This window comes from Stegodyphus dumicola, chromosome 1 (assembly GCF_044657685.1).
Source record: "Stegodyphus dumicola isolate Sdum_Otavi_A_Nest chromosome 1, ASM4465768v1".
Classification (NCBI taxonomy): Eukaryota; Metazoa; Arthropoda; class Arachnida; order Araneae; family Eresidae; genus Stegodyphus; species Stegodyphus dumicola.
In genome coordinates, this window is record NC_140768.1 from 155,783,348 (window position 1) to 155,927,526 (window position 144,179).

At 35.7% G+C, this 144,179-nt stretch overlaps 3 protein-coding genes across 6 annotated transcripts; 1 reads left to right on the plus strand and 2 right to left on the minus strand.

Annotated features, from left to right (window-relative positions):
- Positions 1–35,617: 35,617 nt before the first annotated feature.
- Positions 35,618–42,051, plus strand: LOC118186813 (uncharacterized). Of its 3 annotated transcripts, none has more exons than XM_085822390.1 (9): positions 36,511–37,029; positions 38,143–38,469; positions 38,565–39,367; positions 39,447–39,527; positions 39,615–39,873; positions 39,981–40,307; positions 40,403–40,699; positions 40,793–41,148; positions 41,255–42,051. In XM_085822390.1, exons 5-8 carry the CDS (start codon positions 39,640–39,642, stop codon positions 41,045–41,047), a joined length of 1,113 nt encoding a protein of 370 aa, XP_085678516.1. In that variant the 5' UTR covers positions 36,511–37,029; positions 38,143–38,469; positions 38,565–39,367; positions 39,447–39,527; positions 39,615–39,639; the 3' UTR covers positions 41,048–41,148; positions 41,255–42,051. The 3 variants fall into 3 exon arrangements, with proteins under 3 accessions (XP_085678521.1, XP_085678516.1, XP_085678514.1); XM_085822388.1 differs by having other exon boundaries at positions 38,565–39,363; XM_085822395.1 differs by lacking the exons at positions 39,615–39,873; positions 39,981–40,307; positions 40,403–40,699; positions 40,793–41,148; positions 41,255–42,051 and adding exons at positions 35,618–35,747; positions 35,848–35,895; positions 35,991–36,071; positions 36,164–36,220 and having other exon boundaries at positions 36,309–37,029; positions 38,565–39,363; positions 39,447–39,530.
- A 3,768-nt stretch (positions 42,052–45,819) lies between these two features.
- On the minus strand, positions 45,820–46,563 carry LOC146999350 (uncharacterized protein F54H12.2-like). The gene has a single exon (XM_085821253.1). It carries the CDS (start codon positions 46,561–46,563, stop codon positions 45,820–45,822), a length of 744 nt encoding a protein of 247 aa, XP_085677379.1.
- Positions 46,564–56,027: 9,464 nt separating this feature from the next.
- On the minus strand, positions 56,028–97,947 carry LOC118203127 (uncharacterized). Of its 2 annotated transcripts, XM_085822400.1 has the most exons (6): positions 97,357–97,947; positions 87,432–87,674; positions 80,157–80,353; positions 67,112–67,222; positions 56,978–57,121; positions 56,028–56,883 (listed from the first exon to the last, which is right to left on the minus strand). In XM_085822400.1, exons 1-6 carry the CDS (start codon positions 97,481–97,483, stop codon positions 56,152–56,154), a joined length of 1,554 nt encoding a protein of 517 aa, XP_085678526.1. In that variant the 5' UTR covers positions 97,484–97,947; the 3' UTR covers positions 56,028–56,151. The 2 variants fall into 2 exon arrangements, with proteins under 2 accessions (XP_085678526.1, XP_085678531.1); XM_085822405.1 differs by lacking the exon at positions 87,432–87,674.
- Positions 97,948–144,179: the final 46,232 nt, after the last annotated feature.

Genomic DNA, 144,179 nt, shown 5'->3' on the forward strand with positions numbered 1-144,179 from the left:
TATAGATTGCAGATTATACATAAAATACAGATTGCAAGTACATAATACTGGTACATAATGCATACGAGTACATATAACATAATATAGATAGCAGATTATACATAAAATATAGTACATAAAATACAGATTGCAAGTATATAATACTGGTACATAATGCATACAGGTACATAGTACAGATTATACATAAAACATAATACAAATTGCAGTTTATACACAATACATTACGGGCATTTAAATTACACACACTACAGTACATATTACATAATATAGATTGCAGATTATACATAAAATATAGTATATAAAATACAGATTGCAAGTACATAATACAGGTACTTACTGGTACATGGTACAGATACATAATACATAATGCAGGTTTCAGATTATACGCTGTACATAATGCAGATTGTTGTACATATTACAGTTTAGACATAATACTTAATATAGTTTGCAGATTATACACAATACATTATAGGCAATTGAATTACATATAGTACAGGTACATAATACAAATTGGAGATTATACATAATACATAATACAGATTGTGATGGAATTAATTTGCTTAATTTGAAATGTAGATAGTAGTTGACACATATGATATGTGTATTTCATCTAATGCATGTACTTCAGATTGTACATTTGAGTCACATATGTTGCAGTTGCAAAGAGATTTGCAATATGAGACGCGATTGGTACAAATACATAATACGGATTTCAAGTACATAATACATGTATATAAGGCGTACTGGTACATAATACATGTACGTAATACGTAGTGCAGGTTGCTGATTATACACGACACGTAATGCAGATTGTTGTACATAATACAGATTATACATAATACAGTTTGCAGATTATACATAATACATTGCAGGCACTTGAATTACGCATAGTTTTGGTACGTAATACATATTACTGATTGGAGATTATATATATAATACTTAATACAGATTATTATAGAAGTAATACGCTCACTTTGTAGTGCAGATAGTGATTGGCATATAGGATATGCATATTTGTACTATTGCATTTATTACAAATTCGATATACATTTGAGTCACATATGTTGCAGATGCATAGAGATTTGCAATTTGGTACACAGCTGATCCATAGATTGCTAATGTGAAGAAATACTTTTAGTTGAGTACGTAAGATTTGGTACGGAAGGAGATAAGTAAGTACTTATCTATTAAGTGGCCTGACATACAGGGGCTGGACAAAAATATGGAAACACCTTTAAAAAAACATGTTTCTTTGCTTAATATGGCTTAGGAAACCCGTTGGCATCCAAAACATCTTGCAGTCTTCTCGGAATGGATAAATACAGTTCCTGTATGTTTGCCAAGGGAATATTATACCATTCTTCCTGCAAAACGGTGGCAAGTTCAGGTAACGATGTTGGCGGTGGATAACGAGAACGCACTTTCCGTTCCAATGTAGACCACAAAGGTTCGATAATATTCAGGTCTGGTGACTGTGGTGGCCAGGGGAGATGGGACAACTCATCCACATGCTCAGAAAACCAGTCCTGGACAATGTGAGCTGTGTGAACAGGGGCTTTGTCGTCTTGGAAGACACCATCACCATCGGGGAACAAAGTTTGTACCATGGGATGAAATTGATCGGCCAAAATGTTCACATAAGTCTTGGCAGTCATGTGCCCTGACACAGTTATCATGGGGCTAGCAGATAACCACGATATGGCTGCCCAAACCATAACAGAACCACCTCCATGTTTCACTCTTGGCAACAAGCAGTCTGTATTATAGGCTTGAGATGGCGTTCTCCAGACGTAAACTCGGCCAGAAGTGGGAAACAATGTGAAAGAAGACTCGTCAGACCATATTACTCGCTTCCACTGCTCTATAGTACAGGCTTAAACACACCTTTTCCTGTTACGGGCATTAGCATCACTGATGAGTGGTATTAGCATCACCGGTGTAAGTAAGAAATAAGAGTATTTGGAAAATATTTCGGACATACACCAAGCGACTATGTGAATGTTGACATTCACCAGTGAAAGACAACATTCTCCAGATTTCGGTGTTTCTCCATAACATATACATATAAATACCAACTCAGATACAGATATATACACACTTACATACATATTCCGAAACAGATAAAAGTATACTCTCACTCATATTCATATACACATTTGTGCATATACGTTATCATGGTAGTTAAAGTTTACATGTAGCATGCCATTGAGGTACGCGTGATCCTTAGTATAAATTAGGTAGCATTAATAAAAGATATATAAACATGTAAAGATATAGTACAGCATTCAGATACAGTACAAACTTTGTGTTTGAAAATCTGGCATATATAAATACAAAATTATATATTGAACATACCTTTCACATACTCTGTTGCTGACATATTGAACTAGCTTATATAGTTCTAACGTGCATACTGCTATGCTTTGCAGAGCAAGTAATCTGTTTTCAGGTTAATAAATGAGCCAGTTCAAGAAGAGTTAATGCCATACTGAAGGTGCGATGTTTATTTCTAGGAGAACTGTGCTTAGAAATGGCATTGTTAGAACCTAATGTGTGTTAGACACGACTCAAGTTTGTACTTTATGGCTAATATCTTCCAGCTCAGAAGAGTAATTGCTAGCACAGTAGTTAATTATTGTTTTCAGTTTCCGTTGGGCAACTTTGTTACCTTGTAGATTCTGGAACCAGTTTGGTCAGAATCTGGCTGCTGGTTACTTGAGGCTGTTAAGTGCTGTGTGTGGGTAGGAAAACACAAAATGGTCAAGTGGTTAGAGAAGCCTACTACGGTACCAAAGGGTCCGGGTTCGAATCCCGAGTAAAAAATGGATATTTGTAAATGTATAGTGTCGGTGCGGCATGGCGGCACTTTAAATATGCGGCGAACCGAAAGTCCTCTCGTGTGGGTTGGTAGGTGAGGTGAGGGGTGGGAGATCCCAGGTGCTCTTCCTCAAAACTTTCAGTTTGGGGACGGAAAATAGAAGTCCAACCTCTCTTCGGAGTAGGCTCTGGCAACCATTGTTCCATGTAATATGCACAAGACAACAACAGCAACAACAATGACTAATTATAAGTAAGAAACAGTTGCCACGTTTGTTTAAGCAACACTATAAGATTATATATGGCCTCAGATTATTAGTAACCTCAGTCGATTTCCACTAATCTACTGAACTAACAAGTCGCAATTTAGCGATTTATGGACCAACAGCAATTTACTAAAATTTAATTGAACAAAAATGACTCGAAGTAAGACCATATCAAAATTGCATTTAGATCTGTGGCTACAGAAAAGGTAGGGTAACTTCACTCCCAAGTTTTCAGAGACAAATTGTGTAGTCATTAATTTGAACTCAGTATTTAGTTCTAATACCTCGCAAACGCAGTCAAAGGAAAGACGGCACAGTTTAAAGGAGCGTTCTTAAGCATAATTGCAGCCTAGCAATCAAACACGAACTTGCGGCTACGACTCTGACATTAATTGCAATCTTCGGCTATTGTTCAATCAATCTACTCCGGGCACAAATACTGAAAGTTGTGAAAACACATACCGCTTGTCCGTCCTGCTACTAACTACTATGTGTCATGTCTCAACGCTCATTGGTTCCTCTTAATGATAACTGGAAAACGTGTGGGAGAAAGAAAGTTACGGATACAGGTACAAGTGAGAGGGACATCAGAGTTTCACCATTGGTTAGTATGGATATAGTATAGTCCTACCACATTATATCTGCAGCTGCGCGCCGATTTGGATGATCAGCACTCCGGAAGATCCGAGGGGTCTCTCACCCTCTTCCTTAAAATTAAAGCATTCGAGAGAACTTTCAGATAGCCAGTATTTTGAATACCTCCATACCGCATAGGGACTATACACTTACAAACATATGTCTTTCCTGAGATTTGAACCAAGGCCCTTCGTTACGTCAGTCAGGGAAAAAATTACAGAGGACAAGTGAAAGCGGATCCGGAGACACGAGTGACTTACAGTGACTTACATAAACTATTCGGTTATTGTCCGGAGCCCACACTTGACTGAAACAAGCAGTTGCTGGTGCTCCAAGACCACCGCATCCACAGTTCCTTTAGGGATGTTCAAAAGCATGTAATGCCAAACAAGGGCTAGTTGCATAATATTGCTAAGAAATACAAAGAAATGTTATTTGCTGATTGTAGACAGATAGCACACTTCGAATAAATAAAAGGGACAGTTCTACTTCTTCCGTACCAAATTATCTTGGCGCACCTTTTTTAGTTAGCGCCAGGAATAAATTCCCTTGGCGGAATTCCTAATTTATGGTAACCTATTTCCGTTTCCCTTTTTTTCATTGTGCACGGGCGAAAAAGAAAGATGCATCGTTCATTCTTTCGAATAATTTTAACAAAGTGTGCAAAGTACATTTGGGAATATTATCTCTTATAACAAATATGCTAAATTTCGAAACGCATCAATATTCACGTTAATCTTTGGAAATGCTGAATAAAAAACTGTTGCTTTTTACTGATCTGCGTATAAATACATCTACTTTAATTTGATGGTAAATATTTTATAATTTATAATTCAAAACTGTTTTCGAAAAACTAAAAAAATTAACAAAATGTACAAATTAAAAAAATAAATCAGAAAATATCTGCCAGCTTTATTTGGATCGAACATAAATTTCGAGCTGTGAAAGAAGAAATCAAGTAAGTTTAATAAAAAAAAAAGAGATATTAATAAAACATATACCTAATTCATCGAGACATGAAAAATGCAAGTTAAATTTCATCAATCGGTTCAGTAGAACGGGAGATATAGAACTGGCCCCCTTTTTGGATATTGAGGGAGAAACATATAATACAGAACAGTAAAAATATTAATACAAACAAACGCTATTACGGAAGGGACAAGAACTAATTATACAAATGCTGTGTGCTTGTGATATACTGTGGACAATGTGTTGTGTATAAAACACACAACACATGTTATGCTAAAGATATTAATTCCAGGGACATTAGTTATGATACATACTGTTTCGTGGGAAATATTGTGTACAAGACATTGGTTCACTTTGTTGTTCTAATACTTCAGTTAAAAGAATATTTCCGGATTAGAGACTAACTAAGATTTGTACCACTCACGGCAACTTATTGCAAGTACGGGGATCTCACTCGCTAGCTCGTAGCCTCCTTATTGGGCAAGAAACACGGTTTGACCAAAAGAGACACTCTCTGAGACTTTCAATACACTGGCCCAAAAGGGTTTGCCAACATACCACCCTTATGGGAAGACAGTCTTGTCGACAAACCCCGCAGGATTTGGAGCAGTAAAAGCGTGACCAGTCATCATTGAACCGTCGTCAGTGATGACTGGTCACGCTATCCACCTGAATGGGTGTTAAGTAGGAACCAGGCTCGTGTTTTTATACCCGCGGTGCCGAGACTGTCAAAGTACAGATACTAGAGAGCACGATAAAAAACTCCCGGCGAGGTCCAGATTGTAAACAGATTACCTACGCATAAGACATTTCAGGCATAAGTACTGTGAGATGAATGTACAGTACAACACGAAAGGTGTTCTTGTTGTTGCTTATACGCCTGTCGTTGGCAACAGCCTAGAGCACCTAGCAGGTGACAGTGCGATTTGGCTCAGTTCCTCCCCCAGTTTTGATGGAGAGCAATCCGTTCCGAGGGTCTCCCACCCCTCTTCCCTTCCACCAAACCATACTAGAGGATTTTAGGCTCGCCGCATATTTAGAGTGCCGTCATGCCGCACCGACACTAAAATTTACAAACCTCCATGCCTTCTACGGGATTCGAACTTGGGCCCTTCGGTAACCTAAAAGACGCTAAAACATCTAAACAGTCACATGTGCATAACACTACTATAAGCACTGAGACAGACAGAAAGTTGCATAAAAACCTTTATGAAACATGACGTTTGCCTTTTTAAACACTTGCAGATGAAAATTGATTTTAAAAAAGAGAGAGAGAGAGATGGCTCAACGTAAAATTAAAATGTTACGTTTTCACACACACACACACACAAAAAAAAAAAAAAAAAAAGATTCAAATGAGATTTTAAGGTGAAATTAATTTTCGACTATGTATTTATAAAAAGAAAGAAGAATTTTATCTTCTTTATCTTCAGATTTAGTTTTGCAAGAATTGTGAAATAGACGCAAATGACATTCATGAAGTTTATCGAAATATTTTTCACAAAGCCGACACCTTCAGTTATGATACTTATAAATAGGAAACCTAACCGATCGAAAAAAGAGGTTTTTAATTTTATTTCGGAAAGGAATTTAATAACGTTAAGCGAGCTAAAAGTACGCAAAAGGCGAATCGATCTTCTTCATTTCCAGTTTATTACGCTAAAATCCAGTTATTGATTTTTGATCAATCATTTGCTGGTCTGCTTTGAATCACTTTGGAGGTACAATTATTTTTTAAAAGCGGATAAAGTGTCAGTCATAGCAAAGTCGGCTTTCCTTTTATTAATACCATTTTCACTTTCTGCTCATGAAAATCTGATTACCGTACACCTGTATGAACTTCTGATGATATTATTTGTTGGCATATTTAACTAGGATTGCAATATGCATAAGGAACATTGTTGTATATCTCTGTACTCTTTAACAAAGTTTCTGTCAGTGGATTTTGTGCAGGTATCATTTAAAATCTACCAACTTCATTAGCTAGGCACAGAGTTTTCTGCTTTCTGCTTTTCTGCTTTGGGTTCTTAGTATATGAAGCTTCTTCGGAGGTAGCTACTGCTGTTCAGTTTCTACCAGGTACTCCAATGTGTATCAGAAACGATTTCGGACAAACTCCGAAAAAGAAATATGGCTGACTGTTTGGAATATCGTACCTGTTAAAAGAAGTTTCATCGTGGGGGTTATTAGAACTAAGAAAAGATTGAAAAGAACAGAAAGATGTATGCCACCCCTTAACGCGGCATCGAAAATTCTAAGAGCATACTGCTACGCTGCTTTTAAAATTTTTGTAATTTTGCTATTGCTGCTACATGGGGTAAATGCGAAGAAAATGATGCTTAATAATAAATCTAAAAAGACAAAAAAAAAATTGGGTTAGTAGGAGTGAGTGTAACAGCAGACTGGTAGACAGCAAGCTCAACGACAGCGTGAAAAACCTTAACTAACCCTTTAAAAATGCAAAATATTTCAGACTCGTGAAACAATGAAACAATTGCTTCTTATGCGTTTCTCGGTCTTTACTAAACACAGGAAAAACAGGACAGAGGAAAATAAAAAATTACGTTAAATAGGTAAAAGTATATAAATGTTGAGATATCACAGGGAAATGTTTTCAATACAAAGTGAAACGCCTGGATTTTGAAAACATGTTTTAAAGCAAGTACTTAAAGAAGTACCAAATACTTACTTAAAACAAGTACTTAAGATGAAGTCCGATTGTCAATATATCTTTACTCTTTTCAAATTGAGTGCAGTTACGAATATACATATAGGATCTTATGATTGTTTAGGAAATAAATTATTAAATTGTCTTTGCTGGACATTTGGTCATCTGATAGCATTGTTCCATTTATTCAATGTTATCAAAAGTTATATACATTCTCTGGAACATGTGAGAGCAACAGCAAATTTAATGATGATAACTTTTTCCGTTGGAATTAGATTCCTGTTATGTTTCAAACTAAACACTTTGAAAAATATAGATGGACATATTTCCCAGTTACAGACGTGTAATGAGGAGAAAGGGAAAATGTGGCTGCGTATTTTCGCTGTCGTTTCGACTTTAGGCCACGTACCAGTTCTTATCCTCTCTCTAATGTACAAAGTAAATTCTTCAAGCAAAAGCTTTGTAGAAATTGAATTTTACGATGGCTTTCATGTAATCACGTTGTTTTGTTGCATGTGCTTGCCAATAAACACTTTTGCCATTTTCTACACCACGCAGTGCCACCGACTGAAAACTGCAATTTTGAAAATCGCCGGTTTGGTGGAATTACCGAATATTAACTATAAAATGTGTCTGCATTTGTATAACTTCATAAAAAAGAGTACTAAGCATATGGACGATGAAATGTCGGTCTTCGTCTTTCTAAGCACTCTATATAATGCCTCTTTAATGTATTTTGGTGTATCTACATTGATTCATCCTCGAGATTATGAGCATATATATTCTTCGATCTCGGTAATAATACTTTTCACGATCAGTTTCCTCTCTTTTTTAGTTATGGCCGTCTCTGGGTCGTTAGTATATGAAGCTTCTTCGGAGGTAGCTACTATTGTTCAGTTTCTACCAGTGGATGAAAGGTGCTCGAGTGTGTATCAGGAACGATTTCGGACAAACGCCGAAAAAGAAATATGGCTGACTGTTTGGAACATCGTACCTGTTAAAAGAAGTTTCATCGTGGGGGTTATTGGAACTATCTTAACTTACATCATTCTCTTAGATAATCTGCGAATGTTATCCATGCAGGAAAATTAATACATGAAGATTATGCTATATTATGCATTATAAATGAACATTGTGAAATTAGCTTTGTGTTACACATCTCAAATAAAAATAAAGATTAAATTAATTTTCATTGCTTATAAACATATATGCATATACACTGACTACCAATAAGTATTTGGACACCTGTGATAGAAAAGAAAAACTAACTTTATTCAAAATCAATAGTTGGTAGAGCCTCCACGAGAGGTAATCACAGCGTGGACCCTCCGGGCATACTTTCCACAAGTCTTTGTATGACAGCTAGTGGTATTTTCTTCCACTCGGCTTGGAGAACACATAGAAGTTCCTTCACCGATTTTGCACAGGTAGTGCATCCCTGAATTCGGCGATGCAACTCGTCCAAGAGGTTCTCGATAGGGTTCAGGTCTGGACTCTTGGCAGGCCAGTCCATTCGATGAACTCCATTGGCACCATACCAAGCCTTGGTTAACGTCGAAACATGACAACTGGCATTGTCGTCCTGAAAGTAACAGGGGTCCAACCCGTAAAACTGCCACAACGTAGGAAGCACATTATCATCCAAAATAGTGCAGTAGGCATCAGAGTTGAGCTTACCATGAATGGGGACCAAGGGTCCCAGCCCATACCAGGAGAAACACCGCCAGACCATAATTCCACCTCCGCCGAACTTGACTGTTGGCACAATGCATTCTGGCAGGACACGTTCTCCAGGTAGACGCCAGACCCAGACCCTGCCATCCGAACGGTAAAGGGTGAACCTTGATTCGTCACTCCAAAGAACCAGTTTCCACTGACCTACGGTCCAATTTCGATGAGCTTTGCTCCACATTAACGGAGCAGCGCGGTTGGACTTTGTGATCAAAGGTTTATGGGCAGCAGCACGACCATGAAAACCAAGCAGATGTGCTTCCTTACGGATGGTATTCATTGAAACAATACTCCCGGATGCCTGTTGAAACTCCTCGCGGATGAGGGCCATCGGTTGGGTGTGGTTCTTCCGAATTTCTCTGGACAGCACTCGTCGGTTTCTATCTCCCAGTTTCGTTGGTCTGCCGACTCGGGGCACATTCCGACAATCACCGCTCACCTTCCACTTCTTAATCACATAGGCCACTTTCGATTTTGGGAACTTCAGACCGCTAGATATGTCCCTTAAGCATCGGCCACATTTGTGAAACCCGATAATTATACCTTTCTCGAAATCAGAGAGCTCCGAACTGCGAGGCATCTTGCATGCGACTAAAGCCGATGCTGTTTCCTACACGATATATACCGGCGGAGTCCGTGACGTACCTTAGGAACGCAGATATCGTCATTCGCATAGGTGTCCAAATACTTATTGGTAGTCAGTGTATAAGGGGTGTGGTAATATTTTTGATCCAAAAATTCGATAGTGAATTTTTCAGTGAATAAGCATGAATTTTTGTCCTCATAACACGTTTTCATTATTTTATCAATGATGTTCTGTCTGCGTGTATCTGTGCGACGATTTTTTTCGTCCAATATAACTCTTATATTAAAACCTCCAAAAATTTCTGTTTTGTAGTTACGTTTTCCACATTCATATGTTGTTGCTGTCTTGTCTATGAATTTCGTGGAAGTATGGTTGCGAGAGCCTCAAGAAGCTTCTACTTCGACCTCAGTTTTGAGGGAGAGCCCCCCGGGAGTGTTGTTCGAGGGTGTCCCATCCCTCTCCACTTCCACCAACCACCTGACAGAATTTTTGGCTAGCCATATATTTAAGGGGTTATTACATCTAGCGACGGTCCCTGGTAGACCGGACTTTTCTGAGAAATGAGATTCTAGTAGCACTGGTTTAAACGGGAAGATTCCTAGAAAAAACAGCTCCCCTGGAAGCAAAGTCCCGCCTAGCTACGGAAACGATGTACCGGCTACGCGGGACTTTTTTGAAACCTCGACGAAAATGATTCGGTTGCAGCTCTGTCCCTTGTAGAGATCAACCAACCAATAAGTTCTGCTTCTAAAGGATAACATAATCCCAATTTGAGTGATAACCTGAGTGATAATCTGAGTGATAATCAACACTCTTAGTAGTAAGCGAAAATGGTAACCTAGCTACATAGGTTTCGTGCAAATGTGAGGGTTCTGAGAATTATCCCTTTCGACGTCCAGTCCCTCGTAGCGGAAACATATGTCATTGGGACTTAAGAGTGCCTCATGCCGCAAAGACACTGTACATTTACAGGCATGCATGCCTCCTCCCGTACTCGAACCTGGACCCTTCTGTACCGCAGTAGGCTCCTCTAACCACTTTCCCTTCATACCTCTGCCGCTTTGGCTTGAGAGAGAATGGTAACTGTGAATGGGGGGAGGAGGGTCATCCAGACCATTTTGTGTTCTGCTGCCCACACACAGCACTTAACAGCCTCAAGCAACCAGGAGCCAGATTCTGGCCAAATTGGTTCCAGAATCTACAAAGTAACAGAGTTGCCCAGCGGAAACTGAAAAAAATAATTGACTACTGTACTAGCAATTACTCTTCTGACGCTGGAAGATAGTAGTCATAAAAGTCTATATAAGCTAGTTCAATATGTCACCAACAGAGTATGTCATATGTATGTTCAATATATAATTTTGCATTTATACTATGCCAGGTTCTCATACATAAAATTCGTACTGTATCTGAATGCTGTAATGTATCTGTACATGTTTATATCTTTTATTTATGGTACCGAATTTATACTAAGGATCACGCGTACCACAATGGCATGCTTCTTGTAAACTTTAACTATCATGATAACGTATTTGTATGGATGTATATATCAATATGAGTGAGAGTATGTATACTTTTATTTGTTTCGGAATATTTATGTATGTAAATGTGTGTGTATATATCTATATATGAGTTGGTATTTATATGTATATACATATATTTTGATTGCACTCTTCTTCAAGTGCCTTGTATGCACATGTATATCTATTTTTTTTTCATTTTATAAATGTCGTCTGCTCAGCCGGGGCTGCCCAGGGCTGCGGCTTGGTAGCTAGTGGTTGACTCCCGCCGAGTTGGTAACCAATTCTGCATGGATATATCTATACCTGGGTCGGAAGCCAACTCAGCGGTTTACCTCCCCTAACCACTATATTGTCTGGTTGGCTCCGTATTCATAAAAAGAGTTGATTAGATATGGGGTTAAAACGGACAACCGGAAGCGGTACTCAAAGCCGTGGTAGGTTCGCAGCAATGAAAATAATATAGTTTCGAATTTTGTACATATGTAAATAATTTTAGTGAAATTGTAAGGTTTTACCCTCCCCTTAATGTATCATGAAAATTTGAAGAAGCGAATGTTTTCCGGAAAAATAAGAATGCTGGGGCAAATCAATTTAACGTTAAGTAAATGGGTATCTTTCTAAACTGACGAGATTTCGCCAAGCTAAATTTGGCGACCTTTTCGGAACATTTTTATCTGATCCCTGTATAACTTTAACTGGTATTGTGAATAAATGAATGCAATTGATTCCTATACGTAACTGTACCATATCTGGCCCTTATGGGCTTCCGGAGAGAGCACCAGTTATTATTTGCTTAGTTTAACTCTGAGTTCGGAGTATTGAGAGATCTACGTGAGAGCTTTGCATTGCTCTTTAACGTTCCTAATAGTTTGAAGTGCTGGCTATTATTCTTCCATGAAATACATGGAGAAGGCGACAACAATAAAACTGAATGATATTTACACAGAAAAAAATAAACCTCAAATTATCTTCATTTATTTATTAACTGATCTCTCAATGCAAATTCAGAATGACGTCAAATATAGCAAATTTTGAAGTTAAATATGTCGACCAACTTTTGTCTTACGGGAGTATGACATTCTGTGTTTTATTTCATTTTATATAGAGTTTAAAATTTTCTTCAATTTAAGTATAGGTACCACAGAAAATTTAAAAACTTAGATTTCTATTCTATGCACATTTTTTTTCCCTCAAATTTATGGATCTGAAAACATGAACTTGTGTGATGTAAAATATTCATGAAACTGGGAATGTGTGTCTACAACAAAGGGTTGCGCAAATCTCAAGGCAAATCAAAATTGAACCGTTACGAAAAATTAAAGGCAGGTGACGGGGTTTGTGGAATAGGTATATATATATATATTTTCTGAGTAATGTTTAGTCAGATTTCATACACCGGTGACCTTGAGATACTATAGAGAACGAGATGAGTGATTTTACATTTTAAACCTAATATCAAAGTCTAGAAAAGAAACGTCGTTTTCACGAAGGAAGAAAGGAAACTGCATTGGTAAAGATTTTTCTAATTGTTGCCACCAAATATTATCGCCCTGTATTATATATATTTAAAGAATTCTTTATATTTAAAAAATATTCCCTGTATTCGCTCTGTATATGAATTGTGTATCTAAATATGTGTGTATGTATATGTAGTCTGTATATGAATATAAATGAATGTATATGTAGTCTGTATATGAATATAAATGAATGTATATGTAGTCTGTATATGAATATAAATGAATGTATATGCATTCTGAATATGAATATGCATGCATGTATATTATTCCGTATATGAATTCGCCCTGTATTCTTTATATTTAAAGAAATCAGATAGTGAAGAAGCTGCATAAATATATGCATGTTTCTCGTACTGTGGAAAAACAACGATACCTAGAGCCATCTAATTCTGAATAACGTATTCCTCCACCCAAATATGGCACCTAAAAGCCCAAATCTTGAATTTCGAATTGGTTTCATTATCTATTTCATATTTTTAAACTTTAAGGAATTTTTAATTAAGGAACTCAACGATTTGAAAGCGAGCAGTGGCAACACATTGTACAAAATGAAATACTTTTATTTCCAGGGGGCGAAACTGTCTATCGGAAATTCTAAAGATATGCTGTTTTTAAATATTTTTAGCCCAAATGCTCTCGAAACGTATATGCATGTGTAAATGAAAAAAAAACCGCCTCTTTGGGCTGGGAGTAATATAAAATCTGAAAGCCTTCAGATTTATTTATTTATTTATTTTTGTTGTTGTTTTAAGATCATGGTGGAGCACACCAGATGTATCTACTTAAAACTTGAAAGTATTCGTGGGGGATTCTTTAGGGAAACTGTCTTGCATTCACGCTACATATGACTGGAAAGAAAAATACCGAACTTGTGTTACATATAGATAGAGTGAGAATTTTAAAGAATAAATTAAAAGAAGGTTTTTCTAAGATTTAAAATTTTAATAATAAAAAGCATTCGACTGATATGACATTTTTCTAAAACAGGGTTTATTAAACTTCGTTTTAGTCGCGCCCCCTTTTTATCACTGAGATTTTTTGGTGACCCCCCGGACCCCAAAATATTTACAAAAATTTTGCGGGACCCCATAGCATTGCGCAAATCCGACACACGCGTCTGTGAAAGTGTCAATTTTTTCACTTGTAATGTAATATACTACTGCAGTTTTACGTCATTTACTTTCATTTCTAATTTTATGACATGGAACAATGTGAAAATTTTAAGTAACAGACGAACTCACAGCGTCACGTACAAAGCTAGTAAAAATGAACGTTTCTATTATAAAAAGAATGCGTTGAAACGTTTTCCTTTTATCTTTTGTCTGTATTGTCTTATCTTGATCTATTTTCAGATACATTGTGTTAAAATATTCAGTAATTGTAAAATTATTGTAATAAGTTAAAGAAATACCAAAACTGGTAATTTTTTTTCGACCCCCTGCTGTATGTCCCGCGACCCTCCCCCCTGGAGGTCGCGACCCACTGTTTACGAAACGCTGTTCTAATTCTTCCTTCAAATATGCACTAACTTTATTTTACAGCAGCATATAGTATCAACATATAAACGTATTACTTTAAAATAAAATTAAGGATTTTGGTTGGCGGTTATAAAGATTTCCATAGTTTTTTTGGGGGGGGCGGGGGTATACGGTTAGAACACACAAATAAGAATCTTATTCTGAATGATTACTAGTAGATCAAGCCATGGACAAGAACTTGCAGGCAAGGACGTCCACACTTATTGGCAGAAGTTGCTGGAATGTTGTAAAATCACTGCCAATGCGTTTTCATGGATTTTAATTGAAATCAATGTGCGCCATTTTCATAATTAAAGTATGAGCTCATTACAGATTGCACAGTCAGCAAAAGTCTATGCTTCAAGAGTTGGAAACATTGATATGGGTGAAGAGAAGTATTTTATTATATCGTATTGCCAGATGAGAAACTTCGAAAGTGAGCAAGAATTTGGTTTGTCTGTTAGAAGGACGAAAAGTTCAATCAACGAAACCCGAAATCAAATTCGATTCCGGAACAAGGTTTGATGCTTCCGAAGTAGGAAGCTTTACAGTCGCCCGATTTCGAAGTGCCTCACCTTGACCTTTCGTTAGAGGTAAAATCGAAGGTGTAAACTCTCATCTTTGGCGGGAAAAGGATTTAGTGATTCTAATTGACCTATTCACAATTTTTCAGCTCTGAAGTCGATGAAACGAGTTTATTAGTTAAGAGAGGTCGACAAGCGTTTATCGATATCATTGCTTTAGAAACTAACCACAATACGAAAAAACATTTTACTATTTTTTACTGCTGCTTTTCGGATAGTCTGTTAAAAATTCGTAAAGTATGAGCAGGATATTTTTATATGCACATGAAAAATCATTTCTTTCTTTGTAGCTGCTTCTTCAAACTTGAAGCGCGTGTGAAATTCTGATGTGCCCAGCACTAAACTTTCTGGCAATTCTAAGTTTCGAATAGCAAGAAGTTTTAAGAAAACCATCCCTTCCCTTTGAACGTTGCAAGCAAATTCTCATCTGTAGTTCTAATCCGTAGAAATATCTGACATATAAAATTTTGGATTACATTTTATTAGCTGCAGTTAGCCATGAGTAAAACCTGAATTTGCTATGTTTATATCAACAGAATCAAATGCTTGCCACTTTAGGTTTTTTTGATTAGAAATTATGTTTTACAGTACTGAGCACTTGAATAACATTTAATTTAATTGCTTTTAAATTAAAGAAAAGTATTTAGTTTTAATACTTTATTATCTGCAATTAGCCATGTGTAAAAACTGACTTTGCTATGTTTATACCAACAGAATGAGATGCTTGCCGCTTTCTGTTCCTTTATTAGAAATTATGTTTTATTGGTCAGTCGAATAACGTTCAATTTAATTGCTTGTCAATTAAAAGAAAGTAAGTATTTATAATATACTAAAAATAAGTACTTTGAAACGAATACCATAGTTCCATTTTCTTCTAAGCTACTTCTGCAGTAGCAACAAATCTAACACTCGTTAATTGTTGGAATTTCAGTTGACTAGGGACTACCGTGAGTTCCGGGATCAGCAAGAAGCAAAGCCATAAGTGTTTTCTAAGTTGCTATTTGCTGTTGTACCTCGTGATCATAAACAGCGCAAAAGGATAACAAATGAAGTTTTGGGCAGCATGCCTACATTGTTAGACGCGAACTTTTTGCCATCACTCAAAGATACTAAGCCAGGCAACTACTCACACAAGCGTGAAGAAATAGCACACAGGGGAAGGATTTGCCTTTTATTTAATGAAATTTTATTTTATGAAATTTTGATATGATTTGATATGCTGTCATCAGTATTGTTATCCAAGTTAATCTGCATGGCGATTAGGACTGCTGTAAGACTTCTTTAACAAAAATGCACGTACTTCGTGCTCACAGACTACTTGCGGTGGGAACCTATAAGAATGAATTAACATTAAATTTAAAGGGCAAAGACTAGTGCTAGACTACTTAAAACTAACAGGGTGACACAGCAGCCTGCACCGGCGAAAGACTTAAACTAAACGGCCAAAAAACTCGGAGTAACAGCAGGAAGGACTGAATAGCAACGTGCGCTATGCTAGCGAAATCACGCTCTGATTAACTTTCAAGGCTCCAGACTCCGCTAGTCGCCATGATTAACATGCTAAATGCCTGTTCCGGCTGCATGTCCGGCATGTCCGTCTTTTCTGGCTGTCTTGATTGGTATGTTTGCCTCAGTGGGCGTTTGAAGTAGAGCGATTACTTGGTCAATGAGTCCAGGAGGACAGTTAGGATGGATGCAGGGTGAGTAAGTCATACATACATAAAGAGTCTTACAGCAGTCCTAATCGCCATGCAGATTAACTTGGATAACAATACTGATGACAGCATATCAAATCATATCAAAATTTCATGATCGCATGTATCACGCGATTTGGATTGCATTCATCCAAAAGTGTAGTAAACAAAATACATTCCGTAATAAATGAAGATATAAGATTATATATAATAAGTTGCAGATGGCGGTCCATGGATCTATATAAAATCATAGGTGCTAAAGTTCAGTAACAGGAGCTACATAGCCCAACGAGGTCCCATGGGTGGTCACCCACCCCAGTGCTGTGACTAAAGAATGCTGCTGAAATCTGCAGGAATTAAACTATTAAATTAAACAACATCTGTATAAAGTAATATCATAATTATACAAGAACTTTTCATAAGTGGGAAAGTCTTGGTTTTTACTGAGAATGAAATCTGCATGGGGGCGAAGATGTCTATCTTCGTTGAGCACTTCGTAATGAATTCGGAAACAGTTCATTCGGTCACAATATTGACCACTTCTGAAGAAATTTTTGTTAGCTTTCCTGAAAACGTTACACAGTCTATCTAGTTTGAAATCAGCATGTAGAAGTTTATTTCGAACAAAATAGTATGTATTAGTAGTGCTGATCCTTAACAATCTGTTTTGCACAACTTGAAGCTTGTGTATATCCCAAGGAGTAGCAATAGCCCAAGCTGGCGAAGAATAAGTCGTCAAAGGTCTAATAATTAAAGTCTAGATGAGATTTTTTTTTTTTTTGAAAGATCAAGCTTTAAGTATTTCCCTATGATGGGAAGTAGGCACTTCATGACTTTGATTGCTTTGTCTCTCACGTGATCAGTGTGTTGTCCCGTGAGTTTGTCATTAACGATGATTCCTAGGTAATTAGCCTTTGGAGCAAAGGGTACCGGCTCGTTGAAAATGAAGAGATTTTACTTTGGCTTTAAATTCCGCTTTTTTCTTCTAACAAGCAGGAGCTGTGAATTTTGGGCGTTAGCTACAGCAATGTTCGATACTCGAAATGATGGTTTGCAACATTTTAATGACGTGGTTGACATTGGCTGATTTTACCACCCAGCCGGTATCCGTATAATAGGCTAGGATTGTATTATTGTTAACCTGATTCACTTTCTTTTTTCCGCCCGTTAAAGTACTCTTCTTCACTTTAACTTAATCTGCATCCTGGCATGAAATGCGAGGGGAAATTGAGGAGTTCAGAAAAAATTACAAAAATTAGAATAATTGGTTATTCTGTAAGGATCTTAAGTTTTACTAACGTTTATTTTATTTTAAATCTTTACTATCACTTCTTATTTTCTACTTCCGGCCAGAATTAAAAGCTTTAACTTATTTATGCAAATTTGTCTGGCGAACGCCAAGTACTTAAGTTGTGGCTTTTTGCCAAGCGAGAAAGAGGAAGGAGTTAGTAGAAGCAGGCCGCTTGCCTTAGCAGTTTTACTCGGTTGCTGGTTGCCTTCCAGGCCAGAGGTTTAATCCTCTTAATAATTTTAAACGTATTGTAGTGTTAACAGTTCTCTGTACTACATACGGCTTCCTGTTAATATACGGCCAATCTTCCACGTAGGCCCTTGTTTATTATTCCAAAGTTAAGTTAGAGTTTAGTTAATATTTTTATATTCTTACGTTCAGACCACAAGTGGTTGGTCTCTGTATTCCAAAGTCCGGAAATCATTGTAAAGAGTGAAAAATAAAGGGTTTCGTATACCCTTCCTGTGTATCTTGTCTACTTCCCACATTTATTGAACATAGCTTTAGTAAGCTCCCTGTTCCGAGTCAGGTTCTTGAATGTTCCCAAAGCAAGTAAGGAGAAACACAGAACCTGATAGTGGCGCACGACGAAGAAGAATAAACATGGCCGAGTTTCAAGAAGAACCTGTGCTGCCTGCAGAAGCGGCTCAGAATCCAGAAATGCCAGCTGCCGCCCTGGAAGGATTTGGTTACAGAGCCCAGACCATGCGCGCTGCGATGAAACCAGAAGCAACATTTAATGGAAACTCACCGGTAACCAGTTTTTTGGAAAACCTAGATGACCACTTCATGATGTATCTCGTGCATGAGTTCCAAAAAGTCACCTTAGCAACCAGCGCTTTGAAGGGCCAAGCGCTTAATTGGTTCAAATGCATAGGCAGAAGTCTCTTGGGTCAAGCGGGAAGTCCCACCTATACTTACGAAAATTTCAAGACTGCCTTAGTAAAAGCCTTCCCTGTAGTAAGGGATCGTGCGAAATTAGAAGCGAAACTTTTCAGCATAAACCAGAAACCAATTGAAAATCTCTCAAGCTTTATTTTAAGAAAAATTCACGTCTTCAAATTCTTGTATGGAAACCGTCCGGATCCTGAGATAATTCAAGTGATTTTGCCGAGGTTACTTCCCCAAGTACAAGACTTTAGTGAATTAAGGAATCCGACTACACTGGAAAAGTTATTTGAGCTAGCAATCCAGTTTGAAAGTAGAAGAACGGCGGACATTGAAAGAAGACGCCAATATCAACAACGAAACCAATTTGGTGAGCCAAGACCACAGCAAAGTCAAGCACACGGCTACGGAAGCAAAGCGAATCAGTGGGCAAGGAAACCCGAGCATCCAAAAACAGTCGGCGAACGTCGACAGTTCAATAGCAATCCAGGAAAAAAGTCTCAAGGCCAGTGGAAAAAGAAGGAAAGCATGGAAATGAAAAATGATTTAAACTAAAACGGATTTCTGCTGACGGGAGGGTGCGGAAATCCGAAGGCCAAGAAAACCCCTCTTCCTTCAAGTTAAATACAGCGATGGTGAAAAATTTGACTCTTCCAAAGATTGAAGTGTTGGTGAATAACATCCCAGCCACCGCACTCCTGGATACAGGCGCGCAGTGTTCCTGTGCGGCAGAAGATTTTTTTAGGAAGTATTTTCGGAAATACCGCATATATAATTCGGATAATACGACAGTGTTAGCTGCGCAAGGGGAAAGATGCAAGTGCATAGGTAAATTACCGCTATACGTGCGTATCAAGGACGAACAAGTAAAGGTTATGTTTTTTATAGTAAAGAATCTGCAAGCACATATTATCTTAGGGATAGATTTTCTTTCAGAGGCAGAAGCAACGCTGGATTTTAATGAAGCGTCCTTTAAGCTGACGATGAAACCAGTTCGAGAAGAAAAAACGGAACTGCCAATGTTAAACCTTGACCACCTGCCTAAGGAAGAGCAACAAAGAATCCGACAAGTGGTAAGTGAATTTGCTTCGTTATTTAGTGATATTCCAGGATTTACTCAAGTTACTAACCAAAGTATCGACACCGGAGATTCATTGCCAGTTCGTCACAAAGCATACCGGTATGATAAGAATAAGGAAAAAATTATAGAATGGCATATCACCGACATGCTACGTAAAAAGATCATAACGCCCATCTCAAGTAGTTATGATAGCCCGGTGGTTTTATGTAAGAAAAATAATGACTATCCATTAACACATCCAAAAAGGTAGCGTTTCGCGATTGACTATCGTAAATTAAACTCTATAACTAAATATCCGGTATATCCGTTACCTATTATTGAAGACATTCTAAGGAACATAACGTCTACCAAATATATGACGATTTTAGACTGACTTAACGACTGGTTATTTTCAAATAGGGGTTAGACCGGAGGACGTGCCTAAGACTGCTTTTATTACCAAGTCTGGCACTTATGCATTCCTGCGTATGCCGTTTGGCCTTTCAGGGGCACCGGCAACATTTCAGCGATGTATGGACATTGTGCTAAGGCCTCTTCTTGGAAAGTCCACATTTATCTATTTAGACGATATCATTATTACTAGTGATAATCTTGACCAACATGTACAGGATTTAAGACATGTGTTTTCATTATTAAATGAGGACGGTCTAAAAGTTAATGTCAAAAAGTGCAAATTTGCAGCCCCTGAATTAAAATACTTAGGTTACAAAATATCTCAGACAGGAATCGAGACAGACGAATCAAAAATAATCGCTGTACAAAAGTATCCGCCGCCAAATACGGAGAAGAAGCTCTCTTCCTTTCTAGGACTTTGTTCATATTATAGGTCCTTTATAAAAGATTTTGCAGCTATTGCTGAACCATTGTTAAAATTAAAAAGGAAAAAGGCAAGATTCTCGTGGACGGCCGAAGCCAATAGTGCTTTCGAAAAATTAAAGCAAGCATTAACGCAAGCCCCTGTGTTGAAATTTCCTGAAAAGGATGAGAATTTAGAAATTTCAGCGGATGCTTCGGATTATGCGGTAGGAGCGGTACTTTCGCAAAATCAGCAGCCCGTGGCATTTTCGACTACCACGCCCGTGGCCCGTGGCGTGGTAGTCGAACTTTAAATCAAACACAAAGAAATTATTCCGCGACTGAGAGAGAGGCACTTGCAGTTCTGTTAGCAGTGCAAAAGTTCCGAGTCTATTTTGGAAGAGCGCCAATAACAGTGTATTCTGATCATGTGGCGGTAACTAGATTGTACTCAGGGAAAAACTTATCCGCAAGGTTAATAAGATGGGCACTCAAGCTACAAGAATATAATCTGGTAATCAAGCATACCCCCAAAAAGGAAAATATCGTAGCAGATGCCCTATCCAGAATTAAAATAGATGAAGAAGGTAATACTGTAAAGGTGGCAATGCTCACAGCATGTACAATAAATTCCCGAGAAACTGTAATAACCGAACTTGGTAAGGATCCTGAGTTTGGAAGCATTTATGAGTATTTAAAGGATCCTGAAAATTTTAGCCACCAAGTTATTGTGGCGATAAGAAATAGGGCGTCCCATTACGAACTAATAGATGGTCTATTATTTTATACAAAAACTACAAATTCCAACAACGAATTTCGACCTGTTATCCCAGCTAGCCTTAGATTAAATATCCTGCAGGAGTTGCATGACAGCCCTTTAGCTTCTCATGCTGGTATTCGAAAAACTATACAACGCGTACGCGAGGCAGTCTATTTTCCTGAACTGCAAAAGTTAACAAGGGCGTATGTCCAGTCCTGCCCAACATGTCAAGCAGTTATTTATATTAATTTCCGCCCGGCCGGGTTTCTAAATAGTATTAAATCCGAATTTCCAAATGAAATAATTGGCATCGATTTATTGGGCCCTTTCCCAAAAAGTCAGTTAAATAAAAGTCGCTATCTCCTTGTTATGGTTGATCATTTTAGTAAGTGGACCGAAATTGTTCCCTTAAAACGAGCCTCCGCGAAATTAGTTACTGATTCTATTTTAAATAAATATATTTTAAAATACGGGCGCCCCTAAAAGTTATATCGGATAATGGTCCTCAATTTGTAAGTAATGTATTTGAAGACATGTGCGAAAAACTGGGCATACGTCATTTAAAAATGGTCCCGTATCGGCCGCAATCAAATATAGCGGAACGGGTCAATAGAAATATAGTGAAAATTATCCGTAGTTATGTTGAAAATTTTCATAAAAGCTGGGATAACTATGTCAATGAATTTGCTTTCGCTCTTAGGACCGCAAAACATGATACAACGGGCAAAACTCCTGCTGAGTTATTTTTAGGCAGAAAGATTATAACGCCGTTAGATAAATTATTTTATGTGCAACAAAGAGCCCCAGAATTTAAAATGGGTGATATAGAAAAATTAATTAAAGAAGCAAAAAAGAATACTGAAGTAGCACAGAGAAAACAGAAGCTTTATTACGATATGAAACGATGGGGAGTAACTTATAAAGTAGGGGATGAAGTGTTAAAAATTAAGCATTCACTTTCTTCAGCACCAGAAGATAAAACTACCAAATTTTTTCCACGATTTGAAGGACCATATGTCATAGAAAAAATAACTGACGCTGTAGTGGTGTTAAAAGCCAGAAATGGTGAAACGTGCTCCGCAAACATTGATCAAATAAAACCCTACTATGATCGTAATAAAATGCAAATTTTCAAAGATCTTTTGCAGGATCCGGCACCGCAGACACGGCAGGCACAAGCTAAAGAGGTGGAACAACGTCAAGCACAAGGCAAGAAAGAAGTTTTAGTCTGAAAGACTTTTGGAAATGTAGTATTTCAATGTAGAAGAATTGGCACTTGCTTGGAAAAGAATAGAAGTTAACAATGTACTACTAATGTATGTTTTAAATTCTGTAAAATTAACGGCATGTTAATATGTTCTTATATACAATGTGAACTGTTATTTTAAATGTTAAGAAATACTGTGATATGGTAAAAGTGAAAGTAATGCCAAAAATTTTAAACTTATTCGTGTGACTGAAAAAAAAAAAAAAAAAAGAAAAAAGAAAAAAAAGAGAAAAGTATTGTGAATATGTGTTAAAGGTTGAATGAATGTAGTTAGGCTCTCTGACGCTACACTTCAGAGTTAGCCACTTTCAGAATAGTACCTCAGGGTTTAGAGATGAAGATAGGGTGTGTTACGTGGTCTTGTTATGTTGAATTTTAACACGTTAGTGTTTTGATTGTAGGCGGCAGTGTTGAACACTGGTACATAAACACATTCGTGTTCGGTGTTTTCTTTTACAACACATGTCAGAGAGCACGGGAAGAGAGAATTAAATAAAGTCATGAATGAAACAAGAATGTTAAGTGAAATATAAATATTCATGTTACTTGCCATTGAATTGTGTAACATTTCATTAAACTAGATATGGAAGGAACCAGATTTCAACTAAAAGCTCCTGTTTAGATGCAGTACAGATGAAAAGTAATTGTCCATGGAACTGATAATGTAAAAACAATTTTTTTTTGTTAATTTCTAGTTTCTAGTGAGAAATGTTTGTAAAAGATTGGCCTCGCGTTAGATTCTAGAGCTAAAAGTTTTCAACAAGGTCGTTTTAGACCTCAGTTTCAAACTAATTAACTCTGGCGGGAAGTATGTAAGGATCTTAAGTTTTACTAACGTTTATTTTATTTTAAATCTTTACTGTCACTTCTTATTTTCTACTTCCGGACAGAATTAAAAGCGTTAACTTATTTATGCAAAATTTGTCTGGCGAACGCCAAGTATTTAAGTTGTGGCTTTTTGCCAAGCGAGAGAGAGGAAGGAGTTAGTCGAAGCAGGCCGCTTGCCTTAGAAGTTTTACTCGGTTGCTGGTTGCCTTCCAGGCCAGAGGTTTAATCCTCTTAATAATTTTAAACGTATTGTAGTGTTAACAGTTCTCTGTACTACATACGGCTTCCTGTTAATATACGGCCAATCTTCCACGTAGGCCCTTGTTTATTATTCCAAAGTTAAGTTAGAGTTTAGTTAATATTTTTATATTCTTACGTTCAGACCACAAGTGGTTGGTCTCTGTATTCCAAAGTCCGGAAATCATTGTAAAGAGTGAAAAATAAAGGGTTTCGTATACCCTTCCTGTGTATCCTGTCTACTTCCCACATTTATTGAACATAGCTTTAGTAAGCTCTCTGTTCCGAGTCAGGTTCTTGAATGTTCCCAAAGCAAGTAAGGAGAAACACAGAACCTGATAATTCAAACTAAGGGAAATCCTACTTCTAAACATATGCAGCTATGCTGCTGCTAAAATGTTTCTGGTTTTGCTGTTGAATTGTAAGTGACATAAGTGCTAAAAAATGACGCTTAATAACAAAGCTAAAAAGACAAAAGGAAACGAGTTAGTAGGAATGAGAGCAACAGCACACAGATAAGACTGCGAGCGCAGCGACAGCGTCCTTTTGGATGATCGTTAAAATCTGAAACCTTTTAGATTTTTAGTCCAAAGGGGCTTTGTCCCTGAAGGACTATTGCTTTCGTTTTGCGATTTTGCGTTGAATCTCTTTTCAAACTGTCCGTTTCACTTTTCAAACTGTTGCCACCAAATAATAGAGTCTTGCATTATATTTGAAGAAATTAAATAATAAAAAATCTGCATAAATATATGTCTATTTCTCGCATTGTGATAAAACAACGGTACATAGAGCCATCGAATTTTGAATGACGTAATTCTGCTACGAATATGGGCATGGGGAATACCAAATTTGAAATTTGGAATTTGTTTTATTATCTATTTCATATTTTGTAAAACTTCAACGAATTTTTGAGTAACAAACACAACGATTTGAAAGCAAACAATGGCAACAATCTACGGGGGGGGGGAACCTCTTTATCTCCAGGGCGCGGAACTGTGTGTCGGAAATTCTAAAGATAGGCTCATTTTAAAATTATTTTGCGACATTGTTATTGAACTGAATTTAATGATTTAAGTGCGAAGAACATGATATTTACTAAATAAAGGTGTTAACACACAAAACGTTAAAAAAACGCCCCTTTGGACGTAATTTAAAATCTGAAACCTTTCAGATTGTTTTTTTATTATATTGCTCTTTTACAATTTTGAAATAAAACCCAGCATTACTGGGAACCCCACGATTTTATTTATTGCCACATATGATCATAGAATATTGTGACAATTATTTTTTTAACCTTTTAATGCATTAAATAAAAATCGCGTAGCTTCAAAGTTTTTGTATTCTTAATTTAATTTTTTTATTTCAAAATGGTTTTAATATTTTAAAGCTTCTTTGAGATCGTCCATTGATACTTAGAGCGAGGAAACTTGTTCGGGAATCAATATTTTACAAGTCGGATTTGATGTTTTCAAAAGAATTGTGTTATTCAAAGAGAATGATCAGATTTAAAATATTTATTTATAATAACCGACAAGATATATATACATAGGTTGGGGCAAAAGTCATGGCAACTACTTTTATTCTTGAAGATACAAGTCCGGTTGAAAAATGTGACATATACAGACGAAAGGACAAGGTCTTAACTACATGTGTGGACAATGAATAACACTGAAATATCGTAACACTCGAATTTATTACGGTAGTATACAGGGCAATATAGCCTTCACGATGCACAAGAATGATAACACAATACACATAAACATAAAGTTGACATGACAAACCTGGGCCTAAAGACCCTCAATGTAGTCCCCTGCTATTGTCACCACACGCCGCCAACGATGTGGAAAGCGCTGAATACCATCAGCCTCAGCATTTGCCGCACCATGTGTGAATCGAGTCATCTGTTGGCGCACAGCATTAGCAATGACCTCTCGTGTTGCAAACCGCCTACCACGTATTGGTTCCTTAATCTTGGGAATGAGATCAAAGTCACAGGGCAAAAGGTCAGGACAGTACAGTTGGGTGCTCCAATTCTTCCCATCCCTAACGTCGGAGTAGCTGTCGTACACACTCTGCTTTATGTGGTCTTGCATTGTCGTGCAGAATTATTGCACTGTCTACAAGATCCGGACGTTTATCCCGAACACCACGTCGTACCTGTCGCACCAGGAAGTTCTTGTAGTACTGTGTGGTCACTGTTCTGCCATGAGGAACAAAGTAGCAAACAATGACACCCCTGACGTCATACGCGACGATCACCATCAATTTGACTGGGGAACGATTCTGACTCTAGCTCATTACGCAATATCCTGTGGACGGTGCGTTTCTCGATGCTACTTGCCCTCTCTAACTCCAGTGATGTCCATCGTCTGTCTTCATCCATGAGGTGCTCGATGACGGCACGTGCCAAATCGGTCCGCACACTCACCGGTCGTCCCGAACGTTGCTTATCACTGGTTGAAACACGTCCTTGCTGAAACTTTCCTACCCACTGTGCTACTGTACGATATAGTACGGCATTATTCCCAAGGGCTTCTACTAATTCACTGTGACATACCATCGCATTTCTCCCTCGGAGGACGGCTATTTTGATGTAAGCACGCTGCTCAACACAGGTTACTTCCATCTTGCACGGTACTCACCAACTGACTGATTTCAGAGCCCTCGCTACCACAGAGCCAACTATCACAGAGCCATCTGTTGTCCTGCATACATACTACGCCTGCAGAACTTCCACACGACACATATAAGTTTTGTGATCCGTTCACATATCTACAAGAAAAGAATAGTTGCCATGACTTTTGCCCCAACCCTCGTATATATATATATACGATACATCACTGGATAGAGAAAGGTTCACAGCTTTAAACCCCCGTTCCATTCAATGCTTACAGCGGCACTGTGGTTTGTCACTTCGTTTCAGTGCCTACATCATTTCTGTGGCATATTTCTGAAAAAATAGCGACACTCTAACATTATGTTGGGAATTCTAAAAGTATGCTGCTTTTAAATATTTTGTAATTTTGCTGTTGAACTGGATTTAATGTGTGAAGAACTTGGTTTTTAATAAATAAAATTAATGGTAAAAAGAAAAAAAATTATTAGCCATCATACTAAGAAAACTGAACATTGATATGATGAGATGAGGAAAGACTGAAATAAATATAGAGAAATGTGCACCGCATCGAAAATTCTAAGCGTATGCTCCTATGCAGCTTTTAAAAAAATTGTGATATTGCAGTTTAACTGTATGTGGAGCAAGTGCGAACAAAAGGATGGTTAATGATAAAGCTAGAAAAACAAAACAAAAACACAAAATGAGTTAGTAGGAAAGAGTGTAACAGTAGACTATTACACTGCGAGCTCCACGAGAGCATAAGGAACCTTGACAAAACCTAGTAACCATTAAAATCTGAAAGTTTATTTTTTCTTTCAGTTTTTATTTTCGTTAAAAAATATAACTAAGAAATTGCTGAAGTTACGTTTCTGAACATGTATCTGAGAAGATGTTGAAGATATTGTGAAATAAATACAATGCCATTTCTTTATCATTGTACTTGAAAAGTTATTAAAGATACATTTAAATAAGATTTAGATGCGTAAAAGTAATATTTCTTTATTACCGTACTTGAGAAGATATAGAATATATTATTAAATAACGTTTATTTACATAACAATCACATTTCCATATCACTATGTTAGAGATGACGGTGAAGATGTTGTTATAAAAAGTTTACGTACATAACAAAGACACTTCTTCATTGTCGTACTCGAGAAGAATTGAAAACATTGTTAAATAAAAGTTTAAGTGCATAACAAATTAATTTCTTCATGATTCAGAATTTTCTATGTCTGTTTTCTTAAACCCACAGTTTCTCATTTCTTCGAAAGCGGACTCTTGTGTGAGGGCAAAGTTAAATAATTCTCTGTTATCTATGGGACCTAAAGTTCCTCCCAATTCCTCTGAAAGAAATTCTGGAGAAACGTACTCATGAAGTTCTTCCAAGTTGCTCCCATGTAGAAAGACCTATGAAAAGGATTATAGCATCAAATTATAACATTTCAATACTTTTAAGCATTAAAGATAATATTTTTGTAGAGCAAAATAAAGGAAATATTTATGCATCGAAGCAGAAAAATAATATGTCACTGCACTTTGGCGCTTTTACATTTATTCAATGAGGATAACATCACTGTAGAAATAAAGCAATTATTTAGCAAAATAATTTACTTGATGAAATACCTTAGTTCAGGCTTGTCCAACTCAGTTACTCCAGTGGCCACAGAAATCATCAGTGCACAATACTACTGGCCACAAAGGAAAAGAAAAGTACGTTCCATATTTGATGATATTAATATCTTATTAGCCCTAAAGGGACGTTAGCCCCGAATGGGATATTAGTCTCGAAACGGCAGTTTGCTTTGAATTTCTATAAACCGCGTATCACGTTTCAAATTGCTGCCATCAAATATTATAGCCCAATGTATTATATTGAAAGAAATTAAATAATGAAGTATCTGAAATGTATGCATGTTTCTCGTATTGTGAAAATCCAACAATACCTAGAGCCATGTAGTGTTGCATAATGTAGTCCTCCACCCGCACATAGGCACCTCAAAGCCCAAATTTTAAACTTCGAATTGATTTTATTACCTATGTCATATTTTGTAAAATCTTTACGAATTTTCGATAAACAAACTTAACAATTTCAAAGCGAGCAGTGGCAACGCCGTACACTTTTATTTTTATTTCAGACTCGGGACTGTCTTTCAGAAATTCTAAAGATATGCTGTTTTTAAATATTCTGCGACTTTGCCGTTGAATCGAATTTTATGTGGCGTAAGCGCTAAGAATGTGATATTTAATAAATAAAGTAAACATACAAAACGTTAATAATAAAGAGCCAAAAAGTTTTGTAAAGTTAATCTTAGTAAGAAAACTGAACATTGATATGATAAACTGTAAAAAAGGCTGCAAGAGAGAAAACCAGAAAATTGTATGCCAATACTTAACGCTGCATCGGGAATTCTAAACACATACTGCTTTGCTGCCTTTGATACTTTTGTAATTTTCATTTTGAATTGTATATGGCAGGGGTGGCCAAAGTGCAGCTCGCGAGCCTGATACGGCTCTCGCAGTCAATTTGTGTGGCTAGTGTATATAAAATATATGTATGAAATATGGTAAACTAAAACTATTCAATGTCCAAAAAGAAGTAATTAATTAGTTCAGAATCTTTTTACAAAGTTATCAGGGATTTCTTTCTCCTCCTCCACTACTTCTATAATGATGTAAATATGAACTTGTGGCTTTTAGAAAGTCTAGATGCGGCTCTCGAACATTCCTGAATTCAAACGTGCGGCTCTTACTGCCATCAAGTTTGGCCAACCCTGGTATATGGCGTAAGTGTGAAGAAACTTATGCTTAACGGTAAAGCTTAAAAGACAAAAAAGGGGGGTTAGTAGGAGTGAGTGTAACAGCAGACAGGCAGACTGGGAGCTCGGCGAAAGTGCATAAAAACTTAAAAAACCCTTACGGGCAATCATTATAATATGAAACCTTTCAGCTTATTTTTCTTTATTGTAGCTCCTTAACATATGGAAGGAACGTAGGGAAACCTTGGTAGTAAATCGATACCTATTGGTTGTTTCCCGACACCTGGCATCTTTTCCCTGCCACCAGCTTTCGGTTCTTTGGAGACACACTGCTCGCACTAGTAATTTTTTCAGAACAGAGATCAGCTATATGCCCCGTAACTTGGATCACGTTTATAAAGTGTTCCCTTTTTATAAAGTGAGAAAGGCTGATCAGGCTGATACGTACTACTGAACATGAAATTCGCGAGCGATTTAAATTTGCGGCCTTCTGGAAATCTCACAGAGCAGTATTTGTAAAATTCGAGAATGGCAACTTCGCTGGATTTCTCTTAAATCCATCTGTAAGTGGGATAGCACATTCACAACGTCGGTTGAGAAAACAATTTTCTAAAGAGACCATCTCAAGAGTACTTTTCATAATCCTAGGTTTTATATATGTCTCGATATTGGGATTCCTAATTTTATTAATATATTAGCGGAAGTACCCGATGCCAGTTAAGTTAGATTGAGAATAATGCATCTAGCAACAGACAGAACGATACCGCTGTAATCCTTCTCTAATAATGACGCAAAAAATACGATTCATAGTCATACATTTTTCAGCCTGATGCAATTTGAAATCCACATAAAAAATTTCCATAGAAAAAAAGTCAATTCTCTCTCATTATACCAGCAACAATAGCACGCAGTTTTGAATCATTTTCGTTTTTCTAATCAAATGGTCGTAAAAGACATCCAATATTTCCAAGTTGCAACCAATATTTCGTCTATATTCAATTTTAATTGATTAAATGTGGCAAAACATTTATCATAATGGATCAGAAATTAATAAAATTAATAACGCAAACAAACAAGCAAACACAAAAACAGATATTATTCTTTATATGTATAAATTTTGTAAAACTTACAAATGTTTGACTAACAAACTCTACGGTTTTCAAGCGAGCAGAAGCAACACGTTTCGAAATAAAGCTTTTTTATCTCCAACGACTGTTGCACTCGGAAAAAAATGAGTGTGAAAATTAGCGCTTTCAGAGTTTTTAATATTTCGGCTGATGAAAGTCGTACAAAGATGGCAATAGTCCCACGAAATCCCACAAATTTTTGGAATCGGGAATAATGTACTTAATGCTTGGCAATGCTATTTTTATTTCATCGTAAAATTTGGAAACTTTTTATTAACAAACTCTAGGATTTGAAATCGAGCAGTGGAAACAACTTTCGAAATAAAGCATATTTTCATCTCCAGCTTACGAGACTGTTGCCACTCGAAAAAATGAGGGCGAAAATGATCATTTTTCCGAGTTTTTAATTAATATTTCTGATTTTAGCTATGTTTTCTTAGAAAAACGTGGGCGTCGACCTTTTCCAGGACCCAGAAAATAATTGTAGAAAGTTTGATGACGATAGTGACTGAGTTATCAGGGAACAAACACTCAGACTTTTCTTCTTTATATATATATAGATTATAATTACATATTATTTGTATTTTCTCGTGTGAACCAAGGGCCACAGAAAAATAAGTCAAGGGACGCATTTTTGACGAGCTTACCTTAATTTATCAGACATTTTCTTCACAGAACTGAGTTCAAAATTTTTAGCGTTTTTATTATATTGGTTTGAATTTTTTAAGCAACAGCAAACAAATTTGCCATGGTATGCACTCAAAAATGATTTCATACTCCCCGAAATTATCATGTAGATCATCTACATGAAAGCCACTTCGCTACGATGAACAAAGTTTAGTCCATGGCGTATCGTTTAAGGATTTTCATTTTAAGATCAATATAAGGATAAACATCACCTTTATAGGACAAAATTGTGGCAAACTGTTTACTTTCCGATGCCTAAGACAAGATACTATCTGTTAAATATAATCCATCAAAGCCATGAAACCAAATCATGAAAAGCTGTCCATAGAAGTTAGGTACAGATGAAGAATGGCTGAAGTGTACTTCCCAATCTGCAAAGCAATTTGATTTCTTAACAAGGTATATGTCCAACCCAAATTTTGAAACAACACTCTGATAACAACGCCAATGTGTGTGCGTAGAATATAACTCGATTTTACGAGTCATGTGGGAAAATTCTGCATTCCTCATTAGTAACACGGATTACGCCTGTTTCTTTTTTTCTTCAAATAATTACAAGTTGTAGTTGATCTCTCCGTAATATCCACCCGTCCTCAGTGAGGTTGAGATCTGGAAACTACTCAGGGTTTTTGATTCGTCTGATAATCTTATAAGGTATTTTCTCCCTCCTTTCTGTATGCCTTCGTGGTATAACGGTAGCACACTTGGAGCGTATCCGAGAAGTCCAGGTTCGACTCCCGGCGGGGGGATTACTCTTTTTTCACGTCTCCCGCATCAAAAAATAACGACTCTACAGTGGTGTCTGAACTAAAAGGTGGTGGTTGATGATTCTTCGCCGCCAGCATTTGGCGATAGGATCTTCTAATCCCCAGTCGCCCTTTATTCGAGAAGTCCAGGTGTGAGGGCATTGCTCACTTTTCGTGTCACCTGCTTCATAAAAGTCCTAATATCTCTTCAGTCTTACTCTGTAAGAGATTTTTCTTTGGTCTAGTTTTATAATGCCTGGTATTATCATCGAGTAACCTCACGGCTCAATGAGCGCCATCTAGCGGCCGCCGGAAGAAACACCGGCCAAAAAAGGTAATAGCCTTCAGTCGATGTACGGGAGTCATGAACTATGCATGCTGTTTCCCCGAGATGTTGTTCCCCGAGCTTTACTTTGTAACTTAAATGTGTAATAACGCCCTTAATTGCAATGTTTTATCTTAATTGTGTTTTGTTAATTAAAACTATTTAAAAAGGCCAAATGAGTCTTTTGTTTAGGTAGTTTTGGTTATAGTTGAATAATTTATCCAGTTGAGCGGGAAAAAAAAAAAAAAAAAAGAACATGTTTAGTTTACGACTCCAGGACATAGACTCATATTCTTTTTCAGGTTTTAGGTACTACTCCCACCAGCGAAGACTTCACCCTAAGCTTATTTTGGAAATAGCATAAAGTAGCGGTTTATCTTCACCCGAAGCTTTTTTTAGACATTGTATGGTTTCATCTTCACCCGAAGATAAGAGATAAGCATTTAATAAGAAAGAGATTTTCACTTAATAAGCATTTAACTAAAGAGATAACAGTTTCACTTGAAACAATGTAAAATTCTAACTAAACGTCGTCGTCTAACTATAACTATATTCTAACTATAACGTTGTTAATACTTTAATAATATGGTTGTTTCCTTTTAGCTATGTTGCAATTTACGAATTTATATTGTTTTACATTGTTTTAAATAATTGATTTTCATTTGAATTTCCTGTGTTTTAATTCTATGTTCTAACTGAAGATTAATTTTGATTTCACTGGAAGTCAACACAAGTTAAATTTTGTTTTGGTTCTGACCGAAAAGTGTTTACTTGGTAAAATGTTATTTTTATTCTGATTGATAAATGTTCCCGGTGTGCGTAATTCTTTGAGTATTTTTATAACTGTATCGCTATCAATGAATGAGTTGTGTGTTTTGTTTTATTTTATTTTATGAATAATATTAACGGATATTATTTTCTCTTTGAGAATAGAAATGATTAAAAAGTAAAAAGGGTTTTATCCAGTATATTATTTAAACTGTGCCACTAATGTTTTGTTTTCGTGCAATATGAGTACTTCTTTTGAATTAATATTTAGTTATTCTGAAAATTATTATGCCGTTATTCTGAAAAGGCATTCTAATACTTGCTGCATTTTCGAATTGTGAGTTTATAAAAAATTTCAAATTATTCTTTTTTAATATTTGAGAACAACTTATATGTCTTATTGTGTTTTACAAAGAGAACTACAGTCAAAATTAATTTCTTAGAGCATTTAGGATTTTGTAGACATCACAGGCATAACTAATAGACGATTTTTAAGGTATATCTCCCGCTTTCCTAGCGTGCCTTCGTGGTGTAGTGGTAGTAGTAAGCGCAGGTCCTCAGGAGCTCAAAGGATGCCGCCATGACGTAATAGAACAATGGATGACGCAATGGGGCGTGGTCTCCGCCATCTTGGATTCCCCCGGAAGTGACGACACCAGCGCCATATTGGATCACGTGACAACCGGAACTGACGTAGATGGAAGGAATAACGTAGACGGAATGACATCATCCAAGTTTCGTTTTGATTTTGTGGCAACGACCCTATTTTTCAAAGTTTTTATTTTTTGTGGCATCGACACTATTTTTTTAGGTTTTGTGGCAACGAACTCTTGAACCACGCGTTTGGAATGACATCTCTTTTAATTTATTATTTTTAATTATTTGACACGTGATTAATATTAGTTTGATATTTGATTAATATTAATACTATTTTGTATGTCATTAATTTTACTAATTTTCTCTTTTTAATAAGTATCTTAATTATTTAGTTCGTCATTATTTATTTAATTACTTTTAATTGATTCCATTATGTTTTAATCTGTTTTTAATGAATTTTAAAAGCAACTCCACGGCCGAGATTCGAACTCGCTATCTCTGGGGTGTGAGTCTAGCGTTTTACCGCTCGGCTAAGCCCTTCATGTTATCAAACCTGTTATTTTTCCGTTTGGAGCGAAAATCACCATGACGTCAATAGGCTGGGGGGAAACAGGCAAACGTCATCTCTTTCACGTTGCAGCCTGTCAAAACCGCTTCACGCTTTCTGCATCCGCCGTGGCGAACGTATACAATCTTAACAACCAATCAGCATTCCGCTAACAATATCTATCTTATTTCAGCCAATCAGCGTTTCTCTTTCATTGTATACCGCCTATAAATTTGCTCGCTTTCACGATTTCATCATTCCCGAAACCCTGACGGATGAATGGATCTCTCCCATGAAAACTGCGAAGATTCCGAAAGAAACTACGTCTATGGAAATCATCACCGAAAATAGATTTAAAGACTTAGAAGAAAAAGAAGATAATGAAAATAACATGGAGACCACCAGTGAAACGGAAATTCCACCACCAATTGTATTTACACAAAAAGAAGTAAATTGGATGGAGATAAGGGAGCTACTTTTAACGGTATGCTCGGATGAATTCGAAGCAGAAACGAAAGTGCAATCTATTTTTGTGAAAGTCAAAACTCCCAACGAATATAGAGCTGCCACACGCTTACTACATGCCAGGAATATACCCTTTCACACATATAGACTCGAAAGTGAAAAACCATTGAAAGTGATATTAAAAAATCTACCGGCCAGCATGCAAGAAGAACTGATCAAAGACGATCTTGAAAGACGTAAATTCCCAGTCTTGAAGGTGAAACAATTCACACGCAGCCCAAAATTTAATCTCGAAAAATTACCTATTTTCCTAATAGAATTGAAGAAAAGCAAAGCAGGATATGCCATTTATCATCTTGACAATATGTTCAATATGAACATAAAAATTGAAAAATATCAACCAAAGAAAAGAATTATTCAATGCTTTCGCTGCCAGGAATACGAACATTCCCAACATTTATGCACGAAACCGGAACGATGCTGTAAGTGCGGAGCACACCATCGAAGCAAACTATGCCCATTAAAACCGGAAGAAAAGCCAACATGTATTTTCTGCTCGAAGCAACATGTATCCTCATATCGTGGATGTGAGGTTTATCAGAAAAAATTCGAAAAGAAAAAACCTGTACCAAGTGCACCAAAATTTAGACATAACAACGAAGATTTTCCTCCTCTCCCGACAAGAACTGATAATGGAAACACTCAAAACGCCGAATCCAGTCGTAATAGAAGTAGAAACATCCAACCTCCGCCTGAAGATCTTAATGAAGCAATAGAATGGATCAAAGACCCCAAAATCAATAACTTATTAAGTAACATCATCAATCATATAAGTAAAATAAGAACAGCGAAGAACTCCGCTGAAAAATTTATGCTAGGATTTCAAGCAGTCATGTCGATAATTAAGTTCGCCGAGGATTCTGATTAACTTCAAGTTTCACAGTTGAAAATATTATCTGAAAAATTCTATTCCTTAAGGCCATGAACCTCTCTTTTAACTTTAGGCTTCTTTTCAAGCAGCAACCGGAGAGTCAGCACTTGGGTGGGTGACCACCCTCGTGACTGGCCTCGACGAATGACGACCCTGTGGGTGAGCGAAGAAATTCAGGAGTAAACGCAGAAACGTTTCGCCGCTCGGACAGCCACTGCTCATTTTGTTTTCGCTTAAAATCGCAGGATTTTTATCCTTTTGAATTTTTCGCCTCTGTGCGGGTGCGTATTGCACCACTTTTCTCTCTATTCAACTGGCCGTATGGCATGATCAAAACCGATTGGATTAAGGCTCGTTGTAGCCAAGGCCAATTTTGTAAAAGATACCGATTAGATTAGATTAGATTTCATCATTTCTACTCTGATTCTTGCTGAGTGAACGTCATTTTGACTCTGCCATTTTCCTGCGCTATTTCGTTTTCTTGTACACGATGTCTGCTAAACGAACTTATTCTGCATCTAATGTAAGTATTTCTCGCTTGTACCTAATTTCTAGATTACTATTTTAAACACGAATTTTATTTCTTTTTGAATGTTTTATTTATTTAAATTTTTAATTGCCAGGTTCTGTTTGAAGATCCTGACTTTCCTTTTCGGGACTCAGATGACGATGTAAGTTTTTACATGTATTTTTAACGCACTTTTTATTTAACGTATTTTATTACTATTTGAATGTATTTTAAACGTATTTTATTTTATTTTGATAGTTAATCGATGAAGTGGATCAGATTTTTCTGGAAAATCCTATGGATCTACCCTTGTATTATCAAGTGGGTTCCGGATTTGAGGTAAACTTTCGTTTCGTTATGATTCGATTAGAATATTTTTTCTAGTACTAGAAATGAATGTATTTATTTTTTATTTATTTACTTATTTTTAGACTTCTCCTTCATCAGCTCGTGGGCCTGTATACATAGCCGGTTCCGATGAACGTTCGGTATATTTTTCTTTTTTACATGATTTATTGAAATAATGTATTTTTGAAAATGTTTGATTCTTAATGAAAACTTATTTTTATGTTTCAGATCGATGAGGCAATTGTTCTTACGGAAAAGTCTCGTCGACGGAACCATAAATATCAGGCCGAGGAGATTACCTTCCACGCTTGTGTGGACATCGAAAGACTGCCTCAAGGCGTGCAAGGCATCCCGATGGTTCGAATTCCTGAATTGTTTATGCCGTCAGAGAATTGTTCGAACAACTCATTCGCCGTACAGCAGCTGATTTAAATCCATCGGACCTCATCCGATTTTGCATCCAGGCAGGAGGTTTGGACAAACCGATCAGCACTTCTCTGATGGCAGTTTCGACTTTAACGGTCGAAAAGATTCTGGCTGCAGTCATGAAAGTACTGCAGTCCAAAGAGAAAATCGAGCTGGATACAGGGTTCGCAGTGGACGTGATCACCATCAGAAGACCTGTTGGTGCCGGACGAAACAGGAAAGTGATTAATATCTCAGTGGATAGACTCAGTAAAAAGTCTATTTTGTCCATTCCCTATGACGATGAAAGACTGTGCTGTGCCAAAGCGATTGTTTATGCCTTGGCGCATTTGCACAAAGATACAAGTGCCATCAATGCCTTGAAAAATCATCGTCAGCCAACACTGAGGAACCGTGCAAGGAACCTTGATTAAGATACAATGTCCTAGTGTCCCTAGGTCCCTGTACTTTTGCAGAGATAGCTATATTTGAAGTTCACCTGGATACTCAAATTGCCGTCTTTTCTTCGGAGAACTTGAACCGAGTAAGTCATTATTTTTTATCTCAAGATATTTTTTGTTTTTAAATGTTCATAATTAACTAGATGATAGTTCACATTTATTTAAATTGGTTCTTTTATATTTATGATAAAATTTATTTCGTACGTGAATGATTTTTTAAAAAAAGTTTTCAATATTAATGAACTGAAAAATATTCAGACAACTAGCATTATAGTATTCTGATTATGTTGTTTCCATGTTAAAAAAACTGAGTACACAGTGAATGTTTAAATTAACTTTATGCCTATATGCAATTTGTTTCGATGTTAAAATATAATGGATGAAAACTGAACGCATGGTGAATTTTTATTTTTAGAGAACTTTAACTTTTTTAATTAGTTTCTACGTTAAAAATATAATGGGGGAAAACTGAATGTTTTCTTTTTCTAAATTGTTCGACTTTGGAATTTATTTTTAGAGAAAAGATTTTTCGTTTAGAAATTTAAAATATAACGTGGATCTTTACTTTTAGATTACTTTAAATTGTTATATTAACTTTATATTTTATGCATGTTAAGCAATTAGCTTTGATGTTAAAGAAAAGATAACTTGTAAAAACGCATGGTAGAATTTTTAGATTCTTTTATATTTTATGCATGAATGCTATTTCTTTAGACGTTAAAAACATGCCTTATAAAAATGGCTAGTGAAATTTTAGACTACTTTAACTTTTAAGATTATATTTTATGCATATTCACGCATAAAATGCATGCATGTAGGAAATTTGTTTAGATATTCAAAATTTAGGGTGTATAAAATCGAAAGTTTTAGATTATTCGATTTAAGGAAAAGTTTTTTCTGTTTAGATGCTAAAAATAAAACTTGTGAAAGTTTTTACTTTTAGGTTACATTAACTTGTTTAGATTATTTTTATATGCAATTCATTAAGATGTTAAAACTTTAAACTATAAAAAATGAATTCACGATGAAAATGTTTTTTGTTTTACTTTAACATATATGCATGTAATTACTTTCGATGTTAAATGCATTAGGAATTTTTAGATCGCTTTATGTATGCAATTAAATGTTAAAAACTGGTTTTACTTTGATTTTTTGGAATTCAAGAGAATTTTTTTTTTTGTCTTGCTGTATCTTAGGTGGTGTACAAAGGAAGCGAGAGGGCACAACGGATCAATTTGTGGCTTCACGATGGACATAATGACATCATAATGTTGTCCTGAAAGTCCATAAGTCCCTGAAAGGGTTTTTTTGGTAGCAACCATTATTGCACAGCATGTGAAAAGCCGTATGATCATCCGGAAAGCCATAGATGTGCCAATGAGTGCCCTATATGCCTAAGGATGGACTGTGCTCCAGGCCAGACCCAACGATGCCCGGACTGTGACCGTCTCTGCCGATCCGATGCCTGTTGTGCAGCACACAAAGCCCTCACTGGAAACCAAGAGTTTTCACTTTGCGATAAGGTAAGTGTTTTGAAAATATATCTTAATGAACAAAGTTAATTATCATGTACTTTTATTTTGAAATGGTTATGTTAAAAAAATTATTGTCGTTACAGGTATACCAGTGCAGGGACTGCTGCCAAGTGATTGAACGCCGTAAGTGCCCTAAAGATCTGCATAAGTGCGGTACCACCAAATGTCCGTCTTGCGGCCAGTTTGTCGTGGCTGCTGAGCACCGTTGTTATTTGCGACGTGTTGCTCCGAAGAAGTCTGATGATGATTCATCTTTTTTGACTTTAAAACGGACCAGTCTTCGGGGGAGCATCTCGTAAATTTCGCGGTGGCTCAGTATGCCGACGGCACTGAAAAGGTGTTCCCGGGTTACGAAGCATGCCAAGATTTCTGCGCCTGGCTGTTCACCCCACAACACAAGGGCTTCACCGCCGTGGCACACAACATGAAAGGCTAAGTTAAAAATACCATAGTTTGCATGCTTTAATTATGACTATGCTTTCAATAGTATTAATGATATTTTTTTTACTTACAGGTTCGATGGGCAGTTCGTGATGGCCTGGCTCCTGGAGCAAGGCACAGCGCCGGAGGTGATCCTTAACGGGTCTATGATCATGACTGTAAGACACTCCAGTCTCAACATTCGGGTCATAGACTCGTTAAACTTTTTACCGATGGCGTTGGCCAAACTACCGGGGTGCTTCGGTCTCAGCGAGTTAAAGAAAGGATACTTCCCTCATCTCTTTAACTCGAGGGAAAACCAGAGTTATGTCGGACCGCTACCGGACCCCCACTATTACAGCCCGGATACCATGAGCACTTCAGCCCGACAGGCATTTCTGTCCTGACATGAAGCACACAAGGGGGACGTGTTTAACTTTCAAGACGAGATGTTGGCCTATTGCAAGTATATTTTTTTCTTCTTGTTTCATTTTTATTTTATTTTTTTTTATATTTCGTATTTTTAACATTTTTTCTTTTAATAGATCGGACGTGGATATTCTTCGGCGCTGTTGTCTGGAGTTTTGAGCCCAGTTTTTGGATGTGGCGGGTGTGGATCCATTCCAGTAAGTTATTTTCTCATTCTGTTCTAATCATGTTTTACAATTATGTTATGTTTAGTGTCTCATACCATACTTTTAATTTCTTTTCAGATACGGGACCATTGCGTCAGCCTGTATGGCAACGTATCGGAGTGGCCACATTCAGCCCAACACGATTGCCATGGTGCCCACGCACGGCTACGTCAACTCAACGAATTACAGCCCTGATTCGATCCGGTGGTTAGACTTTGTTGCTGCTTCGGAAGGCATTGCCATTCAACATGCGTTGAACGGAGCCGGAGAGCACAGAATCGCCGGTGTCTCGGTAGACGGTTTCTGCCAAGCAACACAAACCGTCTATCAGTTTCAGGTATGTAAAAAGTAAATTATTTTTCTATATGATTCTTTTGAATGATTTTACACTTTTAATGTTTAATTTACATGTGGAACACTATTAATATATTTGTATTATTTTAGGGCTGTTTCTTCCAAGGGTGTAGTTCCTGTTATGACGGTGATGTCATTCATCCACTAAAAGGGGTTTCCATGACAACGTTGCGAGAGAAAACGGAAGAGACCACACGAAAGCTTCGCACCCAGGGTTTCCACGTCATCGAAATGTGGGAGCATAAATTTCAAAGAGAGAAGGAGGAAAATCCAGATCTCCAAGCTTTCCTGGAGCAACACCATCTGAGGGACCGGCTTAATCCTCGAGACTCATTTTTCGGAGGACGGACCAATGCCCTCAAATTGTTCCACGAGGGAGACGCTAAATATGTGGATTTCACATCCCTCTATCCATGGGTTCGTACTTTTTTATTATTTTAAAACCTTTTCATGGATGATGTGTTTTTTCGGATTTTTATGTATGTTTTTTGACTTTTTGTTTTATTTCACAGGTGAACAAATATTGCGTCTACCCTGTAGGACATGCAACAATCATTACGGAAAGCTTTGGGGATATAGAAAATTACTTTGGACTTATCCAGTGCCGTGTGATTCCTCCTCGGAACCTCTATCTCCCGGTACTGCCCTATCGGTGTAGGAAGAAGCTCCTGTCCCCCCTGTGTTGGACTTGTGCCTTTCTACAGTTTCAGTCTTCCTGTACCCATACAGACGATGAAAGAGCTCTTGTCGGAACGTGGGTATCGGAAGAAGTCAAGCTGGCGATAAAGAAAGGTTACCGAGTCACACATGTAAGTATTCAAAAGATTATTTAAATTATTTGTCATAACCCAAATTTATTTAAAATCTTTTGTCATAACTGAAATTTATTCTTTATTTTCTAGATTTACGAAGTCTATCATTTTAAAGAATCGTCTACTTCCCTGTTTCGTTCCTACATTGATCTCTTTCTGAAGATCAAACAGGAAAGTAGCGGTTGGCCTTCGGAGTGTGTGACGCCTGAAGACAAATTAAAGTATATTCGCCAGTATGAAGAAAGAGAGGGCGTCAAGTTGGACGCTGGAAAGATTTCCAAGAACCTTGGGCGTCGACAAGTTGCCAAGTTGGCCCTAAACAGTTTCTGGGGCAGTTTCTGTTGAATTTTTGTTTCAGATGGGGCATGAACGTCAACAAAGCGCAACTGACCTACGTACATACGGTGCCAGACTTTAATAAGATGTTGGCGGATCCTACTAAAAAAGTAAGTTTTCTTATCGTTTTTATCCATCTATAAGCTTAGTGTGTTTCAAACTGTTAACTCATAACTATTTTGAACTGTTAACTTATGATTCTTCTTTTATTTTCAGATCAAGGATGTCTTTCTTCCCACGCCTGAGGTGGCTGCCATTTGCTGGGAATCTTCAAAGGAGTTTGTACCGCAGGATGCCTCGACCAACATTTTTCTAGCAACTTTTACGACAGCTTGGGCTCGTCTCAAGCTGTATAGTGAAATGGAGAAGCTGGGTCGAGATGTCCTGTATCACGACACAGATTCCATCATCTATGCCTCGAATGGTTGCAATGATCCCCCCTTAGGAAACTTCTTAGGAGAATTTACCGACGAACTGGATGGAGATGTTATCAAAACCTTCGTGTTAGTTAAACACCTTTAAAAAGTTCCTTATTTAATATGTACCAAAAAATGTTTAATGTTTTTTCTATTATCTCTTTTTTTCTCATGATGTTTTATTTTTTCTGGAGGACCGAAAAACTACGCATACCAGACGGCCACTGGGAAAACCTGCTGCAAAGTCCGAGGATTTTCATTGAACTTCCGGAATTCCCAGTTGCTGAATTTTGAAGATATTAAAAGTCTGGTCTGCAGCCTCGACCGAAGTGAGATCATCTCTCTTCACAACCCCTGCAAAATCACCCGAGAAGCGAAGAGAAGAAAGGTGGTGAATAACCCGGAAACAAAACTGTACAGAATTGTGTTGGATAAAAGGGTGATCCAACAGGACTTGACCACCTTACCATTTGGGTTTTGAAAATAACTTTTGTAAAAATGTATGGTATGTACAAAAAATATTTGTATGTAAAAAGATGTTATGCACAGTATTTGCGTGTAAAAACTTATTTACGTAAAAAATAAACAGAAGTTTGAAAATTATGGTGTTTTTCTTTTTTCAAAGAATGGCATGAAAGGTAAGTTTTTATTATTTTAAGAAAATTGTTATATTTTTTCAAAAATTATTATTATATGTTAGTTTAATTAGAAAGAAAAACATAACACAAATAATCAGAAATTAACTTTTATTCATATCTCAAAGTATTACACATGTCATTACAATTTTAGCCACAGCTGCGAAGAGGATTTTCTTTTAGGTCTAGCATACATAGTTTTTACATTCATTAAATGTTTGTTTTTGACAAAGTCTTGAGGAAAGTTGTTAACATTCAGTACATTTTTAAACTGTTCAAAGGCAAAAGGTTTTTGAGTTCTATTTCTCAACAGAAAGTTTATCAACTGAACAATGTCAGAGCCAGAAAACACATGATCATCCAGAATGAGTTCTTTATTCTGTGTCCAGGAAATCTGATGCTCTTTTAGAAAATCTATTATTTTCTGTGCCGTTCTTTTCTGCTTCACAGGAACTGTTTGCATAATTTCTTTTTCTATACCTTTCTCAGAAAGTTGTTCAGGCGGTTGTTCTTCGGAAGTGTTCACATGAGGAAATGTAACATACTTTTGCAGAACTTGTATGTACAATTTAGACTTTTCTTCATCGTCCATTTTCTTTTTTAAGATGTTTTGAATTTGTGTGTCTAAATCACTCAAATGTTCATCTTCAAATTGCTGCATACGATCCAGGGGTACCAGCGCAAATTTCTTACTGTGTTCCATGGATAAGGGAGGATAAGACACTGACTGCTGCAGGAATCAGGAAAGATAGGAAACCGTCACCTTTTGAACCAAAAGACGCCTTTTCTTAAAAAGAGGTACGTTTTTGTCCGCTAGTTTTCTTAAAGTTCTTTTGAATGGGGCGAGTCGATTTTTGACGCGTTTTGTGATGGGTACGTTTCCTTTTAGAAGATTTAAAACGCATTCACAAACTGATTTGATGAGATGGTTTGGGCACTTTTTCAGTAGAGCTGCTTTTATTCGACTTTTTCCTAATAGTTTTAGATAATCCACATCCTTCTGATGAGACATTCTGATGACAAATGAACTCTTCTTCCTGCACACTTTCTTTTATATAGGTAGCAAATGCAGCCGCTTTGGTTAAAGCACAGCAATTAAATCCTTTTGCATGAACATGTTAAAGAACTTTTCTTTTTTAAATTCTCTATCTTAGGACAGTCTAGATTTATGATGTCTCTCTTAAATTTTCTAAAAATAATTTCTTTTCTAACCCTTTCACGTATATGACAGAATAAACATGATGACAAATACTGCAAAATAATACGAAGGTGAGTATAAGGTAATACACCCTCACTCCAATTCATGTGATGACGATTTCTTGTGACCCAAGCAAAACACTTTTGCTGAGATCGTGATAATGTTTTCCAAGGTTGAGGAGGTAAAAATGACCAGCAACTGTGATATCCTTCATGCACAGAATACAAGGCTAATTCTTTAACAACGTAGCAATGAGGCATCCATTGAAAACCTTCGAAATCGATCACGATGGGAGAAGACATGTTAGCCATTCGACGTCTCAAACTGAAATGAACTATCGGGGCTGGTAGACATAGCATTTATCTCCAGGAAAGATGCCTGTACGAAGGCGAAGCGTTTCACTTGTTTCAGGTCGTAAATCAATCAACAAGTAACTGAAAGGATTTGAAGTAGCATCCTGAAAAATTTCTTGAAAGGCCTCTACTTTTCCGGGGAACATTTGTCTAGCTAAATGCATAATTTGACTTTTATCTCTAGGATTTTTGTATAGGACAAGGTAATGGGAATTTAAATGAATATTTCTCATCTCCTTGCCTTGGTGAAAAAGATTTTGCGTTATAAAAATGACTGAAAGGTTTCGGTGATGACTTCCTTTTGTAAAAAGTTTGCTTAAACGGGTATCGCTTGCTAGTACAGACATTAAATCGTCTATAATAATTAAAGCATTTTGAAGAGTCTGCAGGTTAGATGGTAATTCTTCTTCAAAATTAACATTTTTCATGGAATTAAAAAGAGGTTGATAACTTCCGTAGCAATAAATAATATTGGTCGGCATAGGATGGAACATTTTATGATCTATCAATTTCTTCACAAAAAATGTTTTTCCCGAACCGGTAGGTCCGCTCAGAAGACAAGTAGAAGGATGTACTAACTTGGGCAGTTCCATTTTTGCAAATGACAGGAACAAGAAAATACTGATTTTTATACTTCACAGAAAATCTCTAAACAGCCTTTAAGTATATTGGCAATCAGAAGACATTCGCTCCTTGAATCCACAATATTTTTCGTAAATTCCAAACAGTGATTTTTGAAAACATTTAAAGAGCTTTGAACGCATTCACAAATTGTTTCTCCGCAATGTGTGTGATTTAAATAAAAATTGGAAAACTCGTGGCACTTGATAAAACCTATTGAATCAATCTTTTGATAAATTTTATAAATGTCAAGTGTTGTTTTATTTTGAAAACAGTTGAAATCTTGTTTAGATGTCCATTGGAGATGAGTTCAAATTAGGAGGGCCATACTTGAAAAAATCCACAAAACTAAAATAACAACAATTTTTTGTCTTTCCATGTTCGTGATGTTTAACACACTGTGCTCACACTGTGTATGGAGAGCCCTTTCATACCCCAAAATGTGTTATCTAAATTGTTGTTACACGAGTTTTGTTTAAATATATGTAGAAACAACACAAAAGAAATGCAAGACACAATTTTTCAAATTAAAACAACTTTATTTTTTAAAAATCATGTTTACACCATATCTTTTCTTGACAAATTGAAATATTCGGAAATCATAATTCTTTCCGGTTAACGGTGATACAATGAGTTCCATACAGAGTCCTTGACATCGTTTAATAATAAAATAAATACAATATTGTCCACACACATTAGAAGTTAAACTTTGAAGCGAAATCTTGTTCCAGCGAACATGACGATATTTCTTGACAAAGGATGCGATATCTTCTCCATATACTTCAGGAGGGAGTCCATAAGAGTCGAAAAATTCAAGAGTCTGTTGATCTGTAAGGTAGACAGCTAGTCAATGAGTTCCTTTTCATCATGTTTGTCCGTATTCAGCACCAGTGCACAGGGAAAATTTTGAATCACAGGTGTTTTGTCAGATGGGAAAATACCCGCATATTATCTCGAAGAAATAGGATCTCGAGATAAGATTTGATGAATCTGTGATGAATTCATCAGTTTCCAAAATCATACAGAATATTTCGAGCTTTATTGATTTCTATCAAATTTTCAAATTCAGCATACACTAATAAGGTAACAGTTTGTTCTAAAGGACTGTCAAATTTTATTTCTAATCTTAAGTTGCTGTGTCGAATCAGGTTTAAATGAGAGCCATCACAAAGATCAGGTGACAAATCGAAGCGAAATAAGGAATATCCCTTTGGAAATTCTGATCTTGAAAGGTAAAGTCCTCGGTCGTCTGCATTTGTAAATAAATTCTGATAAGCTCGTATAAAATGGTTTTTCTCAAAATTAGGTTGAAAAGGATTATGAGGTACCGGTTGACCATCTACATAAACGCCGATAAAGTTCATATTATAATGCTTGAATTCGAAAGGAGACTTTTTATAGTTTCCATTGAAGGCATCATTATCGACGCAAGTCACCACAATACGATTAGGCATTTGGCCTATGAAAATGTTATCTTGAAAAAAAGTCATATTTCCAGTGGGAATGGAATAGGCTTTGCATAGTACTCTTTGAATGGGATATTTGGCTGTTGATTTTTCTAGGCTTTTGCATGTCCTAGCACAACACCAGGGCTAACTCTCACTTTTCTTACAAACAAAGAAGCATGTTCGAGTACGACTTTAAATTCACCATCTCCCAGTAAACAAAATTCGGGTTTGCTGCGTATGAGTTTAATCTTCATATCCACCATATTCAACAAAAGTCTTTCTTGATGAAACATATCCAAATGCAACCGGCCAATCATATCGACTGAGGCACTCAGTTTAAACAATTCTGCTCGTTGGTTGAATCCTTCGTTCGGCTGAGTATCTTGAGTATCAAAAACATTCATACGTCCTGCTGTATCTTTAAAAAACAATTCTGATGAAAGTTGCGAAGTTTTCGTATCAAATCCATGATTCAATAATTTTTCTATCATGGCTCTGTAGGGATAAGTGTTATTACTGGTAGAAACGAGTCTTTCATTTAAACTAATATCCACTTGTGAAAACATGGAATGTAAAAACAGATTGACAGGTCCTACTTTACTTTCAGCGGTGATAGGCTTGCCATCACTTTTTAAAATTTTCACCTTCACATAGAGTTGTGTCTGTGATAAGTCAAAGTATTCGTCTCGGCTTTCAGAAACATTGAATTCAACAGGACTTCCTTCCGACACATTGGCTAATGGATGAAATTCAACCCACTGACCTTTTTCTATCACTGTTTGAGTGGGAGGTAACGAAAATAAATCCAATTCGGATTTTGCGCATTCTGGAGAATCTTTTAACAGAAAAGCCATTACGAGTCAAAAATATCACGTCGTTGCACCTTCCTGGCTTTAGACGAAATGAAGCGTTTGGGGATTTTGCGCTTCCTTTTAAACCTTCCATGACCGATCATCTCGTCTGCTTTCTGAACTGCTTTCCTCGCTAATTTTTTTCCAGCTTCTTTAGATCTGGTTTTGAGGGACACATTAAAATTTTCGCCCGACAATACGTCGTTCGCAATCTGTGTTCCAGTCAGTAAAGCTTCTTTTCCCACTGTCTTTGCCCCTCTCATCAAAAAAGGCATGGCACTGCGAAACAGTTTTGCAAAAAATCCACCAATCCCATAACCTTTCTGTAAAATGGTTCCTTGATAGTAAGGTAGCCCATTTCCAGTTTGAGCTACATAATAATCTTCAAATTTTTTCGTACAACACGTATAAGGCACTCTCATTTTGATGCTTCTATTCTTGCATACACAATTCAAATGAAATGGATTTTCAAATGGATGCTTCTTTTATAGAATTTGTCTGAGGTGAAAATGCAATACAAGAAATACTTTGCCTCTTTCGAACGGCACTAAATCTCCAGAGTGAAGTCTTATGTCAATACGTATAGTCTGAAACTGCTGACGAATGACTGGCAGGTAAAAGGGTCTGAGATAATGAGCGTTTATGATATCCCCATCATTTCCTTCCACCGTGACAATTTTTAGCAACGGAGCTTGTACATCTGCAATGATTTGAGGCTCTACGAGATCACAATATACATACATGACAGGAAAAGAGGCTTTTGGATCGGCTACGAAAGGACTTTGCTCCAATCCTTTGTAAACACCAGTCTTGAATCCTAAAAGTTCAGCTAATCCTTCATGAAGAATGACACTGCATTTTTCGTCTGTCTTAATGGTCACTTTTTTCGTGACAGGATGATAACTGAATTCAATCTTATTTTTATGCAAGGGTATTTTCATGGCTTTTAATAAATCTGGTATCGTTTCATAACATCCTGGAGGAACTCTTCTCCCTTCCAGTTTTCCATCTCCTAAATCAAATCCAAATAAATTGTTGTCTTTTCGGACGTTATACCACGTGTGAGGGTAAATAAAGTCCACAAGAGATAATTCCCACTGATTATTTTGTAGGGTTTATATTTATTTTAACTAACATTTATTTTAAGTTTAAACTATCTTTCCTGTCAAGCCTTACTTTCCCATGGAACTGCCAATGCCAGAGTATGTAAATTTTAGTAGAACGCGCAAGGATTCAAATTATCAGCGGAAGTATTCTGATTTAAATAGAAAGGAAACGAGTTCGAGGTGTGATATTCTTACTTCACGAGCGCGGAGGTAGTTCGCCAGAAATTGAAGAACCCCGCGTTTCGGCCTGTGTGCTTGCCTGGAAGTAGTGTTAATCGTTCAAGTGATCTTCAAGTTTGCTGAATTAGCAGCGGTATTGTAAAACGCGGTGACTTAGTTACTTTTAGAGAGCCTCGTAGTTAGAGTCTTGTCTTTAGTTTCTTTTCAGGTTATTATTTTTATTTGACCGCCGAGTTGGCGCAATTTGTGAGCGTCAAGAGCACGCAATTGTAATTTATTACGTTGAATAAAAAGGGACTTAAACCCTTAACAAGACTCTGTCTTTTATCCAGTTTTCACAGTCACCTCTTGGTTGCGTGCAAGTTGGAGGCGCGCAAGGTTGCGTGCAAGTTGGACGCTACATTGGCGCCCGAACACTTATCGAACTGAAATGGCCGAAAATTGGATGGAAACCGCTGGACAACACCAAGAAATGACAAGCCAATTGGAAGGATTTGGATACCTGGTCCAGACTTTGAGAGCGTCAATCAAGCCAAACGTCCATTTCGACGGAAAAACTTCGGTAACGGTATTTCTAGAAGGTCTAGAAAACCACTTTCAGCTCTACCCTGTTCCTGAAAGACAAAACGTTGCCATCGCCACATCCGAACTAAGAGGACAGGCCGCGCTATGGTGGAAAAATATAGGCAAATTTTTATTAGGGGAATTTGGAAGCCAGACATATACATTTGAAAATTTCAAAAAATCGTTAGTAAAGGCCTTCCCCATAGTGAAAGATCGCGCACGGCTGGAAGCCGAACTATATAGTTTCTATCAACGGGATATAGAAGAATTGACGGACTTTATTTTACGAAAAATCAAGCTAACGGATATGCTGTATGGAAAAAAACCCGATGCGGATATAATTGAAATAATCTTACCAAGATTGTTATCCGCTGTTCAAGACTACTTTGAAATTAGAAACCCAAGCACATTGCAGGAGCTCTTCGAATTGGCGGTGAAGTTTCAAAATCGCAGAATAGCGGAAAAAACTAGAGGAGCAACGTATTCTCAAAGTACCCGAAGGAAATCTTCAAATGAGGAAACCAGAAATGGAAATCGCTCTTATGGGGGAAAGAACTATCAAGCTAACTCATCGAAACTCGAAGGTCAAGACCCAAAAAGAAAATTCGAAAATAAACATCCGCGTACCCAGAAGGCACAGATTGAAAGGAAAGCTTTAAACGAGTAGAGGGGCCTGTGAAAGGGAGGGTCCAGACCCCGGAAGTTTTAAAAAAACCCTCAAATATACATCTAAATACGGTCATCGTAAAAAACTCACAGCTACCAATTATACAAGTCCTGGTTGGCGATGTACCAGTAGAAGTTCTCATCGATACAGGAGCAGAAGGAAATTTTATGAGTGAAAATTTCTTCAAAAAGAATTTTTATAGGGTACGATTATTTAAAACCAAAAATACGGAAATTATAGCGGCGCAAGGAAAAACATGTCACTGCATCGGGAAATTATCATTAAACTTACAGGTAAAAGAGGAAAGCCTCAAAGTATTAATTTTTGTAGTGAAAAATCTGCAAAATTCTCTTATTTTAGGTATGGAGTTTTTAAGGGCCGCGAGGGCCAAATTAAATTTTCAAGATAGTTCCGTGGTGTTGGAGATGGACCGGAGGGTGGTGGAACCTGTGGAGACACCGCAAGTGGACCTTAGCCATCTGAATGACCATGAAAGGCAAGCAATACAGCAAGTGGTGAGTAATTTTTCTAATTTGTTTTCAGAAAAACCAGGAAATTGTCAAATAGTCACGCATAAGATTCAATTAAATGCCGAAAAACCTTGTAGGACTAATCCTTATCGGTACGACAAACAAAAAGACGTAATCATCGAAGAACATATTCAGGAGATGTTAAAGAATAAAATAATAACGCCCATAAATAGTGAGTACGCGAGTCCAGTCGTACTATGTAGGAAAAAGAACGAGTTTCCTCCTTCGGATAAAAGGGCTTGGAGGTTTGCTATTGATTACAGAAAAGTAAATAGTATTACGAAATTTCCAGTCTACCCTTTGCCGGTTATAGACGAGATCATTAGACAGATCAAATCGACAAGATACATGTCTACTTTGGACTTAACGTCTGGCTACTATCAAATAGCTATGAGACCCGAAGACATACATAAAACCGCGTTTATAACAAAATCGGGCACTTATGCATTTTTACGCATGCCCTTTGGGTTGTGTGGGGCCCCATCAACATTCCAGAGAGCTATGGACATTGTTCTAAAGCCTGTCCTAGGAAAATCAACTTTAATTTATCTAGATGATATAATTATAACGAGTAGTACGTTGGAACAACACATTAATGATCTAGAACAAGTTTTTAAATTATTAAAAGAGGCCGGTCTTACAATTAACGCCTCAAAATGCAAGTTCGCAACTAAAGAACTTAAATATCTCGGTTATAAATTTCGCAAAAGGGTATAGAAACGCAAGATTCAAAAATAAAAGCTATCAAGAATTTCCCACCGCCCAACACCGCCAAGAGACTTTCTTCTTTCCTTGGGTTATGTTCTTACTATTGATCTTTCATAAAAGATTTCGCTAATATTGTTGAACCACTCTTAGTAATCAAAAGAAAAAGGGGTAAATTTACGTGAACAGCGGAAGCAAACACAGCTTTTGAAAGATTAAAAGAAGCGCTCATTAATGCCCCTGTTTTAAAATTCCCGGAGGGGGACCAAAACCTGGAAATTGCAGCAGATGCGTCAGACTATGCGGTGGGTGTGGTTCTTATGCAAAATAACCATCCTCTGGCATTTTTTAGTAAAACGTTGAATCAGACACAAAGGAATTATACAGCTACAGAAAGAGAAACATTAGCCGTATTAATGGCTGTACACAAATTTCGAGTTTATTTCGTCAAAGCGCCAGTAACAGTCTTTTCGGATCATGCGGCTGTTGGTAGACTTTACTCGGGGAAGAACCTAACGCCCAGGTTAATAAGATGGGCTTTAAAACTCCAAGAATATAATATCCGAATAAAATATAAACCGGGTAAGGAAAACAATGTAGCTTTCTCGTATAAAACTGGACGATGAAGGAAATGAAATTAAATGCGCTGTGTTGACTTCAAAAATTTTAGATTCTAGAGATACGATTATTACTGAACTGAAAGCTGATCCTGAATTTGGAAATATCTATGCATATTTGAAAGACCCCGAAAGCTTTGAGCACACAGACATCGATGCGATAAGAAATAGAGCAGAAAACTATGAAATAATAGATAATTTATTATTTTATACGAAAACAACAAACGAAAATCTTGAGTACAAACCAGTCATCCCAGCCTCGCTTCGATTAAGCATTTTGAAGGAATTACACGACGCGAAAACAGCGGGTCATTTAGGGGTCAGAAAGACTTTAAAGAGGGTACGCGAGGCGGTATATTTCCCGCAATTATACAAAATAGTAACGGCGTATGTCAGGTCCTGCAATCAATGTCAGTTAATAAATGATATTAATTACAGCCCGGCCGGGTACTTAAATAGCATTCGCGCTACATTTCCGAATGAAATTTTAGACATAGATCTTCTTGGTCCCTTCCCCCAGAGCGAGTTAAATAAAAATCGTTTTCTTTTAGTAATAGTAGATCATTTTTCAAAATGGACAGAAATTGTTCCACTTAAACGCGCGTCAGCCAAAACAGTCGCAGATGCATTCTTACACAGATACATTTTAAAATACGGTGCACCGATAAAAGTCATTAGCGATAACGGAAAACAATTCATTAGTCAAATGTTTGAAAACATATGCAATGGACTTGGCATACGCCATATCAAAATGGTTCCGTATAGACCACAGGCTAACATAGCAGAAAGAGTTAATAAAAACATAGTAAAAATAATTCGTTACGTGAGCACACATGACAAGCGCTGGGATGGCTACATAAATGAATTAGCTTATGCTTTAAGAACGGCACATCATGATACTACGGGAAAAACCCCAGCAGAATTATTTTTAGGCCGAAAATTAATTACGCCTTTAGATAAATTATTCTTTGTGCAGCAAAGAGAGCAGGAGTTTAAACAAAAAGATGTGCAAAAGCTGATTGATCAGGCGCTTAAAAGCTCGGATACGGCAAGAAATAGGCAGAAAGTATATTATGATAGAAAACGCCGTGAAGCAGATTTTAAAGTTGGGGATAAAGTATTGAAGCGGAAATTTTCTTTATCAAGTGCCCCAGACAATTTTACGGCAAAGCTAGCTCCAAAATTTGAAGGTCCCTATGTAATTCAGGAAATCAAATGAGTAGTATTATATCTTAAGAACGAGAGAGGGGAAATCTGTAAAGCAAGTCCCGACCAGGTGAAAAAATACTATAATCGAAATGATTTTGAAATCCTTAAAAGTTTCTTGCAGGACTCAAGTCGAAACGAAGTAGAAGGTCCAGAAATAACAACAACTATTCCACCACCCAAGAAGCAGAGAACTGGAGAGAGACCTAGCCCTTCTACAACCCGGACGTCGGTATCAAAAAGAAAAAATAACTTTCAAACTCCAGCGTTTAAGAAAAACAAGAATACAGATGCACTGCGTAAAGAAACCGTGGTAAAGAGTAAAACACCACCTACAACGGATCGCAGGAGAAATTATACATCAAGGAGAACGCGCACACGGCCACAGAGTCAGGTGCCAGCAAGGCCGCCGTTCCGGAAACTGAAACGGCAACAGCAGCAACAAAAATATCAGGAACAGAAGAAATTCAAGAAGGACTCCAGCCGGAGGACGTCAAGACCAGCCGTCCCAGGGAAAAACGGAAATGCCAACAACCAGACGATTACTCCGCCAAGAGGCCAGCATGTAGAGGACGCAAAAGAAAAACTAATGTGGGCGACACTCGGAGGTCAGTAAGGAGAAGATTGACGTCCATGAAACCTCTAACTTGGGACCAATATTGCCAAAATAGAATGACGGAGTTTCAAGCATCGAAAACTCAAAGATAAGTTAAAACCTTCTATAATTTTTTTTTTTCTCTTTTGTTCCGAAATGTTATGTATAAGTACGAAGTTCTATGTTTTGACGAAAGTCAATATGTCTCGGTTGAGATTTAGTTTTGTTTTACTTTATTTAGCTAAGGCAAAAGTATTATTTTCTTTAAAAGCTAAGAACAAGCATTTTCTGTTGGTCGAAAGACTAATTCTGTTATGTTAAAGCCAAAATTTGGCCGAAGATAAAAATAACTTCGTATTCTTGTATTAATAAGAATTTTAGTTTCAGTGCCGCCAGCTTGGCGAAGAATGAGTAAAGTAAAAATTTATTTTCTCTTATTCATTGTATGGTAAATTGTAAAAATATATGTATTAAAATTTTGTAAATGTACGTAAATACTTGAATGTTATGTAAAAGTAGAATTTAGTCTAGAAGCATAAAATTTTAGATGCTAAAAGTAAATGCTCAAAAGCAATGAATTCAAAATTTAAGTATTAAATTGTAGATAAAGTCATGCTTTAGAGCAAAAGCCTGCATGTTTAAAGATGAATGAGGGGGAAGTTAGAATGAATGTGTTTTGTAGGGTTCTCCACCTACACTTGAATTTTTAAGAATGTTAAAGTAGCTCATTTAGTTGTAGAATGTCGAGTAAGGTGTGTCTATTTGGTCGTTGAATTCTAACAAATCATGGTGGTTAGGAAAAGTGTTGTAAGACTAAAACACGAATATTCCCGTTTGACACCACACATGGTGGAGAGCCAGGGCAAAGTTAAATTAATGCTTGAAAAATTGAATGAATGTGAAGTAAGCAATAACTAAGAAAAACGAATCGTGTAAAAACAAAAATTTATTGTGTCAAGAAAGTGTAAATTATAATGTATTTAGAAAGATACTGATACTTATTCCTTCCAGATGCTGGAAGAAAAGGCCAAGATTGATTGATGAAGTCCAGGAAAAGTTGCTGTAAGAAGAGAAAGTTATAAGTATACACAGAATTTTAGTATACAATTTGTTACATAAGATTTTTTTTTGTGTAAACGAGGTTCTCGACAGTTAGTTCAGAATTATAGAAACTTACAACAGGTTGTTTGTAGGACCTGCTTCCAAGTTTTCCAAATTCTGGCAGCGGCAAATGTAGGGTTTATATTTATTTTAACTAACATTTATTTTAAGTTTAAACTATCTTTCCTTTCAAGCCTTACTTTCCCCTGGAACTGCCAATGCCAGAGTATGTAAATTTTAGTAGAACGCGCAAGGATTCAAATTATCAGCGGGGAAGTATTCTGATTTAAATAGAAAGGAAACGAGTTCGAGTAGTGATATTCTTACTTCACGAGCGCGGAGGTAGTTGGCCAGAAATTGAAGAACCCCGCGTTTCGGCCTGTGTGCTTGCCTGGAAGAATTGTTAATCGTTCAAGTGATCTTCAAGTTTGCTGAATTAGCAGCGGTATTGTAAAACGCGGTGAGTTAGTTACTTTTAGAGAGCCTCGTAGTTAGAGTCTTGTCTTTAGTTTCTTTTCAGGTTATTATTTTTATTTAACCGCCGAGTTGGCGCAGTTTGTGAGCGTCAAGAGCACGCACTTGTAATTTATTACGTTGAATAAAAAGGGACTTAAACCCTTAACAAGACTCTGTCTTTTATCCAGTTTTCACAGTCACCTCTTGGTTGCGTGCAAGTTGGAGGCGCGCAACGCTACAATTTAAATCAATCGGCGTAGGAAGCTGAGTGGTAAATTGCGATATTTTTTTGTCTGAAAAGTGCATGGAGCTGTCGCTGATCAGTGTGATAAAGGAAGACATGTTTCTTCAAATGAGAGGTAAGTAGAATGTACAGGCCTTTTATAGCATCCTAACATCTTCTACCCAAGCATTGAAGCTTTCGGGGTACCCCTGAAATTTCACAAAATATTCCACTTTCCCTCGACGTTTCCTTTTTTTCAAAACTTTTTCTACGGGGTAATAACCAGAATCGGAAACCTTTTGAAGTTCTTGTTTGTAAAAGGTCCCTTGTATGACTTCTCCTGCTAAATCTTTCAGTTTGTAGACGACAGGAGTCCTCCGAATAATTTTATAGATTGTAAAAATTTCTCTTGTCCAGTTTTGTTCATATCCTTTCTCGAACAGCATTTTTGCTCGGCTGATGCGCACCGTGTCTCCAATCTTTAAATCGGTAGGAACATTTTTTTTACTGATTTCTGATCGTACAATGTTTTCCAAATGTTTTCTTGATTTTGTAATGTAACCGATGAGGGTTCCGTCTTAATACTTCGATGCCATATATTGTTATAACTGGATATCAATTGATCTATAACATCAATATATTTTCGTGTATTCATTTCAGTAAAGTATTTCCACATTTTAGTTTTAAGGGTGCGATTAAATCTTTCCACGACAGAAGCTTTGGTTGCATTATGTGTCGTGAAAAAGTGAATGTTTTTCTTTTTCAAAAAATCTTGAACTTGCTTATTGGTGAACTCTTTCCCGGCATCTGTTTGCAAAGATTCGGGTGTACGTTCCGAAAATATCTTTTCGAAAGCAGATTTGATAGACACCGATGTTTTATCTTTGAGAGGAATAGCCCAGGCATATTTAGAAAGGATATCTATACAAGTCAGTAAATATTTGTACTCATTATTAAATGAGGCTAACGATTGCATATCTACTAAATCAGATTGAAATTGCTCGTTTAAGCCTCCTACGATGACTCTGTTCCTGGGAAACGTGTGCCTCAAAGGCTTGTGCAAAGTATAAGAATCCTTGGTTTGCAACCATTTCTGGATGTCTTTTGTTTTTACGCGACCTTTTAAAGCACGATGCAAAGCAGCAACACCGAAGCTTGCGGGGACCTGAGGATCCCGATAGGTCTGAGTCAGAGCTGCGTTCATTGCAACAGTTGTTATGATCTAAACGTACACTGATATTCATTTATATATGTTTAACTAGAACAAAAAAATACCCTAGTTTCACGTATATTAAGATTCTAGAAATAGGTCTAAAAACCAAGAGAGAAAAATGAATGTTACTTAACATCTCAAAGGCTGAATAATGAATGATACATGTTTAAGAATAACAACACTATTTATACTCTATAAAAGTCAACAGGTATTTTGAAAATAATTTATGTGAGTAATCATTACAGATTAATTCTTTTAAATAAGGTCTGAACCTGGAGACAGTCATGAGATCGTTGTAAAATAAAATAACATTTATTGAGCATCCTAATTTTTTTACAAATGTTCATAGTATTCAATACCTAAGACACCATTGGTAGTACAAAGTGTGTTTCTTACTTCATCGAGTACATGGTTTAAACACACAGATTTTATAAAATGTCCTTGGTAATGTAGTGAGCAGGTTTCACTAACATTAAATAGGATTCTTCACCCCAAATGTTTCCATAAAATTGCCTGGCGATGTCAACAGCGTTGAATATCAGAGCAATGGCATTCACAGTTTCTGTTTTATGAACGAGTTCTTCACAGTCTTTCAGCTGGGGATATTTTAGTTCTTGTTGGTTAAGAAGCTCTTCAAGCGACATCTTTAGAATGGTTTGAAGTCGCGCTCTTCCCATAGAAATGTCAAAGGATTGGGGCAGATTTTCCTCCTTAACAGGTTCGTCGGATATGCTTTCGTAGGCTTCACAAAAGTTCATGTTTTGATAAACGAGGTTGGTGACAATGTCACTGATACGGCTAAAATTGGTCATCAGTTCTTCCCATTGCGTAGTTGTAATGCTCAGGCTAGGTTTTTCATCTCCTTGAGCAGAAAGTTGCTTCAGAGTGAAGTGAGAATCTTTATACGTGACCACAAAATTCTTGGGCAATTCCAGATTTAGTGTCAGCAGGTCTGGTTCCTGCACTGTCATGTTGGTTGCGAGAACATTCAAACACCATGGCTCAAAATTTACTCCTCGTCTTGTCGGATTGTAAGCTTTACCATATTTGGCATACTCTCGGATGTGCACAGTCACTTTTCCCTTGTAAATGCTGGGTCCCAAAAAGACATTGTGAGTAAGCTCCTCTGGAATAGCGTCTTCGGTGAAGAGTCCTTTGCGCTGAAAAAAAATTAAATCAGTTAGTATATAATACATAAAAATGGGGTCACATACAATATCAACTTTAATATATAAGCTTTTCGCAAATACGTACTTTTTTCTCGAAATGGGATGTTTCTTCTGCTTTTCTTTTGATACAAGAGCTAGCTGATTCTCTTGGAACATCTTGGGTGCGGTCTTCAAGGTTCAACACTTTATCATTCAAAGGCATAGGTTCTTTCTGAAATAGGTTTTCCATCTGAAAAAAGTAAAGCCAAATTAAGCACATATTGCAAATTCAACTATTTTTAAAGATTAAAAAATCTAAAAAATGGTATATTTCAAAAAGTTACTCACCTCTCTGTGGTTTCGTGCCTGATCCATTCGAAGCAGTGAAGAAAGATTGTCTAAGCAGAAGCAGGTACGTACACTCAGGGCGACAGGCAGGAAAGAAATGCGAAACGTTGCTCGGGATAACCTTATATTAGGTAGGAACTCTTTATTTCATCTGAACGATGATTTGGTTAAGAGACGGTGAGGTCATATTTCAAAGAATCTGATTGGTTCACAGAAAAGTATCCCTACACCTAAAGCGGAGGCACACAAAAGTGTGATACGGCAGACGCCATTTTGTAAAATAACAAGCTCCAACAGGTTAGGGGTGATGTCACCCTCCTGACGCCACTTTGTAAAAACGTGCTCAAACAAGAAACGGATGATGTCACCCTCCTGACGCCACTTTGTAAAAACGTGCTCAAACAAGAAACGGATGATGTCATTCAAAAACGTGTTAAGCGATCGTTACCATAAAACCTAAAAAAATAGTGTCGTTGCCACAAAAAATAAAAACTTTGAAAAATAGGGTCGTTGCCACAAAATCAAAACGAAACTTGGATGATGTCATTCCGTCTACGTCATTCCTTCCATCTACGTCAGTTCCGGTTGTCACGTGATCCAAGATGGCGCTGGTGTCGTCACTTCCGGGGGGAATCCAAGATGGCGGAGACAACGCCCCCATTGCGTCATCCATTGTTCTATTACGTCATGGCAGCATCCTTTGAGCTCCTGAGGACCTGCGCTTATTACTAGTGGTTCTGCACGCTGGGCCGATATTCCAGAGGTCCGTGGTTCGATTCCCGGCGAAAGCGATTGCTAATTTTTCATCTCACCGGCTTTTGTAATTAACCTAATGTCTCTACAGATTTATCAAAGTTAAATTCTATTCTTGTGATTTTATGTTTCACTAAATTTGTGCATTTTATTGTCCATTGGCAAGTGCACCAATCTTTGTAAAATGTTAGTTTCGTTTTCGAAGTAATCTCAGATTAATGATTTTGTTCGATGTTGTTTTTCAAATATTAGGTAATTGTTAGGGGTAATTAAGAAATTCATAAAATTTCTGAACATATAATGTTTCTTCAAACAAATATTGAACTTTTCAATGGACATTGAAAGTACGATAACAGGCATTTTGGGGACTAAACAGGAGAAAGATCTGCAAGTGTTAGCCACAGAACTGGGTCTGCCCGTCTCAGGTAATTTGAAAGTGACTCAACTCAAAGAACTAATTACGCACGTAAACAAAAAATTCTATAAATTTTTAACTAAGCTAAAGTTTAACACATCCACTTGAATGAACCTTCGAAGTGACGAAGGTAAACATCTCCATACAAAACGGCGTACTCAACTAAATATCTTATTGCAAAAATTCAAGAGAGCTGCTTCGAACCAGGAGGAAATCCAATCCCACGTAGTGAACTTTTCTAGAATCATCCTGATTCTGTACTGTTGAATGAATGATCTTGATTCAGTGAAGGTTTGAAGAGAATCATCCTGATTGTGTGCTGTTGAATGCATCATCATGATTCTGTACTGTTGAATAAATCATCTTGATTCAGCGAAGGTATCAAGAGAATCATCCCGATTCTATGCTGTGTGATGAATCATCCCGATTCAATGAAGTATGAAGAGAATTATCCTGATTCTGTGGAGTTTTGAGCGAATGATTCCAATTCCATGAAGTATGAAAAGAATCATCCATATTCTACGTTGCTCATAAATCATCCCGATTTAATGCACAGTATGAAAAGCGGAAAAATATATTATGGTCATCGATGTCTTACGAACCAGGTGATAGAGTATAGGAGACGAGGCAGACGAAACCAACATGTTTCTGGCTCTTCTCCGAGATGTCGTACGAGCCAGAGGGGTAGTCTGTAACCCAACGACTTCTCGTTACTGTAACCTCACGGATCAATGAGCGTGTGATACTTCTTTGGCAATATGAAGCAACTCCAAAGATGGAACACAGAAAAAACTTTATTTAGCACTCAAAATGGCGACATACAAAACAAGAAGAAAAAGGAATTCTAATATTTAAAAATAAATTACATTCTTCGTGCGAGAGTCGCATGTGGAACTGGAGCCTGGTTTCAAATACTGCCATTCACAACTTAATGTTCATCTAATTAAATTATTTATTTTAAACTACAAGATTTTAATAATATTTAAAGCTGTTACAACCTCTCCTCCAACGGAGAGACTTTTACCGAAGGGAAAAGTTCTGTAAAATTCGAAAGTTTATAAGTTCGGCTTGCTCAATTGCTTAAAGAGAAAAGGTAATTTCTCTTATAAATTTCCAAATTTCAGGCCAAAAATTTTAAGTTTTAAACAAATCTTTTACACCACATTTAACTAGAAAGAAATGGAGAACGTTCAAATACATCATTTGAGCATACATTAAATAATAAAATAAATTCTAAATGTCGTTACATACACTAGGAGTTATTATATTACTTAATTCTACTCAGAACATATACGTTCTTGTGCAAAGATCCTTTGCGATGAATGACCTTAAAATTATAAGGTTGTAATGAGAGTTCCCAGCGCATCAATCTAGAGTTACATTTGGCATTGGATTGTACGCAGACCAAAGGGTTATGATCAGTTTGAATCAAGAATTCTTGCTCACCATCCAGATAAAAATGTAGTTTCTTGATAGCGTAGATGATAGCAGCGCACTCATTTTCAGTAGTAAAATAATTCTTTTCAAATTTAGTAAATTTTTTGCTTATATACAAGACAGGATGTTCATGTTGTTCATCATCTAATTGGCATAGTACTATACGCATACCATTGTCTGACGCATCGGTTTGTATAATAAACCTTTTATCAAAGTCGGGAGCATACAGAATTAGTTTCTTGCATAACAACTCTTTTAAATTTTTAAAAGCTTTGTCACGTATTTCAGACCATTGTATATTTCCTTTTTTTGTTACCCCCTTCAAAGCGTCCGTGAGGGGTGAAGCAATTTCCGAAAATCTTTCTCTCTAGAACAGAAGTTAGATTTTTAAGGTGCTCTTCTCAGTTTTCTGAGTAAATGACGAAATGTCATCCAGGTATGGTATAGCGAATCCTTCGCATCCAGCCAGGACTTTAGTCATAACTTTGCTAAAAAAAATATGGAGCATTTTTTAATCCAAAGGGTAAACGTAGAGGCCTAAAACTTCCAAAACTAGTTACAAATGTTGCATATCTTTGGGCTCTTTCTGTTAACGGAATTGGCCAGTAGCCTCTAGTTAAATCTAATAGGGTAATATATTTTGCTTTTCCTACAGTTTCGATACTTTGTTCAATATTAGGCAAAGGATAGTATTCAGTTTTAGTAACAGCATTGAGTTTACGATAATCAACACAAGGCCGAGGATCCTTTGATGAAGATTCTATCAAAATCATTGGAGATGTATAGTCCGATTCTCTCGGCTCTATAATTTTAAGATCGAGCATTTTCTGGATTTCCTTTTTGAGAATTTCAGTCTTTCGGGGTGACAGTCTGTATTGCTTTGTTTGTATTGATTCGTTATTTAATAACTCAATATCGTGACAAACTAAGTTTGTTAGTCCAGGATTATTTGAAAAACAACCAGAATATTTCCATAAAACCTTTCATAAATCTTCTATTTGCTCGAGTTTCAACCTTTTCTCGAGTTCATTCTCCTCTATGATGTCTGAGAAATTTAATATACTTGGATTGGAAGGTAAATGAAGAATGTCCATTTCTAAGTCTCCTTCCACTTCAGTTATCATATTAATCATTTCTGGTCTTTTGTAATATGGTTTAAGCATGTTAATGTGATATACTTGATTTGGCTCATTTTGTTCCTCAAAACTTACAATATAATTGGTTTCTGAAATTTCCTGCTCTGTTTTTCCAGGTCCTTTCCATTGTGCTTCTAGTTTACTTTGACGATTCGTTGTAAAACAAGAACTAAATCTCCTCTAGCAAATTCTCTTTTCACTGCGTTTCGATCGTATTATGTTTTCCTCCGTTGTTGAGCTTCTTTCATGTTTTCCACGGAAAGTTCGTGGCATTTCTTCATTCGATTAATAAGTTCGAAAACGTAACTGACAACATTATTACTTTCTTCAATCGGTTCTAGCCACTGCTCATAAAGTAAAGTGACTGGCGTTCGTAGGATTTTGCCATGAACTAATTCTGCTGGTGTAAAACCAGTGCTTTCGTGTGTGACTGTTCTGAAAGCAAAAAGAACTGATGGTAGATAATTCTCCCAATCAGAAGTCGCTCCTATACATACGACTCTTAACACCCTTTTTAGCGTTCTATGGAATCGCTCAACGGGATTACTCTGCGGATGATACACAGAGCTTCTTACATGTTTAATGCCGAAACGCTCCAAAAATTCCTCTGTCAAAGCACTGACGAAAGAGGTCCCCTGATCTGTTTGGATCACTTTTGGGAAACCCATGCGACTGAAAATCTGTAAGAAAGCATCAATCACAGATGGCGAAGAAATGCCTGTCACCGCAACAGCATCTGGATATTTGGACGACATACACAAAGCTGTAACAATATTTTTGTTTCAGTCTTTCTTTGAAATAGGTATCGGACCAACAGCATCGACATTTATTTTTAGTGAATATTTCGGAAATTACTGGTACTAATGTCATTGGAGCCTTCTTTTTGTCATTTCCTTTTCCAGCGCGCTGACAAACATCACAGGTTCTTACAAAATCTTCAGTTTCTTTGTAACACCTCGTCCAGTAAAAATATCTAGCAAGTCTGTCTTTGGTCTTTTTGACACCCAAATGACCAGAAGTTCCTTCGTGGCACATCTTTATAATTGACGGCTTGAGTTTTTCAGGTATAACGACAAGCTGTCTTTCAAAGCCCATTTTATCCGTCGTTTTTTTAACTATAAGCTCTTGTCAGACTATAGTTCTCATTTTTGCATGAGTTCTTTAACTTCTTTGATGATTTTAGACAGTTCCTTATCAGCAAGCTGATGTTATGCAACTTCTTCTGAGTCAATGTTTACCAGCTTCATGAGAGCTTCATCTTCCGTATTTAGTTCCGGTAAATTTTCTTCTTCTTCAAAAACATCTCTGGATGCTTTATTTTCTTCCTCCATCGGTTCCAAGATCTTCTCTTCAGCTATTTCTCTTTTCCTTTGAGCTCTAGTAGAGACAGCTTTAACCTGGTGAGGACAACTATGAGGCTCCTTTCCCTGTTTATTAAACAGTGCAAAAGTTCGATTGCCTAATAAATACCTTCCTTTGTCGAGTTCATTTCTAATAATGGCAGCCTTAGTTATTACTAGCTTAAGATCGCAATTTAGTTCGATCTCAGCCAATGGTAAACAGGTTGGATTCAAATCTAATGGCTGTTGCACCCACACATTTTCACCTGTCAACATTTCCGGCGTGATGTATTTGCGACAAACTATATCGATACTAGCACCTGAATCCCTTAATATGGGAATTTTATGACCATTTACGTAACCCATACTAGTATAAGGTAATAGAAATCCATCCTCTGGTTTTGCACTAATTCTGTTAAGATTAGCAGCAGATTCAGTACTATTCTTAAGTTTTGGACATTGGGGTCTTAAATGTTGATAGGACCCACACTGATAGCATTGTGGCGTCTTTCGTTTTTCATATTTATCATATGGACGTCGACTTCTAGGTCTATGAACCAGCTTTGCGAATTAAATCCTAATGACATTTTTTTTTAGTTTTGTTTTTTTATCTGAACTTAATTTACCTTGAGTTAGTGCATTGTATCTTTCTTTCTGCCGATCCACTACAGGCCTTTTTTGAAAGTTTTCGCAAACGTTTTCATAGGCATCAAGTTTTTCAGCTAATTTTTTAGATGAAATCATCTCTGCCCACTCATCAAGAAAATGATCTCGAATTTCAGGAGGAACTCGACATTTAAGTTGGTCAATCACCATCAAATCTAGCAACTGATCAAAAGTCTTAACTCCTAGACCAGTTACCCATTCTTTCGAATAATTTTCTATTTCATAATTAAAATCCACCCATGTGGATTCGGTACTCTTTTGATGTTTCATAAATTTCTGCCTAAACTTTTCCGGGCTTAGTTTAAACCGTCTTAACAATAAATTCTTCACGTGTTCATAGTCTTTAGCTTTATCGGAGGGTTCTCTAGCTATTAACTGGGTTACTTCGTAAGGAAGTAGTCCTAGTAAATGAGATACAAATTCTTCTTTAACAATTTTAGCTCATTCTGCTTGCCTTTCAAACAATAGCAAATATAGACTGATATCTCCTTTCTTGTCATCGAATTTCTGCATAAGGTGACGCAGCTCCGTTTTCGGCCGGATCTGTCCGGTATTTTGAGACTTTGTCTCTGCTTCAAGTCTTAATCTCTCTAATTCATACTGTTCGTTCCTTCTCCGCTCTTCTGCTTCTTCCTGTCTCCTACGTTCTTCTCTTTCCCTTTCCTCCCTCTCTTTCCGTTCTTCTCTTTTCTCCCCCTCTTTCCGTTCTTCTATTATTGTGTCTAAGACTCCTTTGACGAATACTTCATCATAATCTTTACTTTCAACAATTTTCTGTTTTAAATCGACTTTTTTTCAAATCTGCAGTCACATGAACTCCCAGTTCATACGCGAGATTTTGCAAATCTTCCTTACGAGCTCTTCCTGAGTAAGACATTGTTTCTATGTTTAAAATTAAAGAACACTGTGTTCTTTATTCTTCCTCAAAATAGCTCAATTCAATTACTTTAATTAATTAATGCAGTCAGGAATCACGGAATTAAATGCACTTTGTTAAATACGTATACCTCAAAAATGAAATATTTAAATTATATGAAGTTCATTTTCTCTACCACATTAATTGTGACTAAAATAAGAATAACAACATAGAGCAATATATATATATATCTACTGTCTGGACAACTAAAATGAATATTAAAAATAATATCCAATACGGTAATAAAATAATACAATTCAATATTAACAGGAAGTAATAATTTGGTATCGCTAATATTGCGTTCAGTGATAAACTAATAACATAAAGCAATTCAATATTAACAAGAAGTGATAATCTGATATCACTAATATTATGTTCAGTGATGAACTAATAAAATAAAAATACGCACGATTATTCGATCTCGGTCGGTGCCTCCAAAATAATTATGACTGTGATACTTCTTTGGCAATATGAAGCAACTTCAATGATGGAACACAGAAAAAAACTTTATTTAGCACTCAAAATGGCGACATACAAAACAAGAAGAAAAAAGAATTCTAACATTTAAAAATTCTTCTTAAAAATTCTTTGTGCGAAAGTCGCACGTGGCACTGGAGCCTGGTTTCAAATACAGGTATTCACAAATACCTTAATGTTCATCTAATTAAATTATTTATTTTAAACTACAAGATTTTAATAATATTTAAAGCTGTTAGAAGCGCCATCTAGCGGCCGCCGGAAGAAACACCGGCCAAAAGAGATAATAGCTTATAGTCGATGTACGGGAGTCATGAACTAAGCATGCTGTTTTCCCAAGATGTTCTTCCCCGAGATTTACTTTGTACTTAAATGTGTAACTATAACGCCCGTAATTGTAATGTTTTATCTTAATGGTGTTTTGTTAATTAAAACTATTTAAAAAGTCCAAGTGAGTCTTTTGTTTACGGTAGTTTTGGTTATAATTGATAAAAAGAAGTGTTTTGCCAGTAGCACGGTAAGCATGAACATAATGTTCAAGCCGATGTTAGCCACTATACAGAATCTGTTCTTCGGTAGTTTCATCAATCATGTTCCTCCACACCATGACTGCCACCTTAACATAAAGTTACCTTCCTTGTATACTTTTCCGGCTAATACATCCTATCTTTATATGCAAAATGAACTGATAGCCCGAATTCGATTGCAGACTGAATCGATTTTCATTTGAAGAAAGAACATTGTCCCATTGCGCTGTAGAGACATTAGAAATTTTTTGGAAGGAGACGAGATGAAAAATTGGCAACCGCCTTCGCCGGGAATTGAACCACGTACTTCTGAAATACCGTCTCAGCGTGCTGACCACTACGCCACGAAGGCAAGCTAGGAAAGCGGGAGAAATACCTTATATACGCCACCTTTTTAAAGAGTGCTAGGGGTTTTAAGGGGACCCAGTTGCCAAATCCTGGGTGAGGAGAATCATCATCCAACACCCTTTTAGTTCGGGCGCCACTGTAGAGACATTAGGAGTTTTGGAAGCAGATGAGATGAAAAATCAGCAACCGCCTTCGCCAGGAAGCGAACTACGGACCTCTGGAATACCGGCTCACTGTGCTGACCACTACACCACGAAGGCAAGCTAGGAAAGCAGGAGAAATACCTTATAGTGTATTGCCCAATTCCTAGTGGATCTGACTATATTGCAAAGCCCTTTTAAATGGCTGTTTAGACAGCGTTCTGTAAGTGATCGGTTTTTGAGCTCTACGTAATTCAGATTTCGAGTCACGATATGGGATATCTCTGTGCCTGTGCTGCAATAAAGACGATTTCAAAAACGGCTATTTTTCTAACATCGACTGTATAAGTGTTACCGTTATGTTATAGGGTTGTGTGTATCAACATAGCACTCGAACTCCAGTTTTATGAAAACAGATTAAAAGGCAATAGGATGAAATATGAAGTTCAGCTACTGAACAGATTAGAGTTTTGTGATGCAAAGTATTGTAATAAAAAGGAGATGTTACCACTTTAATTCCCTGAATGACATGAGAACTATTTTGTTTGCTGAAACGTTTTTAGACTTACCAATCTATAGCACAGCAAATAGTCTTTCGTATCTTCACACAATGCTATCAAGAAGCTTAAGGATGTCGAACATACTTACAGTCTTGGATTCTTGAAATCTCTCTCTCTCTCTCTCTGTTAGAATTCTCGTTCTTCCATGTAGGAACTGAGCTAACAGCGAAGACGACGAAGAATCCACTGCGTCTTGGAAATGGTCCAGTTAAGAACCCCATGCCATCTTCAGCTCCGAAACAATCCAGTAGAAACATTAATCGGAACAAGGGTCGAATAGATCTCGCAGTAACCGAAAGCATTGAATCCCCGTGTAGGAACCGAAGAAATTAAACATGTAGAGACATTAGGTATTATATTTGGAAGCAGGCAAGATGAAAAATTAGCACATGCCTTCGCCAGGAATCGAATCACGGACCTCTGGAATACCGGCCCAGTGTGCAAACCACTACACCACGAAGGCGCGCTAGGAAGGCGGGAGAAATACCTTATATACTCCCCCTTTTAAAGGGCAAATGGGGTTTTTAGTGGACCTGATCACCAAATCCTGGATGTGGAGAATCCTCATCCAACACCTTTTTAGTTCGTGCGCCACTGTAGAGACATTAGGTATTTTTTGGAAGCAGGAAAGATGAAAAATGAACAAACGCCTTCGCCGGGAATCGAACCACGGACCTCTGGAATACCGGCCCAGCGTGCAGAACCACTACATCAAGAAGGCACGCTAGGAAGGCGGGAAAAATACCTTATAAGCATCTTGTTTAAACATTGAACAATCTCAGTGGAAAAGGAATCGAATTCAAAGCACAGAAACCGAAGGCACTAAAGCATCAAGAAGAATGGGAGGTCTTTCTTAAATGGTAATTTAAGTATAAGAAGGTATTTTTCAATGCTGAGGTTTGTAGAGTCATAAGGGTTTTTTTAGGGTTACTAAAGACGTTAAAAATGTGCAATGCCCTTCCCGGGAATCGAACCTGGACCTCTCGAATACGCACTGAGTGTGAGATTCGGTTTCAGGTTCAGTTTATGCTTCCAAAGAAGATCTTTATCTAAAACTCTTTATTTGAATCATTATCTTAAACACCATTTTACTCTACTTTTGCAATTCTTGTGTGACAGCGTAGTTTTAAGATAAGCTGCCATCAATTCTAAGACCAGCAATGGAAATAGTACTCACCCTTTCTCGTATCTTCTTAGGCAAAGCATGTTTAACTGCATTATAAGTAGTTCGGTAAAGACCCGGTTCATTTACAAGGTGTATTTCCTTAATCCGAAAAGGCAGGCAATCCTAAAAGAAGTAAAATGTTTCATAAACAAATACGCGTTATAAATAGGCGTACGCTTTGCACAAAGAAAAAGGCCACAATTCTATATTTCCCGTTCTAGTGGGGCGATTGAGGAAATTTAACTTGCGTTTTTCACGTCTCGAAAGCGTGACTCAAGATATGTAATAGATTTATATATAGTATTATTCTAACATAGGAGTTTTGACAGAAAATTGGACTTTTCCTCAAATGGCAAGCGATTTTTTTTTTCATATTTTGATTTTACAATTAAAATTATGCCTAAATATTAAATTTTCTAAACGTGGATGAGAAACTTACCGAGAAATTGAAAAATTTTTCTTGCCTCACTTTTTTCAGTTAACGCCAATTTCTTAATTTATGGTAACCTAGTTTCCTCTCCCTTTCGTTGTGTACGAACGCAAAAAAAGTGCCTTGTTCATTTTTTCAAATAATTTTAACAAAATGTAAACCATATCTGCCATTATTATCGCATATAACAAATATGTCAAATTTCAAAACGCGTCTGTACATAAATTCATGTATATCTTAGGAAATTTTTAATAACAACCTCTAATTGTTTGCAATATGCCTAGAAATACATTTACTTTAAGGTTATGGTAAAAATTTTACAGGCTATAATTTGAAAAATTTACAAAAATTTTACTAAAAAGTACAAATTTTAAAAATAAATCATAAAATATCTACCAATTTTATTTGGATTGAAATTAAATTTCGAATTCGGAAAGAACAAATGAAGTTAGCTTAATAAAAAACTGCTATTAATAAATATAGTATAGGGAGAAAATACCTTATATGCTATCCCTTTTAAAGCAAATTCGGAAGCAGAAAATGCAAAAAAAAAAAAGTGTGAATGCCTTCGCCGGTACTCGAAAATGGACGCGTCGTGTATGCTACCATTACACCACAAAGGCATGCTGGAAGGAGAGAAAAATACTTTATAAGCTACCGAGCTCAACGATTTCATGCAAACTCATTGTGAATGACAGTCGAATTTGGTATAGCGGTATCTACACTCATGTCCATAAATTAAGGATAATTCGGAGTCACGCGGAAATCGAACTCTAAAATAAATATATCACCTGTAAAATCGCTATACACATCTTCAAGAATCATATGCAAATTTCAGGAAGTAACCAGATGACACCGATGGTACGACACAATGACAAGAGTGTAAGAGAGTGATACATAAGTAATACAGGCAAAAAGGTAAAATTGTTTGCAGGCGCTTTATAAGCATTTCAGGGAAATAACCGAATAGTTATGACACAAAGGACGCATTTGGAAAATTTTTTACGTGGTAGAATTATTGGCCGTCTGGAATGACAACGATTCCAAGATGATGGTAATGTGAGTATACGTTTCAGCACAGGTCGCCCCAGAGTTACAACGCCGAATGAGGACCGGTATTTGGCAGTTACTGCCAAAAGAAACAGGCGGAGCACAGCTTCAGACCTGTCTCGTCAGCTCTCTTCAGCCACTGGTACGACAATTTCAAAGCAGACCGTGTACAGACGCTTAGGGCAGATAGGTCTATATGCTCGTAGACCAATCAGATGCGTTCCACTTACTGCAACTCACTGTCGCCTGCGGTTAGCCTGGAGTAGAGAGCATGCATTGTGGACACCGCAACAGTGGGCTTGTGTGATGTTTTCCGACGAGTCCAGGTTTAGCTTGCAGTCTGATTCTCGCCAGACTTTCATATGGAGAGCTCCACGTACCCGTTACCACCAAGAAAACACCAATGAATGACACCGTTACGGTGGTGCAGGAGTGCTCGTTTGGGGTGGAATTATTCTGGGTTCCAGAACTGACTTGCATGTTCAAATTGGAACCACGACAAGCCAAATCTATCGGGACGTCATTCTGGAACAACATGTGCTTATTTTTCGGGGCGCCATGGGCGCACAATTTGTGTTTATGGATGACAACGCCCGTCCTCACCGTGCAAACATCGTAAGCGAATGCCTTCAATCGGAGGATATCACCGTATGGACTGGCCAGCATTATCACCGGACTTGAATCCAGTAGAGCACGTGTGGGACATGCTTGGCCGATGAGTTGCAGCCCGTCAACCTCCTCCTACATGTCTACCGGAACTTCGGAGAGCATTGCTTTTTGAGTGGTGTAATATCCCCCAACATCAGATTGATAATTTGATACTCAGCATGCCTAGGCGTTGTACGGTCTGTATCGCATCGTCTGGGAGACATACAATGCATACAATGTATTAACAATCATACCAACCATGTAATTCTTTTTTTTTTTTTTTTTTTTTTTTTTTGTAAATAGGTGTTTTTTGTAATTTGTTCCAGGTTGAAAAAATCGCTAATTGTTTTAATAATATCAAACATATAGCATCGTTTTTTGCTCTTTACCTTTTGTCTAATAAATAAGCTTTACAAATAAGTCAAATTTGTTTTGTTTCTAACTCTTCCTTTGCCTGATTTTGCATTATCCTTAATTTATGGACATGAGTGTATATAACTTGATTTAGATGATTTTGAATTTGGCGAATTTTTGAAAATCGCTCGATTTTTTTTAAAAGTTATTTGATGTGTAGGCAGATAGCCCTAGTGTGCTTTGCCGTAAATAATAAGTTACCACAGGGATAACTGGCTTGTGGCGGCCAAGCGGTCATAGCGACGTCGCATTTTGATCCTTCGATGTCGGCTCTTCCTATCATTGCGAAGCAGAATTCGCCAAGCGTTGGATTTGATGTAATAGAATTTTGGAAGTAAAAGAGTGAGTTCCTGAACAAAGGTTTTTCAAATGAATAATTTGATTGACAAAGCGAGTGTGAGATAAAAAATGCGATGGAGAGGGGGAAAAAAAAATCTTAAAAATTTCAGATTTTATATTATGCCCAAAGGGACTTTTTTTTAACGTTTTATGTGTTACCTTTATTTATTAAATATCATTTTCTTCGCCCTTAAACCATAAAATTCAATTCAAAAGCAATATCACAAAATATTTTAAAAGAGCATATCTCTAGAATACACAAAATATTTCCAATACACAGTCTCGCGCACTTCGAAATAGTTGAGTTTCTTAATCGAAAACTTATAAATGTATAACAAAATATGAAATATATAATAAAACAAATTTCAATTTTCAAATTTGGTCTTCCAGATACCCATGTTCGGGTGGAGACGTACGTTATTCAAAATTTGATGGATCTAGGTACCGTTGTTTTATAACAATGCGAGAAACATACAACCATTTATTACAAACATACAACAACAGATTATTCATTATTTAATTTCTTTAAATATAATAGAGAGCGATAATATTTGGTGGCAACAATTTAAAAAGTGATTCGCCGCTTATAATGAATCAACGCAACATGCCAAAACGAAATTAATAGCCTTTCTAGGGAAATTATCCTTTCGGGCTCATAAAGTAAGGCAACTAAAAGAAATTTTATAAAATTATCTTTTATTTAAAATCTATAAAATACTAAAAGGGAGAAAAGAACTGAAGAGAGAAAAGCAGCTCATAATTTAATGGCAACAAATATAAATATAATTTAAAGGGAGAAAGAGATTAAAGAATTTTTTTACAAAATTTATTTATAATTTTATATCGCTAATAATGAAAATGTGGATGCTGAAATGACGAAACTATTAATCAAATTGCATTGCCAAAAATATCTTCACAGATTTATTAAGCAACAGTGTCCCAAGCTGTTATTATTCGTGATAAGGAAGAGTAGATTAATTTTTAAAAATTCTCCCTCTATTGACGCATAACTGACTAAAATCTGACAAAATGGAGAACTGAATTTTTATAACTTTAACGCAGATTAGAATAATTTAAAAAAATTATAATATGTAAGATATTTAGCAGACTTTAATTTCAATTCTTTGAAACTGATGAGTTTTCTGCTGTTGTGTAAATTTGGACTTGTAAAACATTCTTTAGCGTTTGGAGTGGTTTGATTGATACGATGCCCTCATTTTGAAGTTTCAAGATATGCTATCATCTCCTCATTTTTCTATTGCAGAATATGCACATCATGTTGGGGTGGCCTCATTTTTGCACTTCAAAACATGATAACCCTAATCCTGGTCGACATTCGTGAAATGTATAAGTTCGGTCATAGCTCGCTGCAAATGCTGAACCCGCAAGCATGTGGGCCTTAATCGGTGAGTGGAGGGAAAAAACTAAAGTTTTCCGTAAAATTATATATGAAATCTAGATACACGCACGGCAAGTCCATAATTGAAGTTTTTCGTGTCTGTTCTTAAGAAAATGTTTCTGATTGCAATGGATGTAAAAATTTATCAAATGTATTCCGTCAGAGAAACCAAATGAATGAAGCACAGTGAAAGCCATATCACACATTCAAAATATATCGAACGATTACTGTTTACAGCAAATCTTTTGCTTTGTCGCATGATATACAACAGCCAGTCACAACGTCACCTATCATATAAAGGGAAAACTCCAAACACGGAGACTGTCAGGACTCCTGTTTCTTCTAATGGACATTGGAAACATCACTGGAGTCCTGAGTAGGAACAGGGAGTTTACTTAACCCTTTCCAGCACGCTACCTTTTAAAGTCGGAGTTTTGATAAAAACAACAACAAAAAATAAAAAAAAACTTAGGCTGTCTAATTAGGCCTAGAGGAGTACACAAGTAAATTTTGTGAAGATAGCACTTATCTTTTTAATTCTGTAGGTGTGCCCAAAGTGGCACACTGATTGAATAGGCTTCGAAAAGAGTGCTGAAACGAGCATTGCTGTCAATGAACTGACCGATGAGATGCGGAGAAACAAAGAATACACTCTTAGTTGTCCTAGATGATCGGTGAGCCCAGTCTGGACACCGTTTGATTTCACCGTTTGATTTTAGGCAAGATTTCAAGGTAAAAATTTCAAACTAATATAGAATAAGGAGATTAGTATACAGCCAAAAAAAATAACATAGAAATTTCTTTTCAAACAATTCATTTTATACCCTAAAAAAATCTAGAAGATTTCTTTGAAAGATGAGGGTCTTAAAAATCTAAACATGGCTAAAATATATGGAATGGTTTGTGTTGAGCTGCCACCTACTATAAATAAAGAAGGTTCAGAGTAACGTATAATAACCTATAAATCAATTTTCATTCAATTTTTCTGTGCGTACAAAAGGAAATTTTTAGGTGTGTCCAGACCGGACACACTGTGCCGCAAAGGGTTAAAATAATGTCCGTGTGAACGTAGAAGATACGACAAATGGGAAGGTTTCAATAACCCTTTATTTCTCACAGCGTACCCGCACTTCGGGTTATAAAAACCTCAGATACTTTAAAAAAAAACGAAGATTGGCCTCTCTACGTATGTAGTGAGCAAAATGCGCGAAACTACAATACGTTTTTAAGTATAAAAGAGAACTATGTTCTGGCTTCAAAGGCAGACAAGAACTGACTGAAAAGCGCGCGCGGGGTAAGGTAGCGAGAAGTCTCCCTCTAACTCTCTATTGGCTAAAAGCCATGTCTTAAATACTTAACAGTTTGTAAGCACAATTTGCATAACCAAATCTGTTCGCGTTTATTCTGACCGGAAATGGAAAATAAGAGAGAATAGGAAAGTTTTAAAATAAAATAAACGTTAGTAAAACTCAAAATCCTTACAGGACAACCAACATAGAACTACCATTCAAATTTTAGTTTAATGCTAATTGGGCATATTTTATATGCACATTTTATGAAGTAACAAAACATATAGATATATGTTTTTGATATGGGACCCATACGAGTTTTTGTTTACTTTTAGTTCTGTTGTATTAGACAGAGTTAAAACGCTCGATCTGTCTCACTCTGAGAAAAATCTGAAGGACTCTATCACAACTAAAAGTATTTTACTAATAAATGGAGTTTTGAAAAGTTAAGGTAATAAATGGTAAATGCACAACTAACGGAAACGATGTTAGCTTTGGTGAAACACTTAGGAATCAACCTTACATTGAGCCCTTTTGAAAACTTTTTGACTTAGACAGGGCAGGCAGTAGCGTCAGCTCCGTTATCTACGCTCCTAAAAATACTACGCTCCCCCCAAAAAATAAATTGATAATTTATTCTAAGAAATAAGATCTTTTTTAATTGATAAAAGTAATAGCCATTATATTAATAAAATATATTCATATATATGAAATTTTAATTAATTAATTAAAGAAGCAAATGATGATGAGACTTTTCCTGATGTTAGAATTAAACGTTTAAGTTCAAAATATTTTGAAGAGTTTTACAGAAAGATAGATAACGTTGTAAGGTTTACCACTGTGTAATTGCAGTCAAAAGTGAGTAACCTTAAGAACTAGTTAACTGTGTAATTGCAGTCAAAAGTTAGCGAATAATCGCTTAAGATCGTGTAACAAGAAACAACAAGATGGAAGGGTAACTAACCCTTTATTATTCCCATAAGATTTAACAAAACTCCGTCTTGGAGTGTACAATCAAAGCCGGCACTTGGGCTTGAACTTAATAGACTAAGAAGTAAACTAAAACTAAGATTAACTAAAGAGATATAGCCGAAGCTATCAAGATTCTAATCGAGTTGGCCCCTTAACTCTATTTCACTACGAAGCTTATCAAGGGCCTGAGTATGGCCGAGCGTAATAACAGCTTTGAGAGAGAGTAGCCAAAAGGCAGACGCGCGCAAATCAGAAACTCTGATCCTCTCTGACTCAGTAAGTAACTTCGTGGTTTAAATACCTCTCCTCCTCATTAAGTATTCAGAGTGATTCCAAAAGTACGTTCTGGCCGGAAGTAGTAAGTTGAAGTTAAGAATTTGACAGGAAAGGAACTTTAACTTAAAATTTAACTGTTAATAAAATTAATATAAGCCTTACAAAGTTAATACACTCGATAGAATAAAAAGTGTTTTATACTATTTAGATAAAAACTACCATATTTCACAAAAAATTTTCGACTCATGAAATTACTGAAAAATATATACTTAATAAAAATGGAAATATTAATTGGGGGATAGTAGAAGTTTTACAATAGCTAATTTTTTGATTCGTTAATTTCTTTTATAAAAACGTTTACTAATTTATACTAACGTTTACTAATTGAAGATCATATGAAAAAAGAAATTCAAACTAGCTATGGAAATACCATTATAGAGGAACAGGAAAACCTAACTCATCTTGTTATTATTTTATAAACATTTTCCGTATAGACAAATCGATCTATTTGCCAGTTCATGCGTAACGAGAGTAAAACTTCCGTCTGCTTACAATAATGATGATTTGTATGATTTTCTCTCTGATCTGTTAAGAAGATTAAAAGAAAAATAATAGAATTATGATAAGAAAAAGAGATCAATATCTCTAAAAGTGATGGAACTTTTCAATCTTAAAGATTATAAAATAGAAAGATTACATGATATAGACATGATCACAGTACCTTTAATAATAGTTGAAGATTATGTACTTGAAGTGAGAAACAGCAATAAGGAATGTAGAAGTTTGGATGAGATGGATGAGATTATAATAATTCAAAGGAAGTTCTAAAATCTACAATTTGTGCCATATAGGCAGGGCTTTAATGTCAATAAATGATTATTATGAAAAATTGTACGCATGTGTTGCAATGTTATTTTTGATTTTATTATAAAAAAATTGAAAAATTTTTTGAAATATTTACGAAAACAAGTTAATGAAAAAACGGAGGAAAAAGAAAGGGGTTTCATTAGAAATAAAAACTGAGAAGGTTTAACGTCTCAGAAATATAATCTGGTGTTACTGAGAAAAATTCAAACTAAATATGGAAATTTTTATATTGTAAAAGTAGTAGAAGGGTAAGAAGGAAAAGAGTATTTTCTTTAAAAACATCATGTAGGCCTTTCTGATTGAGTAATGGAAATTACATATTCAACTATGTGGGTCTACTAGGTGAACAATATGTCTATGAATTAGAAGCTTAATATCATTTTTATTCTGAACTAGCGGAAGTACCCGATCGCAGTTAAGTTAGATTGAGAGTAATGCAGAACAACAGAGAGAACGATGCCGCTGTAATCCTTCTCTAATGCCATATGGAACCCACTTGAAAAATTCGATAGAAAATAATCTAATTCTCTCTCATTATATCAGCAACAATGGCACGCAGTTTTTTTAAGATTTTCGTCTTTCTAATCAAATGGTCGTAAAAGCTCAAGTTATATCCAATATTTCACTTATATTCAATATGGCAAAAAATGGATCATAATTCATCAGAAATCAATAACGTGAAAAAACAAACAGCTAGTCTTCCTTATATCTATATATTTTATAAAACTTACAAATTTTTGATCAGCAAACTCTACGATTTGAAAGCCAGCAGAAGCAAGACTTTTCGAAATAAAGCAGATTTTTAATCTCCATCACGCGAGGGTGTTGCCACACGGAAAAATAAGTGCTAAAATTAATGTTTTAGGAGTTTTTAATTAATTTCTCGGCTGATTAAAGTCGTACGCAATCGAAGTGGCTTCGCACGAATTTTTGGAATCGGGAATAATGTATTTAAGTTTGACAATGATATTTTTACTTCATTGTAAAACCTGGAAATTTTGTATTAACAAACTCTACGATTTGAAAGCGAGCCATAGCAACGCTTTTCGAAACAAACAGATTTTCTTGCAAAACTATTGCCATTCGGAAAAATGAAGGCGAAAATGATCGTTTTTCTGAGTCTTTAATTCATACCTCTGATTTTAGTTATTTTGGGGGGGGGGAGTGGACGTTGACCTTTTCCAGAACCTTAAAAGAATTGTAGAAAGTTTGGTGACGATAGCTATAGCACACACAGAAACTTACTTCTTTATATATATAGATGACCTCATTTGATTTTAGAATGTGAAGATCAGGGTTATAGTTTTAATCTTATATTGTCATTCTTTTGAATCTTATTTTGATGTAGCGTCATCTATGAGTTTTTTACCCATGCTCAGACAGTAAGGTTAGCTCCCGCTGCTATTGATGTTGATGCCCGCTGCTGATTGGCAAAATAAAAAAAACTTTAGTTTTTTGTATATCATTTTATGCTTTTTATTTTTGTTCAAAACCGACGCTGTTCCCACACTTTTTAGACGACTTTGCTTTGCTGTAAAAAACTCACCTGCTTGGAAAAAAATTCCCTTCAACTATATTTTTGAAAATGTAAATTATCATCTGCTGCTTCACAATTTTATTTTCGTGCAAACTGGCGCTTTTAAAGAAGCAATGGATGAAAGGCTATGTTTGTGCTCTTTCCGAAGAAAATCGTTCGTATTTAGTTATTAAAAAATCATGTGAAAGCCGTGATTTTTAGGTACCTGAAGAAACGATAGATAATATTGTCAATAAGAGAGGGAAAAACGTCAAAATAATACGTCAAAATGATAATAAAATAAACGTTCAAAATAATAGCCAAGAAAAAGATGGAATTTTTGAACGTTGCAAAGGCAAGAATGTTAAAACAAAGTCCGAATCAAAGTGATTAATGCTGAATTAAATTTTAAAAATACAAAAAAAAAAACATAATATGCATCATCTTTGTCTACGACATATCGCTGAAAGCCAAACGCTGTACAGAGTTTTCTCTGAGAAACAATTATTAGGATAAAAATGGGAAAATGTTGTCACCATAGATGAAGCTTGGGTATATTTCGAATCAAAGAAAAGAAAAAAAAATCTTAGAACATGGTTCAAAGAATCTAAAGAAAGTTTTTCTAAGGTATTTATGATTGTTTCTGATTTGCTCCTGTTTTCCTGAACGACAAAAAAAAAAAAAAAAAAAAAAAAAAAACTGAAGGTTTCAGATTTTAAATTACGTCCAGAGGGTCGTTTTTTTAACACTTTTTGTGTTACCTTTATTTTGTTACCTTACCTTTATTTGTGTTACCTTTGAAATTCCGATACACATTCTCAGAAGTTGGAGATAAAAATGTTTTTTCTTCTGTGCAACGTTCCAGTTGCTCGCTTGGAAATTCTTGAGTTTGTTAGTGAAAAATTCGTTAGGTTTACAAAATAGGAAATCGATAATAAAACAAATTTCAGATTTAACATTTGGGCTTCGAGATACCTATGTTCGCAGTAGATGCCTATATTACGTCATTCAAAATTCGATAGCTTTAGGTACCGTTGTTTTATCACAATGCGAGAAACATACACACATTTATGCAGTTTCTTCATTATTTAATTTCTTTAAATATAACAACACAGGGCGATAATATTTGGTGGCAACAGTTTGAAAACTGAAACGGACACTGGTAATGATTCGGCGCAGAATCGCAAAAAGAAAACAATTGCCCCCCAGGCACAAAGCCCCTTTGGAGTATTAAATCCCTTTGGCCTGTTAATTTGCTGGAAAAAAAAATGGTACAAGAAACATGATCGAGACCATACCCTTCACTCATATCCCTACTAAATTTTCGGATGTGTCGTCTACGAATTTTTGCGCTTTTTAAGACTTTTAAAAAGCGGATTGTCCAGACGTCGACCTACAACCCCCCTTGGACTTTGGAAAGCTGTTCAAGAGGAATGGGATCAAATACCTCTTCCGGTGATAAAAAATAGCTGAATTGTGTTGGAAATTACTATGTAGAAAGATAGTGAAGAATAAGGATCATCAAATGGAACCTTTAAAACGCAAAAATTTTAGGTAAAATATTTCTGTAAATGCAATGAAAATCGTCTAAAAATGTGCGTACAGCCTTAACACAATTGTCCAAACAATCTGGTTTTAGAAGCTACACCTTATAAGCATGAGTTATTATTTGCATGAACCTTAAAACCCTTAACCTTAAAAGCAGGAATTAGTATTTTAACGTATATACATGAAGAAATGTATATTTTTTAAAAACTATTGCCTGAGCTGGAAGGTGGTCTCGTCTACTGTTTTTACCACTATTAATATAATAACTTTATAGAATAAAACTTTTATTTCTCAGCTGAATCGCATTATCTTTTAATACTGTTACGGTTTTTGTATTGATTTATTTAGTTTGCTATTTTTCATAGAATTGTTATTAAATTGTTTCATTTCCTCGTGCAATGCTGCACGCGACTTATTTGAAGAGAAAGCTACGCCGGAAAAATTAAAAATACAGGAGCACGTGCATTTAATAAATAGATATCTCATCGTAATTGCACGCTTTTGCTTTTCGGTAAAAATCGAGAAAATACCAGACTATGCTCGTGCTTATTAAAAAGCTTATAAAAGCCAGAGAAAGACCCTCTCAGCTCAGTTGTTTAGCAGTTGTTTTATGAGTTGTTTAGAAAACTGTTGTTGTTTACTGTAGCGAATTCGCTTTGAAATCGGATTAGCTTTCTCTATTTTGAATTAAGTTCTGTTGAATGTTTTAGTACTTTAAAATATAACTACTGTGAGATTTTGCGATATTGTACAAATTACGTACGTATGGGTTCGTAATAGATTGAATGCACAAGTCCGATAATAGCTTAATAAAATTGAATCTTATCAAAAGAAATATATCGAAACTCTGGAATTTTCCTCAGAGATATTCGTACAAGTATGCAGAGTATCACGCAATATAATCAGTAGTTATACTTCAAACTACTAAAATCGTTAAATACGTAGCAATGCAAAGCGCATTTAAAGAAAAAGCTAACTCTAATATCTCAGTTCACGGGGAACTAAGCAACAGCAACTAAGCAAACAAACTCAAACGTTCTCTATTCGGCCTTTTACAGCTTTCCACCGGTCGCGAGATGTTTCTCGAAATTGCTGAAAAGAAATAAGAGGATGGAATTACGGTTACAGCTAACATAGTGGTCAATTACTTTTATTCAATTTAAATACAGATTAACCAAATATCCATTTACTCAATGTTAAATGCACGTGCTCCTGTATTTTTACTGTTCCAGCATAGCTTTCTATTGAAATTTGTCTCGCGCTGCATTACACGAAGAAATACAACAAATTTTAATTACACTTCTTCTAAAAAAAGTCTGAAAGGATTCAGATTTTAAATTACGTCCAAAGGGACTTTTTTAAACATTTTGTGTGTTAACATTATCTATTAAATATCATGTTCTTCGCACTTAAACCATAAAATTCAGTTCAAGAGCAATATTGTAAAATTATTTTAAATTGATCCTATCGTTAGAATTTCCGATTCACAGTCTCACGCGCTGAAGATAAAAATGTTTTTTCTGTAGAAGGTTACCATTGCTCACTTTGAAATCCTTGAGTTTGTTCATCAAAAATTCGTTAATGTTTTACAAAATATGAAATCGATAATAAAACAAATTCCAAATTTCAAATTTGGAATTTGTATAAAACAAATTCCAAATTTCAAATTTGGAATTTGTTTAATTCGCAATAATAAAATTTAATTCGCAATAATAAAAGAAGGCGTTTCAGATTACCATATTTGCAGTAGGATTACGTTATTCAAAATTCGATGGTTCTAGATACCGTTGTTTTATCCCAATGCGAGAAACATTCATACATTTATGCAGATTCTTCATCATTTAATTTCTTCAAATGTAACACAGGGCGATAATATTTGGTGGCAAAGGTTTAAAAAGCGAAACGGACTTTCAGAGTGATTCGAAGCAAAATAGTCCTTGTGGGCAATATGACACTTTGGACTAAAAATTAATTATCTAAATACAAAATCCGTAACAATATAGATTTTTACCAGCTTGGGTTTTCTTATTACCACTTGAGATATCATGCATCTAACTTTCCACATACCCAGACCTTTCTGGTTTAAAAGTATTAGCGTATACTTATTTTTCTTAAATTTTAAATACTGGCGTATTAGGAACAATTAACTTCCGGTTTAATAGCTTACTGTGAAATGGAGAAACTAACACATTAAAAAACTGATATGTCTTCAAAACATCATAGAAAATAACATGCTAGGACATGCAATAAATATTCATAAAACGTTTGACAGTGGAATGATGCAACTTCAGTTTTAATTTTTCACTTACCTGTAAGGAATTAAAGGCAAACAGTAAAAACCGGATGGTTACAAATCTCAACAGATCTGCCAGAGAAAAGTTCTTAACATCGAAGATCAGCACCCAGCCGCATACGGAAACAGCGTCGATATTGTGGCTAAGAAATCCAACAATCAAAGCTACTGCCATCAGATCGTTTATAGAAGCCTCTTGCCATTTAAACCGACCTGCAATTATTAATATTTTAAGTCAAGATTTCAAGGCGTGTTTGCTTAATGATGAAAATTCATTGCACATGCGCGTATAGGGGATATAAATTAAATGGTGAAAATATATATATATGAAGCAAAAAAGAAAAATCTGATGCGTACACCTCACTTCCTTGTACGGAATATTAAATTATACGCATTTTTTCTTGCATTTCATTTAAACTTATTGGTTTCAATTAAATCTACTTCGTCGATAGCGCATAAACCACAGTAGAATAAATGCACTTTTTAAAAATTCACTATATTTGTTTACCAAAGCGACACTCTGGCGCTAGGTTCACTTAACAACGTTACATTTCTATCATTTTATAACTCAGAATGCATAAAATTTGGATTACTTGAAGAATTATATAATCTTTGCCTCATGTTCTATTCAAATACTGCAATAAATCTAAAACGATGTATAAAAGAAATTGAGCAACCCCCCCCAAAAAAAAGAGGGGGAACAGTTTTACATAGACGATTCAATATTTCTCATTCAATTAATTCAGTTCTCCCTTCGCGACAAGGAAAAAATACATAAAAACTCAAAATATCTATATTAAAAATTGCGAAGAAAATCTTAAACACTTATTTCCTCGAGTAAATTCCAAAATGGATTTAGCATGATTTAATTAGCAATAATAAAAGAAGGCGTTATTTTTATTGTTATGAAGCTTAGTTTCTCCAGATCGGCAACAAATCCAGTATTCTGCTAAGTTTCAAATGTAAAACGTACGGCTGCTATGGTAAAAATAATTAGGCTTAGCCGCATTTAAACAACTTCTAAGTTGTTGATAATTCTACAAATATTGCATGCAGATTTACTAAAGGCATAAAGACTTTAACTCGAAGACACGAACAATCATTTTTAAAGCAAAAAAATGCACAATTTACCAACATATAAAGGTATGTGGAAGATATATATATATATACTTTTGGTGGGGCCGACTGCAACTAAAATAGGAGATGCTCATTTACGTGTTAAAGCAGTCCTATATACGAAATTTCAACGTTCTGAGGCTACTCGTTTTTGAGTTATGCGAGATACATATCTGTACGTATCTGTAGATTATCTGTACCTATATACGTACAGATAACATCAAGAAATCTGTTCTGAATCTATTTCAAATCAGTTTTAAATTTCGTTTGGGGAAAAAGAGTCCTTTATTCTGTCCTACGTACAGATGTCACGCAAAACATTGTTAAATTGCGTCAGATAGCGGTCAAAATGGATATTTTCGTTGAAATATGTTACCCGAGATTTTTCGCGATTACAATACTTCCTTTTTACTTCGTACAAGGAAGTAAAGAGGAATAATGCTTTCTATAAGCTATAGCACAAAATATAATAATGTTATTAATAAGAAAGCTCTGGATATAAACATGACGGTTACTATAGTGCCATCCCCTGGGCCAAGCAGGTTAAAACCTTAGATGTTATTTTAGATCAGAGACTTACATTGAAACCCCACGTAACACACATCACTTCCAAATTCCGGGCTACTAAAGCCGAATTATTGCCCTTAATTTCCAGGAGCCCAGATAACAAATTACTCGCATATAAGGCCATGTTGTGACGTCACTTTCGAATATCCTGTATGGGGTTATGCATGTAAATCTAATCTCAAAAAACTGCAAGTGCTACAAAGCATAACACTGAGACAAATAACTCCATAACGAACAGAAAATTAAAATGATAGCTAAATACATGGAAAAAAAATTCAGCAATATTGAAAGTATCCCACAGCTGGATTATAACTTCCATAACAGTGTAAATAGAAAAAGACCTACAGCAGTTCCCCCTTCGCTTAGACTAATTTTTTACTTTCATGTACGAAGTAAAGGAAGCATTGTAATCACGAAAAATTCCGAGTATCATATTTCAACGAAAATATCCATTCTGACCGCTATCGAGTGCAATTTAAGGAGGCATTTCACGTGATATCTGTACGTAAGGACAGAATAAAAACTCTTTTCGCCAAAAGAATTATAAAACTGATTTAAAATTGATTCAGAAGAGATTTTTTTCGTGCCGTCTGTACGCTCGTATGCATGTATGTATGTAACTCGCATAGCTCAAAAACAAGTAGCCTCAAAACGTTGAAATTTTATTGCTATAACATGTAGTTGTGCACCTCCCTTTTTGGTTGCAATCAGCCGCACCAAAAGTGTATATATATATATATATATATATATAACCACTCTATTACTCTGCTCAGTGAGCTCAGTTTTTTTTATTCTTATTTGTTGGTAAATTGTGCATTTTTTGCTTTAAAATGATTGAATTATATTGTTCTTATCTTCCGGTTAAGGTTTCTATGCTTATAGTTAATCTGCATGCAATAGTTGAAGAATTATCAAAAATTTAAGTTCAACTAAGCCTAATTTTTTTTACCATAGCAGCCATATTTGTCTACATTTGAAATTTAGAAGAGCAGTGATCAGTATCTTTTTGCCGAGTGGGATCAAAAGGAAACTCTTAGTTTTGTGCACCCTCTTAGTTTGTGACGTCTTGCCTGCTGGCCGAATTGCTTGTTTTTGCCTAGAAACTGAATTTTAATTGTAAAAATGGTTTGAATTGCATTTGGTGTTTTATGCTTTTCTATATCTTTCAGTTTTAATGAAGATATTTTGAGTGCTTGTATGTTTTTGCCTTGTTGGAAAGTGAGAACTGAATTAATTGAATGAGAAATACATCTCTAATGAAATTCCTGGAAACAAGTTTAAATGAAATGCAGGAAAAAATGCGTTTAATTTAATATTCCGTACAAGGAAGTCATGTGGTGTACATATCAGATCTTTTATACATATAGTCGCTGACAACTTCAACTCGTCTACATTGTGCTCACTGTTATTAATTTTCTCCTTCCCCTCATTTTTCGTTATTACTTGGCTTCATATTTATTATTTTATTATAAATTAAGTATGGCCCCGAAATTAGTACAATTATTCCTCCCCAACCAATCCACAAGTACAAGTATTATGTGTTAACTCCATACTTCCTCCTTACTTAATGGATGTCGAGTGACGTCAGATCAAGTCATACCTTGATGAATAAATTCAAATAAAATCAAATGTTATTAGGATTTAAAATTTTTAGTTTCTCGGAAACCTTTTTGATCGATATACTCTCATTTAATTAATTTTACTGTTTTAAATTAGTTCTTTTAAATTTAATTTTATTTTGCATTCAGATATAATTCAGAAACGTGGGTCTGTTGAAAATTCTTTCGGCTGCTACTTGAAAAAGACCAAAAGATGTTTCAACTATTGTTTAATATGTAGCGGAAATTTTGTTCTATTTTGTTTTAATTTACTTTTATTTTAGTTTGACAAACGTTTTTGGAATATACTATATTATTCTATGCTGATCTATTAGTATGTATACTACACTAGAAGGATATTAATTCTGTATAATTTACCATTTTCTTGATTTTATATACACACGCCATATATATACACATATAAAGTAAAAAATTTAGAACTAATTTTTCATAAAGACCCAAAATTGAAATGCACAATTAATAAATTTCAAATAATCCTATAAATCTAATAAAGAATTTAAAAAAATGTTAAAACCAAAACTTTTCTAACAAGCAATACCGCAATTCAAAAAATGAATCAAATTAATGAAAGAAAAATGGACATAGTAGAAGAGGAATTCACTCAACTTCAATGCCACTTCGTCAGGAGGAGGAACATTGATATCAATTAAAATCTCTCTTCCACAAAAATCCAATGTTCCTCCTCCTCCTGACGAAGTGGCATTGAAATCCTTTTCTATTATATTCGTTTTTCTTTAAATTTCATTAATTTTTTTAATTCGAGTATTTCTTGTTTGAAAAGTTTTGGTTTTTAACATTTTTTAAATTCTTTATTACATTTATATTATTTATTACATTCTTTATTACAATTATAGGAAATTTATTAATTATGCATTTCAATTTTTGGTCTTTCTGAAAAATTAGTTCTAAATCTTTTACTTTATGTCTTTACTGATAATTTTTGAGCAGCTTAATGCGCGAAAATACTAGGCATCTTAATATTTTGTTTTAAAAAATTGTTTTGTAATTATATACATATATATCTATTTAGATATACACCTGTCACAAAAAAAAATATATGCACCCAGAAGGGAACAAACCACTACAACGAAACTTAGCATGTATGTAGTGTATGGGGAGATAAATAAACGAACACAAATTCACAGGCGATTTGATAGCATAAGCAGAACAACCAGCGTTGAAATGTCGTCCATGTAACTGCAAACCGTCATAGTGCCTTGAAGAACGACTGTGGAGTCATGTGAATGGACGACTGTTGATGGATGATTTGAAGGCCGACTGTGGTAAGCGTCTTAACCCTTTCCGGCACGCTACCTTTTAAATTCGGAGTTTTCATAAAAAAAAAAAAAAAAAAAAAAAAAAAAAAAAAAAAAAAAAGGTAGGCAGTCTAATTAGGCCTAGAGGAGTACACAAGTAAAATTTTGTGAAGATAGCACTTATCGTTTTAATTCTGTGGGTGTGCCCAAAATGGGCACACTGGCTGAATAGTTTCGAAAAGGGTGCTGAAACGAGCTTTGTTGTCAATCAACTGACCGATGAGATGCGGAGAAACAAAGAATACAGACTCTCAGTTGTCCTAGATTATCGGTGAGCCCGGTCTGGGCACACCTAGGGTTCGCCGTTTGATTTTAGGCAAGATTTCAAGGTAAAAATTAAAACTAATATAGAATAAGGAGATTAGCATACAGCCAAAAAATAACAGAGAAATTTCTTTTCAAACAATTCATTTATATCCTAAAAAAAATCTGGAAAATTTCTTTGAAAAATGAGGATCTTAAAAAACTAAACATGGCTAAAATATATGGACTGGTTTGTGTTGAGCTGCCATCTACTATAAATAAAGAAGGTTTAGAATAACCTATAAATCCTTTTTCATTCAATTTTTCTGTGCGTACAGAAGGAAATGTTTAGGTGTGTCCATACCAGACACACTGTGCCGCAAAGGGTTAATGGGAGTTGGTAGTACATACCAGCATCGGCCAGTTCCTCTCTGGATGGTTTCCCCTAATACCACCTGATGCCTGGAAGGTGGTAAATGCCATCGAATTGATGGTAGCGACGTTGGTGGTCAGGAAGTGGCTGCTCTAATGATTGTGGGATCCTTGCACTCATTTGTGTTCCTGAAATGCTCTGACTCTCCGCGACGGTAGACTATCATTTTTGTAATCCATTGTCAGCAACACCGAGCAACTACCATATCGATCCGACCGAGGTAAGGGGCGATACGTCTGTTCCAACAACCTGCTTCTCCGTGACCTATTATACGCTCCTTCTCCAAGACCGACAACTGTTCGTACTGCTGCCGGTTACGTCTCAGAGGCATCTCTAGTCACAATACTGTCCATGCAAGTTAACAGATTCGTTTGAATAGCCCACGAGCAATCATGCTTTGAAACTCTCACAGCTGCGCGTCTCATATGTTCATGGCGCGCTTACCCTTGTCTCATTGGTGCCGAAATTTAAATCATTTGCATATCTCTTACCAGGCTACGTTCCTGCCGAGTTTCGTGCTTGTGACTCGATTTCTTCAGGGTACGTATAATTTTGTGACAGATATACTATATATATGCAGGGTATTTCATATTAAACGGGGACAAAAGAATAGCGTAACACAAATTTTGTAATTGATTTCTAAAGTCGAAACAAATAAATTCTGAAACTGCAATTATGCAAGTTTTTAACTGTTAACAGCGAAAACTCTTTCGGTTAGGAAATCGCCGCTATAGGTGTTGTTAATCAAAATGACGTTATCCATGCAGCATATTAAGTTTTGGAATACGCCAAAATATCATCGTTTACCATTATTCAAAGACTTTTACTCCCAAAACTTGCTAGAGAACCACCGCATCCTCACAACATCGAACGGCGGATGCAGTAGTTTCAGGACATGTATAAGATAGCCAACCCAGAACAAACAACAGTAAAAAACGAAGTGGTTGAAAAAAATTCGTCAAACGTTTTTACAAAGTCCCACAAAATCAACGCGTCGTGCAAGTTCTGAACTCATTGCGCCCATATAACGATATGGCGTGGTTTACGGAAAAGTTTACAATTCTGGCGATGCATCTTTCAGATAGGGCAGACGTTGCCTTCCGACACACCGTTGCGCAAAGCTTTCCGTGAGCATTTGAAGGTCAGCTAGACGTAGAGCGTATCGCGAACAGACTTGTATTTACGAAGGAACCCACTTTTCACGTTTCTGGTAAAGTTAATCACCGTAATTTACGACTTTTGGTCACAGACAATCTACATGCCATGATGGAACATGAGTGCGATTCTCCAAAGGTGAACGTTTTCTGAACCATTTCCAACAGTTGTGTTTCTGTTCTTTTTCTTCCTGGAAAAGTTAATTAGCGGGTTAATTTACCAAGATATGTTATCAGAGGGGGTTGTTCCCTCAGTTGGAAGAAACAGTTCCCTGCTTCATTGCTGCAAGACGTTTTATGTTTTATGTCAGTGTGGTGCTCCACCACACTGACATAAAACATACGCCAGTACCTGAACGATAGTCTACCCCGTCGCTACATAGGCCTTCTGGATCAAACGATATGCCATTGATTTTTGGCCACCAAGATCCCCGGATCTAACTCTTTGGGATTTTTTCCTATGAGTTTTTGGTAAAAACAAAGTGTTCGTCCTCCATTTCCCGAGGACAACAGATGCCGAAGCAGTGGATAACTGAAGTATTCGAATCATTAACAACTAATATTCTACCACGAGTGTGACAGGAATTGGAATATGCCACAGATATTAGCCATGTCACTAGTGGAGCATATGTAGAACATTGGAAGAAACTTGCATAACTAGATTTTTCATTGTAAATTTGATTTATCAAAATAAAGTAACTACAGCGTTCACAGATATGCTTTCTTTTTGCACCATTTAATATGAAACACCCTTTATATAAAGAGACAGAGACTGTTATGCTGACAAGGAACAAAGAAATGTAAGAATTTAAACTTCTGTCGAAATTTTACCGAATTTCTCACCTGGTAGGCAGACGACAATAGTTCTACCTTGGGGATCTTTGTAAGGCAGTAGTGAGTAACAGTTCATATCCATGACTCTTTTACCCTCGGAAGGTAGGAAATCAGTAAAAATTCGAGAGTACTTCTGCTTGAAGTAATAATAATTTCGTAACGTTTTGAAAGTCTTTTTGACATCGTGTTTCTTGTGTCGGAGGAACATCAGTAGAAATTTGTCATCCATGTAAGGATAGAAATCGGGCTCATCTGCAAAATAGAATGCAACAAATTGATTTGAATGTCCGTACTGTAATTATAGGTTTAATTTTTTGGCACCAAGAGAGGCCAAAATATTTTCCCCTCAAGCATCTGAAACGCCCGAATTTCTATTGGAAGGAATTTCCTTTCCACCCGCCAAGTAGACTGTTACAGCGTTAAGAACAGCATACTTGGATGATGTGATTACTTCTCGCTTGGGGATCGTTGTGCGGTTTCACTCACTGTATGCAGTTTCTTCATAGGAGAGGTTTGCAACTTCGAGCGTTAGTAGCTAAACGTGACGCTAAACCGAAGAGAGGGAAGATGCATTAAAATAAGAGAGTTACTTTAGTCGCTTCAAAAAAATGATTGGCATATGATTTAATAACTTCCGAAACCAATGATCCATGCACTAACGACGGGGGTCAAGCACCAAAACGAAAGTAGAAGTATGCATTCGGGCGACCTGCCGATGTCTGAAGGCGTTAAGGGCGACTTCGCTGTGAAAGAGTTAATGTATACTTTAATGATTGAAATTATTTTAGTCGTATCACAAATCATTCTGGAAAAACGTTAACTGACAGCAGAAATTTGTGTGCTTGATGGGCCATTAACTTTCGTCTAAAACATGGGAGTGAATAGTCTGTGCTACTTGGCACAAAAGGCAATAGCTATAATCTGTAACTTTAAAGCGGGAACTTCAAAGATATTTTCCTCCACCCAATTTGATTCGGATCCATAGGAACAACATCTGCGGAAAAAGTGAGAGGTGCTTCGCATCGTCATTTAAAAAGAAATCGGAGCTACAAGTATTTTTTTTTACTAATTTTTTAGTCTGAAATTTCTGCATTACGTTTGGTGTTTTAAATAAAAACTCTTATTCATCGGACCACTAACCAAAATCTTCATTCCGAAGAGAACAGCGCATTTACTTACATCAGGAAATGTAATTTTACTCCATTCTTTTCAAGACTCACTCATCATAGATCTGCTTTTAAAAGAAAATCCAAGAAATGCAAGAATCCATTTAATAATGTTACGGTTTCTGTATTTATTTAGCTACTTTTTAGTAGAATTTGTAATTAAAATGGTTTTATATTCCCGTGCAATGCAGCACGAGACTTATTTGAAGAGAAAGGTACGCCGGGAAAATTAAAATACAAGAGCACGCGCATTTAATATTTTATAAATAGATATCTCGTAATTGTACTCTTTTGCTATCCAGAGAAATCGAGAAAATTCGAGAATGTTCTCGTTTCTGGAGGAAAACATCTTAATTCAGTTGTTTACTTACTGCTGCGATTGATTGTAGAGAATTCGCGTTGAGATTGGATTATCTTTCTCTGTTTTGAATTAAGTTCTGTTGAACGTTTTAGTAGTTTAAAAGATAACTATTGTGAGATATTGCGCTATTGTACGAATATCTCTAAGGATGTTTATTCGTTGTGATAAGAATAAGTTTAATTCACTTTTCATCGGACTTGTGCATTCAATTTATTACGCACGCAGCAATAACTATCAAACGTTTTTCAAAGAACCTGAGCGAAAGCTCCGGGTTTATCTCCTGTTTCCTCTGTCACGCTTTCAAAACAATTAGCGAAAGATGTAATTAATATAGGATTGTAATCTTTATCACGATAGACTAACTGCTTTTATGATATTCGGCATGTATATGTATGCTTGTGCCCTTTATTGCGATGGAATTGTTTCCAGCAATTTTGAAGACTCTGGTAGATAAAAAGAAGGAATTTTTCTTTTAAACACAGATGAGAACATATTAATTTTATAATTCCAACAGTAATGTATTTTCAGTGTTTCGTAAATTTCTATTTTTTTGTACGAGAAAATACCAATATTCTGAAGTTTTTTTTTTTTTTTTTTAATTTTTGTTTATTTATTTATTTATTTATTTATTATATTCTTTTGTATTTCTTAAAGCCAAGTCGGAAAACGCTTTTCTCCAGTTAACCTCTCCCATAGAATAGCTCGCCGAGCGGTAAAGTCGCTAAACATTGGTAGTTCGGTCCGAGGTTCGATTCCCGCGAACGGGCTGGCTGCATGGGTGTTTTCGTGGTTTTCCCCATGTGTAACGTGTATACGAGCCAGTTTCCCTTAGAAAGTCCTCCACGAAGGCATCCCTCCCCTTAGGCAGATAGCCCTAGTGTGCTTTGCCATAATTAAATACACCAACTCCCATAGAATAAACTGATCTCTTTTTGTTTCAGACATTTAGATAAAGCCATGCTTCATGAAAATTCTTAAGATATCTCTACTCGTCTTCAACGGAATGACGTTGTTAGAGAATTCTAGAACATGTGTCATTTTCAGTTACATGCGTAGGTATAAATTGATGTACATTTAGCTCGTCTGATTCCCGAGGTTTTCCCCCGGTTGTTTTCTAAATTCCGCGGCAAAAATTAATCATCAAACCAATCGCGAACTTGATGTTATCTCACCAGTTTAACGAGATACCCATTTAGCTCAATATTAAATAATCTTTCCCCTGTAATCTTATTTTTCCTGCAAAGCTTCGCTGTACTTGAAGGCGTTCATTAGAAGAATTCAAGATTCAAGAATATTACGAATATTAAGAATATTACCGTTAAGACTATTAAGAACTTTTGGAAATTAAAAAAATGATTTAAAACAAGTTAAAAAAAATGATTTCTTTCTTTTTATCATTTCGAACATTTTATTTATTTGTGTTTTGATATCAAAATCATTTTAAAATTATGTAAGCATTTCTGCCCTTATATGAAACCTGGAAATATTAATAAATGCCTGATGCTTAATAAAATCCCTGAAGCTTCAATCTTTATACTTAAATAGTACGATTTTTATCAGTAGGTAAACTCCTGTTTCTTTTGAGACATATTTAAATATGTCTCAGATGCCATATAAGTTTTACTTACACCTAGCCAGCATTAAAATATAAACGATAAACATTATGTGCAAAATGAAACTATTTTGTTTGAAATCAATTAACTTAATATATCTGTTAATAAACTCGGTAAGTAAAAGTTGTAAGGATCTTAAGTTTTACTAACGTTTATTTTATTTTAAATCTTTACTATCACTTCTTATTTTCTACTTCCGGCTAGAATTATAAGCGTTAAGGTTTTTATGCAAAGTTTGTCTGGCGAACGCCAAGTATTTAAGTGTGGCCTTTTGCCAAGCGAGAGAGAGGAAGCAGTGAGTCAAAGCAGGCCGCTTATCTTAGAAGTTACGCAGTTGCTGTTTGCCTTCCAGGCCAGAGGTTTTAATCCTCTTGATAAATTAAACGTACTGTAGTGTTCACAGTCTCTGTGCTACGTACGCTTACTGTTATTATAAGGCCAATCTTCCACGTGTATTATTCTAAAGTTAAATTAGAGTTTAGTTTTATTTTTATACTTTTACGTTAGACCCCAAGTGGCGGGTCAGTGTATTCCGAAGTACGGAAGTTATTGTATATAGAGAAAAATAAAGGGTTTTGTATACCCTTCGTCTGTATCCTGTCTACTTACCACAATTAGTGAACATAGCTTTAGTAAGCTCTCTGTTCCGAGTCAGGTCCTTGTATGTTTCCGAAGAAGGTTAGAAGGAACATTGACCCTGATAAAGTGAGTTAATTTAATAGCAGTAAACCACTGAACTCAGCCGGGGTCCGATTTCGGAGACTGGTCTTACTGTACGGTGTTTTCATCATTTACTCGTGTGTAATATTTATTTGGACAATTTTGCATAGGAAATCCTCCACGAATTTATTCCTTCCTCAGTCACATAACTTTTATATGCATGATTAACGGTCAACAAATGAACAATGTTGCTCATTGAATATGCAAATGAAACGAATATGAAAAGCTAAAAAGAATTTCGGAATTAATAGAATACATGCGTTTTTAAGAGCTTAGCTCTTTCACAGCGAAGTCACCCCAAACGCCTGAGCAAGACAGCAGCAGGTCGCCCGAACTTGCGAGTCCACTTCTTACCTGATATTTTGCCCTTCTGTTACTGCATGGCTCATTGGTTTCGAGAATTGCTAAATGACATGCCAATCATTCTTTCGAAGAGAATAAAAGCAGCTCTGTTATTTGAAGGCAGCTTCCCTCTCCTTTTTTAGCGTCAACGTTCAGCTGCTGACGCTCGCAGTTGCAAACCTGTCCTAAGAAAAAACCGCACAGAGTGAGTGAAACCGCACAGTGATTCCGAAGGGAGAAGTAATCGCTTCACTTATTGCTAACTCTGTAGCATTCTGCTTGGCATGGGTAAAGGAAATCCATTCCAAGAAAAATTCTTATGTAAGGGGTGTCAGATTTTGATCTCTACCAATGCGAAAGAGTTATAATTCCAAAATATCATAGGAAAATTTTATTGATGGATTTACTTATTCTGAAATAAAATTACGCTACTATAATTATTACAAATGTGTTTGATGTTCACTAGAATATCGCATATGTGTTTTGCAAATGATATTGTATCATTATGAACGATATATGAATTCGCTTGCATTCAGCATTATAAAGTGCACAAAATTCAATTTATACATTCCGATTTTTGGGGTGCGAAAATTTCAGTTTTCTTAGTTTTTTTTTATTTCAACAACCAAATATAAATTTCTTTAAAAAATTGTTTAAACCTTAAAGAGAAATTTGTCTATTGAACTAATATGTTCGAAGATCCTAACCTAATATGTAAATTTCATTGTATGAATATTGAATATTAGCCTATACTTATTTAAATGTATACAAAAGCTGTTCTTCAGTATTTTAGTGTAATTTACATAAATCACAATATAACAATGTAACTTATACATTAAAATAGTAACAGTAACTCTTCTAAATTAACTAACTTTTGAAATAGTAACAGTAACTCTTATAAATTAACTATAATAAAAGTTATAGTATTTTTTATTTATAACAGTTACAGTAAGTTTAGTTTCTATTCCTATTACAAAAAGTACTGCAGCAGTTATCTTTTATAAAAGTTATACACTGTTATAATAGTTATATGCTCTCATGACAGCTAACTTTTTTATTAGCAATAGTAGCTTTTATATATCATAATAACACTGTAACACACACAAACATTTTTATTTTCCAGAATCCCAACCTAATTTGTAAATAGCATTTTATGAATATTACGAGAACGCCCAGCGGTCATACGAAATGACCGCTGGGCAAATTGTAATTAAAATTATTTGTGCATAGGTGTCTGCTAATTTAAACTGAATTACCCAGGGCAGGCGGCGAGGACGCCCCTTTTCTTACTGCTCCACGGGGCTCCCCCTTCTACTTGCTTAATTGCTTAAAGTAGAATGCAATGAAGGAAACCACTGGCGGTACATTTCTTAAGAGCCACCGCTAGCTCAGTCAATGAAGATGATTTAAATAATGAAATGTTAATTCACATGTCAAAGATCTCTTTGTACACAACATTTCTTGTGTAGATCTTTCCATCATTTTTCAGCTCGCCTTGCAGAGGACCATCCATTATTTTTAATTTTACGTCCGTTCTTTCACGAACTCTTAAACATGCAACATAAAGTTGACTAAGTTCAAATGCAGGCTCAGGTAAAAATATGCCAACATGCTTAAGCGTTTGGCCCTGAGATTTATGGATGGTCATAGCAAAGGCGAGTTTTACAGGAAATTGTCTACGTCTCAATTGAAACGGCAACCCTGTGCCGTGGCAACTTCAGCCCATTGGCTAATACAGTTACGCAAGCAACCAATAAACTATCGGCGACAAACAGACACTTAAGCCGCATATATATATGGGGTGAAGTAACATCATCTCCTCCGAAACGGCTGGCTCCCGGGCTTAGCGAAGCACACAGTTGTATTCCGCAGGTCCGTGGCACGCCATTTTGACCATTCGCGTCTTCTTGGGACTTCAATTAGCTGAGATATTAATTAAAAACTAATTTTCCCTACGTTTTCCCTACATTCTCCACTTTCTTTCTTGGGTTTTCCCTATTAGAGGGATTTGGCTACCTGCCAAATTATTTTCTCTCGAATATTTACGGAACGGCGCCGAATTGAAATTCGAGGCGCGTATCCTCGGATTTCAAAAAATTCTCCGAATCCATCGATACCGTTCTCCTCCGATCGTTCTCCGATAGGACTTTAATCGGCCGAGATATTAATTAAAAACTGCGGAAACGTTAATTTCCGCCCTCATTTTTCCGAGTGGCAACAATAAACTATCGGCGACACACACTTTAGCCACTTATATGTACATATAAAGATACTGGACTTACAACAAAATAAATACTTAAAAATAGAAAAATACAAATACATACTAAAATACATGCAAAAGTTCTTTAATTCTTTAATGTAACTTCTAGAAATCAAAATACTAAAACACTGTTACTATTATAAACTAACCAACTACGGGAACTTTTATTAATTAACTGACTCTAGTAAATTTTACAAACTGAATCTTTTTTGCAACTTTTGTTAATTAATAATATTAGCAAATTTGATAACAGTTATAATTAGTTTATATTACTATTACAGTCGTCAACACTTATAACAACTATAATAGTTATATAAATTTCAAAAAGTTGTATACTATTAGAATAGTTTTTATAATAGTTTTAGTAATTTTCATAATGGTAATGGAAATTTTTGAACTTTATGAATAATAATTTATATAACATTTTAAAATCATAACAGCCTTTAACTTAATTTGTAAATTACATTTTATGAATATTCTGCTGTACTAATTTCAGTACTCATAAAGCCGTTCTTCAATTTTTCGGTGTAACTTCTATAAATCAGGCTATAACAGTGGAACTTCTATAATTCATAATTGTTATAAAACATTTATAAATACTTTTATAAATAGTAATAGGAACTTTTATAAATTAACAACATTAGTAACTTTTATAATAGTTACATTAATTTAGTTAATATAACTATTGTGAAGTTACTATTATAGTAAACTTTCATAACAGTTATAGTAACTTTAGTTATGCACTATTATACAAGCTACAAATGTAGTAGTAAACTTTTTTAAAAACTTTTATCATATTCATGACTATTATAACAGATAACTTTTATAATAGCACCAGTAATCTTTACAAATAGTATTTATGATAAGTTTTAAAAATCCTTATAACTCTTTTGTATACATAAATACTTGAAGTGACTTACATTTGTTTTCGGATACTTCTATTTTTAAAATTCATTTGTACAGGGTTTTGTACTAAGTATTGAAACACAGACGTCAATTTTTCTGACGTATTATTTTTTCACTATTTTACTCCTTGCTTATTGCATGATAAATATCATCAAAACATACTTTTTAATAACGCAATTTATTCAAAAATTTTTATGAACTCGCATAATAATTTGCACATTCGAACGTTTCGTTAAGATCCTTTGACAATTGATGTTTCTTGTGATAATTTTTTTGTTTTAAATGAAAATAAGTTAGAAGAATTATCGTCTGCATTTGGAAATTATCACTTATTTGGCAAAGTCTAGTAATAGTTCCATATCTGAAGTAAGACGCTAGAAATTAAGAAAGAGTTCTGTTAGAAACTTAAATATTTATTATTTTAAAGGTAGTAAAATTATTCGAACTGTCAAAAAGTCCTCGATGTAAAGCGTTTAACGTAAAGCGTTAAGCGTAAAGCGTTTGATAGTATCAAACTATGGATATGGCATGAAACTGTTGACAATGTTCTGAAGTTTAGACCACAATCAAAGCTAATACTAACGAATCGGATTTATTCTGTGCAAAGTCAACCTAGACTCAAGAATTTGTACCATAAAACTTGTAGTAGATTCCGAAGAGCGGTTCGCAATCAAAGTTACTCCTGAAACTATTAAAAAAGTCATTAGGATAGATAGATGAAATGGGCCATCATAAAGATGGAAATTCTTCGTCAACAAAGAAAATACATCTAGCTTTCGCAAAATGTAAGTAAAGATTTATTTTATTGAAATAATATATCAGACTGCTGTTACACTAACTTCTACTAACTCATTTTTTTTTTTTTTTTTTTTTTTTAGTTTTATTCTTAAGCATAATTTTCTTCGCATTTACGCAATATACCATCCAACTGCAAAATTACACAAATTTTAAAAGCAGCATAGCAGTATATATTTAGAATTTCCGATGCAGCGTTAAGTTGGCATACATATTTGGTATTTTTTTTTTTCAATCTTTTCTCAGTTCATCAGATCATTGTTCGGTTTTCTTACTTTGTCTTATATTATTAACTTTCTGTGAGTTTATTTTATTTAGACTAGAAGAGAAACACGCTAATGTGACAATCAAAATCGTAAAAACAACCTTATATTTAGCGTAGGTATAATGAAACACTCAATCGATTTCGAGGGCAGCTAAAGGTCCCTCCTCATCAGGAGAAAGAAATACATAGAAAGAAGAAAATAGGAATCACAGAAACACGTGGTGCTTATCAGCACTGCACGTGGTTATAACTAGATTTTTAATCAGAGTTGCACTGGCCGCCTACTTTTACTGAGCCAGGCTGTCTGATGAAGCATAAAGAAATATTTTAACTTCGCTAATATTTCTTTATGCTTGATCAGACAGCCTGGCTCAGTAAAAGTAGGCGGCCAGTGCAACTCTGATTAAAAATCTAGTTATAACCACGTGCAGTGCTGATAAGCACCACGTGTTTCTGTGATTCCTATTTTCTTCTTTCTATGTATTTCTTTCTCCTGATGAGGAGGGACCTTTAGCTGCCCTCGAAATCGATTGAGTGTTTCATTATACCTACGCTAAATATAAGGTTGTTTTTTTACGATTTTGATTTATTTTATTTACTAAATGTTACGTTCTTTTCGTTTACGCCACATAAAACTTAATTCAACATCAAAATCACAAAATATTTAAAAACAGCATATCTTTAGAATTTCTGAAAGACGGTCTCGCGCGCTGGAGGTAAAAATGTTTTATTACTTACAGTATTGGCATTGCTCGCTTTGAAATCCTTGAGTTTGTTAATCAAAAATTCGCTTCAGTTTTACTAAATATGAAATAGATAATAAAATAAATCCGAAATTCAAAATTCGAGCTTCTAGGTGCCCATTTTCGGGTGGAGGACTATGTTATTCAAAATGTGATGACTCTAGGTGCCATTGCTTTTTCACAATGCGAGAAACATACATACATTTACGCAGATTCTTCATTATTTAATTTTTTTAATATAATACAGGGCAATAATATTTGGTGGCAGCAGTTTGAGAAGTGTTATAGTGATGCAACGAAAAAGGACTTTTGGAGACTAATATCCCATTCGGGACTAACGTCTCTTTTGCCTAATAATATTCCAGTATTATATAATAACGTTATATGTAATATGTAGTAACAATAATATATAATATAATAAATATAAACACTTTGTTCAAAGTTTTCAAATACTTATGTATTTTTTAACCAATATAATTTTTAATAGTTTTTTTTTCAAAACAACCAGGTTATAATAAATAAAAGCATATTTGAAAGAAAAAGCAAGTCATTACGCTAATATTTAGTAACTAATATTTGCAAATAAGATTGGAAAACTCAAGTGTTCAAAAACAAACGTGAGCCAATGAAATATCTGTTAATGCAATGCTCGAAGATAATTAAAGGCAATTATCCATTCACATATTGTGTATTGTTAAAAAAAAGTTGCAAATTTGGCTTTTAATAACTAGAATATATCATATGAGTAAGATCTGATGCTTACTTGCTATGAGTTGCTTTAATTTTTCTAAGGAATCTTTTCTTACAAGAGGTGTTTCTCCAAGCTCTGTTTGGGCGATCATTTCCATTTCAGAAGTTAAACCTTTCACTGAGTAAGGCACAAGAACCATTTTGCGATGCTTGTGTCCAGTAAAATGGATACTAAAACTCCAATAGCAGAAATTCCGAAAACTTTTAAGCTAGATACGTAGCGTTTATGAAATTACAATATTACAACTTTAGAATTATTGCCGGTATTGCTTTCTTTAACAAGAACTGGAAAAAATCACGCATTCTTATCCAAATATGATTAAACGAAAGTTATGTATTTAGATCTATTCGAGTTTTTTTAATGTTTTGACTTGCGCGGAATACTGATAAGCAAGCTATCCATTCACATATTGTTTACGATAATCAGTTCTTGATAAAGGTACACAAACTCGGCGTCCTTGCAAATGTTGAAAAAGCACTTCCTCGTGCTTTTATGTTTTTACTGACGCTGTCATTAACATTATTTTTCCTTGACTGTTTTTGACGATGCTTTCGACTCATGTTTCGATGAATTAATCATCCCTTTTTTTCCGGTTAAACAATGAGATACATTCCGCAAGAGAAGAGGAGGAAGAATGATCTTGCTTGTTTGCATTAGCTGTACATAAGTCACGTAATCTCTGAGGTCATATGCAATGTTTGTTTACAAAATGTATACATAAGTCACGTGATCAATGAGGTCATCGGAATGTATCTCATTAACCTACGTTTATTACGAAGAAAAACGATTTAAAATAATCATTCTTTTGTTGATAATGATTAATATTTTGAATATTCCTTTATTTTTGAACGAAGCTCTGTTTTTGAGGAAGTAAACTTCCAAAATTCTACCGGAAATTTTACTGTCTCTTCTGACATATACATTTTACAGCACTAAGAACGAAATTTCAAATCAATGGAATTGGATTATGATTTATAAAACGAACATTAGATAAAATAAGGCAAAAAAAAATATATATATAATAAGCTTTTATTTAATACTCATAACTATTGAAATTTTAAAAAAATCTGAAAGTCGTCAGCTTTTAGGGTCTCCCAAAAGGATTCGCTAAGGTTTTTCTACGCTCTCGCTGAGATCGCACTCTACCAGTCAGCTGTTACACTCATTTCCGCTAACCCTATTCTTGTTGTCTTTTTAGCTTTATTATTACGCATCATTTTCTTCGCATTTACGCCATATAAAGTAAAAATTTTAAAAGAAACATGCGTTTAGTATTGAATGAAGTGTTAAGTGTTGGCATACATTTTTCTATTCTTTTCAGTCATTTCTCAATTTATCCCATCAATGTACACCTTTTTTAGAAAAATGGCTTGCAAAACTTTTTTTGTCTTTCTGTTATTCACGTCTTGTGTGTTACATTTATTAATTAAATACCATGCTCTTCGCACTCACGCCACATAAAATTCAGTTGAATAGCGATATCGTAAAATATTTAACAGCAGCGTATGTTTAGAATTTCTGATGTACAGTCTCGCCCGCTGGAGATAAAAACGATTTTATTTCGTGCAGTGTTGCCACTGCTCGCTTTCATATAGTTGAGTTTCTTAAAATTCATTCAAGTTTTACCACATATAAAATTCGGAATTAAAATTCGGGGTTCCAGGCGCACAGAGGACTACGTTATTCAGAATTTGATGGTTCTAGGTATCATCGGTTTTTCACGGCGCGAGAAACACGCACACACTCGTGCAGATTCTTCATTTTTTCATTTCTTTAAAATGTATTAAAACAGGGCGGTCATATTTCGTGGAAATAATTTGAAAAATAATTCAGACAATCAAAATGATATTCCGCCAAATCCCGTTTCGAGATTAATAGTCCATTAGGACTATTAATCTCAAAAAGACATTAAGGACTTAATCTCATTAAGGACTTTTAGCCTTTTGGGCTAAAAAGAAGGAAAATAATTTATCACATAGTTTTAAAGAAAAAAGCGATTAAATATCTCTTTCTAAAAATTCATCTACTTTTTTTATGATGCATAATAAAAGCGCACAGCGCCGTTGATAAATTTATAATGATAATGGCTTATATTTTGTCAATGCAATTCAATTAATAGATGTCATTATGTGAGTGTCCGCGCTTTTATTATTAGGGACATAAACTGCAGGAAAATTTTGTAAAGATAATTATGTAATCTCTTATTCCCATGGAACTAACTATATGATAAATTATTCACTTACATCGCGGACAAAACGTCGTGGAAAAAATAGCGAAAGGTTAAAACACCATTGAAAAAACATCGTAAGAAAAAAGAAAGCAAGGAGAAAACATCGCATTTCGAGAGCATTATGACACAAAGCATCGTCATCTAAAATGAAGTGATTCCAAATCTTTGCAGTTTAAAAGCATCGTCGGCGAAAATATCGAGATAAAAATACAAATCACGCATGACGATAATATCGCAGGCATGCCTTCTTCAGACTTTAAAAGTTGTATATGCATATTCGCATAATGACTTGTGAGCGCAAAAAGGAATGAAGAAAATTTTTACTTTTATATTTTTGAACTAACTAATAAATTTTTGCTGAAGAATTCAGAAGGAAACTTAAGCATTCAAAAACTGAAAATGAATAGTGAACAGAATTTTATAATATGGTAATTAATTTAACGTTGTAATAAAGGTAACTATATGCAGTTACTCGTTTCCATTTTCCAATCCATTTTAGACTATGTTTGTAATGAAATACTGCCAATAAAACTTTATAAAATAGATTAATTAATTAATGAATAAAACTATATAAAAAAATTAATTAATTAGTGACCTTTATTAGTTCATTTTAAAAGTTTAAAATTCTCTTAACTGCTATACCTAGAATTATTTTTCTACTCATTTTCAGTCTTTCCTTAAATTTCCTTATTTTTTCAGCAAAAATATATTCGTTCATTCAAAATTATAAAATATAAAAGTAAAAAAAATCCTCCTTCCTTCTTGCGTTCACAAATCATTATGCGAATTTTTAAAGCCTGAAAAAGCGAGTCTACAACGTTATCCTCATGCAATTATTTGTTAGTACTTTATTTTTAGTACGCATTTTCGACGACGATGTTTTTTAAACTGCGAAGTTTTTCAACCGCTTTATTTTCTTTGACGATATTTTGTCCCAGAGCGACCAGCAGCCGAGCGATAAAATCCCTGAACACTGGCAGTTGGGTCCGAGGTTGAATCTCGCATACGGACTGGCTGCGAGAGCGTTTTCATGTTTTCCCAAATGTGCAAGTTGTTAATACGAGCCAGTTTCCTTTAGAAAGTCTTTCACGAAAATATCCCTCCCTTCTGAGTAAGTACTCTTAGGGCAAAAGCCGTAAGGCCGTAAGTAATAATAATTTTTTAGAACTGTGATGTTTTCTCATTGCTTTCTTTTCTCCCACGATGTATTTTACGATGACCTTGGAAAATTTTCTCCTCAATGTTTTGCCACGTTGTTTTCAGCGGACACCATACATTCACATACCGTGACAATAATAAAATTAATACGAAATATGTCATCCTTTAGCAGAAATGTCCTCTAGAAGGCGCTTAGGTAGTGATTGTACTAGTTTTCTGTATTCTGTTTTGCTTCTTTAACATGGAACAACACTCTTATAGCGTTCTTAATCATGTGCTCTTATCTCTTACAATTTATTTTCTTAAGATGTTTTCTGAGAACGTATCATAAATTTACGATGGGATTTCAGTCCGGTGAATTTCTAGGGCAGTCTGGCACAGTACTTTTATTGGAAAGAGGGTCAGTTTGAACACGTAACTGTCACTAGACCACACAGTACATTTATGTTCTACCATGAATTTCCTGACAGATTTCGACTGTAGCATGGAACTGAGTTATAATGAAATATTCCTGCAAAGGTTTTCGAGAATGGCACAATTCTATGTTTTAAAATTTCTATACATCTCAATAAAAACTAGATCTCCAGTACCATCTGCTGTAAAAAAGCACCCAAACATTCGTTTTGGGGATATTTTATGGTTTGTTGGGTATGTTGAGGTCACTTATTCATTCTTACATCCTCTAACAACGTTAGATGTGTAACCTTGAACAAATAAATTATTGTCAATGCTAAAAGGAACCTGTTCCCATGGTCATTCATAGTCGAAGATTTGTATTTTCTGTCCTAAAATAATCCTCTTAGCCCAAAGAATAAGGATAAGGATAAGGAACGGGGAACGTGGGCACTATGCCTCTACTATACAGTTAAGTAGTATAGCACCACGTCCACCATGATCTAGAGAACCTTTAAGACAATACTGATTCAAATACGTGACTACATAATTGAAAATGAATGATTGATTACAAACAAATGTAGTATACCTTAATAGTATAGTAAACAAATGTAGTAAAAATTTAGTATTTACATATATAATACGAAGAAGACAACAATATATGAAAATATTTGAGTTCCGTCCTTATACATACCATAAAAAATTAGGCCTTCCGTTATTGCCACTGACATGTCATTCTAGCCATAAGCGATTCTGAGAGTACTCCTATAAGTCCTACACTATTGTTAATGTTGCCGCAGCATTCAGAAGACTAAACGTTGCTGTCGTGTAGGAATAACGGGTAACTTTCCATTTAAATACTTTCTGTGTGTAAGAAAATCCAATAGCTACTGATCCCATTTGAATAAGTAGAAGAGATAAACTAATAAATAACAATAACCATATCTGCATTCTCAAGTTTCCAGGTCTTTCCTTTACGCAGGTTTTAAAACTCTTTCTCATGTTATCATATCGGGAAGCACGTCCATAAACATTTCTTTCTTTGTGATGTCAAATCTTTTCGGTTTCGTTTCCAATACATACAATCTCACCCACAACAGAGCTAAAGTGAGGGAACACGGGACCATCAGCATCACAGGCAAGTAACCATATTTATCGTAAACTTGGGGCCCACCAGCGGCCGAGCGGTAAAGTCGCTGAACACTGGTAGTTCGGTCCGAGGTTCGAATCCCGCGAACGGGCTGGCTGCATGGGCGTTTTCGTGGTTTTCCCCATGTGTAACGTGTATACGAGCCAGTTTCCCTTAGAAAGTCCTCCACGAAGGCATCCCTCCTCTCAGGCAGATAGCCCTCGAGGCTTTGCCATACTCCCACACACACACACGTAAACTTGGCCTCCCACAAGAGATCCGGTAGGTGTAGCCATAATAGTAAAGAATTCCAAAATGGCAAATCGAACATTTCTGGATCTTTCATCCGTAATATCGGACATGTAACTGTATGCTGAAGATATGACTATGACAAGACCTCCTGAAAAGCCAGGTACTGCAGAGCTTACTATAAACCAATAGGGGGAAGCATTTGAGAAAGATGTAATGATTGTCTGTAAAGTGCTATAGATTAGTATTCCAGTTGTTGCCATTAAAAGAGGATATTTCCTGCTGTAACGGTCCGGTTCTCTTTCTCTTAGCCCAAAAGATGTTAGCCCAGAAGGGCTATTAATTTCGTTTTGGCATTTTGCGTTGGTTCACTATAAATGCAAGTTTACTTTTAAAACTGCGGCCACCAAATATTACAGTCCTGTAATAGATTTAAAGAAACTAAATAATGACAAATCTGTATGAATCTATGTGTGTTTCTCGCATTGTGATAAAACAATGGTACCTAGAGCCATCCAATTTTAAATAACGTAATCCTCCACCGAATATGGGCTTCTGGAAGCCCTAATTTGGAATCTGGAATTTGTTTTATTATCGAGTTCAAATTTTATAATACTTTAACGAATTTTTGATTAACAAACTCAACGATTTCAAAGCGAGCAATGGCAACACTGTACGGAGAAAACGCACAAAACGTTAAAAGTGAATGAAGCTTTTCAATCCAAGGACGACACAGAAGAATTTAACCTTTAATTGCACATCTTTATTCAATTTGGAGGCATATAATCACTCTTTACTAAATAAATTAATTTCAGCTCGTCATAGATTAGAACAAAGAAAGACAGACGGGAAGCAGCGGCATGGATTTTGACAGCAGAGGGAGAAAACAGCTTCTGACGCAAAATGACGCGAATTCCCTATTTATAGAAGCGGTTACTTAATAAGCTCGAATGTTGTGAAAAGTACTGGTCTAGGCTGAAGATCCTGAAATTGCGGAAAGTTAATTAGAGGTTCGCATAGAGCAAAGCCATCGAATTTTTTTATATTTTACATAGATGCATGTAGATTCTTCATTATATAATTCCTTTAAAAATTATAAAGGGCAATAATATTTGGTGGCAACAATTTGAGACCTGCTAAGTCATTTATAGTGAACCAACGCGAAATCCCATTCCAAAACTACTGGTCCCTTTTGTGTTATTGATATTAAAAGAAGGACGAAACGAAAGCGAGCAAAACCCCCGGTAATAATAAGTTCGGCGGATTTAACATCGAATTCTTGAAGTGGATGGTAAATAATTACTCGGTAAATGCCTTTCTTCCTTCTGCCTTGAGCAATACCTTAGAGAGGTAAAAGAACACTGCAATCTGATGATAATCAGATTTCAGGTAATCATTAAATGTTAGGCATTTGTTGAACAGCATTTGCAATTTTTTTCTTTCTGCGTCAATCATATTTGATTTTCGGAGTCGGAATTATTGTAATCAGAAATCGGAATCCTATCTGATTATTCACAATCTGATTGCAATTTGAGAGCTAATCACATTTTTACCGCATCAACGATCTATCCAGAAGAGGATATAATTTTCTCCTTCCTGGTATCCATCGATTGTTGAATGCATTGTTGTTGAACTCTGAAATGTAGTACGTAGGAAGAATAGAGTGAAATAAAATTGTTCTAATTTTGGATATTTACAGGAAGTAATATCTTGTATTTACAGCATTTGTTGAAATGAATAGCTACCAACTGCAATACGTGCATCGCAAGACGACGAAATGATTAACGTGCATTTTGGAAGATAACAAGCAGCGTATAAGCAAACTGTACATTGGTAGAGTAACTGCTTAAATTTGCCCATTGACAGTCCATGTAAGCATTAGTATTAGCCCACAATGATGATGTCACAAGGCCTGAAATTTATTTCCATTCAGATAACGTTTTTACTTCCTTGTAAGAAGTAAAGGAGGTATTCTGATCGCGAAAACTTTCGGGTGTCGTATTTCAACGAAAATACCCATATTGACCGCTCTTGAATACATTTGAATACTTTTTTGCGTGGCATGTGTATCTACGGACAGAATAAAAGACCATTTTTTCCTAATCGGTTTGTTAAATGCATTTAAAGTGGACTTCGAAAAGATTTTTTTCGCGTATAACTCAAAAAGGAGAAGGCGTAGAACGTTAAACTTTTCTATATGGGGCTACTATAACATATAGTGATGCACCACCCTTTTTTGTAATTGGCCAAAATATATATATATATATATATATATATATATAATTTAAACACAACCCTTCTGAGTCAGACGCGAAGAAAACACTTTGCCTTTGCCCACTCCCCACTAGAAAGAACGTAAGTAAGTTAATTAATGCTTTCTATTTCCTTTATATCTTCATGTACATTCCCTTTTCTTATATATTTTTTAAATTTTTTATTTTTTATTTTTTGATTTGTTTTTGCAAAGACTGTATTATTTTTCTTATATTTTGTAATTTTATAATGTTTATTTCAATTACTTTGAATTCTATTTCATAATGCCAATTTCCAATGTTTAATTTTTACAAATAGTTTTGAACTAAAATGCATAAACACAAGGGTGTCGGGGGACAATTACTCGAGCAATGTCAATTTTGCTGCAGAAATTGCTTTTCACTCAAAATTGAATTAACTAAAATGCTTAATCGAAAGGAGTTCTTTGGTTCTCTGCATTGGTTCTTGGTCCCTTCTATTCACGGAAATGTTTGGCCTAGCTTGAACTGCCGGTTTGGCATCGCCTTATTGCTCGAGTAAAGGACGAAACACCTTCGTATTTATTTCTTAATTATTGTTCATTGAACGGGAGTTGGTTTGTTTCTCTTGAAATACTTGCTTTTAATTTATTTCTTTTTACAATTGAAATTTTGTTATTCAGGATTTAATTCAAGTCCCCGTTAAACATTTTTAACAATTTACATTCAAGTTACTTTAAAATATTTTTCGAAATTGTACTTACTAAATATGGATTCACTCTTTTAAGATAATTCTTCGAAAATTAATCTTAGGAAATAATATAATCAATATTCTTTAGTAAATAAATTAATTTACTTTGCAGCAATTGCGCAAGTAGTAGAATAACTCGATTTCGCACTAAGTGAATTTAAGATCATACAATATAATATATATATATATATCTTTATAATAATAAAATTTCATAGTCAAGAATACACTTAAATTTCTAACTGTATGTTCTTTTCATATTTAATGGCGACGTTCTCTTATTTGAAAGTACGTGGAATTAAATCTACAGCCCCGTAGTAAAGTTGTTTTTCCCGCCTTTTTTACACGTACAGTTTTAGAATGTTCTGGAGATATTTAAAGCGAACTGGATTGGCTGACGAGGCTGACGTCATTTATTGGAAGCTCCGCCTTTCCAGAGGCTATAAAAAAAAACTCGCAAAAGGAATATCGGGGCTTTTTCTTAAATGTCACGATGCAGTAAACTACATACAAAACGTTATTAGTAATTCTTTTTATTTACTCCGGATATCAGATTTTTGTAACTGCTTTTTCTCCTGAATAATAATAAGTGGATCCTGTTTTTTAAACTTATCGTCTGATTATTTAAGCTACGACTAAAGCTGATACATCACAAGGAGTCGGCAGAATGGGTGTACCCAAAAGGAAAATAATTCCAATGGAAGAGAAAGAACTTTTTAAGTGCAAGTTGTGTCTGTTTTTTACAACTGAAGAATTGTGAATTGTGACACAGCTTTGTCTTCGAATTTTGAGCGCGTCTCATAGTTAGAACCGCATGATTTGGATATCGTCTGCTGAAAAAAAGCTGAAGAATTTCAATTTTTTATGCTTTTTTTTTTTTTTTTTTTTTTTTTTAACAGCACACAAACGAGCAGGAATAAATGGTGTACTCAATAACCAAGTAAGAACAGATTTTAAGAAATTATTTTTTCTCAGTGTGTGAACTAAGTTGCTACAACAATAGTTTGGTTTAAATATATTATGTTAAAGTAATTGCGAGTTTATTTAAATTTCAAGTCTTATTCTAATTAATGGTATTCTAAGTAAGATTTGATATTATCCTGAAATGTGTAGTGATAATCATAAAATTTGAGAATACAAAATTTTTATTTAAGTCTATTATTCTATAAAGTGTTGATAATACTCTAAAGAGTTTCTGGTTTAAAAAAAAATTAACTATTGTAAAAATATTTTGAGAAAAGTGCACATTTTTTGTTCTCAAGAAAATTTTAAAGTTTTAGTTACAATGTCGACAAATCAGGAACCCGTTAATCTTAACGATTCACTGAACGTGAATCAAGATACAATAGATTTAAATATTATTCCATTTGAAGATTCTGAGGACAGTGACATAATTTCTTGGTTAGCTTATTTTAACAAAGTCTGCCAAAATAAGGACGAAAATTGGAAACTTCAAAATATTTCTCGTTACATTAAGGGAAAAGCCCGCTGGCTCTATATTAAAATGAGCTAAAAACTTACTCAGAATTTAAACAAATATTAAAAGAAAACTTTATCGATCCCACCTTAACTACTTTCGGCGACTTCACTAATTTAAAATATAACGCCAGAGAAGACATCACAAATTACTTTCGAAAGAAAATGGAAGTGGGTAAACGGCTTAATTTGGATAAATCAATGATTTTAGAAGGTTCGACAGATGGTTTGCCAACGAACTTAAAGTCTTTGATGATTGTTCAAAGTCCCTCTGATCCGATAACTTGGCTACAACAAGCCCACAAACTTCGACAAATTCATGAATTTAAAGATGAAAATTCGCAAAATTATAACAGAGATAGGAATATTCAACAATTCAGACAAGCTAATTTCCAAAATAATAATCGTCAGTTTGTTTATAATCGACCCAATGCATCTAATTTCAAACCTCATAGTTTTCAACAAATTGGAAATAAATCTAACAGCAATATCAACAGCGGAAAGAAAGTTGTAAGTCACCATACTAATAATAATTTTGACGGTATCGCCCCATCACATTGTAGAATATGTACCAAAAAAGGGATACCAAATTGTTATCACTGGGCTCAAATCTGCCCATTCCGAAATCAGAACAACGAAACTGAAACTAATTCTAATGTGGAAAACAATAATTCGGGGTCTGATTCTTCGGGAATTTGACAACTAAGAATTAAGGGATTTTTATCCCATAGCAGATCTGTCGACTGTGTCGTGGACACTGGTGCGACATTGTCTATCATCTCAGAAAAATCTAGAAACAATTTACAGTTAAAAATTCAAAATGTAAAAGGTATTAAAATTAGGCAAACTAAAGGGAATTTTTCTATTGATGAAATGTGTAGATTACAAATGAAATTGGAAATATTATTAAACTAATTAACTTGTTAGTGTTAGATATTAATTTAGATTATGTTCTTCTGGATTTAAATGAATGTAAATTATTTGAATTAAAAATTGATTGTAGTAATTTAGTGGTAACTCAAAGAAATGAAAACATTTCAAATTCTGTGAATGTAAATAACAGAGTTTCTTTGCATGTACAACTTGATCAAGTACTTGAAGAAAACAATAATGTAATGCCATCAGTTAAGACAAAACCTAGAAGTAATATCTCTGAGTTAATAAGTGTTGATGAAAATAATATATCTAATGAAAATAATGTGTCTAAAGGTATAATAGTTAATGAAGGTAATAAGTCTAATATTATGAAGTTTAATGATGATAAGATGTCTAAGGTAACAAGAGTTAATGTAAATAATGAAAGTAATGTAAAACTAAAAATCCAAAAAAGTGATGAGAAAAAACAAAGTAGTAAAATAGCAACAGATTCAGAGAGTATGGAGGAAGAAAACCCTGAATTAATTAAATTGTTAAATAAATATAAGAATGTGTTTTCAAAAATAAATATGATGTAGGTAAAATTAACATTGAACAACAACGAATTAACTTAACTTCTGATTTGCCTGTCACTTTAAGACCTTATCGAACTTCCCCTAAGGAAGAGAAAGAAATTAGACGACAAATTGATCAATTATTAAAAAATGGAATTATTAAAGAAAGTAGTAGTCCTTATGCATCCCCAGTAACTTTAGTATTAAAACGCGATGAGGGCAAAAAACCAGAATGTGTATTGATTATCGTAAGTTGAATGCTTTAGCAAAGACTGATGCTCATCCCCTGCCCCGGATAGACTTTTTATTAGACAAATTAAGTAATGCAAATGTTTTTTCTACAATAGATCTAAGATCAGGGTTTTGGCACATTCCTATTCACCCTGATGACGCCGAAAAATTGGCTTTTATTACAAAATTTGGACTGTATGAATGGCTAAGTCTCCCTTTTGGCTTCAAAAATTCACCGGCTATCTTTAACAGAGTTATTAAACGCATCCTCACTAAAAATAAAATCCGATTTGCTTGTAGTTATTTTGATGACATAATTGTTTACTCTTCTTCCAAAGAACAACATCTAAAGCATTTGAGTGAATTATTTGAAATATTTATTCAAGAAGGTATTAAATTGAACCAGAGTAAATGTGTCTTTGCCAAAGATAAAATCAATTTTCTAGGTTATAAAATTAGAAAGGGTAAAGTTACCCCAGATAACCAAAATATTGAAAGTATTAAAAATTTGAAATATCCAAGTAATATAAAAGAACTACAAAGAGTGTTAGGCAGTGTAAATGTTTATCATAGATTCATACCTAATTATGCTAAATTAATATCTCCTCTAAATAAATTATTGAAAAAAGATGTACCATGGCATTGGGTTGATCAATGTCAAACTGCTTATGACAAACTGAAAAATATTCTTATTTCAAAACCAGTCTTACAATTGTATGATCCAAATAAACCTTGTCATGTTTTTGTTGATGCATCACAGATTGCTGTGGGAGCTGTTTTGAAGCAGCCAGATGAAAGTAATGTATTACACCCAGTTTCCTACCATTCTCGAGCTTTAAAAGATTACGAAAAAAATTATGCAATTACAGAACTTGAATGTTTAGCTATTGTTGATGCATTAGATAAATTTTATTACTATCTTCACGGTCAAAAATTTACAATCCATACCGATCATGCAGCCCTTGTTTGGCTTAAAAATGTTAAGAATTTAAGAGGAAGATTATTCCGTTGGTCACTCCGACTCAGTATGTTGATTACGAAGTTAAATATCAAAAAGGCTCTACAAACGTTGAAGCTGATATGCTTTCTAGACAACCTGTTCCTCACCAACTCCAACATTCTGTGTACTTACTTGATCGTGATGAAATTATACAACAGCAAAAAAAGTGACAATGTGTGTGATAAAAAATATGTAGAACTAAATGATTTGATGGTAATTAAGAAGAAAAAAAGTTATAAAATTGTAGTACCAAAATCCTTAAGATTAAAATTATTAACTGAAACTCATAAAAAATTCGGAGACCCAGGTATTCATGCTATGTTAAATTTAATCACCCCACAATATTATTGGCGCTACATTAGTAAAGGTATTGGAAATTTCGTGAAACATTGCCATGTTTGTCAAATTAATAAAAAGAAAAAAACCAAAAAAATCGGACTTATGCAAGAAGTACCCCCAACTGATAAACCTTTTGAATGTCTTTCTATTGATACAGTCGGCGGTTTTAATTATTATAATTCTACAAAAAAATATTTACATCTTGTGATCGATCATGCCACAAGATATGTCTGGGCTTTTCCATCTAAAAGTGCAACTACAGAAACTTATGCTAATATTTTGAAAGAAATTTTCCAAATTCAAGTCCCCCGAAAAAATCCTTAGTGACCGCAATGCCGCATTCACTTGCACTAGATTCAAAAAATTTCTTAGAAAATATAATGTTAAACAACTTCTAACTACTGCCCATCACACCCAGACAAATGGGAAAGTAGAGCGTGTGAACCAAACCAGTAACTCGTTTAAGATGTAAAGTAAATTCTACATCATGGAAAATTCCTTGGACGAAAATTTTGGATCAAGTTATTAGTGAATATAATAATTCTCCTCATTCGGTAACTAAATTCACCCCTGCATATCTTTTACTCGGAAAACTTCCTTTCGATTCTCCCCTAGATCAAAATACTTACCCTCCGGTTGACATAGCGAGAAAATTAGCTAGAGAGAGAACTATTGAATATCATAAAAGGAATAAAAGTCGTTATGACACAAAATTTGCAGATGTAGATTTTCAACCTGGTGATCTAGTTTTATTTGATGAATTTGAATTTCCGAATACACGTAAATTGACAGCACCCTATTCTGGACCATACCAACTTGTCAAAAAATTATCTGAGGTTAATTATGAAATTGATAAAAAGAATTACCACACAAAGAAACCTACTGATATTGTCCATGTTTCCAGACTACGACACTACCAAGACCCACAAAATTTTAAACTACATCACCAATAGGTAGACACACCTTTTGGGAAACGCTCAACTGGGTTGCTACTAAAGGTAATTAGAGCACCTCTAATTATTTAATGTCTAATTTTCTGTGTTGTAAATTTTTGGTGTGTAGTTTTGTATGTTTGTATTTTTTTTTTCTTTTTTATGTGTCAATTTTTTTTTTTGGCAACGACATTAATGGTAATTATAAAATATTATTGAAGTTGAAAGTTGTGTTGAACGACAATGCAGTATACGACATAATTGTCATTGTCGATAGTAAAAGGTAAAATACGAGTAAAATTATTGTGTAAAATGATTATTATCAAAATAAGTGTTTTATATGAATAAGTAGTCAAAATGAAATACTGTAAACAAATTAAAAATCAAAAGGAAATGTTAAGAAATTAGTCAAGTATTGCAATTGTCAATGATATGAAGAAAACAATAGAGGAATAGCTCACCTCAAATAGAAATTTTTAATATTAAAGCCACGGCGAACTGGAAATGAAAGATTTGTAAAATACGAACTGCTCTAATGTTTTGCAGTAATCTCTAAAGACCTTGATCCAGAACTGAAACTGTGTTCGAGAAATGTTTTCCCAATACTGCATACATAATTTTATTTTTCTTTATTTTCTATAAATGTCAATATATTAAGGTATATTATTTACAATTTTATATATTGATATTATTATTGACTGTGTTATAGTGAGAGTGTCTATTTAAGATTAATATTATTGTAACTCGAATTCTGAATGCGAGTTCTTCAAACAAATTAAGCAATTATTTAAAATACTTTTTCTATGTGGAATGTCTTGTGGTCGAGGCGAACGGCTTCAAGCCTTTTCAGATGGGGGGAATATTTATAATAATAAAATTCCATACTCAGGAATACACTTAAATTTCTAACTGTATGTTCTTTTCATATTTAATGGCGACGTTCTCTTATTTGAAAGTACGTGGAATTAAATCCACAGCCCCGTAGTCAAGTTGTTCTTCCCGCCTTTTCTACACGTACAGTTTTAGAATGTTCTGGAGATATTTAAAGCGAACTGGATTGGCTGACGAGGCTGACGTCATTTCTTGGAAGCTCCGCCTTTCCAGAGGCTATAAAAAGACTCGTAAAAGGAATATCGGAGCTTTTTCTTAAATGTCACAATGCAGTAAACTACATACAAAAAGTTATTAGTAATTCTTTTTATTTACTCCGGATATCTGCTCCTGAATAATAATAAGTGGATCCTGTTTTTAAACTTATTGTCTGATTATTTAAGCTACGACTAAAGCTGATACATCATATATATATATATATATATATATATATATATTGTATATACACTCTGTTACCTGGCTCGATGAGCTCAGTTATTCTATATGTTGGTAAATTGTGCATTTTTGCTTTAAAAATTTTTGTGCGTAGTTACGCTAAAGTTGTAGAATTATCAACAATTTAAACGTTTAAGTGGCGCTAAGCCTAATGAGGTCGCCGTTTGTTTAAATTTGAAGCTTTTAAGAGAATAGTGAATTAAGTCATTTGGTGCATCGCCTTCACAGTCTTTTTGTCCAGTGGGACAAAAAGTTAAATTCAGTTTTTTGCACCGAAAATTCTGACTTCCTGTGCGTTGGCCGAATTGCTTGTTTTTGCACATAAACTCTAGTTTTAAGTTTAAAAAAAAATTTTTTTTTTAGCTGTATTTGGTGTTTTAGGTTTTTCTGTATTTTACAGTTTTTAATGAAGTGGTTTTGATTTTTACATATTTTTGCCTTGCCTTGAAGTGAGAACTGAATTGATTAAATGAGAAATATATCTCTAATAAAATAACGTTTAAATGAAGTGCAACAAAGAACATGTATAGTTTAATATGAAAAATAAAGAACAGAACCTGTTCGCTGTCTGTGTGTGTTCTAGTGATAGTGACATTGTTTTTCCCTTCCTTACTGAGAACCTAGCCACTGGGTTGTCCGCAGGAAGCGGCCTTTTTGTAAAGACTCAAGGATTAAGAGTATTCTATTGAAGGTGGCTGTCTTTGTATAATAAGTCTTGAATGAAGATAGGTGAAACCCTTTGTTACGCGTTCCTTGATGTGTGATGCAAACAAAAGATGTAGACAAAAGTATTGTTCATCGTTAGGAGAGGCTTTGTCTGGGGGGGTGATGTTTTTCGATTTCCCTTCCTAGGAACAGGAAAGGACCTTGAGGACCTTAAGATGAAAGAACCTGAAAGAAGATATTCCTTTTCAGAGCACTATTTTTTCCATTTGGTTTCCAAATCTTGGGGTGACTCGTCATCCCAGGCCAAAACTCTTTTCCAAATTTCTTGCAATAAGCTTTTCCTGCGTATGGTGAATGGGGATATAAATCCTAGAGGATCATAAACCTTTAGCATAGTCTTTAAAAGATAACGCTTTGTAGGTTTGACACTCTTTAGGTTATCTTTAAGAGGCTGAACATCCAGTTGAAAGGTATCATTCCATAATAATTCCATAATATTCCTAAACCTTTTAAATGGAGATCAGAATTTTCTTGTTCACTAAATGACATAATTTCTTTCCACATTTCTCTATGTTTCCCAGAATTAGAATTAAATTTCCGTAAATGCATCCCAGCGTCTTTACGAATTTTAGCAGCATCTTTAAGAATTTCACAATTCAGTTGTTTTAGATCATCGTACGTTTCAATTAATTGTTCTTTGAGAACACTTAACTGATAAATTTTTGGTTCATGAGACATTTCCGACGTTTTCGTTAAAATAGCTTCAAATTTATTAACATTTTTGTAGTAGCGGTACGTAAAACTGCGCGTTTCCGCTTCAATTTAACATGACTATCCATTACGTTTATACAGTATCAAAAAGCATGCGCTTACCTAATAAATTTTATATACCGAATTTTCAATTCAAACATTCTGACGCGGACGCCAAAAAATGAAGCGCCATTTTGCATTCAAGCAAGTTAGCCTGGTAATTCTTACCATAAAAAAAGTTTCAATAAACTTCTTAACCAGTTACCGATTACCCCAATATGTGAATAAATTAACTCACGAACTGAAACTATTTACAAGTTTAAGTTTATTTACAGCATTAGCTATTTTAAATAACTCTCAAAACGAGAGTTCAAAATCATTATTACCGACTCAGTCGTTTCTTGTAACAATTCTATAGGAACTGAGTGCAACAGGGTTGCCACAAAAGTATGCAAAATCAACTATTCACTTCAGGGCTACCTAACGGCCAAATCGGCAGTCACAACAACGTAAATCCCTGTACTGTCTCTCAGTATTTGATTATGAAATTTTTAATTTTTTTAGATTTTTCTTTAAATAGGAAGGTCTTTGACTGTGATTTTCTTGTCTATTTAATATGTTAAATGGAGTAATTATGTCCTTGGAATTGTATAGCAAGGTTATGTTAGTAAGGTTATGTTTTTTGCATCTGTGAATATAGTTGAGAGACTGAATACTGAATACTGTGATTTTCTTGTCTATTTAATGTGTTAAATGGGGTAATTATGTCCTTGGAATTGTATAGCAAGGTTATGTTAGTAAGGTTATGTTTTTTGCATCTGTGAATATAGTTGAGAGACTGAATACTGCATTATATTAATGGAACCTGGGTTAGTTCCTAATTATTGTTATATTGGTACTAAATTGTCAAAATGTGCATTAGGTAGTAAGATTAAAAATTAGTGGTTTATGAAATTTTCTATGTGACTATTTCACACTAAAGTCGTGACACAATAATAACACTAAAAGTTAAGTGAAAAGAATCATACAGCTCCAGTTTCTATTTAATTTACTTTGTTTAAGATATACATTAAGCTTTAAATTAATTTGATAGTGAATGCATTTCGTTAAGTAGATAGATCATGCGCAAACAAAGGAAAGTGAAGCGCAACATGCGCAAACAAAGGGTTTATCATTCGATTGCTTTGAAGATTTGCCCTACTTGGAGCAGTGGTTAACAGATTAAAATCCTGCATGAGAGCTTTGAAAAGTGAGATAAGATTTTTAAGTTTATTTGTTTTCCTTTGGAATGAGGTCATCAATCCATTTTTAACCCAGAAGTTAGAACAATGACATGCGCTGGTTTTTCAGCTCGCGATTCTCGTGATATTTCGAGTAAAAAAGAAAATAACAAAACAAGTGCAGAAAAGAAACTCTTCCTTTCCTCAATGCTGCACATTGTATGGATGCCCTGAGCTCAAAAATGACAAAATTGTATAGTAAAATTATCTCTGTCTGAATTGAAGGTGCCATTATCCAATAAATCAGAAGTGAATTTGGGTTAACTTTCCGACTCCTCTTCACAGAGTATTTGCTGAAGATGATATTATGTAGGGGATACTCCCATTCCACAATATTTCGTTACATTCAGTACCCTGAGCTCAAAAGCTCAAAAATTGTAAAATTTAAAGCAAATTCAATCTGTTTCTCTAAAGGATTCCAGAAAAGTCTATGAATCTGAAGAGTTGTTTATACTAGCTTTTCCGCTCGTGGTATTTGCTGAAGCTAACGTCACTACAGTAAGAGTATACTACTTCCACACGACATTCCAGTAACATTGCTCCGTCTTTGGATGCCCTGAGTTCGAAAGCTTAAAAACTATGCAATTAAATTCTGTCTATTTTTAAGGGTCCCAGAATAGTCGGACATGTGACGCGTTATTTACGCTAGCTTTTTAGATTGTATTTCACGTGGCATTTACTGACAGTAAATAATCGCGTGCTATAAGGGGGTTCTTCCTTTCACTAATGTTATGCACTACACAGATGTTCTGAGTTTAAAAGATTTAAAACCATGCATTAAAATTGCCATAAAGGACAAATACTAAAACGTATTGCTCCATCAGTGGTGGAATTGTTACGACCCTGGAGTCGGTAGGGAAAATTACCGACTCCTAGAATTTTAATGACTCCGACTCTGAATCCGACTCCCTTATATATATATATATATATGTAAATATATATGCATGGGTTACAATTTATTTTTTTTAATATAAAAGAAATAATAGAAGATATTATAGAAAAAAATTGATGGCATAGCAAATTATTTATATTAATTAGCATTTATTATGAAACAGAAAAACTGGTATTAGTTATTTCTAAGAAACAGTATAGCTTCGGCAAGATCTTCTTTGTTGGAGGCCCATAGATCCGATTTGATAAACTTCAGAGCTGAGAAGAGTCTTTCCACACTAACTTGAGTCGGAGGAAAAGCTATTACTGTTAGGGCTACCTCTTTTAACTTTTCAGGATAAATTTTTGTAAGTTCTAAAAGAGGTGTCTTGCAAGCGCAATCATATTTCTCTATTTCTTCAAAGGCCGTGTAGAAATCTTGTTTGTATTTTTTTTTTTTTTTTTTTTCCATTTTTATATCTAAAGGCTCTTGGTTCTTTATTTTCATTCGCTTAAAACGGAATTGAGGTAGGACGTCTTTTTGGTGTGCTCCCGAAAAAGCGAGTTTTTTCGTAGCAATTTTAATCCTACGAATATAATTCTTACATCAAATTGTGCTCGAAGTATCCCTGTACATGTGGATACCTCATATGTGTGTGTACGATTTGAATTAGTTGAGTTACTAGTGTTTTTGCGCCATCAACAAGGGAAAACAGGCAGCAGCAATTTTACGCTGAGTGTGCCAACCTACTAAGTCGACACTGCGACGGAAGAGTGCCGCGGAGCCACCACGTGGTTATCGTAGTAGGCATAAGAATCTAGTGATTTCCAGCAGTGCCACAAAGTGCTTAAAAGTTTAAAAAATCAATATCTTGGAATATAATCATCGCAGGAATCCCATCTAAAGAAGAGTAAGGTAGGGTTCTTATAATCTACCTCCTAAAAACTTCGATAGCCTCTAACTGTGTAATCTCAAACTTTGATAATATGACATAGAATTCTTCGTTCAATTCAGCGGTAAATCTACCAGTTTTAAAATGTGTAATTCTTAATACATTCATATCTTGTTTAATAATTACAGTAGAATCCTCATCTAAATAAGTTTTACCTTGTTTTATGCTCCATCTGATTATGTGTTTATTTTAATTCTTTTTCATTATTCTGTGTTTTGTTTATTTAGTATACATGCAACGCTAATGCTATTGTTATACTGTATGATACTTTCAAAGTGCTAAAATTGCCTAAATACCTAAACCAATATCTCTGCTTAAAATAATCCTAGAATTTTCTTCTGCACAGATTTTAAATCAGTATCGTATTTTTATGTGTATATATATATATAGTCATATATTTCTTTTATGTGCATCTGTAATAGTTGTATGTCTTAATTCACTACCGTGCACAATCTAGATAAATTCTAAGTCCCCAACAGGACGGCCATATTGCCAACCCTGCCAAAATCTCAGCAGTAGCTGCGCAGGGTCCGTCCATGTAGTTCGGATATAACTTCTGCCTTGTATTTAATTGCTATTAACATTGACCTCTCATTGAAATTTTTGCTTTTATATACTGTGTCTGCTATCATGTATTGTATAGTGTGCAACAGCATTTACAAAAATTTCTAAGTCCGGAGTCGGGCAAAGTAAATAGACAACTTTTGTTATAATTATCACCGGAGGTTCCTAAGCCTAAATCTCAACTTTTTACCCTAAGCCCCCCTTCTTTAATTATAGTACTAGACACACCAAACTCTAATAAAAGATCCCCCAGTCTTTCCCTTTCAATAATAAATAACTTTCATTGAATCTCTCCTATTAGTTACCCCTCAAAAAATACTTTTCAGATACTAACCAAACCTAAAATGTCTTAATCCTCTCTTCCTCCTCTTTCTGAAAACCTATCACTCAATAGTTTCAAAATTACAAGCCCTCCCCTCAATTTTTAATCTTTAATTTTTTTTTTTTTTTTTTTTTAAATTTTCCGTTTTTTTACTTTTTATTTCTCCTATATCTTCCCTCCTAATCCACTTAGTCTTGTAATTCTTTCAGTCTCTCTCTCTCAGCTTGCCCTCAGGTTTTCAACAATATTACACTTTAGAACCTCCCTTCAAATTTATTTTCTCCCTATTTTTAATCACTCCTTATTAGCATTTTATTTCTCTTCCAACTTCCCAACTAATAGTAGTAACTCCACCGTACCACTTCTATTTACCAACACAAACTCCCTCCTTCATTCTACCACCATCCCCTCATATCTATACTAATTAATATTTTTTTCAATGAGTTTAATTAACCTCTTGTCTCTCATTTTCACTTCTAATTTCCACTAATCAGCACTCGTAACAGTCTCAAAACTACACAACAGAACCCAGCTTTTCTCTTATACCCCTGCGCCCTCCTGACTTACCCTAAAACACATTAACTAATTATTCCGTAGATTCTCCCCCACTTTCCAATCTTAACGTAGGACTTGCGCATCAGTACTCACCACCCTCATTTCCGAACCTCTGGCGTATCTCCTGGGAATGTCAAGATATATACTGCTGCTTTTCTGTATTGAATTGATAAATACTGTTGTTATTCTGCATTGAATTACCCATTTACCTATTATCATACTTGTGAAATTACATTCCTGCATACATTCAAAGTGCATTTTCTTATTTACTAACTTTGCTATCCTCACCACTTGATGTGTACTGTCCGATTCACTTACTTTAATGTCCTGTGGTATCACAAATTAAGCATATGACTAGTGGTGCCACACTGTGATATTAAGTGCTTACATCACGCATTCTCCCACCTTGCATACCTTAGTGTCCAACATAACAAGGGCCTTTTTAATCATTGCATTTCAAGAATCAACGTATCCGCTCTGACATGTCGCGTCCCTCGTTTCAAGCGACCGACACAGAGAATACCCAGTCACAAGGCATTTTAGATCCTGAAGCTTTATTGGCATCGGACTTATCGCACGAAGAACGTGTAGCCGTCCTAGCAGGAAACATTCGGCAGATCTCTGCAACGTTTCGAAGAAATAAATTCCTATTAACCCAAGATTTAAGGAAGCAATTGGAAAAGTCCTTAGACGTCCTACAAGAATTAGCACTTGCAGGACCAGCATACGCACCAAAGCCAGTAACTGAAGAGACAGGCACTAATACTTCTACCTTTGTGTGCTGTCAAGCAGTTCACGCCTCCACACACCCTGTGCAACAGCTCAATAGCGAACCAGCTCTGACTTCGCAGTCCAATACCTCCATTCCGACGTTCGCTGAGGTATTGCGTAAATCCAGAATACCTAGCATCATAATCAAGCCCATCACTAAGAAACCCACTGGAGAGCTAAGAAAAGAACTACAAGCAAAAGTTCCCCTTACAAAGATCCCAGTCACAGTGGAAAAGATCCAACCTACGCCACAAGGAGGATTAGAGGTATTCTGCCAGACAGCAGAGGAACTTGACCAACTGCAACAGCATATACAAAAAGCCAACACAGATGTCGACGTCAAGAGACGCCAACGACGACGACCGAGGATTGCTATACACAACGTTCCTGAGAGCACCAAGCCGGAGGAGATCATCTCCGAGCTTAGTACAACAACAGGAACATCATCTAACCTCTACAAGGCGCTATTCCGACTTAAAGAAAGGCGACCAAAGACAGTCAAGTGGATTATCGAATGCGCAGCAGAAGGATTTGCCGCCGCAACCAAAGCCCGACGCATCTTCACTGCATGGCAATCCCATGGCATCTCTGAATTCATTGGCATCAGGCGATGCTATCTCTGCCAGCAGTTCGGGCACAGTCAAGATGCATGCAGATCAAAGATGGTCTTCTGCGGCTTCTGCTCCGGCCCGCATCCAACCAGATGTTGTACAGCTGAGCAGCCCTCATGTATTAACTGTGGGGACTCAAACTGTAGATGGGGCACAAGTTACAACTTCTTTCACCCGACTTATGCTACCGAATGCCCAGTCTACCAGCGGGCAGTCGATACAATCCGATGCAATACGGATTATTAATGACAGACCAGCTTGCACGACCTCTTTATGTGAATAAAGTAAGCAGATGAAAGATCCATCAACGACAAAGGATGCACTTAACATAATGCAGTCGGAACGACAATCAGAAACCAGGTGCCTGCAGATCAACCTACAGCATGCACGTGCAGCAACATCGCAGACAGCTCTCTACGCTGCAGAGGAACGAATAGACCTAATCTTAGGTCAAGAACCATACTGCAGGAATGGTAAAGTAGTCGGCTTCCCCTTACAATGGAGCATTTATCAAAAAGAAGATATCGATCAACCACCAAGAGCATTTATAGCAAACTGCAACCCCAAATGGTCACCATTAATGATAGCAGCCGAAAGGGACTTTGTAGCAATACTATTAGAGGTACTAAATCTAACAGTGGTTCTGGTTTCAATCTACTCTCCACCAACAGAAGAAGCAGATCCCACATTAGAACGCATACAACGATTGATGAGATCGCACCGAATAGCTAACATACTATTTGCTGGAGATTTTAACGCACACAGCACCACCTGGGGCTATGCAATCACAGCTCCTAAAGGCCGCATACTCGAGGACTTTGTTCACAGCAGTAACCTTGTAATTCACAATCGTTCGGATGCACCGCCTACATTCAATAGACTACACTCGCGCGGCTGGCCAGACCTTACCATCACCACCCAACAGATGGCACCCATACTGCAAGACTGGACAGTCGTCGAAAACCTTAGTATCTCCGACCATAATTATATACGGTTTAATCTAGCAAATAGCACAGCCACCTCTATTCTTAAACGGTACAATCTCCCTGGACGGAAAGTTCGAGCATTCACAGCCATCATTAGAGCCCGTCTGGCACCTTTTGCAACCGCAATAAGACAGGCCAACAGCAAAGAGGCCCTCCAGAACCTCATCCAAGACATCTTAACCGCAATCCAGAAGGCATGTGATGAAAATCTCCCTCTGCTCACGGCCAAAAGAATCACAACGCTGAATTGGTGGAATGGCACGCTTCGAAGTCAACAACAACGGCGACGCCTAAAGCAAGAGCGCAGACATAACCTAGAAACTTCCACCCTGCTGCTTTACCAACGGGAGCGAGCACTCTATAAGCGAATGATTCTGGAAGCTAAGATAAGCAGCTGGAGAAAATTCTGCACAGAAACTACGACCACCTTTGGTATCCACCACAAAATCGCAGCTGGCAAACTCTTCAAGCCGGCAACTCTCTACCTCCAGCCAACGCCAAATACTAATGACCATCTCACGGAGTCTACGTTATCAGAGATCCTAAGGACAGTCTTCACCAAGGACAACCCGACAGAAGACACAGCCTTTCATACCATCGTCCGAAACCAGCCTCTTGAAATAAATACCATGGATGACCCTGATATTACAACTGCAGAAATACTCCAGGTCCTGCGCCAGCTTCCGCAGCGTAAAGCACCTGGACCAGATGGCATCGACAACCGGATAATAAAATTAATAGTGCGAACAAATGTCAACATCTTCCAACTGCTATTTAATCAGCTTCTTCGTACCGGGACATTTCCCAGGTGTTTCAAAATCGGTCATGTAGTCTTGTTCCTGAAGAAGAACAAAGATCCTACGAGACCAGAGTCATTCAGACCGATCTGCTTACTCTCTACCCTGGGTAAGGTTTTTGAAAAGATACTCATGAAAAAGCTATGACACCATCTGCACAGAACCCGGTTCCTGAGTCCAATTCAATTTGGCTTTAGCCCAGGTAAATCAACACTACATGCCCTGATGGAAGTCAAAAACCAAATACTGGCTAACAGATCCTCTGGCTACCACACAGCGTTCATTTCAATAGATCTTAAGAGCGCTTTTGATACGCTGTGGTGGCCAGCAATATTACAAGCTCTACGAACCGCTAACTGCCCAAGCAATATTTACAACATCATCGTAAACTATTTAGCGGACCGCCGGCTCATCCTTCCACATAACAGCGGAATTATAGAACAAAATCAGACACAGGGATGCCCGCAAGGCTCATGCGCAGGACCGTTCCTATGGAACATAACCTTCAACGGAGTCCTCAACAACCTATGGCCTGACCATACAAGGATCATCGCTTACGCAGACGATACAGCACTAATCGTCAAAGGAAGAACCAGGGAAAAGCTCCAGGCCAATGCAATCGAATCCTGCTCCCTTTTTCAGGAAAGATGCACAGCCCTAAAACTTCAAATAGCAGAGGCCAAATCTCAAATTTTGCTCGTCCCAAAAAAAGGCGGATCGCTGGCAAGACAGCCAAGGATAACTTTAAACGGACATCGCCTCCGCATCACTCCAGTGCTGAAATATCTAGGAATTCTCTTCGACACCAAATTAAACTGGATCCCCCATGTGCTGGAGCTGAAAAAGAAAACTGCAAGATTAGGCCAACAACTAAGATATATGCAGGGCTATAAATGGGGTCTCAATCCCTATATCCAGAAAACGCTTTACACAACAGTAGCCGAGAAAGTTATAACTTATGGAGCGGCTGTTTGGTCAGCGTCTATGCAGGGCCGCAAAGTCAAGCATCTACTTAGCATACAAAGGCCTTTTCTCCTGAATGTCACCAAGGCCTTCCGAACATCCCCTACAAATGCGTTATGCGTACTAGCGGGATTGCTACCGCTCCATCTGAGCGTAGAAAAGGAAGCAGCCTATCAGGAGATCACTCAACTTGGCAATCTAACCACCTTCAGAGACGAGCTATACTCACCAGCCGAATTTGAACAAAAGATGATACGCCTTGCCGATCACCCCTCAACGCAGGGACAGGGAGTAAAGATTAGCATCAAGCAAAACACCAATGTAAAGGAAGATGATCTAGTTTATTATACCGACGGGTCAAAACTAGAGGAAAATACAGGTTGCGCCTATGTTGCCCTCAGACAGCAAAGCACAATAGCACAATGGAAAGGTCACCTGGACACAAACAACAGCGTGTTCCAGAGTGAAGTAATGGCCATCAAACAAGCTCTACTTACGATAATCCAACAGCGGCAAAGAGACAGCTTCATTATAACAGACAGCCTCTCCTCCCTGTATGCAATTGTGAACCCTGTGCACAGCTCTCCACTGATTGCAGAGATTCAGACACATCTGCGCGACCACAGCCATCTTAACACCAGGATAGAATGGACCAAGGCCCACGTCGGCAACAGGGGGAACGAGCAAGCAGATCAACTTGCAAAGGAGGCTGCAAGAAACATCAATGCGGAACATATCACCATCCCTTGGCCAGTTTCATATTTAAAGAAAAGTCTGAAACACAAGGCAAAATCCGTTTGGCAGGAGGAATGGGATACTGGTGAGACAGGACGCCGTGCTCACTATCACGTCCCTACGGTAGACTCAGACCGTCTCATAGTGCATTCACAAATGGTCCGATACATTACCGGACACGGTCCTTTTCCCGTGTACTATGAAAAACACGGGATCGCACTAAATGCACATTGTATATGTGGTGAGATGGGCACCCCAGATCATTATGTTACCCAATGCCCGCTTACAGCAGATCTGCACCTGCCAATTCCAACTACAAACACGCAGGCTTTCTGCAGATTTATGATTAAAGACAAACGTACTGTCCGAAAAATCAACAAGCTAGTTGATAAACTCATGAACGTGGGCACAGACTTATGTCTAATCTAAAGCAAACGTGCTAAGATATGATATGAAAATGCAAGGTGGAGTGTGCAACGCCATTTAAAATGTGCCATGTATCGTGTAAATTAAAAACCATGTCATACAAACTCCATGTATATATAACTATCGGCATGATGTGCTACGAGCAGCTCACAAACTAAAACTGTAAATATTGCAAATGAACTGAGTCAGTAATGAACATAACGCACTGAGGTCAGTTATCGTGCATATAACTATGCACTTTGCAGCGCGTATAACTGCCTTCAACAGAACAGCAACGTGTCAATACTGGCAAATGACGCAATGCGGGACAGTTCATGTACTACGCGTACTAATACCATCACATCCATATACCGCGACCTATTCTAAGGTGCGAAATGTAAGTAATGGAGAAATGCACAGATGCAAAATTCTGCAGTAATATGCTAACTGTAAATGCAAAAGTAATCTATGTATATTAGGAATGCTAATGTAATCCATTATATGTTTTTGTACATGTTAAATATATTGATGTAATGATTAAGCAATGTATTATAAGTGTAAAGAACTTCGGTACAGAATAACATTGTAAAGCTTACCGGTTTAATTATAAGGAGTAATGTAATATGCACTTTCGTATAAGTTAGTCAGTATAATTTATCCTGCATAATGTTTCACCAGTGCATAACAAATTTCCCTGCGTGTAACTTAACACGCATCATGTATATACCCTCTTCTGTGCATAATGTTTTTCCTACGTATCACTAATTTCCCTGTGTATAATTTAATGCGCATCCTGTGTTGAATGCGCAGCCAGTGCAAAACAACATTATTACAATCTGATGATAATGTATCTGTTACCAGTATACGGTATATTAGGAAAGAAAATTCATGTAATAAGTATTGGGAAGTTAATGTAATGTTAAGGTAAGGCGTTATTTTGTCTTGTCAATCCGATGTGTAGAATATAATGTAATGTGTAAACCATGTATCGTAACATAAAATATGTAGTGTAGTATGTACTGATAAACTATCTTGTTAATTTGATATGTAGTACATTATCTAATACGTAAGCCAAGTATCGTAATATGTAATGTAATCGTAATAGTGTCATATGTATCATAATATATAATGTAATATGTAATGCAATCGTATTAGTGTCATATGTATCATAATAAATAATGTAATATGTAATGCAATCGTATTAGTGTCATATGTATCATAATAAATAATGTAATATGTATGTAATCGTAATAGTGTCATATGTATCATAATATATAATGTAATATGTAATGCAATCGTAATATTGTCATATGTATCATAATATATAATGTAATATGTAATGTAGTCCTAATAGTGTTATATGTATCATAATATATAATGTAATATGTAATGTAATCGTAATAGTGTCATATGTATCATAATATGCAATGTAATATGTAATGTAGTATGTACTGATTAATGAGCAACATGACACAGAATGCAAAGCCCAACTGAAGAAATGTGAATGCAAACTTTATAATAGTATTATGCATAACGATGTAGGCAGTGTATCGAGAAGCCTATCATGTGAATAAGTTATCCTGTATAATGCAATACCTGTGTATAACTAATTTCCTGTGAATAATCTAACCCGTATCGTGCTTATAACCCCCTATTGTGTATAATGTTCCTATGTATCATTATTTTCTCCGTATATAATGTAATGTGTACCCAGTGTATAATGATAATATAATGCGTATCCTGTGTCTAATGCGAATCCTGTGCAAAATAACCCTTTTATAATGTACCAATATAGGGTTTATTAGAAAAGAATTTTAATGTAATAAGCTGATGTGAAGTTAATGTAATGTTAGGATAAGGTATTAATTTGATATGTAGTATATAATGCAATGTGTAAATCATGTATCGTAATATATAATGTAATATGAAATGTAAGATAAAGGTGGACGTGGTGCTGTACTGATTAACCCAAATGGTAAAGAGACAGTGCCCACGTCCTCCGTCGCTTATCGCTTATCGTTCATTTTCATTCGCTTTGCCTTAGCTACTTCAATATTATCCAAAAAATATTTCTTAAAACCTAATTCATTACTGGAAGAGGATGATAGAAACTCAATTGCAATATCTGCAGTTTGACTGTCCTGATTCGAATTCTCCAGTTGTTCCGAGAAAAATTTAATTCTTAATGAAAGTTCATAGATGAATTTCTTTGCATTTTTAATTTGTTCATCATCCAAAAAACTCGGTGTATCTGATCTACATATATTGAACCCAGTAAGATCTCATTGTCTAGCAAACTGGTTTCTCTTTTCTTTACTGAAGAAATGATTCCTTCTGCAATAAACCTTCCATTTCAGAAATAACAAACATCCCATTCTTCCGTTCTCGCCTCCTGACAGTTCTTCAGATTGCAGCTTTTTTGTGGCTATGTAAGGTGTAGAAAGAAGAGTTTCCAATTCTGCAAGATCATTCCACAATCTTTCTGTTAGTGAAACATTAGGATTATCTACTTCTTCTAAAGAAGATCTTAATTCTAAAAACTCTTTATCATCAAATATGTGCTTCCTTATCGCGTTGCTTGATCAATAGTTGCTCCTTTTCCTGCTCGCTTCCTAAGAATGGCATCAATTTTAGGAGTTCTTGCTGCTATTGCTGCTTAACTAAATTTACCAGTGAGATTTGTAACTAAATGAATCAGTTTAATTGCTAATGGCAATTCATTTTAATTTAATTTAAAATTCAAACTGTCCAACAAAAATTGGAATCAGAGTCGACATGTTTTTAGCGACTCCAGCTTCGACTCCTTTTACCCCAAAAGCTGCCCGACTCCGATTCCGACTTCATGTCTCTGAGTCCGACTCCATAGTCCTGGTTACGACCGCTAGATATTGAAAGTTAGACCTCTTTGGGTTCAAATCCAGGTGAACGGCGTTATCTGCATGGTTGTTTTTCGTGGTTTTCCATGTGTAACGTGAATATGAGCCAGTTTCCCTCAGAAAGTCCACCACGAGAGATCACTTTCTATTAGATAAATAGCCCCTGTGGCTTTTTTCTCAAAGAACGAATCCTGTAAGTTCTTCGATTTTGTCCCGTAATCTTCAGTGTCCAGTACACCTGGCGATTTGACAATGAGAATTTGTCTCTCCACGATTTAGCGGCACGGCACATTAGGCAGATTGGATTACATTATATCTACGAAACTTTTCTTCTTTACACGCACGTTCTTTGCTTTAGTAGAGTCTGTTTGACGAAAACTTAAAATGACTGCTCTTGATGGAGCTATGTCAGATGGAAACAGGGTCCTCTTAAGGAAAGACCGAGGATGGCATAGAGGCGATGACCCGCTTCAAAGGGAACATCTCAGTCAGAAGATTCATGGCAAGCAAAACGGGGGGGGGACTTCTGAAGTTACTTATTCAAGACACTGTGCTTCCTTGCTGAACGCTTTTTTACATCGACCATCGCTGACAAAGCAATGTAGCCTTTATTTACTCCAGAACATATCTTTTCCTTTTGAGTGCACCCATGAAGAATGGCTATAAAGTATTTCCTTCGTGGGTGTAGTAGTTCTGCACGCTGGGCCGGTATTCCAGAGGTCCGTGGTTTGATTCCCAGCGAAGGCGATTGCTCATTTTTCATCTTGCCTGCTTCCAATTGACCTAATGTCTCTACAGTGGCGCCCCAACTAAAAGGGTGTTGGATGATGATTCTCCTCGCACAGAGTTTTGCGAATGGATCCCCTAAAAACCCCAGTCGCCCTTTAAAAGGGGAAGTGTATAAGGTATTTCTCCCGCCTTCCTAGCGTGCCTTCGTGGTGCAGTGGCTCTGCACGCTGTGTCGGTATTCCAGAGGTCCGTGGTTCGATTCCCAGCGAAGGCGGTTGCTAATTTTTCATCTCTCCGGCTTTTCCAATTATCCTAACGGTTCAACGGTTGCTCAAAAGGGTTTGTGAACGTTTTGTACGCAGTCACTGAGCTCGCAACGCTCACTCCTATTAACTTTTTCCCCTTTTTTGCTTTCTTGTTAAGCATAATTTTTTTTGCACTTACGTCATATAAAATTCAATGGCAAAACTACAAAATTTTTCAAAGCAGCATAGCAGTATACGTTTAGAATTCCCGATTAAGTGTTGGCACACACTTTTTTTTTTTTTTTTTTTAGTCGTTTCCTCAGTTCATCATATCAATGTTAAGTTTTTTTTTTTTTTTTTTTACTAGGATGGCTTTACATTTTTTTTTTTTTTTTGTCTTTTTAGTATTAAAGTTTTGTGTGTTTACTTTATTTATTAAATATCACGTTCTTGACGTTTACGCTCCCTAAAAGTTTTTCGATAGACAGTCTCACTCGCTAGTGATAAAAGTCCCCCCCCCATACAATGTCACTGCTCGCTTTGAAATCGTTGATTAGTTTAATTAAAAATTCGTTAAAGTTTTACAAAATATGAAAAGAATAAAAAAATTCAAAATTCGGACTTCCAGGTGCGCATGTTTCGATGGAGGACTACGTTATTCAGAATTGGATGGTTCTTGGTACCACTGTTCTATCACAATGCTGGAAAAATGCATGCATTCATTCAGATTCTTCGTTATTTAGTTTCTTTAAAAATAAAGCAATGCCATAATATTTGGTGACAACAGTTTGAAAAATAATACGTCGTTTACAATGATTCAACACAAAATGTCAATATCCCATACCGAACTAACGTCCCTTTTGGACTAATAAAATAAAATTATATGTGTGCATAAAATCTTTTTTTACCTTCCGCCAAGCTATATACAAAGGTAAGGAAGGTATTGTTTTCAGCCCAAAATTTTAATAATGCGTTTCCAGTGAATAGGTACGAGTTAGAGTTCCCGTAACACGTTTTTATCATTTGTACAAGCATTTCCGCCTGGCTGAGTGTCTGTATGTGCTTGACTTTTTTTTTTTTTTTCCTCGTCCACGATAACTCTTACAACAAACTTCCAAAATTTCTAATTTCGTATTTAAGCTTTTCGCATTCATATAAGAACTGGTTACATTTTGATTTAAACTGGACAGCCGGAAGTGGTACTTTACTTGAAGCCCATAACAATTAAAAAGCAAGCAAGATTGTTAAAATATAATTCAAAACTTTTCAATTTTATCCATTTAAGACTTTACACAAATGAGAACAACGTATTAGATTTGGGTTAAAATTGATAAAATGTGATACTTTACTTCATTTTTTTAACAGATTTTTCTGAAAAAAATACGTTTTGATGCAGGGTTTGGAATAAACAATCTACCATTTTTGTTGTAAGCAACACTACATAAGGACAACTACCCACTACTTACAGCAACACTACATCGGAAATGTTAAAGGACGAGAGAGACCATTTTATGTTTTATGTTTTATTAATTTTTTTAACTTCAATGCTAAATTGTAACTAAGACAGCATCCTTACTTCTTCACTCTATCCTTTTCGGTTTTAAGCTCACTGCGCAGCCGTACGGAATACCAACTGTGGAAATTGATAGATTGTTTCTGCCTGATCTTTTATGACCCAAAACTTCTCAAATTGATCGTATATACGGTTATGGTTGAGAACAACAAATTATATTTTGGCTAATATACGATAATATCGGAATAAATGCTTTACTATTAATAGCTTTTCGTGAAAAAATATAGAATCAATATAATAAGAGTTTAATCTAAAATAACGCAGGCGCAAGGCAGTATTAAGGCTATTTTTATTACATCTAGACATGGTATTAATTTATATCACGTAGTAGAAGAAAATAATTTTTATAGCAGCGTTTCATTTGCAGAACTTCAAAATTCTTGTCATATAGGCATGTTACCAAAACATTTATTTGTTATTCTCTTGCACTATTGATAATGACGAGGAACAAGAGCAAATAGCAAATCCGAAAACACTTATTGCTTTGCTTCTTACTGATCCTGGAACTCACGGCAGGGATAATCACATCAGTATCACCACTGAGGGTGGGGTTTCAAAAAATGGACCAATGAGCTTCTACGAGTATTATTCTTGTGACGCTAAACCTTTGCAACTGTGCATATGAATGCCCGTTGTTTACGCTTTATTTTGCATTTCTTTGGCAGTTATGAATGTATGGTGTATAAATATTTTTCGTAGAAAAACTTTGTGCTTTCATTTTGTAAGTTTATTTAATCGTCAACATTTCATTTTCTCGAAACTTATTACGCATTAATATTCGGATTAATGTTCGTTACATATTGTCGCTCTTTATATTGTTGCGTTCTACGGGTTCGTGGATTTGGAGTGATTAATGAAACACTTGATAAAGAATCAAAACACAATTCATTCGTCAGTATTACACAGTACAGTTGCAAAGACGCCTTACAATCATTGAAAGACTACGATAAACACGCTAAAACAATCAGCAACACAGCCTTCAGGCTATAACGGTGAAGACAGCTTCACGGTAATGCACTGAAGTACAACTTCCAACTCGATCGATCGCTCTCAAGCTAATCTCTAAACTCAAAGCACTACTATTGAACTCAGCATACACAAGATATTCTTCACGACACACTACTACTTCCCGTACAGGCAGGGTGTTTATTGCTTTTGACCTGCCTTTGAGTACATTCTCGAGAAAACCGGTAAGAATTCGTTCTAGAATGTTCTCGCTGGGTCCATGGCATATCGCCAATTTTGTCGCCAAAGGGGCATTTGTGGTTAATCTGGGAACCCTGTCTTTCTTTGCCACCTTTCTCGCAACCCTAAACCCGCTTTGCGGGATAGCTATCTTACTGCAGCTGGGCATTTCGTAACAATACCAAGAAAAATAACTCAGGCTACAATTTGCCTTGAATATTATCATTTACTAACACCTGTGGATTAAGAAAATTCAAGTATGTAATTTTTTTTATTGAACTGAGAATAACTGGAAGTGTTACCATGAATCTAGTATTTTCTTATTTCAATGATTGCATTCCTTTGATTTTGAAAGTGTAAGATTCAAAATATATATTGTGAATGATCCGATTATACCTATAGTTAACATTAAAAGTTGTATATTAATAAATTTAATACATTCTACCGAATAAAATATATTCATTCTGTTTGAAGAGTATTTCTTGTGCAGACAATACATTGAGTGAACAGTTATTAATGTGAAATTTAACACACTAAATGTGTAGAAAATGAAAATTATAAATGTTCACTTTGAATAAAACTGTGCATTGTCTATTATTATAGTAGAATACCCTTTTTATATAGACTGCAATAAAAAATTCTCTAAGACTTCTACTATTTATATATATAATTATTGTTATATTTGATCTAACTTCACAAGAAATGCACCATGCTTTTATTATTTTACACAGGAAATTGCACGGCAAAATATTTTCAACCGTGTTGCTTAAAAGGGCTGCAAAAGTCATGTGATACTACTGGAAACCCATTGGTCCATTCTAGAAGCCACTCCCTCGGTGGCGATACAGATGTGCAGTTACGACACATGCTCACGGTAATTCAGCTGTAATCCCAAGAACAGACTAACATTGTTTACTTGTACCTAAATATTGCGGGGCAGGAACGAAAGAAATGTTTGCAAAAAGAACGTAATAGAAGATATTATGAGAAAACTAAACCAACATCATTGACTCTCTCTAATTACTTTGATGTGGAGAAAGAAACATCAACTGCAATGTAACACAATAACACCTGTCAGTCTTGAGTTGTGGATACTTTCAGTGAAAAGACTGAAGATGATTTTAGAAAATATTTAAGATTTGAGATGTCTGCAGTTATATTCCTAATAAATGTTAAATCTATAATAAATGTAATAAATAAAGGATGAAATAAAATATATATGTATGCAAAATCTTTTTTTTTAATAAATCGGTGTTAGTTTGCTTGAGACATTCTTTCTACTCAGAAACTGTTTTAGAAAGATGTAAAATTATCCAGTTACGGTTCTTCTAAGTATATTCAACTGGCATGAAGTTCAGCTGTACACCGCTTAAGGTGAATGAAGTAAACACAGAACTGTGCTGTTTTCCTGTCGAAATGAATTGTTTTTCTTTTGAAATGAACGCAATTGTGAAAGCAAAGTTAAGAAGTCGGAGATCACAATACACCGAGCTTTGAGTTTTCGGCAGAAATGCCCTCGGGGCATTGAACGATAATCGGTAAAGATATAAACTTCAAAATATTTAGATGTGCTGCCATCTGTTGCCGAAAAAAAGGACTTAATTATATATAAAAACAAGGCCAACTTATATAAGTTATATAAGTTGGCCTTGTATATAATCTTCTCTACTGTAATTTTTTTTTTCCCTTTTTCTTTTTTTGGTTTTTTCTTTCTTTTTTTGAAAAGCATCGATAAACTAGCTACATATTTTTCTGAAAAAGCTGAATTTATTTATTCCCTTTTTAGAGCATCATGAAGGGGTAAAAGATTCTGACTGTATTTAGCGATTAGCTAAAGGGATTATACATATATTTTTAATTTACTTCATTCGTGATTTCAGAATGATGCACATATTAAATAAAATGAATTCTGCCATTACTAAGTAATTTTTAATAAGGAATGAAATTAATTTTTTTCAGAAATTCAATAAAGTTATAATTAGACTTAAAATTTAATAATTAGAAGAAAAATAATTTACCTAATAATAATTTTAAAACTAAAATTAATTATAAATAATAATTTTTAATGGTTTGGATTAGAAATTATAATTTTAATTAGGAAATGAAATAACATTTAATGAGATACAAAGAACGTCTGCCGCTTTAAATACGTAATGCATATCTAGTCTAAGTCCAAAATTGTTTAATGTGTTAGCAAAAAAGTACAAATTAGTTTCGAAGCACCTCTTAAAGCCAAAGGATAATGAGGACCAGTGGCGGATTGGCCAAAGACATCAGCCTTTGCAGGAAAAATATGTCGGCCCTAAGGCTCCATATGGAATATCATTATACATATAAGTTATCATTGCCATCATCATTATCATCATAAAAAATACTTTTATAAAATATGCAGAAAAGCAACACTTTATTCATATATATAGAGAGAAATAAATAAGAGCGACTAAATAATTATATAAACAAAACAGCGGTTAATTCATAATTAGCCATTTAAATACTTATTCATAATTAGCCATTTAAATATTAATTCCAGCTGCCTGGGCAAACATTTCCTCCATTATATCTTATCAATTTTTGCTTTACCCAAAGTATCCTGCTTTATGTTCATCAATAGCAATGACTCCAAATTAGCTTGTTCATACTACTCTACTTTTTACAATTTTTAATTTTGAAAAAGCTCTTTCGCATTCAACTTGCGTTATAGATAGGATGGGTACAAACTTCTAAGCAAAAAAGACATTGGCGTACGCGTTACTACATAAATTATATTTCAAGAGTAATTTATATACAGACAAGATGCATTTTTTTTTTAAATTGCATATAGCTTTGAATGAATACTTATTAATACTAGAGCACCCTCTCCTGACTCGGTATCAGATTCAAAATAATGATTCTCAATTGAATTTTTTAGTATTTGCCTTTTAATTACTAGGTCCTGATATTCATTCTTAAGATTATCAATTGTTACACTTGCATAGCGCTCTAATAATATAGGTAAACAGTCGAAAGTGTTCGGCGATAATGTCTTCGAAAGGTTTTGGGGATCAAGAAGTGATATGTCTTAATACAACTTCTTATACCCTTTAAACCTACGGTCCTTCGGAGAAATTGGGCTATCCATTATAAAATTAAAGGCAGTAACTGTTAGATACGGCAATTGAAATTATAGTCAGACGATTCTTTATCGTCCATTTGTTTCACTTTTCGGCATCTTCTAGCAGCTAGTTCTTCTACAACACAACCCAGAAGTTTTAGTTTATTATTGCAATCTGTTGCAAACGATTTTGATATGTTAAATATTAAATCGAAGTTTCTAGAAATGGCTTTTAAAGAGCTTGTAGCCTCCCTAACCATGTTATATGCTCGGATGTAATGTAATCCTTTCGTCTGCAAATATTTCGTTACCGGCTTAGTACATAGAAATATTTTCAAATATACGTGAGCAGACAAAATTTTTCTAAAAGTTGATATTTTATCAGGAATAGAGTTTGCCATTTGTCGTATCTGTGCATTTTGTATATCACTCGAAGATATACTTTTGCGTGAAACTGTTAATTCTACGCACGTTCCCTCACGCGTAGGGCTGTCTTGCAGAATCATCTGCGTTGATTCGATCGTTCGAGTTTCTTAATCGGCCCGAAATCGCTCTGGCCCACCGGGCATCTGCCCGGTTGGCACTATCCGCTACTGACGAGGGCAGGACTAAACATTTCCGATGTAACAGCAAGGATAATGAGATCCTCATCGGTACTCTTTGGTCACATCAAATCAGGTTTATACGCTTGAAAAAAGTAGTGTAACCATTTTATGTTATAAATTTGCAATGAATAAACTATTTTACAAAAATTATCTTCTGATTCGAACTTTTTTATTTGAACTTTTTTATTTTTTCCCAGTGACAAGCTGACGTTTATAGTACGGAAAGCATTAGTCATGACCAGTTTTATTACAGTCATTACCTTTATCAGTTCAAGAAAACTCATTCTGTTGTTGGGTACAGTTCTCGAAAGAAAGATAAGAAACTCAGGACTAGAGAGAGATCTGGTGGATATTTCTGTGTTGAATAAACTATCCTCTGACCACAATCCTGTCAGGATTATCATGGGCATCATTTATTATATCTAAGATTACACTACCAACACAATTAAATCCTACTATACCAGTAAACACTTTATTTTAACTAATAAATCTACCAAATTTTCCTTAATATCCATTTGTTGAAAAAATATTTGCGACGAAAGGAGATTAAGATTTCACTGTCGAAATTCACTGAACTGTTTCATTTTATCAAATAGTAAATTTCAAATTAGAATGCTTTCTTTTCATCAGTTATACTTATTATTGATGAATTTTCATTATGCACATTATCAAAACTTTTAATTAAAAGTGATCGTTGCCCAAATCCCTTGGCAATTTCTTCTTATATCCATATTTATTCATTTCTTCGATCAGTTGTTCCTGACTGAGGGTGTACTTAATGTATTCTATGTTTTCCATGGGTCCAGCTGTCCCGCCCAGCTCTTCAGGGAGTAAGTCCGCTGGCAAAAGCTTATGAAATTCCTTTAGATTCTTTCCGTGCATATAAATCTAAAGAAAAATAAAAACCTAATTTTATTTTATTACTTTCCAAATCTAAAATTAAATTTAATATTGCAAAATGTACATCTGCACAGAAAAAGGGACAGTTCTATACCTCCCGTTCTACAGGGCCGATTGACGAAATTTAACCTGCGTTTCTCATGTCTGGAAACAGCGACTTAAGATATATATTACATTTATATATAGCATTCTTCTAATATAGATATTTTGACACAAAATCGGACTTTTTCTGCAAACGATATACCTACCTTTTTCCCATATTTCGATTCTACACTCAAATTATGCCAAAGTGCCAAGTTTTGTAAAAATCACAAGAGTATCTCTCGACATTTTAGATCCTCAGTGTTTATTGAATTTGGTGTATACTATTTATTAATATCTTTTTTATTAATCTTACTTGATTCCTCCTTTTGATAATTCAAAATTTAGGTTCAATCCAAATAAAATTCTCAACTATTTTCAAATTTGTTTTTTAAATTTGTTTTTTAGTAATTTTTTCGAAAACATTTTGAATTATAACCTCTAAATCTTTTGCCATTACCTATAAAGTAAATGTATTTCCAAGCAAACCTGCAAAAAACTAAAGCTTTTTACTCAAAATTACCGAAGACATAAGTGAACTTACATATTGGTGCGTTTCGAAATTTGGCATCTTTGTTTTAAGAAATAATAACGACATGTGGTTTACGCCCTTTGTTAAAATTATTAGAAAGAATGAATGGTGAAGCCTTTTTCCCGCTGCTGCATAATAAAAGGGAAAAGAAAATAGGTTACCATAAATTAAAAATTTCGCTGAGTGAATTATTCTTGACGCAAACTGGAAAAAGTACGCCAAGATGAATTTTTTAATTTCTCCGTAAGTTTCTCACCAAAATTTAATATTTAAGCATAATTTCATTTGAAGACTCGAAATATGGAAAAAAATAATTATGTCATATCAGAAAAAGTCCGATTTTGTGTATAAATACCTATGTTAGAATAATTCTATATAAAATTCTGATATGTATTGTTACGAATTTGGTATTTAAAAAGCTAATGTTAATTTAATTATAAATTAAATGGTTTTATTTCTCGCGCAGAGCAGCGCGTGACGAATATTAAAAGAAAGCTAAGCCGGAAAATTGAAAATACAAGAGCGCGTGCATTAAATAAATAAATATCTCTTTTTGATTTCGAGAAAGTACTGGAAAATTCTAGCGCGTGATTTTAAAATCTTATAAAAGGAGGAAAACATCTCAGTTTGTAGTAGTTGCTTAGTTTGTTGTTGTTTAGAAAACTGCTGTTGTTGATTATAGCGAATTCGCGGAATAGCGTTCTTTAGCTGTTTTGAATTACGTTCTATTGTACATTTGAGTAGTTAAAAGATAACTACTGTGAGATATTGTAATACTGCATGATAATTTGAGAAAATTTAAGCATTTTTGTTGTGATAATAAAAAGTTTTGTTCATTTTTCATCGGACTTGTGCATTCATTTCATAACGAACCCGTACGCACGCAACAATTTTTGGTGTCAGAAGTGGGATTTTGAATGCCAATCACAAGAGCGATGGAAGAACAGTTAAAACAATTCATGGTAGCCATTGCTACATGTAAAGAAGAAATGAAAGACTCTGTTAAAGAAGAAATTAGGTCCGTTAAAGAAGAAATGAAGTTGGGCCAGGAATCCGTTAAAGGAAAAATGAAATTGGGCCAGGAATCCGTTAAGGAAGAGATGAAATCTCTTAAAAATGAGATGAAAGCAGGTCAGGACGAAATGAAAAGAGAAATTACCTGCGTAATAGAAAATAAATTTGAGGCTATAGAAGGCAGAATAGCCGCGGTTGAAACTAAAGTTGGACAAATAGAAGAAAGAGTTTCTTCGGTAAAAGAACAAGTAGAAGAAAGAATTTCTTCTGTAAAAGAACATATAGAAGAGAGAGTTTCTGCCGTCGAACAACAAATTGATGATAGGGTTTCTGCTGCCGTCGCCAAAGAAGTTGACAGCCTAAAGAAGTGCATAGCGACGGTAGGAAACAATTCTGAAGGTTTCAAATTTGTATCGATACCTGCTCGTTCCGTTCTGAAACTATCTACATATGATGGGAAGACCTCCTGGCAGGTGTATAGGACACAATTTTCTATCGTTGCGGATGCGAATGGATGGGATTCCCAAGCTAAGGCCTGTCATCTCGCCGCTTCTCTGAGAGCAGACGCAGCGGATATCCTGCAGACGCTTCCCGAAAATCAAAGACTAGATTTCGAAGCTCTATCCGGCCCTTTGGAGCTGCGCTTAGGCGAGAAATGTTTAAAGGACTACAGCAGGCTTCAATTAAAATCCCGTCAACAGAAGCCCACCGAATCACTCCAGGAACTCGCCACGGATGTTGAAAGGCTGTCCCACCTCGCATTTACGGAGTGCCCGAGAGAAACGAGGGAAATTCTGTCGCTGCAATATTTCCTCGATGGCATCCGGGACTCTGAAATACAGAAAGCACTGCGAATGGCAGATGTAAAGGATGTAAAAAGCGCTCTGTTGTACGCCGTGAAATTGGAGCAACTCTTAGAGATCGCTACCCAGTCAGAGCTGTGCGAGTCCACGACCCAGGGGACCAATTGATGGCTCGTTTAGATGATTTATCCAGACAAGTCGATGCTTTGATACGGAGTAGCAGTGAGAACAAAGTGGCTGTAAGATGTTGGAGATGTGGTTCTGAAGGTCACCTACGACGGCATTGCAGAACACCCCAGGGCACGGATAATAAAACAGATGAGTTGACAAGACCAGTGAATGCTTTAAGACGGAATAGTGGTGAAACGAAACCGACCCTAAAGTGCTGGAATTGCGGTGTTGAAGGCCACCTACGAAGGAACTGCAGAACTCCCCAGAGCACGGAAAATAAGGCATACGATTTAAACAGACAATTAAATGCCACGGGAAGGAAAAGGACTGACAAGAAACCAAAGTGCTGGAACTGTGGAGCTGAAGGCCACGTACCAAAGAATTGCAGAACACCCCAGGGTACGAAAATTGAGACAATTTCTGAGCAACAACGCAGGAAACAAATTAATGACCATATCAAGGAACGGAGGTTGCCAGATAATGAGAAACCCTGTTTTAAAGCGCTCAAGATCTCTATAGTGAGTGGCAACAATTACGGACTGTCCATCAATGGGAATATCGATGGAGTTCCTTGCAATATGATCATTGACACAGGAGCTAATGTTACCATCATTAGGAAAGATTTAGCTGAACAGTTTAAAGATAAACTTATTTGGACGCCATCCTGTGTTACCCTTCAGACTGCGTCTGGTGACAAGATCGAGATAGCTGGGAAGTTAAACGTGAACATCACGTTTGGAAGTGCCGCCTACCATCATACGGCATATGTGGCGGATATTACAGAGCCATGCATACTCGGATTGGACTTTTTAAGGAAATACAATTTTTCCTTAGATTTCAAAAACAATAAGCTGCTTTCAGCATCTGATGGCATGACTATCCACCCTCAAAAGGGATCCTCGCCTGGAAATGTCGACGCCTTGTCCGAAAGATCGAGCTCGGGAAGCTGCCGAAATCATACCAGGGTCGAAAAGAAACGCAAGACTACCAGCTATTCTCCATCCCAGAAGCTCTTCGGTCGAGACCTTCGTCTGCCTTGTGACCGCCTGTTTAGTCGCCCTACGGATGCGCCTTCATCGCCTGAGGAACACATCCAAGATGCCCAGGCCCGGTTTGAGGGGATGCACCGTTCTGCACGAAAGCGAGTCAACTTGGCGACAGAAAAAATGAAGACCAGATGCGACACAAGAGCTACTAGACATAGATCCAACAAAGGAGACAAGGTGTGGTTGTGGAACCCGATTCAACGAAAAGGACTGAGTCCTAAATTACAGTCACCTTCGGATGGTCCATATACAGTGCTGAACACGAATGACGTCGTGGTTCGGATCCGTGAGTCTTCGAACTCTTACGACAGGTTAGCTTATTACTATGGCCATAGTACGTAATGTAAATAATTGTAAATAGTATCAGACCATGGTCCTTTTTGTTTTTAAATGTGTATTTGATTTGATTTGTATTTAGTATTTGATTTGCATTTAGTATTTGATTTGTATTTAGTATTTGTTTTATATTTAGTATTTGATAGCATTTGATTTGTTTAAGTTAGTTATTGCATTTATTGTTCATGTTGTTTGATATTGTAATGTAATGTTTATGCCACAGTTGTAAGTTTAGCTTCCTGTCCAGGGATTGTACTGCCCGGGACGTGCAGTCCTTGGGAAGGGGGCAGTGTTACGAATTTGGTATTTAAAAAGCTAATGTTAGTTTAATTATAAATTAAATGGTTTTATTTCTCGCGCAGTGCAGCGCGTGACGAATATTAAAAGAAAGCTAAGCCGGAAAATTGAAAATACAAGAGCGCGTGCATTAAATAAATAAATATCTCTTTTTGATTTCGAGAAAGTACTGGAAAATTCTAGCGCGTGATTTTAAAATCTTATAAAAGGAGGAAAACATCTCAGTTTGTAGTAGTTGCTTAGTTTGTTGTTGTTTAGAAAACTGCTGTTGTTGATTATAGCGAATTCGCGGAATAGCGTTCTTTAGCTGTTTTGAATTACGTTCTATTGTACATTTGAGTAGTTAAAAGATAACTACTGTGAGATATTGTAATACTGCATGATAATTTGAGAAAATTTAAGCATTTTTGTTGTGATAATAAAAAGTTTTGTTCATTTTTCATCGGACTTGTGCATTCATTTCATAACGAACCCGTACGCACGCAACAGTATGCTAAATCGCGCTTTCGAAACATGGAAAGCACGAATTAAATTTTGTTAATCGGCCCAGTAGAACGCAAGATATAGAACTGCCTCCCCCTCTTGTGTACGCGTCTGTGTGTGTATGCAGAGTGTACAAAAACGTGAATTTGAGTTTCATTTAAAACAACGTATAGTAGTAATAAAAACAATTTTATTGATTTGTAGAATTATAAGTACTTTTCCGGTTATCCATACGCTTGGTTTTAATATTCGGTAGAATTGACCTATTTCTGGCGTATTTTTTAGTATACACATTACTGTAAGAAACCACACACGTGTTTGAGTAGCTCTCAATTCACGTGATTTATATTTAACCGAACAATATCCACCTGCTGGAAACACGAGTATATCACTCTTGATTTTTTTCCTCGTAAAATTTCTTCATTTTTAATATTTTACTAGTATTCTTTTTTTATTATCATTATTTGTGAAATTATTAAGATCTATGATCCGTGAAGGTAACACTAACTAACATTTTTTTTCACCAATTCACAAAATCGCTAATGAGTTGGCGAATTTTGAAGGGAGTGCGGATGTGTAGAAAGTACCAAATAATATTCCAATCTAAACTTCTGAAGCATTTTCAGAAGGAAATTGGATCGAATGGCTTGTTTTCCGACAGAAACTCCTCCGACAGGAAAAAAAATGTTTTTCTTCAGCTGTTTTTAACTGTGTTTGGTATTTTAGATTTTTCTGTATTTCACAATTTTTAATGAAGATGTTTGGAGTTTTTATGTATATTTGCCTTGCCAAGGAGTGGGAACTGGGTGAAATTCGAGGAAATAAGTAGTTTAAATAAAGTGCAGCAAAAAATATGTATGATTTATTAGGCCGTTCAAGAAATCATGTCGAGCCACATCACATTTTTTACTTCCTTGTACGATTTAAAGAAAGTATTGAAATTAAAAAATTTCAGTTATCTTATTTTAACAAAATATCCATTTTAACCTCTCTCGAAACATTTCAACGATGTTTTTGCGTGATATCTGAACGTACGAACAGGACAAAGGACCGTTTTTGCCAAAAAGGATTGTAAAATGGATTCAGAAGAAATCTTTCTTGATATGTGTACGTATGGACGTATGTATGTATCTCGCATACCTCAAGAACGAATAGCCATAAAACGTTAAAATTTTATATTGAGACTATTATAACATGTAGTCGTGCACCTCCCTTTTTCATTGCAATCCGGCTGCATCAATCGTATATATATATATATATATATATATATACATGATTATATATATAATATATATAGTTAGATTATATATATAGTTAATATCGTAAACGCAACGTATTAATTTTATTTAAAATGTATTTTCCCGATTGGCAACAACAGTTTTTTTGAGAACGATGATAATTTGAACTGCAATGTTGTTGAGCAGTAATGTTGACGGTAATGTTTCTGAATAAAGCAAGTATTTAACAATTAATGTTTGACGGAATGTGTTTTTAATAAAGGAACTAATTAAATGCTAACAATATTTCTAATGTTATATATATATTTGTATATTCTAACTGTGTTACCTGGCTCGGTGAGCTTAAGTTTTTTTTTTTTTTTTTTATTCTTATATAAATTGTGCATTTTTTGCTTTAATAGTGATTTAATTATGCATTTTTTATATTCCGGTTAATGTTTTTATGCCTTTATTTAATAAGCATGTAACAAATGTTGAATTATCAACAGTTTAAAAGTTTAAGTTGTGAATTAAAGCTAACGAACCGCCAGTTGTGTGTGGATCAGTGTGGGATTTTTCTGCTGTTTTGTTCGTGCTTTATTATTAGTTAGTTAATTTATTTTGATTTTCTGTATTGTTTATCATGCCTTCATCCGTTAATCGTTTCATTACGCCTGAAATTGCAAAAATTCCTGAATCATCTTGACTTTTTCTTAAGTGTAAATGTAAAAAATTGATCCCCAATTTCATTCATATCAAATCTAAACCTTCCAGTCGCGTTTCAAGAATTCTGTTAAACTGCAAGCTTGCCTTACTTCGGTTCATCATAAGGGATAAACGTCAACAATTGTCCAAAATTGAACATGAGCTCTATAAGCTTCATCTAGAACTCGCTAATTCATATCCAAAATTTACTGCCCTTGAACAAAAAGTCTTGGTCTAGAACGGAGAATGCAGTTAACCGTCATAAAAACACCCTTGCAGTTAAATTCGAAAAACTTCTTTTACAGTCTTCCAGTTCAAGTAGTTCAAAAAATCTTCCCATTGTAAACATTAAGCCAATAGTTAATATTTCTAATGTTAGTTTATCAGAAGAACAAGAGAGAATTCTAAAATATAATTTTAACTTCTCACAAACCTGTAAACCCTCGATTCCACAGATTTTGGCTCCTATCGAAAAAGCTTTCGAGTTCAGTAAAGTTTCAGATTCACAGAAAGAAATGATTAGGCATCTTATCGCTCATAATGTGAAATTCAATAATAAAACTTTGAAACCAAATCTAACTGCCAGAGAAAGAGCTACAATGCGCGAAGTTCATTCTAACCCGGATATTATCATTTCAAAGGCCGACAAAGGTGGCCAGATGGTCGTCATGGATAAGAACACTTACATCGATGGTGTCACTAAACTGTTAAACAAAGAACCATATAATCCAATCCCTAAAGATCCTTCACCTTCGGACCAGTCAAAAATCTAAAATTGCGATCAAATCTTCATAAATCATTTCAAGCAACTTAAAACATTCGCTTATCCCATCTGCTGCGAATTGTGCCAGATTGTATGCTCTTCCTAAAATTCATAAAAGGGGTATTCCTTTCCACCCTCTTGTATCAAATTGAGGTACTGCCTCGTATCCATTAGCTAAATATTTAGTTTTTAGATTTTCAACTCTATTAAACAATAACATTTACACCATAAAAAATTAAATAGAGTTTGTAAAAAAGGTTAAAACATTTGTCCTAGAAATTTACTCATGGTTTCATTTGATGTAAAATCATTATTCACCAATGTTCCAGTGGAGGGCGCATTACGATGTCTAGAAACCAGACTTCGCGAATTTCATTTCTCTTCCATCGAAATTGATGAGCTAATTTCTCTCACTCAACTCTTCTTGAAACAAACACATTTTGTTTTCCAAAATAAATATTACAAGCAAACTGAGGGATTAGCCATGGGAAGCCCTCTCAGTCCCCTCCTGGCTGATATCTGCATGCATTATTATGAATTAAAATTGTTTAAAACTTTAAACTTCCCGGTATGGTTCCGCTACGTAGACCTTTTACCCTGTTTGAAGGTAATAAAGATGATTTAAATAAAGTTCTTCCAACATTGAATTCTATTGATCCTGCTATTTAGTTCACTTTTGAACTTGGGACTTGCAATTCTCTTCCGTTTCTCGACATTCTGGTCATACGCAACACATCCAACTTCAGTACCTTCATCGATTTGCCTTCCACCACACTTTAAATCTTTTCAGCCGACTAAACAAAAGTTAGCTTCATTTTATTCCTATGTTTTTCGTGCTCTTCAAGTTTGCTCCTCCAAACCATCCCTTGATGAAGAACTGAATTATTTAAAAGCAATAGCTATTGACAGGGGCTTTTCACCCAACATTATTAATCAAGCAGTTACAAAATTCTTATCTCAACACACTAAAAGGCACACTCTTGTTTTAGGAGATTATAAAAATTCTGTTGCCATTCCCTTCTTTTCATCAATTAGCTATAAAGTTGTACATATTTTTCAGAAATTTAACTTTCGGGTCGTTTATTCTCCCATCAATAAAATTCTGAGTTCCATACTCAAGGACCTCATTCTGGATATGAATTCCTGGGGTATTTATAGGATTCCTTGCCAGTGTGGTTTAATTTACATTGGCCAAAATAAGAGAGCCTTTAAATTCCGCGTCAAGGAACATGAGGCATATGTTAGAAAAAAGGAAACACAGAAGTCTTCTGTTGCCCAACATTGTTGGTCCGAAAATCACACTTTCAATTTTTTTGCTGCCCAAATTATTCAAAAAACATCTTCCATTGGAGAATTGGATTTTCTAGAGGCATTTCACATTCAAAAAAATCTTTCTGTACTAGTTAACGATCCTAATTCCAATCCCTCTTTGCCTTCGGCCTTTAAAGAAATTATGTCTTAGTTCTGGTTTCATCAACAGATGGCGCCACTAGCTTATTTTCTGTCCAGGCTTTCTTATCTTATCTGATCATTATATCCTATCTCGTTAATTTGCGCTTTTGCAGCGGAGGATGGTGGTTCGGTAAAACCATCGAAACTAAAACTGAAAATTTGAAAATATTACTTTTGAAACTCAATAGAATAGTGAATTAAGTCATTTTCTGCACCTTCAGTGTCTTTTTGCTAAGTGGGACCAAAAGTAAACTTTTCATTCTGTGCACCGAAAAATTTGCCTTCCTGCCCACTGGCCGAATTGCTTGTTCTTGCGTAGAAACTCTAATTGCAATTGCAATTTTTTTTTAATTATTATAACAGTATGCTTTTCTGTATTTTGCGATTTTTAATGAAGATGTTTAGTTTTCATGTATTTTTGCCTTGCCGCAAAGTGAGAACTGAATTAATTGAATGAGAAATATAGTATCTCTAATGAAATTCAAGTAAATGAGTTTAAATAAAATGCAGCAAAAAGGGTGTATAATTTAATAGGCCATACAAGGAAGTCATCTGGTGTTCACATCAGATTTTTGTAAACGAGCAGATGTGAAAACTAAACTGTCCTATGGTTCATTCTGGCAAGCATTCC

What these genes read in the sequence shown, in the direction of transcription:
- LOC118186813 (XM_085822390.1), top strand. Translation starts at nt 39,640, where the DNA reads ATGGCAACGTATCGGAGTGGCCACATTCAGCCCAACACGATTGCCATG. An exon ending in TCACATCCCTCTATCCATGG is followed by an intron (nt 40,308 to 40,402) that starts GTTCGTACTTTT and finishes TTTATTTCACAG; the next exon opens with GTGAACAAATATTGCGTCTA. An exon ending in AAGGTTACCGAGTCACACAT is followed by an intron (nt 40,700 to 40,792) that starts GTAAGTATTCAA and finishes TTTATTTTCTAG; the next exon opens with ATTTACGAAGTCTATCATTT.
- LOC118203127 (XM_085822400.1), bottom strand. Translation starts at nt 97,483, where the DNA reads ATGGTTCTTGTGCCTTACTCAGTGAAAGGTTTAACTTCTGAAATGGAA. An exon ending in ATTAAAGCAACTCATAGCAA is followed by an intron (nt 87,675 to 97,356) that starts GTAAGCATCAGA and finishes TCTATTTTGCAG; the next exon opens with ATGAGCCCGATTTCTATCCT. An exon ending in CTAAGAAGATACGAGAAAGG is followed by an intron (nt 57,122 to 67,111) that starts GTGAGTACTATT and finishes TACTTTTTTCAG; the next exon opens with ATGGAAAACCTATTTCAGAA.
- LOC146999350 (XM_085821253.1), bottom strand. Translation starts at nt 46,563, where the DNA reads ATGGCTTTTCTGTTAAAAGATTCTCCAGAATGCGCAAAATCCGAATTG.